Source organism: Crinia signifera, chromosome 9, assembly GCF_055691185.1.
Source record: "Crinia signifera chromosome 9, ASM5569118v1, whole genome shotgun sequence".
NCBI classification, from domain to species: Eukaryota; Metazoa; Chordata; class Amphibia; order Anura; family Myobatrachidae; genus Crinia; species Crinia signifera.
Genome location: NC_139225.1, coordinates 106,722,405 through 106,866,583, shown reverse-complemented (window position 1 = coordinate 106,866,583; position 144,179 = coordinate 106,722,405).

Genomic DNA, 144,179 nt, shown 5'->3' with positions numbered 1-144,179 from the left:
GGGGGCATCGCCAGAAAAATCTGGCGATGCCCCATAGAAGCCAATGGGCTTCTACCGCATCCCACCATCGCCCCGCAACGACCCCCCGCTGCCCCGCACGGACCCCCGCCGCCCCGCATCGCCCCCTCACCTGTGTCCGGGCAACACAGCGCAGTGCTGCCCGGACCTGTGACCTCCTCCCTGCACTGACCCTCTTCCGGGTGCAGGGAGGAGGAGAGCCAGGCTCAGCAGCAGCAGCGCCGGGTGTGTGAGGGAGGGGGGAGCCGCCGGGACCTGCTAAGACCCGGCGACTCTCACCGCAAAGGACAGCTCTTAACGCAAGAGCTGTCCTTTGCTATAATTATCTCATATGTTAGAACATATGCGATAGTTATTAATGCGAAGAGAGGCGAAGGGGGTGGAGATTTTTAGAGAATCTCCCCCATAGCCTTTCTTAGAAGGCATAAGTAGCCACAGTTCAATAAGCAGTAGTGGCGAGAATGGGGAGGGGAGTACTAATTACCTGGTGGAGGCCTGGGTTTTCTAGATGCCCCCTCCCTGTCCCCTGCCCCTATACTAAATGCAGAACTTGTGTATTATCTGGGCGGCCAAGCTTTCCATTGTGCAACATAGTTTTGGACGCATCGCATGTGATCCGATTGCATGCGATCGCATAAGATGCAACCAAATTGGACCCGATTTCTAATTGTACAGGCACCCTGATGGGTGATTACTATGTTAAATGCCCCCCCATTGTTAACGCCACCCCCACTATCAACGGCCACCCGAAGCGTGGCGAGCGCAGCAAGCCCGAGAGGGGCAGCAGCAGGCGTCCTCCGACCTTTTCATACCCCCACTATCCACGTCGGCGTGGAGCTGATTTTAGATAGTGTGGCGAGCGCAACGAGCCACCGAGCCCGAATCGTGGCGAGCGGATGCGGATTACTTCACATGTAATCCGCCTGCGCTCGCCACACTTTGGGCTCGGTGGCTCGCTGCGCTCGCCACACTATCTAAGAACAACTTTACGCCGACGTGGATAGTGGGGGTATGAAAAGGTCGGAGGACGCGTACCGATGCGCTCGCCACGCTTCGGTTGGACGTTGATAGTGGGGGTGGCGTTAACAATGGGGGTGCATTTAACATAGTAATCAGCCATCAGGGTGCTTGTACAATTTAATATCGCATCGCATGCCATTTCTAATGGCATGCGATGCAATGCGATATTTTATCGTACAGTGCGGGTCTGTGGTCCCGGAAATCGGGTCCCATCGCATACCTTAATTAGTGGTATACGATGCGATGGGCGCCCAGATAATACACATGTACCCTAAATGCAGATGTCATCTACCAAGTGATATCTTCAGGTAGATCTCATGTGTGTCTATTCAGTGGTTCTGAGAATGGAAAATGGGGGCGTGGCCTTCATTTGCATATTCCACGCCTCCATTCGCCACACGAGTGTCGCTCTTCTCACTTTAGAAAACTTGGGAGGTATGCTAGTCCTAATTTTAATGCATACTATTAAAGATTAATACATTTTATTAAGTTGTGCCTTAACAAAGAGTCATCTTTTTCTTTTGTGTGTAGGTATGATAGTACACAAACAGCGGTGAGTGCATTCTACCTGTCAAGGACAATTTTTATTAATGTTTTCATTTTTATATATATATATATATATATATATATATATATATATATATATATATATATAGAGGTACCCCTTTAATGCGCTATAAGGATATTAGTTGGGCAGCAACCCTGTTAGTCCCCCCTGTTAGTGGGGGATATGGGGAAAGAATGGATATAGAAAAACAGAGTGCGCCCCTGGTATGTAGTTCCACCACCAAATGAGAAGAACTGTAGTGACAATATACAAATCACTTTTCAACAGGTTTAATACAATTTTTCTCTCATAAAATACAATATAAAAGCACTTTTTTCATCTGTGAGGAGTCAATGATTCGGTTTAACAAGTACACGGAAACAACCCAACGCGTTTCGTCGAAATGACTTCATCAGGGGTAACATTCCATAGGTACAAGGACCATGAGTACTATTGGGAACTCCAGATGTCGACCTTTTAGGGAAGGTTTGTAATTAATAAAATTGGATCCCTTGGAGATCCTAATGAATAGGGGATGCAGTTAAAATCCCGGCGGGCGGGATCCCGGCGTTCAGAATCCCGACACTGGAATCCCGACTGCCGAAATCCCTGACTGTCCACGACACCCCTGGAGGGAGAATAAATTAGCGTGCCGAGCGTAGCGAGGCACCGGGCCCGCTGCGTGGCGAGCGCAGCGAGCCCGCAAGGGGGGGCGATCCACGTCCCCCCCTTGTCGGGATTTCGGCGGTCGGGATTCCGGCGTCGGGATTTTGAACGCCGGGATCCCGACCGCCGGGATTTCATACTGAATCCAATGAATAGATGCGTACCTGCATTGATTTCCACAAATGTCCTTTTAAACAAGTCCTTGTTAAAATTACAAGTTCTGAGTGAAATCTTCCGAACGAACACAGGCAATAACCTTAAAACGCTTCAGCAGGTGGAGACATAGACCAAACTTTTTTTAGATATTTTTTTTTTCATTTATATTCTAATTACTACACCTTCATTTTTAATCAAAGCAACTGCCGGGATGCCGGCACCAAACATCTCAATAGTACTATTGATTCAAGGACATCTCTATGGCCATCTAACCAGTACTAATTGCATATCCTTAAATGAAGTTCTACAGATTGTATTTTGTATGTATGTTTTCAATTATTGACAGTGCTCTTTAGTGTCTGTCTGCGTGGCAACTATATTTGCTAATTAATAAATTTATAAATCTTTTCTTCTAAGCATGGTTTCTTCTCTTAATGTGATTATTGGCAACCTGTTATAATTGTATAAAAAATTTTAAACAAAAGGAACTTTTCTTATACATTTGTTGCGGATAGTTATACAAATTAATTGAGCCATCACTTTTCTTATAATTGCTGGCAATTCTCCCAGATGCTGTAATCTAACCAAACCCTCGTTAAATTTTTTGGCAGTATGGATGGTGTAATGGTCACAGCCGGGGAGGTTTTGACACAAGCGCCCCCGGCCATAACATGATCATTCATTTTTTGGCAGTACGGATGGTGTAATGGTTAGCATTACTGCCTCACAGCACTGAGGTCATGGGTTCGATTCCCAGCATGGCCCTAACTGTGCAGAGTTTGTGTATTCTCCCCGTTCTTGCGTGGGTTCCTCCGGGTACTCTGGTTTCCTTCCACCATCCAAAAATATTCTGGTAGGCTAATTGGCTCCCAACAAATTAACCCAGGCATGTCTGTGTGTGCATGTACATGTGGTAGGGAATATAAATTGTAAACTCCACTGGGGCAGGGAATGAGTCTCTGTAAATTGCTGCGGAATATTACTTTATAAAAAACTGTTAATAAATAAATAAATAAGTGTAAACACACTAAGCCCAGTGGAGCGGACACTTAGTTGTTTTTACCACATGGATGCCTACTAAGGACTGGAGAGGAAACGATCTACACCGGATGAGCTAGCGAGTATAATTTCCTTTCACAGGTAACAGGTACCCCATGGATTCTACTGAAGAAGAGTACAGGCCTGTGGTGGACCCTATAGTTAAGTATGGATGGGTGATTGTAGTATGTATTACAGTTTTATTTTTCTTGGTGTGTTTTCTTTGTATTGGTTGTGTTGTGGAACTACAACCAGCAGGCCCATTAATGCTGCCTGTGGTGCATTTCGGTACATCAAACTCCACTGCCTTAGCGGCGTAACTCACGCAAGCGTGGTCCACATTTCATGCAGTGCTGGGGATTCCAGGGGATTGGGTGGGCTTTTCGGGGTAACGGGACACCGTCAGAGTATTGGCAAGTATTTAGTAACGTCTACGGTTATGGGCCCTTTTATTGCACCGGCTACACCACCGGTAATTCCGGTGGGCATTCGTAGCCATTCGATCCTCATTTTTTCACAGTCAAACAAGCAGGTTAAAGACTCCCTGCCACATATCCGCCCCACCCCTTCCCCTTCGCTGCACGAATTCCTGTGCAAGGATGTGAACAGATGTGAAAGGATGTATATGCATACACATCTGTTCACATGCGGCCGCGCAGAGGAGAAATCATTTGATGGTTACCGAATGAATTCTCCTACTGTTGCCTCCGCTTCCAGCAGCCGTGTGACCTAGCAGTCACTCAGCGGCTGCATATATCCACAAAACTCTACCCACTGTTTCTGTGGGTGTACCCACTGTTTTTGTGGGCATGCTTATGAAATGACTGGGGTCCACCACCACGGAATGCCCTCTACTGTCAGTCACTACGCAATTGTGGTTGACGGTCACAGGTGGAGCTACATTTTTTATGGGGGGGGGGGGGCATGGTACAGCTGCGTGTGTCGACTGCAGGGGGGGGGCAGCAGGTGCCAGAATGGGGACCGCAATTTTTTGGAGGACCACTGAGAGCCATGAAAGAGGGCTCTCAAAAAGCAGCTGCCCATTGGTTCCTGGGACTTTGAAAAAGTGTTGCCTAATTCAAAACCACGAGATTCCACAGCGGTTTTCATTTGGATGGGGATCCGGGGCAGAGGGGGAGATCTGATCCTGCACCATTCTGTGAATTTTGGCTGCTAGGAAGTGCAGCCGCTGCTGCGATGATTCGCATCAGCAAATTCATTGCGGCTAAGATGATCGGACCCTATTACTGCAAAGAAATGTTGCAGAAGGGTCCAGTGGTCTCTTTGATCCCAGTGGTTGCATCAGAGTTTTACCCTATTTCTGTGCCATCAGCAGCATTAGATATTAGCCCTGGGCACTAGAATTAAATACCAGCTTTCTAGGATAAAATTTTCCTTCTAGCATATGTTCCTATTACATAGGATGTATATGCTGAAATTGGTGAACATTATAGGGTAAATTTACTAAGATGGGCATTCTATTGACCATACGATGTTACCCATAGGTACTTATCAGAATCTATTATATTCTAGAAGGTGCTAAATAAATACGAAGTACAATCTGTTGCTATGGGCAACAGCCCATCTTTAAAAGAACTTCCATCTTAGTAAATTTACCCCTATGACATGTCTGGTGTAGAGCTTGCGTGAATAACCTTGCACACCAACACTGCAGCTTAAACAAACACAGCAGTGCTGCATGTACTCCCTCCACCATGTTCTCACATTAGCCTCGTGCAGTACAATACAGATACTATTTGTGTAAATACATAATATTCTCTTGCTTGTTCATTAACAGACAATCTCAGTGTTTATATAGCTCATGTAACATGTAGAGAGAGTACAGATCCTTTGGGCTCAGAAAAGAGCCATATTTCTTGCAAATGAACCTAGAAGCTGCAGTATTGTTCTACTTGTTGACTAACAAAAGCCTTCGATTCTCTGAATTAAGATTCATGAATATTTTTGAACTTCATCTAAGTGCGGCCTATTCAGTAGGCATGCAGGTGTTATGCAGATGAAGGGAGTAGACCTGACCACTCTGCCTCCTAATCTGTTTCCATTTAAATAGAAAATAACTCTTCTGTGCATTACAAAAGCACAGCGATGGCTTGAAGTTTATAATAGAATGCCATTAACTCCTTTTCCTGCCTTTTCTGATGCATTTCAGAGGTGAATTACAAGGTGTACTCAATGCAGCAAGATAGACTGGATTAGTTATCCTACATATGGAACAGAAATAATCTAATATTCCAAAATCAAATTAATGAGTGCATTGCACAAACTATATAGGACTGGATTCACACAAATCTTAGCTATAACAAACACAGGGTGGGATGTTGTAACATTCGCAGCCCTGTTCGCCTCCCCTTCGCCGGCCTCCGCATTATTAATAACGGCATATGTTCTAACATATGTGGTTATTAACTCAAGGCACAGCTGTTGGGAATCCAGCTGTGCTTGCGCAGAGTGACGCGCTGGCCGCAGGGCATGCTGGGAGGGATCCGTGACGGATCCCTCAAACAGCGATGCGGTAAGAAGCCCATAGGCTTCTGCAGGGAATCACCAGCTTTTGCTAGTGATTCCCTCCGCAGCGCTGCCACTGCGGAGGGTGGTTAGAGCATACAGAAATGCAGTAAAAACCCCGATAACGGGGTTTTACAGCATTTCTGTCTTAGAGAATCGCCCCCACAACCTTTTAATCTTGGAACCAGCTTTAGATGGTTATAAAAAGCACCAGAAAAAAGTGGACAACTAAAATTGACTAGGGCAACCAATCATTGGCATTCATTGGGTTGACCAAATTAGGTTTGACATGCATTGGGTTGAATAAAGATGATGATACAGTGCTTGGGTTTGACTGAAAGAATTTCCAAAAACTGGTGTAAAGTTTATATATACATTAATTAAATAATGACATACATATATATCAATAAAATATAGAGAATTTTCTAGAGAATAAAAAAATGCATATGCATATAAATGATTTAAAAAGTTTAATGAAATGGCTCCTTTTTTGAAAGTGAGAGTTGTTTCCGTATTACCAATATGGTATATATTTACCTGACTTGAGGATTGAAGTAAAATAATCTCCTTGGATAGGAATAGAAATTAAATCCCAGAATAATGCCCTGTATGGATCCTGGATTGACTCAGAGGGAAGGTGGTAGGCAGTCTTGAGTATATGAATACCTGGCTGCAGTGGCGTAACTATAGCACTGCAGCCCCCGCCACCGCGGGGGGGCGCTGTGCATGTGGGGGCGCCGGGGGCTGCGGTGCTATAGTTAACCCCCCAATCCCCCGCAGATTTACCTATCGTGCTGGTCCCGGCGGCTCCGTTCTTCTGCTGAGGACCACCAGAAAATGGCCGCCCCCATATAGCACACAGTTCTCTGAAACTGTCTGCTGTATGGGGGCGGCCATTTTCTGGTGGTCCTCAGCAGAAGAACGGAGCTGCCGGGACCAGCGCGATAGGTAAGGGGATTGAGGGGGGGTTTGCATGGGCGGCGGCGGGGCAGGGGGGGTCTAGGGGTGCTTAGCGGAGCGGGGGGGCGCCCCCCCCCCCCTAACGGCGGGGGGGGCGCCCAAAACGTAGCTACGCCACTGCCTGGCTGGATGATGCAGGGTGGCTGAGAGTGTGGGATCCAAGTAGAAAGGTAGGTACTGGTCCGGATCAAGATCTGGTTTGGTAAGTATAGTGGAAAAAGAGGAAGCTCAACGCATTTCGATGTGTTACCACGTCTTCATCAGGAGCTGAAATGGATTGGGTTGACCACTGACTGTCGACAGGGCTTAGGCCGACACATGAAAAAGGTCGATATGACTAAGGTTGATGGTCAAAAGGTCAACACAAGCATTAGGTCGACAATGGGAAGGTCGACAGTCAAAAAGGTTGACATGAGTTGTTCACTTTTTTATCCCGCCTGTTGACACAGTCGACATGGACACCGAAAAAGTGCACCAAGCTCCCTCACATGGATCACTGTGCAGGCCATGCTTCATGCTCAGCACACTATTACATTCTCCCTCCACGCCTAGTGGATGGTCGGCACATGTCGGCTCAAAAGAAAAAGTGAAAAACTCACCTCGACCTTTTGACTGTCGACCTAATTCTTGTGTCGACACTTTGAGCCTGTCGACCTTAGCCATGTTGACCTTTTCATGTGTCCATCTAAGCCCTGTCGACCTTCAGTGGTTGACCCACTGCATGTCAACCTAACGACCATATACCGGGCAATAAGACAAAACATATTGGGGGAAATTTACTAAGCTAAATAAGCCCCAAAAATTTATATTTGTATAGTAAAATACAAATTTACAATCCTGAAAATACGTTAATTCGTATTCATGGCAAATTTGTATTTGTATTTACAAATATGAATTTATACGCCATTGACAGAATACGATTAGGAATCATCATTCAAAAGAATGGTGATTCCTAATTTACTAAGTGGTCGTATTAAAAAAATGGCCGCTAATTGCCGGCAATTAGCGGGATACAGATACTAATTGCCGGCCAAATACGCCAGCAAAATACACTTCATTTTCCTGGCCCACTTCATTTTCCGGAGGAAAAATTACTAATCAGTTATATTTGACTGACTCATATTTTTCCGGTGGCATATAGATTTGTATTTTTAGCCGATACAAATTCATATTTTAAAATTGTATCTGCAATGTTAACAAAAAAATCATTTAAAAAAAAGGGCGTTGGGTCTCCCCCTCACGCCCATAACCAGCCCCAGGCTCACAGAGCCGGTCCTGGTTGCTAAAAATCAGGGAAAAATTTGCATAGGGTTCCACTGATTTTTTTTCAACCAGCACCATGCCCAAGGGCCGGTCCTGGTTCCCAAAATATGGGGGACAAAATGACTAGGGGTCCCCCCGTATTTTAAGAACCAGCACCAGGCCCAAACAGCCAGCAGGGTAATGTCACAGCCGGGGGACACTTATTATATAAGGTCCCGTGGCCAAACCATTACCCCCTGACCAGTCAGCCTAGGGGAGTGGGCACTATTAGTCCCAGTAAGCCTCCACCGCATGCAGGGACTTGGATAATCACAGCAATATACAATAGTATTAATCTATTTTTTACACTTTATCAGCCCGGTGGTCACCATTCCAGGGCCACCGGGGACAGCCCCAGGCTTCAACCTGGGCAAGGAAATTTTGGAGGGGAACCCTCTCCCCCAGGACCCCTGCCCAGGCTGACCGGTCAGGGGGTAAAGTTTTGGCCGCGTGACCTTATATAATAAGTGTCCCCCGGCTGTGACATTACCCTGCTGGCTGGTTGGGCCTGGTGCTGGTTCTTAAAATATGGGGCACCCCTAGTCATTTTGTCCCCCATATTTTGGGAACCAGGACCGGCCCTTGGGCCTTGTGCTGGTTGTAAAAAAATCAGTGGAACCCTATGCAAATTTTTCCCTGATTTTTAACAACCAGGACTGGCTCTGTGAGCCTAGGGCTGGTTACAGCCGTGGGGGGGACCCAACACCGGTTTTTTTTTTATTATTATTTTTTTAACACTGCAGCCAATACGAATTTGTATTTTAAAATATGAATTTGTATCAGCTAAAAATACGAATGCATACACCACTGGAAAAATACGAATCAGTAAAATATGACTGATTAGTAAATTTTCCTCAGGAATATGAATTTGCATACGGCTGTAACAGCCGTATGCATATGTATTCAGGCGTATTAAGAATACGAATACAAATTTTCGTATTCGTATTCTTAGTACATTTCCCCCATTATGACAAAGACAAAGAGCCGATATCATGCAAAAATCGGCGTGGTCTAGATCCCTCAAGGCCACGTCTCATTTTTAAATGGGGTGTGGCCAAGCTTCTAGCAGCACATTTTTTACACTTTATCAGTGTCTTATTACTGTATATAAAACCATCTTGTGACACCTCAGCATCAAGCCAGCAGCACATTTAATGTGTTTATAACACCTTGTGACACATTTATTTTAATCTTAGCAACCCATTTAAGCACTACAAAACACTACTGTTAACAGAGACCACTGTGATTGTACTCTACTTCGCTGTGTGCCAGCTCCTGCACCCATGGCACTGCAACTTTCCTCCTCTGACTGTGCCACAGTGCCTCAGTTGCAGGAGTCACCTCTCATTAAGAAAAGGGCCAGATGCAGGGGCTGGCTGGCAACGTTTAGCCTGGGTGGCAAGTCCATAGCACTGGCCCGTAAGTAACGGCACATTTTCCTCATGCCCCCCCATGCTGTAATCTAGTAAATGGCCTGTGGCAGGTGTACGAGGCTTCGGGGAGCAGATGTGATTATGGTGAATGATATACTAAATACCTGGTCCATTAAACACCAATATATACAGTGTCCATTCAACACCATTATATCCATTATATACAGTGTATGTATGTGTATATATATATATATATATATATATATATATATATATATATCTCTAAAATAAGAGAAGAGGGTAATGGTGCGGCACTCCGGATCAATAATCAAATAAATTCAGACAACAAGGTGCTGATTGACAACGTTTCAGTTGTATTAGCCAACTTTTTTCAAGTCATACATGTTGTATGACTTGAAAAAAGTTGGCTAATACAACTGAAACAATGTTAATCAGTACCTTGTTGTCTGAATTTATTTGATTATTGATCCGGAGTGCCGCACCATTACCCTCTCTATTTCGCTTACCTGTGAGGGCACCAGACCCAGTTATCTACTGGTTATTTGGAGTGCCGGACCTTGGACATATATATATATATATATATATATATATATATTTTTTTTTTTGACTGATTGGTGTCATCTCCCCAAACAATTCTCCTGGCTGGGAGTATCTGAACCTACCATCTCAATCCTCGTTGGCAGGCTGCTGCATGCAGTTGGGAGGAGCGGTGCAGCATCTGCAGACCCAGGTACCGGCACTGGATGTGACATGCCGGCAGGAAACTAGGGACGGTTGGCTGCTGGAACACTTGCAGCTGGGAGGCGCAGCGGTTCATCTTCTGTGCCAGCCAGCCCGGTGCAGTGAAGCCGGGGAGCCGGGGTCCGAGTATAGGACTGAGCGGGGGAACTTAGCGAATGTGTGGCTGAGCTGAGGATTGGCTTGGGGTGACGGTCCCTCAGACAGTCAGGCCCAGGTCGGCTGTCTCTTGTCATCAGGCATGCCCACAAGCCAGGACTTTGAAACTTTTGAAGGGGAGGAGCTGAGAGGAGAGGGGAGAGCGGCTCTTCCTTCCCTTACAGCCAGCTCTGAACTGCTGCGCTGCTGACACTGACCGAGTCGGGGCTGGTGGCAGGTCCCGCAGTGGCTGGTGGTGGTATGTGAAATACCTATACAGTTTCTGTTACACGCCGCCGTCCGGTATCTCCAGTACCCGGACGGTCGGCGGATGGAGACCGGGGCTGCGAGGCTGGTGACGCTGCTCGGCAGCGTTCCAAGCCTCCCTCTCAGCTCGGGCGTCGGGGCGTTGCTAGGCAACGTCCCCGAACTTCCGCCCGGCAGCAGCACCCGTACGGCGCGCCTGACGTCATGCAGGCGGCGCCAAATTCAAATAAGAAGCCGGCGTCTGCTGGGCACAGACGCCGGTTATAGCGTGTCTATACGCCTGCCCGGTCCCTGGCATCCTCCAGCGCTCTCCAGCCCTCCTGGGTCCCTTCCTGGAAGATCTCCAGTCTCCCTGCCTGCCTGTCGTTGGAGGTCAGCGTCTCAGCCTTCTCCTGTGACCTGTGCAGCTTCTCTGCAGATCTTGGGGGTCAAGTAAGTGCTCCTTTGGAGCCTGGTTTATTCTGTGGAGCCTCCGAGCCCCTTTGTCTCTGATCTGCCTGTGCCCATACTGGTTCCGCTCCCCTGCTGGGGCATCGGACCTGCCCCGCCGTGGGCCTTATTCAGAACCTGACTCCATCTGTATTTTACCCTGGTTCTTGCCTTCTCCTTCCTGTCTGTCCTAGGCAGGGCCTTCCCTGCCTTTCTACTCCTGCTTGGGGGATTTGGGGATTCACTGTCTTGCATTATATTGTATTCTTTTGGAGATTCCCCGTTAAGTTCTCCTGGTGTCTGCGACTGGGTCGTATTCCCGTTATTGGCCTGGTGCCGGCAGACAGGGGTTACCTTTCAGTCAGGCCCAGTAGTTAGTATTTCCTTTTGAGTTACCCCTGACGATCACTTCTCCTTTGTCCATTCATAGACCTAGCTGCATCGGGGTTGGAGCGGGCCTAACTCGCTCCTTCGAACGCGGCGGCCACAGGTGAAGCCTAGCTCCCGCAGGGATTGGTCATCTGCCCGGGGTACTCAACAGAGTTAGTATAGGGTTCGCTGTGGCCGTCCTAACCGGCGGTCCCGGCTGTGGGCTCACGCCTAACTTCCCATTCCCGGTTCCAGGTTACCATCACCCTGTGCCTAACGGCAAGCGTAACAGTTTCATCACAGTCATATAACCCACTGGACAACCAGGTCTTTGAAACAGGTGGCCTGAGGCATTAGCTTACAGTTCAGCCCAGGGGGCATATGGCACCCTGCCCCCCCGGCCCAGTCCGCCACTTGCCAGATGTACTAAGCTTCATAAGTGATAAAATGTAGAGATGAGCGGTTTGGATTCCGTGGAATCTGAACCTCTCCGAACACTGTTCCCCCCCAGCCTGCCGCGAGCCGCACTGGCGACTTTCCGGCTTAGCTCAAAAACCCGAGTGCGGCCCAATGGTGAAGTCTCGCATTGGATTCTCGCAAGACGCCAAGTCTTTAAACGCTCGGTGCCTGGAGAATGTGCCACGTTTAGTTGCACCCTTACAAGCTGCGAACAGCTCTGTCGTGTAGTCAGTCTCTGTGGGGTGTGTTACTTGCCTGGCAGGGGTCTGAGTCAGATGGGGGTGTACTGGGCTGGCAGTGGCCTGTGGCAGAGGGGTCTGTGGCAGACGCAGAGGGGTGTTGTTGTGCAGCCATATTGTGGCAGACCATTTTTGAAAAAAATCCAAATCCAAAGCCTTTCACTGCCGCTGGACAAATCCAAATCCCAGCGACGAATCCAAATGCAAATCTTCAGCCCCTCTACCCATCTCTAATAAAATGTAGTGATAAACCGTGCATCTGTCCCTGGGCATGCTCCCAATATGACAGAAATGGGGGCATGGCGTATAGCTCACAGAGCACTGGGCATGCTCCCAACTTAACAGTAATGGGGGCAGAGCTGGCAATAGCAGCACTTCCCCTGCAGACATTCCCCTCTAGTCACGATATCATGCTCCCTAATTTTTGACACACAGTTGTGAATAAAACAAATTTTACACAGTTGACACTGAAATTCAAGGAAAACTAAACGTCCGTATGTCCCATCTGTCTGGTACCTAACATCATGCCCCATTCAAACTCTGATAATTCACGCCACCTTGCCATGGGCAGCACAGCCGGTATTCAAACTGACACACGAGATGTCACATTATAACAGATGCAGGTTTAGCCATTTCCAAGAAGTCACAATACAGTGGCATCACCACCAGGCTTGTCAGCACGTCAGATTGCAGACAAGATTACAGTGCAGGACCGGAGGGAGCGCGGCGGGCAGGTGGAAGGGAGCGCGTGCTGACATCAGGGCAGAGTGTGGCTGGAGATAGATCACTATATTTGCATTCACTATATCAGCAGTGTCTCACAGCTGTGCTGGTGTAGGATTGTGCATTTGGTCTGTGATGTACAGTAAAGTCATGTGAGTATTAATACTAAATCATTTTGGAACTTGCATTTCATGGTGTGTATCGTTACATTGGCCCTTATTCTGATCGGTGCGGATATATCCGCGTGCGTTCGGCCCGCCGATGTTTTGTGTCTGCGCATGTGCAGAGGCGTCTCTGCGCATGTGCGAGCGGGGCGTACGGCCAAATTCCGCATGATATGTGAACACTCCGAACAGGGGGTGGAGAGGGGCGTGAAGGGCTATTTGGGCTCATTACCATATGCATACGCCCCGCGTTTCATGGGAGTTCCCATGAAAACGCTGGGCGTACGTATGGTAATGCGGCCGTGACGCACGTGTAGGGGGCGGACATATGACATCGCCGGATGTAAGCTGCCCGCCCAGATCTCTGCTTTTGCACGGAAAAATGTCCGTATGGTCTGAGGTTGCGGGTGCTGGTGGAGCACTCGGTCCTGCATTCGATGGTCTGCGACCATCGAATGATGGGGGAGGTTCCCTTAGATGGAGGAGGCGTATTCCGTGAAAAATACACGTGCGGTCCATTCGGACAGCTTCTTACCGCATACGGACGGAGTTGGCGATCCGTATGGAAGGCGGGGTTTCGCACGCACAGTCCTGGCCGCATAATCGGCTCCGGCCGCACCGATCAGAATAAGGGCCATTGTGCTGTAATGTGTAAAAAGTAGAGATGTGCAGGCTCTGATTTACTCTGATTTCAAAGCAGGATCTTATTGGCTATCAACTGTCAACAACTGCCATGTGATTCGGGATACAAAGCAAGAAGTATGGTGTATGTGATTTGGGATAGCCAATAAGATCCTGATTTGAAATCAGAGTAAATCAGAACCTGCACATCTCTAGTAAAAAGGGGAAGTCTGCTGCCGTAATTAAATATTGGAGACAACTGTGCTGCATAATATAAATTGGTATTATTTTGTGACCACGCCCCTTCCCCGTGAAGCCACTCGCCCCTTCCCCGTGAAGCCACTCGCCCCTTCCCCTATGAAGCCGCTACCCTATATTTTTAACTCGTGCACCCACCAGCAAAAACATAAATCAGCACCTAAGCCTCTAAGTTAAGACTGCCTCTAGGATGTAGATATTTTTCAACAGTCTACTGCACTCTATAAATAATATAGAGGTGAGGGACAGACCAGATATGAGCAGTCACAAAGTTGCAGCATGTTCATGAACAATATCTACAGCCACTGTAAATAGCACCATGCCCACAATCCTCTTAATTGTAAGCAGCGGTTATTTACAGCATGCGTCCCTTTAACAACCAAGTCGGAGAGGGAAGAAAATAAAGAAAAGGCGGACATAAAATTGTAATATAGGCTTTAAAGTAGGTTGAAGATGGAAAAATCTTATCTGCTGTCACATTCTGTGTTCCAAGTACTTTGTTTTTATCCTGTTCTATGTGTTATGATGATACTTTATCAAGTATTATATTGGTTTAGTGTTATTGCTATACAGCAGCAGTAATGCAAGACTTACTATTTGATCTGGGAAACTATCTCTGCTTAGCAAGTATAACAATGAAAAACTGACATACTGAAATATATGAGAAAATAAATCCTTTTCATAAGAGTGTGTAATAGAAGTTATACAGTGGCAAACCAGAGTAGGCATTTGCGGCAGCATGAATAAATATAGGGACATGAGTAATATCAATCTAAACAGCCCAGGATGCAATGGGAGATAAAGACATACAGCACCGTACGAAGACTCATGAAGGGCGAGCTCTGTAGACCGAAGGGATTTATAGTAAGAACAATTTAGAGATGCTCATGAAGGCAAGAGTCAGTATAAATTCACTTTGCAGTTGTCTTGTTTTACATAATATATTTAGGAGGCTTACCTAAAGATCTGACATTTACTACAACAAAAAGTTAATGGTAGGGGGGGGGGTTCTAAAAGAGGGAAGCGGTGACGATGTAATTGTACGATAGAACCTGTCTGACTGCAGTAAAAAGAATATAGTAAAAATGCATCTATTAAATAAAACATATGTTGAACTGTATAAAATTTGATTTATTTCATGTAAGATCAACTTATTAGAATAATTAGTTGCTCAGTGAGCATTGCGGTACTTGTTTCCTAGCACGGCGCCACCGAGTTTAATTGTATTAATCGGGCCGCAAAAATCGCGTTGATCGCATCGCATGCCAACCAAATCGCATGCGATGCGATCGACCCGACTTTTACATTGGAATCAATGTAAAATGTTCCCTGAGACCCCAATTTTACATTGATTTCAATGTCTACTTTTAGATATTGAAGGCCTGGCTTCTGTGATGCTGGGGGGGAACCGGCAGCCATCGTTACCAGGTGGGGGTCAGAATTAGTGGGTCCCATGATATCCTATGGGGAAAATGTTCCAGCTTTGCCCGGTGGTATCGCCGGTTCCTCGGGGGCTAGCGATGCAGGGCTGGGCTCATTGGAAAGCCCTGGTCCCCAGCTACATAGCTACGAGCTATGTCAGAAATGACAGGGGGTCACGTGCCCGGGTGCCCCCTCCCCTGGGTCCGCCACTGAATTCATCCAGCATGTATTGTCTTTCCTTGGTATATAGGAGGCAAGCATCGTTTATGAAGCAGGGTCCTCTCTAGATTGCAAAGCCACAGCTTGTAAAACTTTCTAGTAGTGCTCACAGATAACCGAAGTTATACTTCCCAATTTATTCATCTTTAGAAGAGGGAGCCATGCATTGCCTATGCAAATGAGGGCATGGTGTATACAAATGCGCCATAGGGCCACACCCCCGTTTTTCCGCCCTCTATGTTGCTGAATAGAAGCTGTGCGCATGCGGGTGGCGGGACCATTCCAAAAAACTGGGACGGTCCCGCGGAAAAGGGGACAGTTGGGAGGTATGCAGAAGTATTCTATAAACAGTAAGCTGCAGATTTGCGGATGTGCATAAATGGTGCAATTTGAGCTTTTGATTTGGACTATACAGACAAAATCGAAAAAAAAGTTAGCACAAATCGCACAGTATGTATACACCTTGCAATATTGTTGCACGCTCCCATGGGATCAGCATCACAAGAAAAAATAGACCATTTAGGCAAGCCAATTTTGACTAGATTGCATACAGTCTAATGTTGTAGTATAGTCAAAATCAGCATAAAGCTCATTTCCTTTGAAATCAGGTCCATTTTGCCGGCAAAGGCAAAATCGGGAGCATCGCGTCGGTCGCGTGCATTAACATGGCCCGCGACGCGACCGACACGATGGATGCGATTTTGCCATATGCTTCAATGTTAAAATATTTTTAACATTGAAATCGGGAGCATCGCGTCGGTCTTGTGCCATTATAATGGCACAAGATGAGATGGACTTAATTAAGTCCATATTACATAGCAATCAATGTGAAATGGGCCAATATGACCCATTTCACATTGTATATGGCCCCGTCAGCGTTAAGCAAACCCATTGTGAGCGTCACCCCACGATTGCCGCCAACCCGAAGTGTGGCTAGCGCAGCGAGCCCGCGAGGGGCGGCGGTGCGTGTCCTCCGACCTTTTCATACCCCTACTATCCACGTCGGCGTGGAATTGAGAATCTAAAGTGTGGCGAGCCACCGAGCCCGAAGCGTGGCGATGGGACGCGTATACCTGTGAAGTTATACGCGTCCCCTCGGGGGGCTCGCTGCGCTCGCCACGCTTCGGGCTCAGTGGCTTGATGCGCTCGCCACATTTTATATTCTCAACTCCACACCGACGTGGATAGTAGGGGTATGAAAAGGTCAGAGGACGCGTACCGCCACCCCTCGTGGGCTCGCTGCGCTCGCCACGCTTCGGGTTGGCGTCAATCGTGGGGTGCCGTTGAGGGGGTAAAATTTGGGGTCTGGGGACTACTTTACATTAAATCCAATGTAAAATAGGGTCCCAGGGGCCCTATTCACATTTCATTAAATGTAAAAATCGGTTCGATCGCGTCGGTCACATCGCATGCAATTTGGTCGCATGCGATGCGACCAACGCGATTTTTCGGACACGATCACCCCGATACAAATCGGTGTGGCCCTGCTAGGAAACAAGTACCAAAAAATCAATTGGGGTTAAATGGATACCAAGTACTGGCAGGTTGCAGTTTGTTACTCTTGCAACTTCAGAGCCAGTCTGCCCAGGGAATGAAAATGGCACATCACGTGAATTATCTGCAGTCTGTCCAGTAATAAAGAAATGGGCCAGGGTTTTAACCCTTGCAGAAATGTGTTAACCGAGTTGCTTTCTAGAAAAAGAAAGCCTCTGTAATTTTAAATCAACTATTCGTATATGTCACACGTTTGAAAATTTTGAAAACTGTGAGGAATATTGCACACACCTGAAATCAAATGCAGTCCAAGTTTAAAGGTGCCCATACACCCACCGATATTCATGTGCTGTGCCTTTTGTACTTCAAGCTGCCATGCGATTTTGGCACTTGAAGTGAATGCGATGCGATATACTGTACTTTGCGGGTTGCGATGTGATGCGATTTTAGCCACTTTTTATTTTTTTTAAAGTTAATAGGTTCTAATGGACATCGCATCGCATTGCATGTACTCCTGTACTGATGCGATGCAATGAAGCACAAAAAGTACTGCCTGAAGATACTTTTTGTGCTTTACAATATTGTACCTGCAGGGACGCACATCACATCGCATCCCCACAGGTAAACGGTGTGATTATCGCACATGCGTTGCGTTTTGTACTTTAAAAATACTTTAAATGGGCACCTTATGGTTATCCATGATTGAGCACAGGTGACTCAGGATTGCAGTCCAGGTTTTAAAGTTATCTGTGACTGAACACAGGCGACTTTCGCTCAGTCAATTTGATTTAACCATTTGAATACAAGCATGGATATTCTTAAAACATGGACTACTGGAATGTGGAATAGCTATAGTTATTTCTGCTGGAAAGAGGATTCACTAAAATATACAATACTGACCAGCAGTTATATGTAAAATGGATTTGCTAAGCAAACTCTACATAAACGTCCACTAGATGTCAGCACAGGACAGAAAATTCTATGCTGTAAAAAGCAAGCAACATGCACTTGTAATTCTAAAAAGGGTGTCCCAAACTTGGTCCTTAAGGTACCCTAACAGTCCAGGGGCGAGATGTAATAAGGTACGATTTTTGGTAATGTGAGTTTTTTTGCAAAAAAACGGATGAAATTGCACATGTAGCGTGAATTGCGGTAAAATTTGCACGTTGGACCTGTCTAAAAAAAGCACATAGTAAAAATCTCTTCCAGATGTTTTCTCATTGAAAACTTTAAAATCGCAAATGTAATAGGGTGCAAACCAGGTCCAGGCTGGCGAGTTTGACAGTACCATGCACAGACCAGTGAGATCTGTGCATGGTTGTTTCCAAAAAAGTGTTCTAAAGTTAAAATAATAAGAAAAATGGTGTGGATTTCCCCCTCCCAGGTAACCAGCCCTGTGCTCATTGAGCCGGTCCTGGTTCCCCATATGTGGGGGAAACCAATTGTGGGGATCCTCCATATTATGAAACCAGCACTGGGATCTTGGACCAGTCCTGGTTACAAAATTACAGGGGACAAAAAAACTGGTGCATCCCCGTAATTTGGAACCAGCACCGGGCTCCTACAGTCAGCGATGTCATGCCAACCCAATAAAGCGGTCTCCCCCAGGCTTCAACCTTCCAGGACTGAAGCCCGGAGCTGTCCCAAACACCCCTGGGCTGTGAGTGATGGGCTGATGCTATTGTGCATAAAAAAGTGTAAAAATACAAAAGTTGTCACAGTCGAACAACAAGTCCCTAAGGCCTCCCCCACATGCCGGCACTTGGTAAACCACAAGTTCTAGCTTGTGGCGCATTAATGGGCCCGCTGGTTCTTGTAGTTCTACTGTGAGCTGTCAAACTGTGGAACTCTCTTCCTGGAGAAGTGGTGTTGGCAGACACAATAAATATGTTCAAAATAAGGTTCGACAAACATTTATTGGATAAAACATCGGTACTTGTGTATTAGCATGGTGCCCGATTTTGCTACGTATGCAAACGTAGTGAAATCGCATTGCATTGCATGCTGTTATGGTATGGCATGCGATGCGATTTTGACGCTTATAATGGCATTTAATGTACTATAGCATTAAATGACATATAATGTCATTTATTAAGGCCCCCCTACCCCAGTATCGACGTGATAACGAAGCGTGGCGAGCGGCGGCAGTACACGTCCGACTGACCTTTTCATACCCCCACTATCCATGTCGGCGTGGAGTTGATTTTATATAGTGTGGCGAGAGCAGAGAGCCACCGAGCCCGGAGCGTGGCGAGCGCAGTGAGGGGACGTGTATTATGTTACATGTATTACGCAAGTGCTCACCACGCTTCGGGCTCGGTGGCTCGCTGCGCTCGCAACACTATATAAAATCAACTCCACGCTGAAGTGGATAGTGGGGGTGTGAAAAAGTCGGTCAGACGCGTCCTGCCGCCCCTCGGGCCAAAATAAATTACATTATATGTAATTTTACCATTAAATGGCATTATTCTAGGTTCCATCAGAACCAATATCTCAATACTGGCATGCGATGCGATTTTTTATCGCATCCTATCTTTTTTAATGGATTTATTGACACAGAGCAGTGAATACATTAGATAGGAAAATCGCATTGCATCGCATGCCATACAATATGGCATGCAATGCAATGCGATGCGATTTCACTACCGTGAATAGCCCTCTACGCAAATGGAGTAGTGGGCGGCCGTGATAATACAAAAGTACCAAAACATCCAAGGGTACTAATAAGAATCATATTCTGTCTTTTACAAGGGATAAGCTATTAAAACCAAGGTTGAACTCGATGGACGCAAGTCTTTAATCAGCCTTATCTACTATGTAACTATAACTATGTAACTATGTGAGAGCAATGTAGAAAAAGAAACACACACACATAGCACAGTAAAACTTTAATGTACACACCCACACGCTCACTTCACATACTCTCCCCATTCCAGGTTCCAGCAACGGAGCCCATTGGTTCTTCAGGAGAGTCTCCGATATGAAAAACCCTGATGTCACAGGGAATTCCGCTGACCTCTGTGCCGGGGACCCCGCTCAGCCCTGATTGGCTGAAAGTGTCTCCATGGAGACATGTAAAACCAATCAGGGATCAGCTCAGGCCTGATTGACTGTAGGCATCTCCACACATTCCTGTTACTAAAAGAAACCGCAATTGTCAAAAACCCCGCACATTTTCACCAGAATTCGCATGTGAATTCTGAATTTGTCTAAAAAATTGCACCCTATTACATTTCGGCCAAGGTGTTCTTATTACACTTGCCTGGTGTGGTCACAGACTGTGCATTATCTGACCTGGTCACAAACAGTGAGAACAGTGGGAGGCTGCCAGTAGCTGATGTGATATCTCTGTGAACAATTTAGTGCACAGACATATCGCTGCAACACTCTGGCCAATGGACCAGTGATATATCTGCTGTTGTATACTCAGCATTGGTTATACAAGTGGCACATGGTTTTCTGGAGATAAATAATGCACTGGGACCTATTGTAGGTAAACAGGTGATGGGGAGATGCTGGGTGCACACAATGGAGCATGTAGGGGAACAAGCTGCTGATTATGGGGAATGTCAGGGCAACACTGTGGGGGCACACAGAAGGGCATTGGGGAGTGAGTGAGACAGCTAAGAAGGGGTCAGGGCGTAGGTGTGAAAGAGGAATGCCGGAAGTGAGAGGTGTGGGAATTAATAGAGGGAAACAGGTGACGAATGGTCCAGGGGTATAAGAGTAGTAGGGAGTGGGAGGGACAGGTTGTGGCATCACAAGGGGGTTGTGGGCTTCCATCGGGTATCACTCTTCCAGGGGGTGACACCAAAATGCTTACTCCTCCACTGTGACAAGAGCAAGGTACTTAATGGGACATTAGCCTTCATTCGCCTCCAGCAATCTACACCAGTTACTTAGTAGGAGCTGGCAGGGCTGGACAAGTCTCTGGGGGCTGCCTATATGTCCCCATAGTGAGGCCATCAAGTGGGGAGTGAGAGAAAGGTTCACCTGGGATGGGATAAACTTTAGAAATATATCGGAGACAGTAACCCTTTATGATACTGTAGTGGGAAGATTGTTGCCATTCAAATCACAATGTCCATTTTAAATGTATGAAAATACTGTGAACATTTTTCGGCAGATACTAGATGAGTATCAAAATAATAAATTAGAACAAATCTCAATATTTTGGCTTTGTATACAAAAAAAAAACGAAAAAATAAATAAAAATTGGGGGTATATATATATATATATATATATATATATATATATATATATATATATATATTTATACTATATATACACACACATATACACATACATATTTATATATATATATATATATATATATATATATATATATACACATACACTACATATATAATGTAACTATATAATGTAATCGGATAATTTGGCAGAAAATTCGAGCCAGGTGTTCAATCTGCAATTTTCTCAAGGACTTCACAGACTTGATTGTCACGTGGTACAAATTTATCTTTGATCTAATGCATTTTATGAAGCCTATCTGACAAATTACACTGCAGTTTATGGTAATGTAACATTTTGTATGAATGGATCGGGGCGGCCATGTTGCATGCTAATGTGTTAAACAAAGTAGCTTCTCTCTTATTTCCAAATGACCCCAACCCTTCCATTAGCAGATTAAAATCTGTTCAAATTTATTTAGTAATACATTAGAAGAAGCTTCTGAATAACCCTCAGACCCATATTATGCTTCAAACAACTGTTGTAGTGAGAGTAATTAATTAAATTTAATGAAACTACTGTTAATTTTTTTGACCGTGACCAAAGTTCACCTCCATACTGTAGCAATATGCTCTTGTTAGAACTTCCATTTTTATGGAGCTTGTTAATCACAATAGGTCTGATTCTAATCCTCAGATGTTTGGATAACATGTCCAATGCTGGTGAAAATGCACATTTTTCAATCTATAGTGAAACAGGACCCTTTAACCTCTCCAGTGATGTTCATCTTGTTAACATGTCCAATTTGTTCTTACATCCTGTGAACTGTAATGTCCATCAATAGCAAGAAAGAAACCATTTCACATAAAAGTAAGGGTTATTTACATAAATGTAGCATAGTACAGAAGTGCGGATGTGTAATTTCTAGGTCATTACTTGCTGCTTTGACTACTGTGCACAACACAATAAACTTTTTCCTATTTAATAAGCTACAGTGATAAAGCTGGTCTTCTATTGGCCGTAGAGATGGCGACAGTTCAACTTTCGGCCAGTAGGGTGCACTGATTACAATAGCATTGTCAGATTAAAGGTGTGATTTATAGCTGTATGGCATTGTACAGCCACAAAGAAGCCAAAAGATGCCTCCTGCAGCTCCCTGCAGATCGAGAGGCAGATTATTAGAAATCATGGGGCCCTAAGTAGGAGAATACAAGTTTGGGGCCCTCCTCACACAATCCATAGCACAATATTTTTGTTGCTAATTGCAGGTGGCATCGCAGGAGTACCTTGGTGCATGCACCGGGCCTGATTTTTGGAGGACAGCGCTTGAGCATGGTACGTAATGCGCATTCGCAAGCCCTCCATGTGGCTACAGCCAGTGAAGTCACAGGCCATATGCTGGCTGATTGACAGCCAGCTGGTGTTTTGGGCAGCATCCCAGTGTTTTCTGGGAGTGCTGCACAAAAAATGCAACACCAAGTAAGTATTGACTTACGCAGTGCTACACACGGGAGGGAGGATCAATTTGATGGGGAGTGGATTTCCCCCTCTTTGCAAAGCTGCAAAGCCACTCACAGCCGTGCACAGTGGCGGCCCTCCTTTCAGGCGGGAAAGGGGATTACTGATCACAGGGTTGCAAAAAGTTGGTCTGAATCAGTCCCACAGTTCACCAATAAATGCTCATCTCTAGGTCTTTTAGAGACTGGAGTAATACAGTGGATGAAGCCATTTTCTGTGTCCAATAATTTCCTACCCCATCAAAAAGGGACTTTGGGAGTGTGTCAGGTCCATGTGATGTAATGACATCAAGTGGTAGTCACACAATGCTCCTCTGGGAATGTTTTCGATGGCCAGGGTCTCTTTATGGGGCCCCTTGGGACATGCTGGACCCTAGGCAGGTGTCTAGGTTGCATTGTGGAAAACCCACCTCTGCACAGATCTGATTGCTGTTTGTGAAGGCTCAGGTGACCATCACCACCACAGACTATGGCCACAGCCATTCCCCATACATGTATGTATAATTTTAATGGGCAATAGATCTCCAATGCCAGGGCAAAGAAGTCTTCATTCGAATATGCAAACACTGACCAGACTGCCTACAAAACATGTAATTTGTTTTGTAAAACATCCCCATTGCCCCCTCCGCTCAATTCCCAAGTTGCCACAGCTGTAGCATGTCAAGCATGCTGGAGCCTGGAGAAGCAGAAAGGGAGGACACAGGACCCATCTGCACATACACAGATTGTGTCCTGCGCATGCACAATGCACCCACCATCAAGTTTGCATAAAAGTATAAATCAGTCACCTGGTCCAAAAGCAAGATACTGCCTACTGCCCCCAACTCCCTCCATAAGTCCATACCAAAATAACTCAATTTTCTGATGATATTTCTTCATGTTTCTACCCTATTTCATATAATAGCACAAATATACCTATTTGGGCAGGGGCAGAACTGATGGTGGTGCAGTCGGTGCATTGCCCAGTAATTCCCAACTGGCAGCAATAATAATGATGAGTCAGACAGACGCATTAGTGTGACATGGCTGGCCACAGGTTGTTAATAAGGAGGAGGCTGTCTAGCGCGGGAGACTGGCAGGGCCAGATTAAGGGTCACATGGGCATGGAGCAGAAAATGTTCCAGGGCCTATTAGGAGAGGCCAATGCCATGTTTTAGGCAAGGTGCCTCGCTACGCTCGGTACACACCCATCTCGGAACATGTCGGCTCAAAAAAAAAAATGCCATATCGACCTTTTGATCATCCATCTTCACCATGTCAACATAATGCTTGTGTCCCTGTTGACCTAACCCATGTCAACCTTCAGTCATGTCGACCTAATCCGCTTGTGAGACCACTGCTCCTCTATAAAGTATGAGAAATATGGCACACATTTTGTAGTTTTCAGGGGATGCCAAAAAGCCTGGCATTAGCATTGGCTCTGCCTAATTGTGGGGGAAGGGATGTTTGTGGCAGGGGAAATTATTTTTGCCACCTCTGCAGGACCACTTTGAGCCCTGAGGAGGAGTCACATTGCAGTCTATGTATGGGGAGGGGGTTTGGGCAAGAGAAGCACATTAAAACTGGTTAACCAAAACTTGAGGGTAGTGTCCTCTTCAGGGCTGGGTTCTGTCTAAGGTGGATCTTCAGAGCAATGATCCTTGTGCACCTAGGGTTGAGACTTTTAGAACACACCAGCAGGTCTTCTTGCCTATAACAGCCACCGTTTTGCTTAAGGCTAGGCGCACCTACTAGTACTGGATGCCGCCAGAACTTATGTCACTGATGGTAGTAGAAGCTCAACCCCAGGTGACCTGAACAAATGCCGGCTGAAAGGCAGTTTCTACAAGGAGACTGGAGAACTATAAATGCAAGGTGAAAACTAGGAAGTATATTGAGAGATTGACAACAGAGAGGGAAGCAGTGGCTGAGAGGCTGGAAAGTGGAGTACTGAATAGTCCAAAACAATAGAAAGCAGCGCTTATGAAAGTAATTAATTTATTAAAACCCAAATATAATTAGAATGTTATACAATATTGCACATATACCGACCGGTATTAAAATACTTCATGGTACAACAATTTATTATAATAAATGTAATCGTAGTCTCTCACAGCTAGAGAAATAATAATATCAATAAAACAATATGTTTTAGTAATTTAAAAAAAAGTTTTTCATAATTGCATGATGGTTGGATCCTGTTTGTAACACATAGATGCTCTATTATAGATTTGATCAATTGGATACGTTCCTCTGAGCTCTCTCACAGCTCTTGGCTGTTTATAGTGTATTTATTCCTTAGTGATCTTAATCAGATTTGTTTTCTGCTGATATTTTCCAGACATAAAATATGGTCACAGTCTCAATTCAAATGAGCATCATGCGGCAAGAAATAAAGTCATATGAATACTTTTGAGTGGAGCTCCACACTTATTGGGAGGGATCCCTTCCCCATAACTAACGTCCTCGGGTCTTCTCCCAGCTGCTGAGGTTTCAATAGTTGCAGCTTTCTCTGGAGTGAAATAGGGCCCAGACAGCTAGACAGAATACAGCCGGTATCCGGATAAGGATTTATGCGTTCCCCCGCCTCTTAACAAAGTCAGCAGCTTCCTCAGAATCCTCCGTGGGTTTCTCTGCTTTTAATTGCTGGGTTTAAATACCACTAGCTCTCATATTTCGCCCCTGTATTTTTGCACAGAGACCTGATGAAAAGACCACTATGGGTCTTGAAACGTCGTCTTGATCTGCTGTTAAGTATTCATCTTTTATATGAACATAAATCACTGAAGTTAAAGTTCGACGAGTGCTGCCTCCCTCTTCTAACAGAACACCCGGCAGGGTACTGTAGGAACTTGTGTGTATATCTCTCTCCCTTAGGAAGACACCCCAGCAGAATTCATTCACCTGGAGTGCCAAACAACCTCTGTGCTATATATATATATATATATAATATATATATATATATATATATATATATATATATATATATACATACACACACATACATACACATACACACATACAGTAGGAGCCCATCTCATCTATCCTCCTTAGGCCATGGCTCACCGTGGCTATCCTATTGTTCTCAGCTGCAATACAATACATAGAACAATAGAATAGGGGATTAGCAGAGTAATCCGATTACTCACTTAATCCTATTATAGAGATAGATGGCAGTGGCTCCCACTGTACCACATGAAAAGCCTGTGTTTGTCCCTCTGCACCTTACTCTGTAGGAGACCTCACAGTCCCAGTGCTGCCTCTGATTAAAAACTCTCCCATGACATGGCTGCTGCTGCTGTTCTCCATGGATCTGAGAAGCATGTAATGAGCTCCACCAATCAGAGCTCAGCACAAACGTCTCAGCCACTGCCCTCTGGTGCAAAGTGTCATGGGACTTAGTCAACTCCCAGTAATGCACTGCACTCTTGTGCAGTCAGTGTGCCTTGGCTCCTGATGCTCAGCACCATTAATCATTGTCACATTGACAGATGGGTGAAGCTGCAGCACTACCCCACTCCCATGCACAAAACCTTTAGCTATGGGCATCATGCTGTGAGGAATAATGTGTAATGGGCATCATGGTGTGAGGCATAATGTGTAATGGGCATAACTGTGTGAGGTGTAACATGTCATGGGCATTACGAAGTTTGTTAAAATGTGAAATAGGCATTACGGTGTTTGGCATAATGTGTAATGGGCATTACGGTGTATGGCATAACATGTAATGATCATTATGGCATGTGGTATGTAACGGGTGTGTGATGTGTAATCGGAATTACGTCGCGCACTGTCCCTGTTGTCCATATTTTACAAAAATTTGTCAAGCCCTGGTATAATGTGTAATGGGCATTATGGTGTGTGGAATTATGTGGAATGGGCCTTATGAGTGGTGGGCATTATGGTGTGTGGCATTATGTGTAATGGGCATTACTGTGTGTGGCATTATGTGTAATGGACACTAAAGTGTAAATTTTTGCACTGTCCCTGTTTCTAGTATGTGGGGGGGAGGGGGGGGATGGTTCATTCTGAAGCGTATATACATAAATAAGTCACCTTCTATTTAGTTTGCGTTGATGCCCAATATGCATTCATAGACACGCCAAGTCAACTGCTATGGACACGCCCAGTAGGTGGTGCTGGTCTCACCCCTCCAATGGTGCACCCCATAAGAAAATGGGCTGTGCACACCTATGTGCGCATGTGCAGTATCGGTCTGCAAACTGGTCACACTACTGCATCAGACCGTCACTGATTGATCGTCTATGTTTTGGGGCAAGGAGGGGGCAGCGACTGTCTCCAGTGAGTCCTGGAATGGATTACTATTAATCTGCATTCTAGGAAAACATGAGATATTGGGCGGGATTCTCCAATAACCCCCGCAGCACATCGCCGGCACTCGCATTGTTAATAATCGCATATGCAGTAACATATGCGATTATTAACTCAAAGGCGATTGCCGGCGATATGCTGCGGGTCCCCCCTCCCTCCCTAAACCCGCAGCCGGCTGTGAGAGGGCTCCTCTTTCTCCTCCCTGCACTCAGAAGCAGTGCAGGTAGGAGGAGATCACTGGTCCGGTCAGCACAGCAGGAGGCTGCCCGGACACAGGTAAGGGGGATGTAGCGTGGATCGGCTGGGGGTGCGCGGGGCGGCGGGGGACGCGAAGGGAAGCCCAAAGGCTTCCATGGGGTTATGCCATCTAGAACTGGCGTAACCCCCCGCAGCGAAGCCCTGGCGGTAGGGCTTTGCTGCATATGAAAATGCGGTAAAAACCCAGAAAATAGGATTTTTACGGCATTTTTAGTTTGGTGAATCTCACCCATTATTATGACAAATAAATAAAATTATATATAACAGAATTAAAGCATATACCTGTAAATGGTACTGGTCTGGTTTGTGAAAAGCTTATTATTATTATTATTATTAATATACATATCATTTATTTTTTTACAGTCCCTTAAAGACTCTAACATTTGCAAGACAAGAGGTAATGGGGGTTATCCAGACCTGACCGCACAGCTGCTAATTTGCAAAGCCCTATGATCAGGTATAAGCCACCGCAGTGAAATCTCACCCTGTGCAGGGCTACGATAAGCCTGCAAAAATGTTGTTTCCCTGCTATTATCTGCAAATCCATTTGCAATCACTTACCATCTAATGATTTGTCCACTTTTTGCAGTCGGTGTATACCCCAGGGCTTACTTTGTGGCTGCAACAGAAGTAGGCAGATTGGGCAGCAGCTGATGTCACCCACCCACCCTAAAAATGCATGGGCATGCCTGGGTTTTCCTGACACTCCCAGAAAATGTCCGGTTACCACCCACAAACTGGGGTCAATCATCTTGCCTACAGCCAGCAATAAAAAAGTAGCAGGAATTTTTGGCATGAAGGCATCAGTGGCAAACTCAGGATTTTTAGAAGGGGGTTTCCAAATGTAATCCAAAATCTCCCACTCTGTAGCACTTTGGAGTTTTTTTTATATATACTGGATAACAGTACAAATGGCCTATAGTAAAGGCTGTTTCAAACATTTAAATAGCATATAATAAATAAATACACAAACATAATAGAAACAGTATTGCACTTTCAAACCTCACAATCTCCCACCTCATTTTAAGACTCCTGTCTCTTCCTCCAGACACCTGTTCTCTGGTCCATTGCTATGTTTGAGGGCTCAAATCCACACATACTGTACAGTAAATGTTGTAGAAGAAGCTGGTACACCAGGCATGTGCAGCAGCTCTGCTCTGTCCCTTACACTGCACAATGTGGTAGTGGCAGCTTTATTGATCATATTATACAGGTCGAGTATCCCGTATCCGAATATCCGTTATCTGAATTATTCCGAAATACGGACATTCCAGAAAGTGAAAAAAAATTTTTTTTTTGCTAAAAACTCACTGGGGACATATGTAACAGCATCACTGGGGACATGATATGTAACTGGCACTATATATGTGCAAGACAATGATTGCTTGGCATTCAAATTCAGTGCTGAGATAGTACACACATTTTGTTTCACGTTTTGAAACCTTGTTTTTTGAACAATTAAAATATGTTTGTGTGTATTTTATGTGGTAATAAAATATATTTGTGTGTATATTATGTGTTTATACAGCATAAATGCAAGATACTTCAAAATACATCATTGAAATATTAAAATATTCCGAAATACGGAATAATCCGTTATCCAAAATTCTCCTGGTCCCGAGCATTTTGGATACGGGATACTCAACCTGTATACCAGTGTTATTGTCATAATTTAAGGCACTTGCCAAGTGGAGGGGGGTTTCCAGGCAACCAGATCCCCCCCCCCCCCCCCGTTTGCTTATGGGCCTCTCGCATGCACTCTAATATCCATACACATGTGCAGTCTATCAATTATCACCCAGCCTTCAAATCTGCAGCCGCACAATCAGGTCTGAATAACCCCCAATATTTAGATCAGTAAGAAAATCACAGATATGATATATGGAAGCCGAGCTAAACACAAAAGCAGGGCTTTGTTGTGGAATTAAAGCACATGGTTACAGCAAGATTCTTAAGCATCCAAAATTACAATTTGCTAGACCTGCTGAGACATTGAACAGTATTCTCCTTAGGATGTCTTTAGGAGCTTAGAATGGTAAATCTGCATAATGATGACACCTCCTGGCCACTGGGTACACTTGCAGGAAAATAGAAATAGCTTCATTCTAATACAGAATACTGTGTATGTCAGTGTAAAGTCTCTCTATCTGATTCTTGTTGTTTCTTAGAACATACAAACACAGTTAGCTTTGTAGCTCAGTGCCTTGTGGAAATACAAAGGATTATATGTAATATATTTGGCTCCTTAATTACAATAAGTCAGTAAAAAAAAAAAAGTAGGTTTAAAAGCCATATTATACGTTTAAAACTTCTGAAATCAGTAGTTTAATAAGCCTTAAGTGTCTGTATAACATTCAAAGAAGAACAATAACAGCAAATATACAGTATTTAGTAACTTGAGGACAAAGGGGGTTATTTTGGTTCACTCTTTCTGACAAACTCTGTCTTAGATGGGCAAAACCATGTGCACTGCAGGGGGGCATATGTAAAATGTTCATAGAAAATTAGATTTGGGTGAGTTATTTTGTTTCTGTGCAGGGAAAATATGGACTGCTTTATTTTTGCACTGCAATATAGATCTCACATTTAAGTAAAACCCCACCCAAATCTAATTCTCTCTGCACAAGTAATATCTGCCCCACCTGCAGTGCACATGTTTTTGTCCATCTAAGAAGGATTTTGGCAGAAAGAGTGAACCTAAATAACCTCCAAAGGGAGGTAATAAAACAAGGGGTAGTTAGAAATGTGCTAGCATACCAAAAATGTCTACAGAAGGGGAAGGAAGAGGCTATGTTGTGTCAGTGAAGACCAGCCGGGGCTGTCGGGGTGGGGTTGAAGAAGGAGAAAAGGGAGAAAAGGATTTGGAAAGAGAAAAGAAAAGGAAAAAAAAGGAAGATAGACACAAGTATAATTAGAGGGTGGGCAATACTTGAGGATAAAGAGGGGAATATTATGAAAAGAGTGCCATGGAGCTCAGGTAGAATGGAATTTTTTAACAAGGTTGTTCTGAAGACTAGTGATGTTCCATATTCACCACATACCAGATTCTATTCAAGAGCTCTTGACGTTCAGAGCCGTAAGTACCTTCCAATTACGGGCAATATGGAATTTAGCAGAACACAAAATATATAAGAAAAGTTTGTTGATCTCAATAGAGATGTGGTCATGAGGGGCGCATAGGAGAAATTGGCAGGTGTTGAAGGATTAGGGAGGGTAAAGAATTGTGATAGGAGAGAACGCACCATGTCCCAATATGGCTGAATTATTGGGCAGGTCCACCAAATGTGATTAAATGTTTTCTGCTGGCCACAGTTCCTCCAGCACAAGTTAGAGGAGCTTGGGCACATATGGCGCAAGCGTTCGGGGACTAGGTACCATCTGGTGTAAACTTTATAAGAATTTTCCTGTATGGCAATGCTTATGGAGCATTTGGATATTGCAGATCAAATTATTATTCTTTGCCGAGATGACAACCTAAATCTGTATTCCAGGCTTGCTCTTGGGGCTCTAGAGATGGGGGTGGGTTTTCCTCTATTAGGGAAGGAATTTGGGGTAAGTTAGAGGTTTGGAGAGAGGTACTGAAGTGCCGTAATTGGAGGGTAGTGGTAGTGATGTATTTCAGGTATATTGTGTTTCATATGCAAGTCAGCAAATGTTTTTGGTGTGGATAGACCTGACATGTGTCCATAGATGTGTCCATAGACCCATGGACATCAGATGGAGATGTGGGCATCTCCAGTTGATGACCATGGAGATGCCATCCAAAGAGGAGTGAATGGGGATGGATGTGTGGTCAATTTTAATTTTTTATTGAGAATGTCCCAGATTTGGAGGGTTATATCTCTATTGGTAGGAAAGGGATGGATAGATTTAGGATGGGATTTGCGAGGGAGCCAGGGTAAGTATGAGATTGAGTGAGTAACAACTAAGTCGCTTTCCAGATCTACCAATCATTTCAAATTTCTCTGTGAGTTCCAGGTTATCAGTTGACTGAGTCTAGTGGCATGTAGATAGCACAGAATGGTTGGCAGACCAAGGCCACCATTCTGGGAGTCGTTAGTTGGGATGGTCTGGTGAATTCTCATCTTTTTATGGTTCCATACAAATTTGCCTATTTCAGATTGTAAAGTGGTGATGGAATTGGAGGGAATCGAGATCGGGAGCGTTTGGAATAGATATAATAACCTGGGAAGGGTGTTCATTTTAATGGCATTAATATGTCCGGTCCATGAGAGGTAGTAAGATTGCCACTGCTGGAGATCCTTATTGATAGATCTAAAGAGTGGTGGTGTAGTTCCACTTTTAAGTGTATTATGTGACTCGATGTATATCAGTAGATCCTATGACTCCAGAGCTATTTTGTAACTACAACATGTCCCCTATGCATCACTGTAACAAGGTAAATACAGTATGCTATGTACAGAATTTGACAGCAATGTATCCTAGATGTCACTTGTCTAAACTATTGTCATACCTCCCAACTGTCCTGATTTTCACGAGACCCTTTTTGGGACTGTGCCACAAACCACCTGTTACTGGCAGTGTACCATGGTGGGGGGGGGGGGGGGGGCAGTTGGGAGTCCCCCCTGTCAGTGCTGCACTACCTAGAATAGCAGCAGGAAAAAGACACTGTGCACATGCATGCACTGTCTAGCACAGAGGCAGTATGACATATAGGCCCTTATTCTGATCGGTGCGGGTATTCCCGCATTCTTACGGAGCGGTCCGCACGCTACGGTGTTTTGCCGCATGCGGCCATCGTCCGTAGAAACGCCCACGTGTCCTCCGCATTCGGACGGACTCACTCTTTAAGAACAGGGCGTGTTTACGGACGACATACAAACCATGCGTGTGCGGGAGAAACACTCCGATTCGGCACGGTATTACAGAGTATTACAGAGTATGCTCGGAAATACCGCATCCGACCGGGAGCCAAGCGGTGCTTTCCTGCCATGTTGTTTATTTTTTTGATTTTGTATTTTTTGGTCATTGCATCACAGTGGCATTGACTGTGACATGTATAGAAATAAATTTTTTTACTTTACCCAAAAATGTGTGGTTTCATGAGTACATGTCGAATACACATGTGTATTGCTAGTATTAATATTCTGTCATGTCCATTGTTAGCAGTTTTAAAGTGTCTGACAAGTACAGGATATGTGGGTGTTTAGTAAGGGTTCCTTGAAGCAGCAATGGTTTCAATTAAAGCACTGACAAGCGGCCTATTAGTGAGTAATGAGTAAAGGAGTAGATTCTATTGGGTTCAGGTGTTAATGCTTGTAGTCATTAGGCGTACGTTCGCCTACCGCATGAACGAGTGGTGTCCGCAAAGCAATAGTACACTTGTGGACACCGCACATTTCTTCCCCTTTTGATCGCGTGCATTCGGAGTGGTATCCGAATGTACGCCCCCCAACATAAGTGTACTCCCCCGTGTCCGCCCATGTTTCCGCCCCGTTTTGCCCACTTTGAAACTACGCCCATGTGACATTCCGCATGACGCCCATAATACGCCCATATTTCCCGACTGATTGCGGGGAACAGTTTTGTACGGGATTTGGCCGAACTGGTACGGAGTCAAGGCGTGGCACATGCGCGTTGCGTTCTCCACGCATGCGCAGACGCCGAAAAGACGCGATCCGTAAGAATGCGGTAAAGTCCGCGTCAATCAGAATAAGGGCCATAGTGTGGTCAGCAATTCAGGCCACGCCCCCTTTCTGGGGCATGGCTGGACCAAAAAGGTTGTGTGGCCTTGCTGCAAAGGATGTGACCATGCAGGAAAAGACTAGCTGATACCCCAGTTTTGTATCCTGCATGTCTAGACATTGGCCTCCACAGAGAAAAACATTCCTAGTTCATGCCCCTTACATTACAGTATTTGTCCTTTTTCCTGCCTATACTAATGCCTTTTAACCATTATGCAACACACGGTAATGCCTTTTGCCACTTACACCATTTATGTCCATCTACACAGAATTGACCCTTACAAGTTAAGCCCCACAGTAAGGCTTCTAATTACTTTTAAATTATCTGCACATTGCCAGTTGTCTCATGCTCATTTCCAGTGTTCACGGCACTTTCAGGTAACCCTATAAATGCAATGGCGTAACTATCGAATTTGCGCCACCTCCCTCATGGCATTTTAGGTCCACTTACATATAATACACCCTGTAGTGCTGCTTACACATAATGCCCACACTAGTGCTACTTACACATACTGCTGCCTACACATAAAGTCCCCACTAGTGCCACTTACAGATAATGCACCCAGTAGGACTCACTCACACAGCTCGTGAGCCAATCAGAGTTGCAGCCGGGCAGACAATCATTTACCATGAATGCCAGTACGCCAGCTCTGATAGGATGGTGGCTGGCACTGCATCTGAATATGAGTCTGTGGCTATTTGAATTGTAAGTATGTGGAGAAGGAAAGAGTCCTGTTTCCTTCTCCACATACTTTTAGTTATAATCGGACTCAAGGGAGCACCACCAACTCAAAATTGTTGCCAGAGAAACCCCTCTTCTTTTTATTAGGGTTCACGAAATTGTTCAAAAGATTTGGTTTAAGGCTACTCAGGCCAGACCCCACCACGGGAAGGGTAGGTCTCACTTGACCCTCCCCTATCCCGCATGGGATCAAACTTGTGCAGAATCCAAAAAACTACACCCTCTGCTATTTTAATTGTGTTATAGAAATAAAATGTACTAATACAATTTAAATATATCTGTCGACTACCTGTGTATTTTAGAGAGATTAATTAAAATTCTACACTATGTAAATTATGCCCAAAACATAGCCAGTTGTTAAAGTTTCATGGCAAATGTACGAGGGGTGTGCAAAAACTTTTGCGGTACTTTTGTAGTTTCACGGCGCCAGCATGGCGCCGTGATACGTCCGGGTTCTGCGCTCGCCACAAACTATCTAAAAGAAACTAACTGAACTCCATTACAACATGGATAGTTCATACCCCCACTATCCTTGTTGGCATGGAGTTGATTTTAGATAGCGTGGTGAGCGTAGCGAGCCACTGAGCCCGCAGCGTGGGCGAGCGAAGCGAGCCCCGCAAGGGGACTCAGACGCACGGTGCCATGCTGGCGCCGTGAAACTACACAAGTACCAATTTTGCAGATGCCACAGGAGTCTATGCAAATTTGCTTTCTTCCACTCAGTGAAGCAGCTGGAGCAGCTCAAAGCAGGTATGTCTTCTAAATGCTGGATGAAGGTCTCCATTGTAACCAAATCCCATGCATCTTATTTACTAGGGGCCAGGTGTGGACTGTTCGATGACCAAGCTCCTGGATGCATTCAAGGGCCAAAAAATCCAACACTTTCCCAAGCAGGTGCATTGTCATGACAGAGAAGAACATCATGAGCATGGGTTCTGGGAAAGTGCTTGGAAATGGCTACCAGAACCTGCGGCAGGCATTGGTGATGGTGCACTGATGCATGAGTGGTATTATAGCTATATCTATATGATTAGTCTTGGCTACAAATCCAGCCATCTGCTTGGCCACACTGATCTTACTTTGGAACATCTGATGCATGAGTGATATAATAGCTATATGATCAGTCTTGGCTTCAAATCCAGCCATCTGCTTGGCCACCCTGAGCTCACTTTGGAACATCACCTCCAACTGGGGTCACAGGAAAACACAGGGGGGGGGGTGTTCTGGTTGCACCAAACCACCCCCCCCCCCACTCTTTGAAATTGCCTTAAATTATGACAACAATAGCACTATTGTAAGGATCCGGGGACCCCCTTGCCTGCCCTACCTCCGTTGCCTCGAACTGGGGTTGGCGGATGTGTGCGGAATTAGGCTTCGCCAATAATAGCCGCGTCCGAAGGAGCCAGTTAGTCCAGCTCCAACCCCGATGCCACCTGGTCTTGAGAGAGACAACACGCCCACCAAGGCCAGAGGAGAGCAAGGGGACAGCTACCTAAAGACCACACAAGGCCAGGGGACCCCGGAACCCCCAAGGGGTAACTTACACAGGGAGATAACTAATGGTTGAACGCAACAATGCGTGATGGTGGTGTATGTATATATATATATATATATATATATATATATATATATATATATATATATATATATAAACAATGGCAACAATGCTCAGAAGATGATATAATAGAAAGACAATGGCAACAATGCTCAGAAGATGATACAATATAAAGACAATGGCAACAATGCTCAGAAGATGATATAAAGACAATGGCAACAATGCTCAGAAGATGATAAGATATAAAGACACAGCAGGAGGTATTCGCAGGGTGACCCCTGACTTATCTGGGAGATGACAGGACCGCAGACAAGGACCTCCAAACTTCCAAGGATGGCGGATTCCGAAAGCAAAGGCTGCCCACGGACACCAGGAATAACTGCAGTAAGGAACCAGCAGGACCAGGGAACTTTCCAGCAGAATCCAGAACCAGAAACACGACTTGAGCCTTGACAAACAAGACGCTATAACCGGCAACTGAATGTCAGACACGCTGGCTTTTATTCAAATCTGCCACCCCCTGTGGTGCCGTGACGTCAGGTACATCCAGAAAAGTCTTCCCCCAGCTCAAAAGCCGGCGGCGGAAGCTCGGGGCGTTGCCTAGCAAAGTCCCCGACGCTTCAGTGTGGAGTGCGCCTGAAGAAGATGGTCGCCGTCCCGGCAGCGCAGAAGCTGCAGAGGGACCCGGATGGCGGCGGTGTCCCGGACGGCGCCTAACAGTACCCCCTCCTTGAGGGGGTGTAAAGGGACCCCCAAGCCTGGGTTTATGGGGAAACTCCTCAAAAAATGTCCTCTTTAAAGAAGGAGCATGTAGCTCATTGTCCGGAATCCAGGATCTCTCCTCAGGGCCATACCCTTTCCAATGAACAAGGAACCTGAGTTGATTGCGGATCACCTTGGAGTCCAGAATTTTCTCCACAACAAATTCCTTGTGACCCTGGACAAGAACAGGTGTGGGTCTCTGGCGCCTGGGCTGAGAAGCAAGTTTGAATAAGGAGCAGTGAAAAGTATTGTTAATCCTCATGGTCCGGGATAGCTGAAGTCTAAAGGCCACTGTATTGATTGTCTGATAATCTTAAAAGGACCGATAAAGTGAGGCCCGAGTCTATGTGAGACCTGGCGAAGCTTAATGTTCCTGGTTGAAAGCCATACCCAGTCTCCCACCTTAAAAGGACAAGGCCTCCTGTGATGGTCGGAGAACCGTTTGGCAGATGATGAAGAAGCAAGCAGAGCCTTGTGAACCCTGCTCCAAGTGCCCTTCTTCTGCGATAACCAAGAACTGCTCCCAGGAGATCCAGGATCAAACGAATTGGCTCTGGGATGTTGGCCGGAATTACAAAAGAATGGGGACATCTTAGTGGCTGTATGCCAAGCATTATTATAGGCAAATTCAGCCAAGGGCAAATCTTCCAGTCAATTATTTTGGCACTTGGAAGCATAACATCTTAAAAATTGTTCCAGCGTTTGATTGACTCTCTCTGTCTGCCCATTAGACTGGGGATGATACCCTGAAGATGGACTGAGGTTGATACCTAAGGCAGAACAGAGTGATCTACAAAAGCTGGCAACAAATTGTGAACCCCTATCCGAGACAATGTCCACCTGGAGACCGTGGAGACGAAAGACGTGAAGCAAAAATAAAGCAGCCAGCTTAGTTATTCATAGTCCTTTGGCCCCTGTGGTGCTCGGCTTGCCCTGGTTAAAACTGCATAATCCTCGTTTTGACTGGCAAACTGGAGAACTGTTGCAGTGGGGAAAGTCGTGCGCTACCTCATGTCTTCACCTTCCTGTCAGGGTCTCTAGTCTTGTTAATTCTCTGCTCCCTACTCCTTATGCTTCATTCGCTGATGTATTTTCCAAGAAAGATGCCGATACATTACCGCCCCATAGGCCCTACGACTGTGATTGTGATGCTTGAGGGCTCAGATCCACACATGCAATAAATGTGGTAGAAGAATCTGGTACACTAGGCAGCAGCTCTGCTCTGTCCCTTACATCACATGATATGATGGCAGCTCTATTGATCATATTACATAGTTGTTAGGCGCCGTCCTGGGCGCCACCATCGTCCGGGTCAGGCTGCAGCTTCTGCGCTGCCGGGACGGCAGCCATCTTCATATGGCGCACTCCACACTGAAGCGTCGGGGACATTGCTAGGCAACGCACCGAGCTTCCGCCGCCGGCGTCTGAGCAGGGGGAAGACTTTGCCGGACGTACCTGACGTCACGGCACCACAGGGGGCGGCAGATTTGAATAAAAGCCAGCGTGTCTGACATTCAGGTGTCTTTATAGCTTATCATGGCCTGCGGAACAGGGCAAATCAACAATAAAATCCATGGAGATATGGGTCCATGGTCTCGAAGGACTTTTTAATGGAAGAAGCTGACCAGTAGGAGGGGTGCGGAGGGACTTGTTTCTGGCACACACCTCGCAGGACTTGACAAAACAATCCACATCTCTTCTCATCGATGGCCACTACACCGAACGAGAAGCTAAGTCCAGTGTCTTGGACGTACCCGGATGCCCTGCAGTCTTGACTGCATGAAATTTAAAAAGGACTTTTTCCCGGAGTCTGGGGGTATAAACAATCTACCGGAAGGAGTGAGCTTGGGTGCTTCTGATTGTGCCCGTAAGACCTTGTCTAAGAGGGTCTGAGTGAGTCCTACGCAAATCCGGGAAGATGGGATAATGGGCTCTAGCACCGATTCCCTCTCCTAGAGGCCCAGAAAACTTCTAGACAAGGCATCTGCCTTGGTGTTTTTGGACCCTGGCCTGAAGGTAATGAGAAAGTTAAATCGTGCGAAGAATAGCGCCCATCTAGCCTGTCGGGCGTTAAGTCTCTTAGCATCCTGTAAGTAAGAGAGATTTTTGTGATCTGTAAAAATGGTCACCTGAAATTTGGCTCCCTCCAACCAGTGCCTCCATTCCTCCAGAGCACACTTTATGGCAAGGAGTTCCCTGTTCCCCACATCATAATTACACTCAGCGTATGAAAATTTCCGAGAATGGAAGGCACAGGGGTGAAGAAGACCATCCTTGGGATCCACCTGCGAAAGTACGGCCCCAATGCCAATCTCAGATGCATCCACTTCCAAAATAAAAGGAAGGCCAGGATTGGGATGACGTAAGATGCGAGCAGACACAAATGCCTCTTTGAGATGGCGAAAGGACTTATGAGCCTCTATCAGGGTCCACACCCTTCTTGGTGAGAGCTACAATAGGAGCGACAATATCAGAGAACGCAGGGATGAACCTGCGATAGTAATTCGCGAATCCCAGGAACCTCTGGACTGCTTTAAGAGTGGTGGGTTGCACCCAATTAATGATAGCCTGAACCTTGGCTGGGTCCATACAAAAACCCTCCGGAGAAATAACGTAACCAAGAAAGGAAATGCTGCGGACTTTGAACTCGCATTTTTCAAGCTTGGCATAAAGACAGTTCTCTCTAAGTTTCTGTAACACCGCTTTGACATGCTTCCTATGTTGTTCTAATGTCGAGGAGAAGATCAAAATATCGTCGAGATAGACAACCACAAAAATACCTAAAAAATCGCGAAGGACATCATTGATGAAGTCTTGAAAGACAGCAGGGGCATTGGCTAACCCAAAGGGCATGACAAGATATTCATAATGACCTGTGTGGGTATTAAAAGCGGTCTTCCATTCATCCCCTGCCTTGATTCTTATCAAATTATAAGCTCCCCGGAGATCGATCTTAGAAAATATAGTAGCTGACCGAAGCTGGTCAAACAAGACAGAAATCTAAGCCAGAGGGTAAGAGTTTTTTACAGAAATCAGGTTAAGCTGTCTATAATCAATACACGGACGTAAAGTGCCATCTTTCTTGACAACAAAGAAAAAACCGCCCCAACCGGAGACTTCGAGGGACGAATAAACCCCTTCTTCAAAATTCTCGGCTATGTACTCCTCCATAGCTTTCGCCTCGGGTAAAGATAAGGTATATAAGCGACCCTTGGAAAGCTTAGCCTGAGGCAGCAGGCTTATGGCACAGTCGTAGGGCCTATGGGGCGGTAATGTATCGGCATCTTTCTTGGAAAATACATCAGCGAATGAAGCATAAGGAGTAGGGAGCAGAGGATTAACAAGACTAGAGACCCTGACAGGAAGGTGAAGACATAAGGTAGCGCACGACTTTCCCCACTGCAACAGTTCTCCAGTCTGCCAGTCAAAACGAGGATTATGCAGTTTTAACCAGGGCAAGCCGAGCACCACAGGGGCCAAAGGACTATGAATAACTAAAAATTCTAATCTTTCGGAGTGGGTAGAGCCTATGTTTAGGTCTAGAGGTACGGTACGATGGGAGATCAGTCCCTTAGGAAGAAGACTACCATCCAAGCCAAAGACGGATAACTCGGATGACAACGGGACTAGTGGAATAGCAAGATCGTGGACAAGCCGGGAATCAATAAAATTGCCGGCCGCCCCGCTATCCACAAAGGCTTGGGACTCCCATCGTTGAACCCCAAGACCCAAACATATTAATAATAAAAGCGAATTATTGGGAGACAAACGAGATTGGCCTAAGAGGATTCCTCCCCTAACCCCTAGGCCTTGGCGTTTCCTGGACGCTCCGGGCATGTTCCTACAAGGTGCCCCTTGCCACGCAATAAAGACACAACCCCAGGGAACGTCGGTGCGCTTTCTCATGATTAGACAAGCGAGACACCCCAATCTGCATTGGTTCTTCAATCTCACCCACTGACTCCTTCCCAGCATCGGAAAGGGGACAAGAAGGCAATTCTCACTCAGAGCGCCTCTCCCTGATGCGCCTGTCAATGCGGATTACCAAATGCATCAAGTCATCCAATGAGGCGGAGGCCGGATACTGAACAAGGAAATCCTTGACCTGATCTGCAAGGCCAAGTCGGAATTGGCTCCGCAGTGCAGGGTCATTCCAAGTAGTATCCCCGGCAAAACGACGAAACTCAGAGCAATAAGCTTCCGCAGTGCGGCAACCTTGTCTTAATGCTCTAATGTGAGCTTATGTGGATGCTGCCTTGTCTGGATCATCATAAAGAACCCCCATGGCCGTAAAAAAAGCGTCTACGGTCCTGAGCTCAGGGCTATCTACCCCTAACCCAAAGGCCCAGGTCTGTGGATCTCCATGGAGCAGGGAGACCACCAGACCAATCCTCTGGGTCTCTGAGTCAGAGGATATGGGACGGAGACAGAAGTAAAGTTTACAACTCTCCCTAAAATTAAAAAACTGCTTCTGATCGCCAGTGAAACGGTCGGGTAAATTCATCTTTGGCTCTTTAACTGATTGGGGCAAAGCAGGTGCCACTATTCTAACCTCCTCCTGTGTCTTGACCCTCAGGGACAATTCCACCATCTGCTGAGTGAGGAGACGGACCTGGTCAGAGAGCACCTAAGAGGGACTTCCTGCAGCGGAGTCCATGACAGGGGAAAAACAAATCTAAGTATCTGACGGATACTACCGTGAAAGAATTAGCCTAAACTGACTCGAAATTTTTTTGTGGCCGGTTATAATGTAAGGATCCGGGGACCCCCTTGCCTACCCTACCTCCGTTGCCTCGAACTGGGGTTGGCGGACATGTGTGGAACTAGGCTTCGCCAATAATAGCCGCGTCCGAAGGAGCCGGTTAGTCCAGCTCCAACCCTGATGCCACCTGGTTTTGAGAGAGACAACACGCCCACCTAGGCCAGAGGAGAGCAAGGGAACAGCTACCTAAAGACCACACAAGGCCAGGGGACCCCGGAACCCCCAATGGGTAACTACACAGGGAGATAACTAATGGTTGAACGCAACAATGCGTGACGGTGGTATATATATATATATATATATATATATATATATATAAATAATGGCAACAATGCTCAGAAGTTGATATAATAGAAAGACAATGGCAACAATGCTCAGAAGATGATACAATATAAAGACAATGGCAACAATGCTCAGAAGATGATATAAAGACAATGGCAACAATGCTCAGAAGATGATACAATATAAAGACAATGGCAACAATGCTCAGAAGATGATATAAAGACAATGGTAACAATGCTCAGAAGATGATAAGCTATAAAGACACAGCAGGAGGTATTTGCAGGGTGACCCCTGACTTATCTGGGAGATGACAGGACCGCAGACAAGGACCTCCAAACTTTCAAGGATGGCGGATTCTGAAAGCAAAGGCTGCCCACGGACACCAGGAATAACTGCAGTAAGGAACCAGCAGGACCAGGGAACTTTCCAGCAGAATCCAGAACCAGAAACATGACTTGAGCCTTGACAAACAATACGCTATAACCGGCACCTGAATGTCAGACACGCTGGCTTTTATTCGAATCTGCCGCCCCCCTGTGGTGCCGTGACGTCAGGTACGTCCGGCAAAGTCTTCCCCCTGCTCAGACGCCGGCGGCGGAAGCTCGGGGCGTTGCCTAGCAATGTCCCCGACGCTTCAGTGTGGAGTGCGCCATATGAAGATGGCTGCCGTCCCGGCAGCGCAGAAGCTGCAGAGGGACCCGGACGATGGCGGCGCCCAGGACGGCGCCTAACAACTATGTAATATGATCAATAGAGCTGCCATCATATCATGTGATGTAAGGGACAGAGCAGAGCTGCTGCCTAGTGTACCATATTCTTCTACCACATTTATTGAATGTGTGGATCTGAGCCCTCAAGCATCACAATCGACCATAGAGTTGCATGAAGTGGGAGATTGTGAGCTTAGAAAATCAGTATTGGCTCTATTATGTTTGTGTATATATTTATATATGTTTTACCTTTTCCTGACCACTTATCCTATTTAAATGTTTAAAACAGTCTATATTGTAGACCATCTGTAATGTTAAATATTAATACTGTATTTCATATTGTATCCAGTGCAAGGCCCGATTAAGGTCTGTAGGGGCCCTGGACAAAAAGGGCTGTGGCCCCCCCCCTCTGCTGGAAAAAGGCATCATCTCCCACCCCTGCGCCGGACAGAGGTGTCATCTCCCCCCCCCCCCTGCGCCGGACAGAGGTGCCATCTCCCCCCTCCCCTTCCACGTATCTGGGCAGCTTGAGGGTGGGTGACAGGCAGTCAGGCAGTGAGATCTGGCAGCTGGGGTGAGGAGGGGTTCTGCACTGTGTCAAAAGCAGTCATCACAGCCATGGTCGGGTAGCGCTGGGGGGGCAGGGGGTCCCTGCGGCGTATGTGAAGTCAGCGGTGGGGTCCCTGCAGCAGATGGGAACTAGTTACATATGCTGCAGGGACCCCCTGCCCACCAGCGCTACCCACCCTGCACTGCCAGACCCCACTGCCTGCCACCAATGACCTGCCAGCAGTGGGGTGGCGGGTGTGGGGGCCCCCAGATGTGTGGGGGCCCCAGAGCGACCGCCCCTATCGCCCCGTGGCTAATCCGCCACTGATCCAGTGAATAAAAAGAGCAAGTTTCATAGCTGTAACCGTTCCTTCAGACTCCTGTACTTACTCCAATGTGCTGCAGAGTGGGAGACTTTGGATTACATTTGGAATCCCCCTCTAAAATTGCTGCATTTGCCACTGGGGGTCAACTGGGCTGACTATTGTTTGTCTCATGGTCAAAACTGCAGTACCAAGAATCATCGCCAATGATGATCTTGCAGAGTTTGAATACGCGCCATCAAACCTGACCAGCTTACTGTGGCACCAAGTCACCCGAGCCTCCTTCCGCTCAGGCTAATGGCAAGCAGATGGATCCCAATGAGATGTCTCTTTCCTTCTCTAATTGGACCACTGTCACCTTGATGTCCAACTCAACTATGGAGAGCACTGTAGCAACTTTATCCTTATATTCCAGCGACAGTCACCCATACTGAAATTCTGTAAACCACTCAAACACAGTGGCATGGGCTTGTGCTTCTTCTCCAATAGCAATTCACAGTCAATCAAAGCTTTCCTGTCGCAGATCACTCTTGTAGTCATAGAAGCTCTTCGCACTCCAGTGGCCTCTACTCAGCTCCTCAACAAGTTTGTGAATGATGTGAACATGCTGATATCTTGTTGTGCAGTTCTGCTTGTATACGGTTCTATGCCTGGGCCTTTCACAAGAACACTAATCTAGGATTACTATACACCACCACAAAGTCAGGTTGTGCACACTCTACCTATGGGCTTAATTCAGTCTCTCAAGATGAAATAAAGAGGTTGATTTAGTCCTGTTGGGTCTAAATGCAAACCAAAACCAATTTGATGTGTGACAGCTGCACTGACGATATGTGTAATATTTATTTGTCGGGATTTTTCTCTAATGTGTTTAACAAAAATACACTTATTTATCCTACTTCAAATGAGAACAGGAAACGGAAAAGGTAAAACATCAAGGGTGAAATTTAATAGGATGAGAGATTGAGAAAGTGAGAGATTTGGTAAGAAATCTCCAGTTGTTTTTAAAGCGGCAATCATTTACACTGCAAAACCATTTTTTTATTTTGAAGTGTAAATGATTGCCGCTTTAAAAAACATGGAGATTTATTCCTGAATTTCTCAATCTCTCATCATATTACATTTCACCTCAAATATTCAGTCATACCTGTTCTAAAGCAAAATCAAACTCGTTAAATAAAATATATTCTATAGTGATTTGCTGAAGACTTCTTCCTCAACAATAGAGGAGATAGAAACAATTACTTAATGCCCTCTGAGCATCATTTGAAGAACAGTTTCATAAATATTATTTTTTATTATTATTTTCAGTAGAAACCATATCATCTGCAACAAAATCAATAGACAGTAAAACACATTAGTTCCTGTAAAATAAAATTGTACCCTCGGGATTACAAGAATAGATATAAAAATGGTTGAATATTCTAGTATAGAGGGGAAAAGGTGTTTTATTTTTTAATAAAAGGTTGCTAATAAAAAAATAGGAAATTTAAAACAAAAACTGTATTTTAAAGAATAGAACAGCAAGCCTTTAAAGTGATCTAATGCCATTACATAGCTGCTATCATTTAGAGCCCACAGACCAGATTCATGTTGTTAAACTACACCATAAATCCACCAGAGGGAGCAATTTAGACACTTTTACTGTGAAACTGAAGTTTGTTCCATGGGAATCACATATTCTGTAATATAAAAGGAATTGTTCTTAGTATTTGGTTGTGTTTTGCAAAAGGAATGCTATACATTTATAGAACCAGCAATAATACAAGCTTGTGGAAATATAATTAATGCAGAGATTCCCAAACTCTGACATTACAATACAGGTTATAGGGTTATTCATGCTTGAGTCCAGATGGTAACATTAAATTGACTAATGAAGTCACCTGTGCTCAAACATGGATAGCCATAAATCCTGGACTCTAATGGTGGAGTTTGGGAGTCTTCGAATAAGTCTGGTTGCAGCAGGGGACAGATTATAGTGACAGCGTTGGAGGGAGCTAATACTGAAAATCTTTATTACCATCATTGTACTGCATGCATACCCTGCTTCAACTCTCCTGATGTGAGCAGGACAGTCCTGTTTTTTTAAGACCCACTCAGGTACCGCAGTGTGTGTGTGTACGTACGTTTGTGCGTGTGTGTGAGGGGGTGTTTTGGAGGCTCACTGCTTGTCACTTGTTTCTCAGCAGAGCAGTATTGAATAGATGCCTGTGCACAGCAAAACCCCTAGCCTCGAGGTCACACCACGCTGCCTCATTTATGCTACACGCCAATATGCCTCCCCTTGGGAATCTTCACAGCTTGGAAGTATTTACAGTATGTGCACTTAGCAAGCTAGTTTAAAGTTTGGATGCCATATATTGTTGGGTACAGGCCATATTAGGCGATCGCAGCCCAACACAATCATGCTGGCCCCCGCAGCATAAACAGATATACTGCCCCACTATAATTAAATAAAGTGGCTTACCCCCCTAAAGAAAAAAATAAAATAAACTAAATAAAACACACGGGCTGCTTGTACTTGCTGGTGCTGGGAATTTTCTCCTCGGAGGCGGAGAGCACAAAAGCATCTGCAGCCTCCCAATTCCTCCACCAGCCCAGGCAGCGCAGTGCATGACAGGAGGACCGCGAGGGCAAAGAGAGCGGTCAAGCTGGATGAAGTATATGTGTGGCGTGATTGCGTCAATCCGCACACACCGGGTCCGTGCTTATAAGGAGGCGGATTTGGGCTGAGCTTCGGATTCCTGTCTGTCTCAGTCTGTGTCTCCATCCCACGATTATTAGGCCGCGGGCGAACAGCAGTAACTTCCAGACTCCGGAGAACATGATTTGCGTGACAGCGGCAGTAACATACATAACAATTAGAAAAGGGTGCTTAGAAAATGTGGTTGATCTATTGACTTTCAACCTAGACACTATTGACCTAATAATCCACACCCCTTGCAATTAAATTGTGGCTCAGTTGCATCTTATAGTGACCATAGCCATATGACAGCCATTCAGTGGTAGAATAAGGTGAAGGAGGTTAAGGTTATGATATTTATGGCTTAGACCAATGAATATAGCAGAAAAAAAAATGCTAAACAGGCTGCTCATTGGCTGCTTTGCCAACCAGCGCATTACTAAATCTTATGTCTCCTCACAGTCGGATATTAAGTGCGAGGTGTGAATCATGGAAGTTCATTCAACAATGAATGTGACATTTGCTATTGAAGTAGGATAAGCAGAGTACAACGCCTGATATTGCACAACCCTAAGAGGCAGCACAATTTTAAATACAGATCATGCACCAGCTGTAAGGGTCTTGTTTAAAAATGTGCAAAAGTTCAGAAGCAGCAGCGACTATTACCTGACCATAAGGGGGGGCTACCACTGGCTGCACCGGTGGTCTGCGCTGGGTCTCCCCCACTATGTCATTGCCACCATCCAGGGTCCCAGTGCCTGTACAATGATCGACAGATGCTGGTTCAATGGTCGACAAACGCTGGTGCATACACGGTATTACTATGGGTGACTGGCAGATCGGACTTCCAATAGGAAGTCACTGCCAGTCACTGTGAAGCTAGTGCAGTCATGTTGACCTTTTGGGAAAAAGAATCGTTTGGCACTTAATAATAAATGTGGGTACTTGTTTCCTAGCACGGCGCCAGTGATAAAAATTGTGTCCATCGGGACCCCCCGAAATTGCGTTGACCGCATCGCATGCAACCAAATCGCATGCGATGCGATCGACGTGATCAACGCGATTTTTACATTGGAATCAATGTAAAATGGTCCCTGAGACCCGATTTTACATTGGCCCCAATGTTAAATGGCCCCCAGACCCCAATTTTTATTGTTTCCCAACCCTGATGGGTCAAATGCCCCCCATTGTTAACACCACCCCATGATCAACGCCAACCCAAAGTGTGGCGATCGCAGGGGCGGCGGTACGCGTCCTCCGACCTTTTCATACCCCCACTATCCACGTCGGCATGGAGTTGATTTTATACAGTGTGGCGAGCGCAGCGAGCCACCAAGCCCGAAGTGTGGCGAGCGAAGCGAGCCCCGCGAAGGGACGCGCATTACTTCACAGGTATTACGTGTCACCTATGACGGGCGCCGTGCTAGGAAACAAGTACCTAAATGTGAAACAATGACAATAAAAAAACACAGTTTATTAATCAATAAAAGATAAAAAACAGAATAAAAAGCAAAAATATTTGAACACAAAATGATCAAATCAACATAAATGACCACCCGGGGTATCAATTTAAAAAATATAATTCATGCCTCAATAGTATTTCATATATAAGTGGATTTAAACCACTTTAGCGGAAAAGTGGAATATTCTCAATTCGTATGTGTGTACATGGTACAATCTAAGAAGATGATGCATTGGGCATTAGGTGTCAATTTGCCCGTGGGTGATTCAAATCCCGCTTTCAGTCATTCCTCATGGACCTTGAAATACTGAGAATTTGAATTTATTGCGGGCAGTCCCAGTTCAAACACCACTGTATGAGATGACATTTACAAAGCGCTGTGTGGTACTTACATATGCGTTAGTTGGAATCGTGTGCCACTCCTTTAACAGGGAGTTACCCAGCAAGGTTCCAGAAGATGGTGTAGATGATAGGATGTGGGTTCCGATGTCCGCCTATGCACCCCGCTGGCTCAGCAGTGTCACCAATCGAGCGGAGATCCCTCCTCCAGACACCGATGACTATCAGCGCCGGGAGCTTGTCACTGATAGTCAGTGGTGTCCGGAGCAGGGATCATATTATGCCACATTAAAGTACCCCAGTTCTTATTGTGTAACATTATAATGCCCTCCACATTACAATGGATCAGATCAGAATATGATGTATTACAGTGGCCTCCAGTTCAAATGATGCTACATTATAGTGCCTCTTTACCAACATAGCATCCACTACACGATCATTGCACTTAAAAGTTTAGGCTGGGCATTTGATCAGAGCAAATTGCTTAGCAGGGAAATTGTTGTAAGGTGTAAGATTTATCAAGCAGGTATCAAAATTTCATTAAAAAACAGATAAAATGCAGTTTTCAAATAAAAAATGTGCAGATTGCACATATACTTAAGTTAAATTTGTGTATGGGGGTGAGGTTGGGGCAGGTATATTGTAAATGCTGTAAATTTAAGGAAACATTGACATATTTATCAGTGGCGGCTCGTACCTGTTTGGAGGAACGGGGCTGCCTCTGGCCGCAGCCGCCGTGGGGGTACCACGATCCCAGCACACACCCGATCCCTCCCTCCCTCCCTTGCCGCCACTGCTGCTCCCAGTCCCTGCAGAGAGTTCCCGGTGCCTGTGCAATGATGACAGGTGCCGGGACTGGCGGATGTGCAGTACAAACATCAGTACTGCACATGTGGCCAGTTCTATGGGCTGCTTTGGCAGCAGCCCATAGGAGGGAATCATGGTCCTAGCACCTATATAATACAGATGACAGGCACGGGGACCAGCGCATGTGTACTAATGATATAGGTACTGAGCATGCGCAATCGGGGATTTTGCATGGCAGCCCGCAGAAAGGTGTCCCAGGGGGAGGGAACACTTCCCAATGGGACTCCCTTGGTGAGTAGACTTGCTATTTGATCGCATTGGGATTGAATCGCAGGGCAAGCCACCCGACATGCATGCCATTTTGACTATATAGTGCATATCTGCACTATATAGTCATTGCTGCCCTGTCTATCTGGGTTTCAATTTGTGCTGTCCCGGGAGTGCACATCGGGATCGCATTGGGATCGCAAGGTAAAAAACCTGTGCGATCTGCATGCGATCTCGTTGCGATTTTGACTATATATAGTCAAAATTGTATGCTGGATTGTACCGTGTGTACACACCATTAAAGTTGTCAGCAGTTTGACAAATGAATCACAAGAGATTGCTTAATAACACAAAACAGTTGTGCGGCAGCCCATAGCAACCAATCACCTTCAATTGATTTAGACAATGAAAGCTAAATTCTGATTTTGGTTTTTACTTACAGTACATTTGCATTTTGCTAGCAAAAAGTCCCCATACAATTTCAATAACAATAATAATAAAAATAATCTAGACTATAATTTTCATTAGCCCTACATTGACAAATGATGTCCTCATTTCGCTTGAAGATAATATGTGCACAGATGTTTCCGCAAAAAACTTGATAAAAAAAAAAGAAAAGAAACTATTTGAATTCTTCAACATAAATCTATTCTGCGATCATTTCTTACTGACTGGGAAAAAAAAAGAATGTATTTCACCCAAGGTTTCACTGTATCCTAACTTACAATTACTAACACTTAACAAGAATCTCTTTATGGGCAATTAAACAATTTAATTATATTCTTTTTGTGGCAAAATAAATTTGCAGTTAAGAATTTAATTGTACTTTGCGCTTATTTAACTGACAGTAATTAGATCATTATCTAAATTTAATTGGACCTAGGTCATTACTTTATGTTTTCTTCATATTATATATAATTTTCCCAAACAACACGTTTAAAATTTGTCAAAAAAAAGCAATTGAATGCAAGAGCATCATTTGGCCACAAGGTGGCACTTTAACATTCATTTTATGGGCCAGATGTTTTCTTGCAGTGCTGAATATTACATACATAGAGGTTTGAAATCTTGGTCTTTCCTAAAGGAGGCTGATTGCTTGGTTGCTTGGACACAGACAGCAGAGGTGTATATTGACCTGTGAGCGGAGCAGTGTAATTGAGAAGCTTATTGCTATTCTGCCAGTAACTGCCTTAAAAAGACTTTCTCCCTAAGAAAAATATGTACTTTAAGAAATAACAATAGCAACAAAGAAAATGCTAATCAAAATCCGTGCATTTTAAGAACAGGCTACTGATGAGGATAAAGAATGGAAGTGTTCTGCGTTGGAAGACTTAATAATATACCATTAACACAATTACGCTTGTCAAAGGGACAATGCATTATAATGCAATATGCTTGTGACAGAGAAAGTTTCATGACAAAAATTACTCATGTTCTTAAATAATTAGCCTGTTAGACGATGTACTATGAGATTTTGAGATAAAGGTGATGCAAACACTGCTGGTTGCAGGGTATGAGGGTAAATGCGGCGGTGAGGAGTGCATACCTAAAAACAGTTATTTCACACCATACACAATATTACAGAGCAGTACAAGGGGTATATACAGACATCATAGGGCGCTATGTGTATGTTTTATACATATATATATATATAGAGAGAGAGAGACAGAGGTTTGTCAGCACTTCTCTGTCCCCAATAACTGCTCCGGAGCCTCCAAAAGCATAAAGTTAATAGTTCCTGAATATTAAGTGTGGCACTCCAGAGTCTGTTTACAAAAAAGATGAATTTGTGCAAAGACCACAACAGCATATTTCCAAGGACCAACGTTTCAGGGCCACACTTGCCCCTTTATTAAGGTGAAAGAACAAGTCGAGAGAACAAGACTTTGTTCTCTCACCTTGACAAAGTGGCAAGTGTGGCCCCGAAACGTTGGTGCTTGGAGACATGCTTTTGTTATTTTTGCACAAATATATATTTTTTTCTAAACAAACTGTGGAGTGCCACTTATTATTCAGGAACTTTATATGACGATGAGCTGACAGGCTCGAAACAATTGTTGGATTAAAGACACTTATTCTACTTCTGCACAAAGTATCCAGAGTGCCACTTTTTCCTACCTGATTATATATATATATATATATATATATATATATATATATGTATAAAAATAATGTGGGAGCATATTACCATACTGTTTGAATATATTCTATTAAAGATCACAGTCTCTGACAATACAATGCAAAAAATAACAAATCTACAATTCCCACACATGGGGCGGGATGCACTAACATCCGCAGCCACTTTCTGCCGCAAATCGCCGGCTACCGCAGAAAAAATTGTCGTATATGCACTAACATATAATTATTGCAAAGGACAGCTCTTGCGTTAAGAGCTGTCATTTGCGTTGTGGCCGGGGATGTGCGATGGGTTCCCCCCTCCATCCCTGGATACTTACCCAGCTGCTGCTGTTCGGCCAGAGCTCCTACCGGAAGAGATGCAGGGAGGAGGAGGTCACTGGTCCGGGCAGCACAGCAGGAGGCTTCTCAGACACAGGTGAGGGGAGGTGGCGCGGATTGGGGGTCACGCGGGGCGGCAGGGGATGCCCATAGGCTTCTATAGGGTTACGCCAGCTAGAAATGGTGTAACGCCCCCACGGCGAAGCCCCAACGGAGGGGCTTTGCTGCATATGAAAATGCGGTTAAAACCCTAAAAAACATGGGGGGGGGGGGGGGTTTAATGCATTTTTGGGCACAGAAGTTTCCCAGCCTTCTTTTCTCTATTTGGATCAGGTTGGTTACACTTAATGTGCAGTATTCAATGCCGGTGCGAGCGGCCGGCGAGGGGGTTAAACTGCGAGGATCACAGAAAACCAGTGATCCTCGCAGTTTAACCCCCGCGCCGGCCACTCGCACTATGCAACGTTCCGGGGGAATCCTCGCAGTCACAGAACTGCGAGGATTCCCCTAAACTGCGAGAGCCGCGGCTAGTGCAGCAAACTCGCTGTAATTAGCCTCGGCTCTCGCAGCTTTTGGAGGCACATTCGCAAATTCCCCCTCGCTCAAAAAACGGAGCGAGGGGGAATTTGCGAATGAGGGGGGGTCAGTTGAATACTGACAGGGTGAGCGGTGACTGCGAGCAAAAAGTCCTGCTCGCAGTCACTGCTCGCCCACGGCATTGAATATATGCCAATGTATGTTACTATTATTTTTATTATTATCCTTTATTTATATGGTGCCACAAGGGATCTGCAATGCCCAATTACCGGCACATAAACAAAAAAAAAAGGAAACAATGACTTACAGCTGAAGACAGTAAAAAGACAAGTACAGGTTACATAAGCATAACCACATCAGCAGACAACCCAGTGGCGTAACAATAGCCCGCAAACCCTGCAGCGGTGTGGAGGCACTGTATATGTGTGGGCGCCGGGGGTCTGCAGGGCTATTGTAATGCCGCTGCCACTGCCGCCTGCCGCCTGCCAGGAGCTCACTTGCCACGTCTGTGGCCGGAGCCTGGGACCCGCAGAAGATTTGTCTGTGGTCCCAGCTCCCCGTCCCCTCCTGGCTTCATCTTCTAATCTAAACAGACCATCACAAAATATCCGCCCCATACAGCAGGAAACTGTCTGCTGTATGGGGGCAGACATTTTGTTATGGTCCGTTTTCATTAAACGCTGGAGCCAGGAGCGGACAGGCGAGCCTGGACTACAGACAAGGTGCCTACTACAGCGCCTTTTGGAGGGGTAAGTTGGGGGGGGGGGGTGGGTTAACTACTGTGCAGGGGGGGTTAACTGTGGGTGGGGGTAACTGTGGGGGGACGCTGCTGAATTTTTGGCGGAGGGGCGCAAAACTTTTAGTTACGCCATTGAGACAACCAGGGGTTAAAGTGGGGTGGAGCTTAGTTCCACCACCCGTAAGGGTGATGGGGAACTAGATCAACCTCTACCTTGCCCCTGCACAATAATTCTAACAGAAAAGCTCTATAGTTTGTATGGGGTGGCAGTGGCAAACACAAGATTTTTAGAGGGAGGTTTCCAAATGTAATCCAAAATCGCTTACTCTGCAGCATATTGGAGTAAGTCTGGGAGTATGAACATTAACATCCATAAAAAATGGTATTTTTATACACTGGTTACTGTATGGAATACAGTATTAATATTTAACAGTACAGATGGTCTATAGCAGTGGTAGCCAACCCTAGCCCTCGAGAGCTACCAACATTTACACAGTACACATTTTCCAGACAACCTAGCTGCTGCACAGCTGCACTCATTAATCAATGACACATTTTAAAAGATACACAGATGGAGCTAATTAGCTCACTTGTGATTCTGTGAGGAGACCTGCAAAACATGCACTGTTGGTAGCTCTCGAGGACTAGGGTTGGCTACCCCAGGTCTAAAGTTTAGGCTGTATCAAACATTTCAGTAAGATAAGTGGTCAGGAAAAGGTCATATAATAATTAACTTAAAAAAACACTCAAACATAATAGAACCAGTACAGCAATTTCTTAGCTCACAATCTCCCACTTCATGGTAAAGCTCCTGTCTCTTCCTCCTGGCAGCTACTCTATGGTATATTGCTATGTTTGAGGGCTCAGATCCACACATACAGTAAATGTGGTAGAAGAAGCTGGTACACTGGATATGTGCAGCAGCTCTGCCCCTTAAAATGTATAATGTGGTGGCAGCTCTATTGATCATATTATAAACAAGAGCTATTGTTGTCATAATTTAAGGTACTTGCCAAGAGGAGGGGGTTTACGGGCAACCAGAACCCCCCCTGGGTTTGCCTATGGGTGCCAAATACCCTACCAGTGGCCCTGGCTATGCCTAATGGTAGGAGAGGATAATTAGGTGTAAAGGTAAATGAGTTACTCCAATTATCTGGGACCACTTCAAGCCCTTCAGACAACTATGACAATCCTTCTACCAGGCATTTCATAGGAATGTAAATATCTAAATACTATGCATATATTTAATAATTAAATAAAATCATATTGGATATGATTAGATACATTTTGTTCATCTAATTAACTCACAAAAAAAAAAACCCAGGCAATTTTAAAGTTGATCAATTTTCACCCCACTTATGTTTCATGTCGTTAATTATATTTATATAATGTTTCAGTCCAATGGTTTTTCATTTGGAAGCAAAGCTGTCATTAGCTTCTAACAACTTTACAGCCATACATTGGTACATTACTAAGCAAATAGTTAGTCAACATATTCCAATAAAGTCTGTGAATTCATACATGGTAATGACAATTTAAATGGTGACACAGGTTTGAGCAAGTAATAAATAGAACTGAGGTTTTTGAGGCAGGATAGAATTGTATTCCCTCTAGAGGGAGAATTGGTTATGTCATCAGAAGAGTTTGTGGTAATCTTCCTCTGGATCAACAAAAACAGATTGGGCAACAGCAGAAGTTGATTGATCTGTGTCTCTTCCTGTCTGGTCGGCGTAATTACACATTTCATACCACTGCTCATTATAACATGACTAAATATTGCTCTAAATGAGTTTTGCACAAGCAGCGATCAGTTCTCAGCTTAAAAAAAACAACAACAACATGCAGGATTGTTCTGGGAGATAAATATTTATACATATAAATCAGACAGTTTCATTACATTCGCTTCTCAAGAAACAGAGGAGTAAGCTCATGCAGAACAGCGGTGTTCTGATGGAATTACCACATCTTGTTTGTACATATTGCTCCAGGTTTCTTTCCAAGATATGTCTCTTTTACGTGGTATTTTATTTTATATATACAGATCATATGCCTGCCATATAGAAGTTATTCTTATAGTATCAATTTTACAATTCATAAATACGAATAAAGTTGGCCATTATCTTGAGAGAGATTTCACATTCGCTGACTGAATGCGAAATGGGGATGCGGTCAATTTACCTAAAATCAAATTCCCAATGGTCAAAATACCGAAAACCATTGATCGACGGTCAAAATACAGACAAGGTCAAACTACTGAAATGATTTTTTTTTCATTGAAACCGACTTGTACATACTTTACCATCCCAGTGGACATGGAGGGGGAATATAATAGTGTGCCGAGTGCAGCGAGGCACCGTGCCCAAAGCACTGGGTTCATGTCGGCCTTTGTCAACATACAGACCAAAAAATATAAGAAAAACGTGTGTAATTTTTGACCTGACTATATTTTAGATTTAGGTATTTTGACCATGTCTGTATTTTGACCTTGTCAGTATTTTGACCGTCGGTCAATTGCTGTCAGTATTTTGACTGTCGGGATTTTGATTGTAGGTAAATCATAATGAACCCGCGAAATGTAAGTTAATACATTTTCTGCAAGTTTTACCTTTGTATTATATGTAGAGACAGTAGTAATTTTTTGCTTCTGTTTTCACTGCATGTAACAGTTTTTCATTGAGAGTGCTCTGATGATGTATAGGTTGTACATGCTTAAACATGGAGTGTGCTACTACGCTGTCTAGATGGTGCTCTTTAGAGAAGTATCAGAGATTTACCAAGATGGCCCCCATTTAGTCTTCTGCGCATGCATTGCTCCATCTTGTGAGCGTGTGTGTAATGCCTCTTCATGAAAAAATGTGATCAAATCTCGAATACTGGAGTTTGGATAGGATTGCCCGCTTAACGCATATGCACCAAGCCTTAGAATGCAATAGAGTTCGGGGCTTGGGTGTGGTTAGCAATGCCATCTTTGCCCTATAGAAGGCTCTAGGCTTCTTTAACATTTTCCCACTGAGAGGGATTTTATTGGATACCTCACAGCACCCCACATTTGTTCACATCACTAAGGGCATGCACAGATAGGGCTCTGGGTCATAAACCTGGAAGCCTGTTCATCGCTGAGGATAGCATTTACCGCAAGTGCTGCCCTTTAGGATTTTTGCCAAGCATACAGAATTAGTAAATGCCATTGTTTTTGCAAAGAGTGGTGGGATGCATCCCACCCTGTGTATGAGCGCCACAGTGGGGCACAGATGCGTACAACTTAACTCCTGGGTACCTGCAATGTCCCTGAGATACCTTCTTTCACAACTCACTGCTACCTCTATGCACCACTACCCACATACATCAGCAGCTGGTTCTCTATACGTTCCTGTCAAGCACTACTCCAGATATTGTCAGGTATATATATACCAGTGATGTGCAGTGGTGGCTGTGTCCAGAGAGGCACTGTCACTTACCATGGCCTCTGCCCCCCCCCCCCAGCCATTGCAGATACCTCTCACCAGGGGCGGGATTCTCTAAGCTAAAAATGCGGTAAAAACCCCGTTATCTGGGTTTTTACCGCATTTTGGGATGCTGTAAGCATCCCCCGCCGGGTTACCGCGGCGGGGGGCATCGCCAAAAAAATCTGGCGATGCCCCATAGAAGCCAATGAGCTTCTATCGCAACCCTCCGCCACCCCGCGCCAACCCCCCGCCGCCCCGCATCGCCCCCTCCCCCCTCACCTGTGTCCGGGCAGCACAGCGCAGTGCTGCCCGGACCTGTGACCTCCTCCCTGCATTGATCCTCTTCCGGGTGCAGGGAGGAGGAGAGCCCGGCGCAGCAGCAGCAGCGCCGGGTGTGGGAGGGAGGGGAGAGCCGCCGGGATCTGCTGGGACCCGGCGACTCTCACCGCAAAGGACAGCTCTTAACGCAAGAGCTGTCCTTTGCCTTAATTATCGCATATGTTACAGCATATGCGATAATTAAATATGCGATGGGCGGCGAAGGGGGGCGGAGATTCTTAGAGAATCTCCCCCCATGGGAGAGCCAGGGTACAGGTGACGTGCAGGGAGGGGAGAGCCAGATAAATGCGGAGCTCTAGAGGCTTAATTGACAGGGGCTGCTGTGATTGGACAACCAATCAGATTCTTCTTTCTATCGTCCATAAGGCACCTTCTACAAGTTAATAGATACACCTTAAACTGATACTGGCAGTGGAGGGGACCCGACAGGATGCCGTCATCAATAACAAGGATCTCCCTCATCTGTCTCGTGCATAATGTGAGAGGGGGTCATTAAAGATTTGCAGGAGCACACATTGCTAACAATATTACGTGTACACACTACACAAGATAGTAGAGGGTAGGGCTTAGAAGGACCCTACTGAGCACTATCTTTTGCTATCTTGTCTAGATAAATCAAATTATTCTGATTGCTTGCTGTGGGTAATATATCCACTTCTATAACAGAAGTATCAGCTAAATCTTATCACATTACTATGTTTCAATATTGTCCAAACCAATAAACAATATAACAATCTATCTATCTATCTATCTATCTATCTATCTATCTATCTATCTATCTATACTATACATATACAAATATATATATATATATATATATATATATATATATATATATATATATATATATATATATATATATTGATAATATTTGTTTCAAAATCATCAGTGAAAAGAGCCAGGACAATCAGAGCAAGTGTGGCACAGAGCGCAAGGGTAGGTGGCATATTATAATATGTTCTCTGACATCTGCCTTGGTTACCTTGGTGACCTGTTGCTGACTAGCCATTATATTACATGCTCTAATTACAAATTCAGGCTGACCCTCTCCTTTTTTCCAAGAGTCTGATTGGCTAATCCCTCCTACCCTTTCCTCTGCTCCATATGGCCAAGAGTGTGGAAGGAAAATATTACCGGTAACATTTAGGGCGGGATGTATTTATATACATCGCCGCCCTTCGCGTAACAGCCGCCGCGATGCTGCCGCATATGTACTAACATATGCGGCTAGCATCGGGTTGCGGTGACGGAGACCCCCGCGATACCTGTGATGTGGTTTGCGGGGGTCTCCGTTACCTCCCAGCGGCTGCCAGCATCCCCCTAGAGATGTGTCGTTCGCGAACGATCCGGTTCTTTTGAACGGATCCATCAAATGAACGAACGAGTCGCCGATCCCAAAATGGTGATCCGGATCGGTTTCGCTTAGCATTACATACAATACAATGCACATTGCATTGCTTGAGCTCAGCACTGCCCCCTTTGGCAGCTGAGATATTTTCTTCTAATTGGCTGCTTGTGCTGCTGCTGCTGCTGCTGTGTCACGTGCAGATCTAGATTCTTCTGAATCTGGAAGCCCTGAGGGAGGTCTGGTGACTACACATCAACAGCAGAGCAGACTAAGCAGAGCAGAGGCATTGGCACTGGCAGGCATTTCAAGATTGCTTCACCTGAGTTCACCAGTAGTATCACAGAAAGGTGTGTAGTAGAAGTATGAACACACAGACACACAGACATAAATTAGGCAGTGCACATGTGTTTTTTTTTTTACTAGATCTGTGTTTGCTGGGCTGTGTAGTACATTTAACTTTAATTTGGAGGGGGAGGGGGCCTTCTTTTAACTTTCATTTGGGGGGGGGGGGAGGGGGGGCTCGGCAATGAGCAAATTTAGTCTCCCTTGGCAGCGAGCAAATTAATACCCCTTTTACACCGCTGCAAAACCCCGGGTCTTCAGCGGGTCAGACCCCTGTCAGCGGCAGTGTAAATGGGACACGCCGTGTCCCTTTACACGGGACTTCTACCCAGGTCCTGGGAACTGGATTGTTCGTCAGACAAGCGTTGGTCAGACAGTCACTAGGTCGACATGCAGAAAGGTCGACATGGGAAAAGGTTGACATGGGAAAAGGTAGACATGGACGTTAGGATGACATGAGGAAGGTCATAAGGTCGACATGGGGTTTTCGCTGTTTTTTGACCCGAATGTCAACACAGTTGACATGGACACAGTTGGAAGTGAGAATCGGACCCTCGCATCGCTCGCAATGCTTTGGGCACAGTGTCTCACTTCGCTCGCCACACTATTATAATCTCACTCCATGCCCTAGTGGAAGGTAGGGCATGAAATACCGCCTGTCGGCACATGTCGGCTCAAAAAACAGTGAAAATCCCCATGTCGACCTTATGACCTGTCGACCTTCCTCATGTTGACCTATAACCATGTCGATCTTGTTCCACGTCGACCTTTCAGCATGTCGATCTAGTGTTGTTGACCTAATGTCGACCTAGATCAGTCGACCAAACGACTATCTATGTTAAGTGCACCACCTAGGTCAGGGTTAGAGAACCTTTGGCCCCAGCTGTTGTTGGACTACACATCCCAGCATTCCCTGCAACAGTGTTATCATGGCCAAATAGCAAATTGTAGCAGGGCATGCTGGGATGTGTAGTCCAACAACAGCTAGAGGGCCAAAGGTTCCCCATCTCTGACCTACGACTTTGCTCTGTTTCTGGACTTCCCTCTTAACGAATGATTGCTATTACCTGTTCTAAACAGGTAAATGGATAAGAAAGGTGTTTCCACACAGGTAATAACAATCAAACATTAAGAGGGAAGTCCAGAAACAGAGCATTGTGTCCCTCCTGGAAAGGGTCATGTTGGGAGGTATGGTACACTAACTCAAACCATAAATAACTGTGTTTTTTACACAAACTGAGCCGCAGAGCCGCCCAAAGGATCTAGATCTTTTCACTGACCGACCCAGGTCGACCCGGGTCCGCGAAAAGATCCGTTTTGCCCATCTCTACATCCCCCTGCGTCTCCTCCTCCCCCCTGAAGCCGGATGTCCTGCTGGCTGTGACACCTGGGGGAGGAGGAGATCAAAGGAGGACGGGAGGGGGGAGGGGGGAGGGGGGGGGGCGCACGGACGGCAGACGGCAAAAGAAGCCCATAGGCTTCTATAGGGTACCCTACAATGCGTTGACGGGGCGGCGGGGTTTTAATACATAGGGAAATATGGTAAAACGCATTTTCCCGTTAGTACATCCCGCCCCTATTCTGATATACCTGAGGCCAGGGCGAGGACTTAGAGAACATATATATCTCTCATGGCCCAGATCATATTAATCCACCACTGATTCGGCTCTTCCATTGTACAGTAGGCAGTAGATGTGGGAGAACAACAGGCTGCTTTAACGATTTGGGTGTTCAGAGAGCGTTTAAAAGGTTGAGGAGAGTCTGATCGGGAGTATATGGCAGCCACAGATTGGCTCCCTCCACTGTATGTATGTGATTTCAGGCTTCCAGTCTCCTTTCCCTAGCAGTGCTTCATTTTGGTGTATCTGTGTCTCAGATCTGATTACTTCTCATTCTCATCCATATATTTGGCTCATGAAACAGGCGGATAAACATGGTATTATTTACAGTCTTCATAAATTCAAGTGAAAGCAATCAGCTTTTATTGCCATGTTTGTATAAGCTTTGTCTAGCAATGGATGCAAAAGTGTTGTAAATATTTTCTGTTATAATTGGTCTTTCACTTTTAAATGAGCTCAATATTTCATAAAGCCTCCCGAGAATTATCGCATGACAAAACATGTGTTCCTACGACTCCCCCAATTTCATCTGTTAATCCAAACGTCAATTCCTGCTACGTACAATGCTGCGCCGGTTACTCTGATTAGAATATGACTACAGGATTGGTTTTGGCCATATGTTTGGAGTATATTTTTAACACGCACTGATAATATACGCAACTGAGTGAGCGAGTGCTGATAATAACCTGTCCTTGCTAAATTCTACTTTGGGCACTTTCTGTAATACGGGCAACAGAAGTCCATTATTATTGAAACCGTAGCAATAGAACAAAGCTGTGTTATGTGGAAAATGGGTGGTTCAATAGGTCGACAAGCCAAAGGTCGACAGTCAACAGGTCAACCACTTATTGTCGAAAGGCACACTGTCGCTGTGTGTAAAAGGTCGACATTGACAAAAGGTCAACATAGGAAATGTCAACATGAAAAAAGGACAACATGGGGTTTTTCCTTTTTTTTGGGCTGTCTATGTCGACATAATCCACATGGACACCATATAAGTGTACCGCTTCGCTTGCCATGCTTCGTGCACTGTTTTTTCCTTTTATTCTCCCTCTATGCCCACTGAGATAGTGAAGTATGCATGAGTCGAAAATCTTTTTTTTTTTGCAAATAGATTTTTATTGAGTTTATCAAAGGAACATAGCAAATCACAGACAGAATGTGCAAAAACACGCATTTCAGAAAGCTTTACAAAGTCTGGTATTAAACAAGAGTCTAAAATATCACAAGGAGTTATAACGAGGCTAAATAACAATTAGGAATTTGGCATAAAGTTGGATTTCTTTGGTTCTATTTCAGGAAAGAAAGAAAGGAAGACAAAGACAATACAGGGGGAGGAAAGGAAGAGAGGGGGGAAGAGAGGCGAAAATCTTTTGTCCATGTCGACCTTTTATATGTCGATCTTTTTCATGTGTCAACCTTTTGCCTGTTGACCATTAGTGGTCAACCTATTGATTGTCATCCTTTTGCTGGTCGTACTATCGATCGCCCCGCATGGAAGATATAGCAAGAATTGGGAGATGGCATGAATGGCATACAGTATATTGGGTGTAGATTGAAAAGTCTACAGTGTCTAGTTAGACAATCAATAGGCCGACACCAAAATGTCAACATGCAATAGGTCTCTAAGCATGCATGTCCAAACTACGGCCCTCCAGCTGTTGTGAAACTACAAATCCCATCATGCCTTGCCCCAGTTTTGCTATTAGGGAATGCTAAAACTATGGCTAGGCATGCTGAGATGTGTAGTTCACAACAGCTGGAGGGCCAGAGTTTGGACATGCCTGGTCTATAGACAAAAGGTAAACATGCATTAGATTGCAATTAACAAAAGGTTGACATGCAATTAGGCGACATGGTCAAACGGTCAACATGAAAACTCACGGCTATGTAGAATTCAGATAGCAGGCGTAAGTGTCTTTATCAACATTTCAATCGCATAGATTTTCATCAGTTATATCTGACCAAAATCTACCCGATTGAAACATTGACAAAGACACTTTTGCCTGCTATTGAAACACATAGATTTCTGGCTCATTCGCACCATCCTTGCCATGACCCCACCAGTATAATGCAGTAATCTAGGCAATATATAGCGTGGGGGATGGCTATGATGATGTGTATTAGCCATATCTACTGGTCGGTGAAATTACTTATTTACTGCTCATGTATTGCAGCATATTTGCTACAATATAAATATACAGTAGTATAGTTGTATTTAATAAATTAACCATAGCTCCCAACTTTCAGGATGGCCAGGGAGGGACACTGGAGCGCGCCCTAGGCGCGGCTGAAATTTCGGGGGCATGACCTAGTGGGAGGGGGCATGTCCTATACTTGCAACACTCCCTTGAGGCCACACCCTGTTTTCACTGCTGTGGGGGCATGCGCAAAGCATCTATTCACAGGCTATTCACAGGTGACAGGGTGGACATCTGCCCTCCCTCCCGCTGCCGGACATGCTGGCCTCGGGCGGGACGCGGGAACCAGTGTTCCCTCTAAGCTGTGCGCGCGCACACAACCTGACGAGCGTGCGTACAGACATTACAACAGAGCGCACAAAGCAGCAGTGGTCCCTTTTTGCAGTTGTGGACTCAATTAATGTGTTTTACCCATTAACTACATTGTGTATTGTGTTTTGAATGTTTAAATGTTTTGAATGTTTAATATCATTTTAAAGTAAAGTTAACACAAATGCTTAACATCGTTTTCCAGTTAAGTGACGCACAAAAAATGTACCGTATTTGCCAGCGTATAAGACGACTGGGCGTATAAGACGACCCCCCAAAATTTCCACTCAAAATGTAGAGTTTGTTATATACTCATCATATAAGACTACCCCCTCTTCCGCACACCTCCCTGTCACTAGCAGCTGTCTGGTCCCTTGAGTGGTGGGTTTTGCTGGGGCAGGACAAACCTATCAGGGCAGGTTTGTCCTGCCCCAGCAAAACCCACCACATAAAGTTTTAAGACCCCCTCATCTGCAGCTTCCCTGCAGTGATGCCGCTGTCCTCCCCCAGGCATAAAGTATTGAGCATATATTCATTAAAGGGTACCTCTCCTCGGCCTCGGGCCCCCCCCCTTCTTATGCATATGGTACCTCAATAATAAAATATAGCAGTATTTCTCTGCCGCGCTTTCTTCAGCCTAACGGTAATGTCACAATGCACATTGATGTCGGTGGCAGGCTCGGGTGTTTTCGGCGGGGCTCGGGGGGGCTTGTGTGCCTGAGCGCTCCCGAGTCCCCCCGAGCCCCGCCGAAAATACCCGAGCCTGCCGCCGACGTCACTGCAGTGATTGATGTCGGCGGCAGGCTCGGGTACTTTCGGCGGGGCTCGGGGGGACTCGGGAGCGCTCAGGCACACGAGCCCCCCCGAGCCCCGCCGAAAACACCCGAGCCTGCCACCGACATCAATGTGCATTGTGACAGGCCGTTAGGCTGAAGAAAGCGCGGCAGAGAAATACTGCTATATTTTTATTATTAAGGTACCATATGCATAAGAAGGGGGGGGGGCCCGAGGCCGAGGAGAGGTACCCTTTAATGAATATATGCCGCACCCAGCATATAAGGCGACATCACGCCGTGCACCCGGCATATAAGACGACCCCCCACTAGAAGGCAAATTTTTATGGGGTAAAAAGTCGTCTTATACGCCGGAAAATACGGTAATTTCCTTCCAAAGTTGCACAGTCAATATCAGTTGCCGCACACAGCCTTCATAAAATTAAAGGGAACATTGGCGGGAACGTCCCCGAAAAACAGGACGTTCCTGCGGAAAGTGGGACAGTTGGGAAGTATGCATTAACCATCAATGATATGTATTGGTTAACAAATTAGTTTTATCTTTTATGTAATAAAAAAAATAGCAGTGAGTACATCTCCTTTTTTATCATTCTACTTTTAGGCAAAATATATTGTGAATAACAATTCCTATGTGATTATCTGTGCCTGGAGCTTAATGAAGGGCTAGATAATATGAAATCATTTAACCCAGACAATCGCTGAATCCTTGTCTTTATTCCCAGTAGAGGTCATCCTTGTTCCACTTGCTACGTATTTGAATAAGGATAATGAAATACAGAGAGTTTAGCCATTTTATTATTTCATTTATTTATTTTTATTTATTTATTTCTAAAAAATGGGATTTCTTCTCTGTAGTTAAACTAGCACGATTTCTCTAATAGCTTCCCAAGTTCGTATAAGGTGAACAAGCTTTGAGCAAATAATGTGAAATCTGCATAGAAGAAAATAATAACGGAACCCATTTTATTTTTGGGATATTATTGCTAATGTAATTATAATAATATTCATTTCAGTAAGACAGCAGCTGCACAGACATAGTTATTCTGAGCTGAAACAAACCACACAATTAAAAACATGCTATGGTACAGGCAAAATATAGGGCACGTTAGCCAAATTAGAGTACATATCCCTCGCTATAGAACAGTCCGCATTTTCACTTGTACTCTGTAATTTTAAGCCATGCTTAAAGCATTTTGCCAACTCAAATGAATAAATGGCCCTCCTCACACCTGTTTATGACCCTGTCATAATGGAAATTCATTTTATAATTGTATTTAGTTAGCTGGCAATCCCTCTAAACAAGCAGCATGCAAACATTGTTCACTGCCCAGCTCTCTGCACTAACTTGCATGGAATTGATGTTCTGGTTATGGATAAAGAAAATGACAGTGTATATGAGAGACATGGGAGCTGCAAGGAAATAGGGTTCTGCTTACCAGTGAGATTGTTGTCATGGACAGTGGGTGTAGTGATGGAAAAATGGCTGGCATAAAATGGTCATTATTGTTAGTGCCACTTACAGTCAGAGCTGGATTAAGGGGGGGGGGGGGAGGTACTTCAGACAAATTAGACAAAAAAGGGTGGGGGGGGGGGGGGGGGCTAAGGACTAAATAAACACACAGCATACATACATACATACATACATACATACATACATACACACAACACACATACATTTCAAACACACAGAGTATACATACACACCCTATACATACAAGACTACATACATACACATAATACATGCATGCATACATACATATGTAATCAACACACGCATCATACATACATACATGCATATACAACACACCATACATATGTACTTACATAAATACACAACTAATATACTGTAACATACATACATACACAACAGACATTGCATGAACATTGCAAAGAGTATACATACAAAACACACACAGATATACAACCAAGAGAGGGTAGTCACTGCTGGAGTCAATGGGGGAGACTCTCTAAACTAAAAATGCGTTAAAAATCCTGTTATCTGGGTTTTTACCGCATTTTGAGATGCTCTAAGCATCCCCCGCCAGGTTACCGCGGCGGGGGGCATCGCCAAAAAAATCTGGCGATGCCCCATAGAAGCCTACGGGCTTCTAACGTGACCCCCGCCTCCCCGCACCGCCGACCGCCGCCCCGCACCGACTCCCCCTCACCTGTGTCCGGGCAGCACAGAGCTGTGCTGCCCGGACCTGTGACCTCCTCCTCCCTACACTATGATCCTCTTCTGGGTGCAGGGAGGACTAGAGCCAGCCCCCCGCTGCAGCAGCAGCACAGTTCCGGGGAAGGGAGGGAGCCGCCGTGTCCTGATGGGACCCGCTGACTCACCGCAAAGGACAGCTCTTATCGCAAGAGCTGTCCTTTGCCATAGTTATTGTGGTACTTGTTTCCTAGCACGGCGCCCTGATGGGTCCTTACAATGTTAAATGCCCCCCATTGTCAATGCCACCCCCAGGATCACGCCAACCCGAAGCGTGGCGAGTGCAGCGAGCCCGCGAGGGGTGGCGGTACGCTTCCTCCGACCTTTTCATACCCCCACTATCCACATCGGCGTGGAGTTGACTGTAGATAGTGGGCGAGCACAGCGAGCCTCCTCTGTGGACCTGTTGTTACGCCACTGCTTCCAAGGTGGATACAGGGACAAAAATTTACACTGTAATGCCTATTACACATGTCATACACATGCCATAATGCCCATTACACCTTATGCCACCTTATGCCACACACTGTAGTGGGGAGTACACATTATGCCATACACCGTAATACCTATTACATATTTTACCACATGCTATAATGCCCAATACACATTATTCCACACACCGTAATGCTCATCGCATATTAGGGGGTTAAAATGCTCGTTGCCATGGGATTAACCTGCTCTGCCATGTGTTACATGCTCTGCCAGGGGTTAACATGCTCGTTGCCATGGATTTACATGCTCTGCCATGGATTACATGCTTTGCCAGGGGTTAACATGCTCATTGTCATGAAGTTACAGTACGTGCTCTGCCAGGGGTTACATGCTGACTTCCAGAGTTGTATCTCTGCCCCAGCAGCATGAAAGGAGGCAGCAGACACAGAGCAACCAGCCACCCACCTTCCACCTTGGAACACAGTGACCTGGAGATGGGTGGGGGACCAGGTCTGGGACTGCTGGGCTGGAGACATGGCACTGGCACCTGCTGCTGCTGGTGGGGGCTTGGATGGGAATGTGGGGAGCGGGGCAGGCTGGATTCTGTGGAGTGGGTGGTCCTCCCGCAGGAGGAGGTGGCCTCTCTATAACCCAGTTCCTCCTACTCTAAGTATCCTCCTTTTCCTGAGCCACGGTAAACTCCCAAGTCACATGGCTGTCTCCCAGCAGGCCCTGGAGTTGGAGAGCGGAACATTGCTCAGAAGGACCTCTGTGATTCTGCTGCCCCCACGTCCAACCACATCCGCACTACCGATGCCGCTGCTGAACATCTAACTCCGGCGCAATCAGACCTGGTGTACTCGCCACCAAATAATAAAAAAAAACTGTGTCCAGACCAGGGCCCCCCTGACGGGCCCGGGTAAACTGTACCTGCCCCCCCTCCTCTCGGCACCCCTGGCATCAGGTACGTTTGGCACGACACAGTGACATATTGCTTCTGTGCGCTCCTCCTCTGAGGAGAAAATGTCCAATAAAGGTGTGTATGCAGACCAGTCCCCAACTTCAAGTACAAACTACTGTAGTAAGGTAAGTTTATTAGTACTAGGTATGTGCAGATCCAGATTTACCCAGATCTCAAAACGGGCTCTTATTGGCTATCCGGCTGTCACGTGTTTTGTAGCCGAAACATGTGACAGCTGATGTGATCCCGTTTTGAGATCTGGGTAAATTCAGATCTGCACATCCCTAATTACTACTGCACTAGCAGCAGACTGAATCGCTGAGTCTGAATATGTGCGGACAGTGCAGTCACTACTGCAGTGGTGGACACACACAGAATCTGGGCAAACAGAGGTTGAGAACAGCTGGAGACACCCCCCTCCCTAATTGTTTTTCAATTCCCCCCCCTGTATTCCATCCCCACATCCCATATATTTACCTTACTTCTGCCAGCTTCATCAACTACCCTATTTGGTGCAGGAGTTAATCCTGCATCAAATAGGCTAAATTCAGATTGGAACACAGAATAAAGAAAATCGATATTAATTGATTTCCAATACTCTGTGCATGCGCGCACCCTTAAACAGTCGAAGGGCCAATAGGGTGTTGTCGATGTCCTGTTGGGAGGGCATCAACACGATGCTGGGGGTGTGCTCGAGACAACAGGAGAGTATTCAGACCATTTGCGGGGTGGCCTGTGTTGTCTGCATGATGCCACATGCAGCGTCTGTGACCCAAACATGGTGGCACGGCTTCTACCTATTCAGCTAGGCTGTGCAAGCAGGGGGATGCAATACAGATGACAGCGCTCCGCTGTTCAGAGAAGTGTTTGCATTTTTTGCAAAGTGATGGCAAAACCTAATAAATGCATTGCAGGGAGGCCTGGGCCTCTGCTGGGTGGCCCTGCGCATGCTAGTGGACTGCGTTGCAGTTCTCTTGCGAACTACAACTCATGCTGAATTAGGCCCCATCTCCTTTCTCTTCATTTATTTATTTCCTCCAGCAATGTGGAAGGTGGAACAATAATGATGGCCACAGAGCAGAAGCAGGAAAAAAAATGACAGTGTCCAAGATAATTGAACTTGAGCACTGCTGGTAAACACAATTTCCTGATTTTAATGATTTTCTTATTCATCAAGTGTGTGCACAAATGGATTTTTTTTTCTAGATAATGATGCTGAGGAAGTTTTCATTTAAGATTTAGCATTCTACATAGCCAGTCTATCAAAAGGTGAAAAGCCTATTACCTTAACCAGTTAACTGGCTAATCATTTTTTTCCCCAAAACTTTTTAGAAAGTTAAGAACATAGGTCCTGATTCAGCATGGTACGCTAGGCATCATACATCCATTGCCCAGTAAGCCCATAAACGCTGCCCGTCAGCAGCTGAACGCTTCCACCTGCCACAGAATCCTCTTGGTACCACCTCTTGGAACACATCTCCTTGCATGCAGCCGAAAAGGATAGAAATCATTCGATGGTCGGCGATAGTCTAAATGGACTTTTATTTCCGTTGGAGTCTGCCAAATATAAGGCGGGCGTTGACATCATATGATGTTAGCCAATCACCCCCGAGCAGGCATTGCATACCCTTCAACATCTCCACTTTAAAAACCAGTACAGGGGGTGTGACCATAGATAGAGGGGCATGACCATGGGTAAAAAGGGTGTAGTCATGACCCTTTTACTATCCACTAATGCAGTGGTTCTCAAACTGTGGGTCCTGACCTTCTCAGCATGGGGTCGTGACTCCATGTTGCTGACCATCAGGCTGATGACTTTTCTAATCTCAGTCAGTGATACAAGGAATCTGAAAAGTCTGTTGAATTGTCTGTTATGTTAGACTCCTCCCATCATGTTGTGCCTCCACAATGCTGCCATGTATGTGCTGTCTGCTGACTACACATGTGACGTGAGGGCCTTCTGCAGTTACTTGCTGGGGTCCTGGAATTATTTGTATTGTCTGATGGGGTCCCATAGCAAAATAGTTTGAGGACCCCTGCACTAATGTATCCCAATTTTAAAATAAATATAACACTGTGCTGGGTGTAGTCTCCCCACAGCCGCAGTCTATCCCTGAGCAGGGGGAGGCGGGCCCACCATGTCACCCCACTATGCACCTTGGGAGATGTAGTCCTTACCGGCCCCTCCACCACACTCACTGGGGTTCAGTCGTTGGGTGCAAATTCCAACTCCCAGAGTCCTTCTGTCAGCTAGAGCTTGTCCTAAAAAAAAAATGGTACAATTGGTACACTTTATTTTAGCTGGTACAGACAGTTAAAAGACTGTACCGGCTAAATTGGTAAAGTTAGAGGGTATGGCACTGGCCCATCTGCACTCCCAGGGGAACACCCAGCATTTTTATGGGGACACCCATAAAATACTGGGTGTTCCCCTGCTGCTGCCCCCTACATGTTTCCAGCCCTCCCCATAGTGAAGGGCCCGGTGAGTGTGCAACTTGGCAAAGCCGTTCGTTGCCCTTGTTTGCACATTGGCAGAAATGCACAAACCCCAACCATCGGGGCCTGGCACAAATGCAGATCGCAACAAGCGATCCTGAATCAGACCCATACTGTCTATTTAACCCTTTGAGTGCCAACATCTCTGTCATAGATGTGCAAAATATCCTCTAAAAATGCCAGCGTCGCTCACATTTGTTCTATAAATTCAAATAAAAAAATGTGTAAAAAAGATTCTATATTCTATATAAGGTAAACATTAGAGGTCATTATGATGTATAAAAATGTTTGCATAACAATTTTCACCCCTATTTTGACAAATTCACATGGCACTCAAAAGATGAAAACATATCAAACGCAATTTTATTTAACAAAAAAAGTTAAACATTTTTATAAACATAAATTGAAACAGGGAAACCAATATATATAGGGCTGGGGTAGCCAACCCTAGTCCTCGAGAGCTACCAACAGTGCATGTTTTGCAGGTCTCCTCACAGAATCACAAGTGAGCTAATTAGCTCCATCTGTGGATCTTTTAAAATGTGTTAATGATTAATGAGTGCAGCTGTGCAGCAGCTAGGTTGTCTGGAAAACGTGAACTGTTGGTAGCTCTCGAGGGCTAGGGTTGGCTACCACTGATATAGGGCAACCAATCGATGAGCAGACCATCACAACATTGCGGCTTTAAATTTTCCAGGTGGCTGTTCCCGTCGGCAGCCACCTTGAAAAAGCCTCTTTTATAGGTGAAACGCATTGGTGGATGAGAGGGAACCCACAGTCCAACATTCCCTGCTATAAGCTTCTGGAGAATTTCTTTGAGTAAGAACCAGCCTTCACCACAACCTCATCATTGCTCCCCCCAAGGTCTGAAGGAGTGGTCGAGAGTCCAACTGAGTGGATCTTCCTTACGCATCTGCTGGGGAGTGCTACCCCATTATTGGAACACCACACATACAAACAAAAGGACCGTCCAAACCCTAGCAAACAGTGGGTGCATTGGACCCTTTGCTATATTGTATCCTCAAAAGGATACCACCAAAGGCATTATAGGAACGGATCTCATCTTTCTCCAAAAAAGAAATACGGTACCGTATGGATTGACCCATTATAATAATTCCCCCTCAGACTTTTTATATACATAAGTATTTATTTTTAATCTCATTGTTGCTATCTTGCACTTAATATTATCAATTTTATGTTTATATTTCTTTATTGTGTTAATAAATTGCTTTTAAGAATAGAATATTATTGCCACCTTATCCATTTTTGAAATAAGAATTCTATAGTTAGCGCAGTGTACACCCTCTCTTCGTTTTGTTCTTGATACAGTTATGACAACCCGTTTTTAGTACACCGCAGCTTGGCCAAATAACCCAATTTATTGCTCCCTCTTGATAAATTGTTATCTCCACCTCCTTCCTGTCGGCAGCCACCTGGTGTACACAGGAAAGTGAGAACTGCATCTGGATCTGGACTGCAGATTATTGCACCCCCTGATTGATTTGATATTGTCATAGGTAATTGATCATTCTGCACACTGCTTTAGATATCATAAAAGTGTTTTTGACAAACTTAATTTTGCAAGTTAACTATAAAATCGCTTTTGCCTCTGAAGGGAGGAACTTCATATCATTCTTAATGATATGATACATGTTATCTTGCAATACTATGGTTGTTTATGTTAGCCACTTTTATTACTTTATTGTAGTAGGGGGGTGGGGATTGGGTGCAGCCCCCGCTGCTGCTTGGGGGAGCGGGGGCTGCGTGGGCGCCGGATGCTGGCACCGGCCACTGCCCACCACCCCTCTCCTTTCTGTGCCCCTGCCTCCCCCGCCGCGTCTGTATTCCGCCAGGAGTCGGGACCGCATATCTACTAATCTGCATCCCGGCGCATGGCTCCTTATGAGTCAAATGTCCATCACAAAATGGCCGCCTCCTTAGAGCAGACCGTTTTTTAAGATGCTAGAGGAGGCAGCGACGGCCTCCTCTAGCATCCTTACAAACGGTCTGCTGTAAGGAGGCGGCCATTTTGTAATGGACATTTGACTCAAGGAGCCATGTGCCAGGACCAGGGCCGGCGCTACCCACTCAGCAAGTCCTGCAAAGCAGGGAGGCGCAGTGCTGGATAGGCGCTCCGCTCTCCCTGCTCTGCTACAATGCTGGACTGCTGCTGCTGTCGGCTGCCACAGCCTGTGCCTGTCTGACTATGACAGGCAGCAGCATCTGCAGCATGAAGAGCGGGCAGCACCTGCTCTGTCCTCTTCTACATCCCTGAGCACTGCCAGTGCAGTGCCTCTCCGTCCTGAGTCCTCTCAACGTATCTGTGTCAGGCTGTGTAATCAATCTAAAATCCTACAGCATAGCACAGCTTGCATTGCCGAGAGGCTTTCAGATTGATTATCTAGTCTGCCACAGACTGAATTAGTTGAGTGTTGAGTTAAGCACAGGAGGAGTGATAGAGATTCGAGAACTTCTGCAGGGACCCCAGGCTAGCTGATGTAAATCTGGAGGGGCAGAGGGGTGTCCCTATCCACATCTGGAGGCTCTGTCACTCCATTTCTTTCTGTCCTCCTGTGTCAGGTGAGATACTAGTACACCAGGTTGTGTTTTGTTGGGGCACAGACACAGGAGGTATGGGAGTGATGGGGGGGGGGGGGGCACAGGAGGAGGGATGTGTGATGGGGGCACTAGAGGATTATTTGTGATAAGGTGGTACAGTAGGTATGTGTGTGATGGGGCATAGGAAGGATGTGTGTGATGGGGCACAGAAGGGACATGTGATGGGGGCACAGGAGGATTATTTGTGATAAGGTGGTACAGTAGGTATGTGTGTGATGGGGCATAGGAAGGATGTGTGTGATGGGGCACAGAAGGGATGTGTGATGGGGGCACAGGAGGGATGTGTGATGGGGCACTAGAGGATTATTTGTGATAAGTTGGTACAGTAGGTATGTGTGTGATGGGGCATTGGAAGGATGTGTGTGATGGGGCATTGAAGGGATGTGTGTGATGGGGCACAGAAGGGATGTGTGATGGGGGCACAGGAGGATTATCTGTGATAAGGTGGTACAGTAGGTATGTGTGTGATGGGGCATAGGAAGGATGTGTGTGATGGGGGCACAGAAGGGATGTGTGATGGGGGCACAGAAGGGACGTGTGATGGGGGTACTAGAGGATTATTTGTGATAAGGTGGTACAGTAGGTATGTGTGTGATGGGGCATTGGAAGGATGTGTGTGATGGGGCATTGGAAGGATGTGTGTGATGAGGCACAGAAGGGACGTGTGATGGGGGCACAGAAGGGATGTGTGATGGGGGCACTAGAGGACTATTTGTGATAAGGTGGTACAGTAGGTATGTGTGTGATGGGGCATAGGACGGATGTGTGTGATGAGGCACAGGAGGGATGTGTGATGGGGGCACTAGAGGATTATTTGTGATAAGGTGGTACAGTAGGTATGTGTGTGATGGGGCATAGGACGGATGTGTGTGATGGGGCACAGAAGGGACGTGTGATGGGGGCACAGGAGGGATGTTTGTGATGGGGGTCACAGGAGGAATGTAGGAGGGGGGCACAGGGGAGATTTGTGTGATGGGGGGCACAGGAGGGATGGGCAGAGCCGGCAGGACCTGGTCAGTGGGTTAAACGCTGCAGCGCTCCCCTTCGGCCTGCTATCTCCCGCTGGAACCATGACACCCACCATTTAAAAATAAAATAAACACAGGAGCCAGGATAAGCAGGGTGGGCGACAACTCATGGGCTCAGAGTCTTTGTCTAGTTACAAAAAGGAAGAAAGGGGTGACACTACAGTCACACAGTAGCGCTAGTTCTAAAATTGGTGGAAACCCTTTCACTATTCCGGGTAATAGCTGCAGCCCCTTATCAGAGGTTTTGTGAGCCTCTGTAACAAGCTGTACTCAGGAGTGATAGCGATGATAAATCGCTACATTTAAGAGGCGCAGCTATACCCAGTCCAATGATTACAAAATATATATATATATATATATATATATATATAATTCATAATATTCGAAGTGCACTTCATATAATTCATAGACAATACATGACATACAACATATAACACATACATAAATTTTTTTTTTATATATATAGTAGTGTAGGTGTAACCAGGTGTGATCCAGGTACAGACAGACAGCGGCACTCAATGGGTTTTCAAAAGAAGGTTTAGTGGTACTCCAACGTTTCGGGGACTAGCCCCTTTGTCAAGGTGTAAGAACCTGAGGGCACCTGGGAATCTGCCTGTGAGAGCAGGAGTGCCAAGCCGCAACCCCCAGTCTATATATATATATATATATATATATATATATATATATGATGCTGTCAGAAAATAGAAAAATATTTCATGGGAATGCAGGCGGAATGAAGTCACATGACGTCAGCCGCCTGCCCTGTCTTTGTCCTGGTGCTCTCAAATATAGGTCAGGCTCCACTGACTTATATTTGCGTAGGCAGGAGAAATTATTAGATGGTCAACAACCATCAAATGATTTCTCCTGCTGGATTCGTAACACATCCCCTCTTTGGTTGCGAGGAGAAATGGCTGCGCGGGGGGGAGGGAGGTATCAGAGGTGTAGCTAGGGCGGAGCTGGTGGAGCACAAGCTCCGGGCGCCGGAATGTCACCGGGCGCTGGAGCTGTGCTCTCTGCTGCCGGTTCTCCCGCCCTGTTCGCCTGCTTCCTACTGTGCCTGTGCAAGTATGTGAGGGCGCAAATTTATAGTTTGCAGGGGGGCGCCGAACACCCTAGCACCGGCCCTGGCCAGGACGCAGATTAGTAGATATGCGGTGCCAACTCCTGGCGGAATACAGACGCTGCGGGGGAGGCAGGGTAAGAACGGGGAGGCAGCGCTAAATTTAGGGAGGGGGGGCGCCAAAATTATCCAATTAAGCAGAGCACATGCAATGTCTCAGCATTTAAGGATCATTGCATAGGCTGTGGCTGGTTTTTGCTGTGTGCATGGTATAGCTGTGTGCATAATATTTGATGGGCATAATTTTAAAGGGCGGCTTCATTTAAACATAACTGCTGTGTTATACCAGCGTTCTACCGAAGTGAAACAGAAGGACAAATAACAACCACACATCTGAAAACCAAAGGACTACTTTGAGAGAGTTCACTTTCCTCACACCATACAATGCCAGCCTGCTTAATCTGAATATTCTTCCATAATAACAACACCTTTTTGACATCAGAAAGAACATTCACTATAACCATTAATGCTTGTATTTGCACTGTCAGTCTTGAAAATTCTTAGCTGTACCTTTAATGCCTCCGCCTGTCCTGCACTTCCAATGTCAGTAGGTGTCTCCCAAGGTTCAGTTCTTGGTCCTTCTATACGCCTTCTCTGGGTGAGCTCACTTTAGTGCTGATAATTCTCCACTCTACCTCTCCTTTCCTGTTCTAGACTTAACGGGTGACATTTAATAGGATGCAAAAATGTGATATGCTCAGAAAAGGGGGGAGGGGGATTTTTCTAAACATTTTCTTCTCTAATCTATTACTTCATTCAAGTTCTACTGCTTCAGATTTTTTTTAGACTCTATCTACTTGCTACATTTGGAAAAACAGCTAAGCCGTGTTTTACATGTTGTGACAAATTAAGAAAAAAAGCCAAGATGTATGTGGACACATCTGTATGCATATATGTGCGCCCATATTGGTTTGGGGCTATGCTGCCGTTTGTGACCAGGCTGCGGCCGCTTGCATATATAGGGTGACGCCAGCGGCAGCCCTGGAAGCACGGTCGGCGGCCCAGCCAGAGGGAAATCTGGACCGGCCCACCGGGAAATGGCCCAGTCTCCCGGGGGGATAATCCGCCTCTGGCGTGGGGGAAAGGGTTCAGGTGGCAGGGGGGCTGCAATCACATTATTTGTCAGGAAGCCTGCAGGAGCTGCGTGGTTGACTTCTAATTTGATACCCGGGGTGGCATGATTATTGTGAATGGTATTTTTTTGGGACATAGCACAAAGTGCCAGCCTGCTTGCCTTATATGTATTATGCATAACAATAAAATTTGAAAGTAGGAAATTGTATTTTTTAGCAGATGAAAAGTAATTATGCTAATTAATTTTTTGTCAATGACAGATGATTTAGCTCATTGAGAGAGGTGTAATAATTGCACATTTCATTGCTAATGAACACATATTCCTTTTGACAATAACTGGTAATCCCTGTTGGCGGACATAGTTATACGTATCACAGCTTTTTTGGAGCATGTGCAACAATTTTGCTTCTGCTAACGAAGAAGAATAGTTTGATGGAGACAGGGAAAGGGGATGATTGCTTTTCTATTGAAAGTGTTAGCCTATCTATATCTCTTTACACACAAATCAATAAAAGTCTGTTTATTTATCATTGGCACACATGTGCCTGCACACATTCAGGAGTGAAGATCTGCACGCTGCCTTCAAGGTCATTGTTTCAGCACGGAGTACAAATAAATAATGTTTCCAGATCAGCGTCAGTAGACTATGTACCAGCAGAGGGAATGACAGAAAGCTAGAGCAGATGTTGTTGTGTAAATCTTTATTACTCAAAAAGAAGCCTAGACATGTTCTTACCAGGTCTGTGTCATTGTCACTAGCGAATAGAAATGCCTATCCAAAGATCAATAACCGGGGCTGACAACTATGCTGTCGTAAACCCGGCGGTAGATCCTAGAGAAATACTGCAAGAAGGTGCAATTAACTAAAAAATGTTTTTCTGGAAATAAGTATTCTTTAAACACCATAATTATGTGCAGATGTTTGTGTCAGGACATTTTATGCTGCATTTCTACAGGTACACTGTTTTTCTGAAAGGGAAAGTTTATTTCATCTTTCCAATTTGGATGTCACTAGACTGAGCGATTGTGCTGGGAGTCCTGGTCACACTTGCTGACTTTCACACTATGGGAGAAATTTACTAAAATGTGTATTCTACTTCACATGTGATGTTGCTATGGGCAAACAGTCAGATCCTGTCTACTATCTTCTAGAGGGTGCTAAATAAATAAGACGTAGATTCTGATTGGTTGCCCATAGCAACATCACATGTGAAGTAGAATACACCTCTTAGTAAATTTCCCCAAAACATTTTATCAGTGGCAGTTTTTATCCCAGGTAAAATTTGTCATTGTGCTCAGTGGTAGTGAAGCCAGATGATGTCCGTGAGACTGGCAGAAAATTCCTATTGGAAGTTGGGATGTGATCCCTCCCTCCAGGCTGCCTCTTTTGCTTCTATGGGCTGCAGCTGAAGGCATGCGCCTGTCCCGTTGGCTGTCATCTGTATTGTACAGGTGCTGGGACAATGATTTGGCTTCTATGGGCTGCAATCGAAGCAGCCCACAGATGCTGCAGCAAGAGACATGTCGCCTCTGTCACTGAGCATACTTCTCCTTCATACATGGGGTAGAAGCAGTATCAGTACTGTTTTTCCCCATAATGACACTTCCTTCATCTACCCCACAGTCCCTAAGCCAAGCATAGCACAGGCTTGCCCCCCAACTATTCTGCAGAGCCACAGAGGTAAGGATGGCTATTGATAGTGCCATTGTGGATTACATTAAAGGCAGGAAAGCTTTAATGATGTTACACTACCAATAGCTATTATTGGATGGCAGTCATTCAAGGAAGAGGCTGGGCATTGTGGGTGACATTAGGAGCTGAGCTAATCCTTTATGCTCCTTGAACCAGTGCAAGAAAGAAAAACACTACCATGCTCTCTTCCATTAATGGCAGAGAATTATCAGATCTCCACCATAAATGGGGGAAAAAACAACTATCAGTGGCAGACCATCAACGATTGTTAGCCATCCTTGGTCTGTAGCCATCCCTTCATGAACAAAGCTAGGGGAGTCAGCAACACAGGAAGATACAAGTTTGTTAAACTTTGGGAGCAAGGTGCTGGGTTGCTCCCCGCAATTGTTTCCCTTGTATTTGGGGAACCAGGACCGGCTCAATGAGCCCGGGTTTGGTTACGTGTTTTTTTTTCTTACATTTTTTGCTTGTAAACATGTGATACTTACTGCGAAACAGGCGATTTGTTTACAAAGTACACCTTATTACATGTACAATTTTCAAAAAAGTGTGAGATTTTGCCTGAAAATTGCACGTCAGCCACCCTATTAAATCTCGCCTCAGGTGTCAAAGACCCTGGTACTGCCACTGAGTGGGTGGCCTGGTTCAAAGTAGCATCCCCTCTGCTTACCTTACTATTGACTCATGCCTCCTATGTGTGTCCCATGTTCTGCATGTCTATAGGGACTAAGTAAAAACTGGACCCAGACAAGACCCCAGTGGGGGTGTCCCTTCTGGGGGCATGCTTTTGATAGCTTCCACCAGGGACATGAGGAAGGGGAGATTACAGCCTCCCTGTGTGGTCCGGACCGTTCAGGTTTTTGCTACATGCCCAGACCATACAGGGAGGTTTTATTCTCTCCCTCCTTCTCTCCCTGGTGACAGGTGTCTCAGACAGGACACCCCCGGACAGTCACCCCCCGGACTTGACACTATAAGCTCTGGAAACACAGAAATTGATGAATGGAGCCTTTTACTTATACCCATGTCTATATTCTCTCATCCCTTGAGTCACTTTGTCACCCCCCTCCAGAGACAGATTAAGGGGGGTTACAAGGGGTCAGTACCCCTGGGCACCCCTGTCTTGGGCCCCTCCTTTCATCAACATATATTTAAATGTGTTTTTTTCTTGGTTTTTTTATGTCTATCTACACATTTGGCACATGAGAGTGGGGCAGGGCTGTCTGTGACTCAATGACTCCTAGTTTCCTGCAGCTATATGCAGGCCCGGTAATAAGGCCTGCATATAGCTTCAAGAACCACAGGGGGACAGCTGTGACAGGCCCCAATGATCTGAGGGGTCCCAGAACGTGGCTGATGCGGCAGTGATGTACTCAGCCACCCGATGTGTGTCCCCGGCCTCTCCACCCCTTGATGTGTGTCCCAGGCCGCTCTGCGCCTGATGTGTGCCCACGGACACATGGCCGCCTGATATGTGGCACCTGCCGCATGGCCACTTTATGTGTGCTCCTGGCTGCAGGACTACCTGATATGCGTCCCATGCACTCGGCTGCTTGATCTGCAGCCCTGGAAAGAGGTGAGGAGACAGCTGTGAGCGCGGACGTTAGGAACCTGTAAGCATGGTAAGCACAGAGAAGTGCTTCTCTCTCCTATCCCCTGCTGGCTACCGTGATCCCTGTGCGGCGCCCACCAGACAGATCTCCCGCACCTCCTGTGCTGCTCCCCTTTTGGCTGAAATTTCAAATGGGGTTCTGGCCACCAGCCAATAAGAGCTCATGGATCGGCAACCACCTTTACAGATTGGCTGCCGGAACGCGAGCTCCGATTGGCTAACAAGCCCGCACCACATTTGAAATGTCCGCTAAGAGAGGAACAGGAACAGAAACACACTGCACTCTGCTCCTCTCCCGGCTACATCAGCAGCAGCTCCCACGCAGCAGCAGCAGTGAAAATAATGTCAATTACACTACTTTAAACATTGTGTGAGGGACACTACTGGGGCATCATATACAAGAGTACTGGGCCATTACAGTGTTTTACATAATATGCAATAGACATTAGTGTACGGCATAATGTTTAATGGGCATTATGTTGTGAGGCACAATGTGTTCTGGGCACGGCGTGCGGCACAATGTGTTCTGGTGTGCGGCATAATGTGTAATGGGCATTATGGTGTGCGGCATAATGTGTAATGGGGATTACGGTGTGCAATATAATGTGGGATTGGCATTACTGTGTGCGGCATAATGTGGGATAAGCATTGAGGTGGGTGTTATAATGGGCATTACAGTGTGTGTGGCATAATGTAGGAGCCGGACTGGAGGCAAAGCCTGGGGGTAGGCTCCCCTGACAGGGTTTGTAGGGAGCTGACTAGCAGTTTAGTCATAGGAGGAGTGTTTAAGGAGAGGGTCATAGGGGGAGGGGCTTAACGGGGTGTTAGAGGGGTTTATAAGCAGGGTTCAGGCGGGAAATAGGGGTCACTGGGAGAATTTTCTCAACAGCTAAGCAGCGCTGGCATCTCCCATGGCTTCCCCAGGCAACGCTGATGCTGAAGTATCCGCTGCGCTTGCTGCCCTTTGGGAGGCAGCGGGCACCAGAGGGACTGAGTGGCTGCAGCAGCAGATGTCAGGTCTGCTGGGGGGACTGGGAGCAGCAACGCAGGAGGCTGCTCCAGCGGGTGCACGGCCTCGGAGGTCTAGGCCTCCGGAGCGCTTCAGCCCATCGGTGTCCCCCAGGGTTCAGCGCCGTTCGCGGAGCCCCGTTAGGGACCCTCCAGGCCGGGCTGCGGGCCGGGCACCTTCCGCCCGCAGGACCAGGTCTGGGAGGAATCCACCCAGCAGGCGGAACCCTCCGCGCGGGGGGGATCCCCCCCCCGTGCAAGAAGATCCGGCGGTGCGAGGTACTGGACCTGGAGCGGCGGGGCATGCGGCGCATGCTGCTGCCCAGCGCGGGGTGAGTCGTGCCAGGGGGGCAGAAGTACAGGCGGAGGAACGCAGGCCTGGTACACGGAGCGAGCGGCGCACAGCTGGCTCCGCCTCCAACGAGGTCACGCCGGCTGGCGCTGTACCTGAGGGTCGGGATGACAGGAGAAGAGAGATGTCAGCGTCAGCAGAGGATGGAGAAGTACCTGGTCCATTCTCATTGGCTGGGGCTCGTCCGGACACTGGACCTGCGGCTGCTGGGTTCACAGCCCCCAGGCAGCCTGGTGAGTCTGTCTCTATGTTTGTTAATGCTTTAGCGCAGAGTCAGGGGGGGGGAGGGTTAGCCCTCCAAGGGGAGATGAGCAGGGGCTTTACTGAATTATTGAGTGGTTTTGCAGATTGGTTGGTGGGTTTGCGGCAGGGGGCGGGGCCGTCCCCGGCGGCGGCGTGGGCGCCGCAGACTTCGGGCACGCCAGCTAGCAATAGTGTGCCAGTCAGCAATAGTGTGCCGGTCAACAGTGGGGTGCCGGTTAGCAGCGGGGTGCCGGTATCTGGCGGTGAGCAAAGCAGCAGTAGTGCGGGGGCGGAAGGGGGCAGTGTGGGGACGCAGGAGGAGAGTGGGAGGCTCAGTGACACTGCAAAAGGGGAGGTGTATGTATGTTTTGAGGGGCCGTTGGGGGCCCACCTGAAGCAGGAGGTGAGGGAGAAGATTTGGAAAGGGGATTACGTGGATATATTTTCACTGCTCCCGTTAGAGCGTTTTAATTTGGATAGGCCCCGTAAGGAGGAGAAGAAGGAGGAGGAGGAACGGCGGCGGTATCGGCTGATACCGCGGTCATTCACGAACTGGTTGCAAGCATTTGCTATTTTAGCTAGTGTGATTGGGGAGAAGGCACCTGACAATTGTTCGGGTTTGTTTTGTTACATGGATGCGATAGGGGAGGCGTACCGTGTGTATGGGGGCCTGGCTTGGCTCCGGTACGATGAACAGTTTAGACAGAGGAAGGCTGTGCGCCCTAACATACGTTGGGACCATAAAGATATTGCTTTATGGTTAAAGGTGACGGCTCCCATAAAAAGTGGGCAGCCCTTTCGTGGGGAAGGGGGGGGGCCGAGGGAGGCCCCTAATGGGACGGCCATGCAGAAGGGACTCTGCTTTGCCTTCAATGATGGGTCATGCCGGTTTGGGGCAAAATGCAAATTTAAGCACGAATGTTCCTCGCGTGGAGGGACCCATGGTGCAAATAAATGCTTCAGGGGGAAGTCACGGGACGGTAGTTCAAAAGGGGGAGACACCAGTTCGGCTGGAAAGGATGCTGGGCTATCTGCGTAGGTATCCTGACCAGCAGACAGCCGTGTTGTTGGAGGAGGGGTTTAGGGAAGGTTTTAAGATACCTTCCGATGTGCAGGTTTCAGGGGGTTTTAGGAGGAATTTGAAGTCTGCAAGGGAGCATCCAGAGGTGGTGCAGGAAAAACTGCTTAAGGAGGTGCAGCTGGGTCGTATGGCTGGACCTTTTAGGTCGGCGCCATGGCCAGATTTGATAGTCTCTCCATTGGGGGTGGTGCCTAAAAAGGAGGCGAACAAGTTTCGTCTTATACACCACTTGTCTTTTCCAAAAGGGGCGTCGGTCAATGATGGCATTGACCCCGACATTTGCTCGGTGGTCTATACATCGTTTGACGCGGCTGTTCAGTGGGTGAAGCGGTTTGGGAAAGGGGCTCGGTTGGCAAAGACTGATATTGAATCGGCATTTCGTTTGCTGCCAGTTCACCCAACCAGTTTGCGTTTGTTGGGATGTTGTTGGGACGGGGAGTTTTTTGTTGATCGATGTTTACCGATGGGTTGCTCCTTGTCGTGTGCTTATTTTGAGGCCTTTAGTTCTTTTTTGGAGTGGGTGGTTAAGGATGTCTCTGGGTGCAGTTCAGTTATTCATTACCTAGATGACTTCTTATGTATTGGTCCTGGGGGGACCGGTGTCTGCGACTTATTATTGAGGACTGTTGAAAGGGTGTCGGCAGACTTTGGGGTCCCGCTTGCACCAGGTAAGACGGAGGGCCCTGCGACTGTGATCGGTTTTTTGGGTATTGTCATTGATACCGAGAATATGGAGTGCCGCTTGCCCGAGGAGAAATTGCTGGGTTTGAAGGTTGAGGTAGGGAGGGCATTGCTGTTGAAGAAGATTAGATTGCGGGAATTGCAGTCCTTGCTGGGTAAATTGAATTTTGCGTGTCGCATTATGCCTATGGGCCGCATTTTCAGCAGGAGGTTGGCGGCAGCGACAGCAGGGGTGGCTCTTCCTCATCATTTTGTCAGATCGGGTAGTGAGTTGAAAGGGGACTTGCGGGTGTGGGCAACTTTCTTGGAAGCTTTTAACGGCAGAGCCTTGTGGATGTCAGACACATGTGTGGCTACTGAGCTAGACCTCTTCACAGATGCGGCCGGGAGTGGCGGTTTTGGGGCATATTGCCAGGGCCATTGGTGTGTAGGCCGGTGGCCGGAATCTTGGGTGCATAGGGGCATGGTCAAAAACTTGGCATTGTTGGAGTTGTTTCCTATTTTGGTTGCAGTAGTTGTTTGGGGGGAGTTGTTCCGCAATAGGAAGATTTGTTTTCACTGCGATAATTTAGGTGTTGTCATGGCCATTAACCAATTGTCGGCATCTTCACCGCCAGTGGTCACTATTTTGCAGCAGTTAGTATTGAAATGTCTGGCCTTGAATTTGTGGGTGGTGGCTAGGCACGTTCCCGGTGTCTCTAACGGCATTGCGGATTCTTTATCTCGTTCACAGTGGGAACGTTTCCGGGAGTTGGCACCAGAGGCGGACAGGGAGGGGACCGGGTTCCCGACTCGGCTCTGGGCTCTGCTGGACGGGTAGTCGATCAGCTCATCAGGGAATCTTTGGCCCCGAATACATGGTCGGCATATAATCAGGAATGGCGGAGCTGGTTGGAATGGCGTGAGGTAGTAGGTTTGAGAGAGGACGATGACGAGTTGGCTGTCTTACTATATATAGGCCATTGTAAGGAGATTGGTTGGTCAGTGGCAAAAATCACGCGCTGCATGGCGGGTTTGGCTTTTGGGTTTCGTGCAGGCGGCAGGCCTGATGTCACTAAGAATTTCCTGATTGCGCAAGCTTTAAAAGGTTGGAGGAGGGGACACGTGGTGCAGGATCAGAGAAGACCGGTGTCCTTCCAGTTGTTGCAGAATATGGGCATGAAGTTAAGGGAGGTCTGTAGTTCCAATTTCGAGGAAAGGTTGTTCGGGGTAGCCTTTTCGCTTGCCTTCTTCGGGGCACTGCGGATAGGTGAGCTAGTGAGTCCAAGCGTGTCCAGGCCGGGGGGCCTGTTAGAGGAGGATGTGGATTTATACGCGGATAGGGTGGAGTTAGTGGTAAGGAGGTCTAAGACGGATCAGTTAGGGAAGGGGAAGAAGGTAGTTCTCTTCTCTGTACCAGGGTCGGATATGTGCCCGGTGGCACGCCTGAGGATATTTAAGGAAGTCAGGGTGGGCAGGCAAAAGGATCCCTTGTTGATGCATGCAAATGGATCCTTTCTATCAAGGTTCCAGTTCACAAGTGTGTTTAGAGCAGTCCTACGGACGTTGGGCCTCAAGGGGGAGGAATACGCGGGTCACTCTTTCCGCATTGGGGCCGCAACTGAGGCTGCTAGAATGGGATTTGGGGATGAGTTAATTAAGCGTATTGGGCGGTGGGAATCGTCTCGCTTTCGTTCTTATGTTCGTTTAGGGGATTGTTGAGGTTGACTGTGTTCTTTTCTGTTTTAGGGCAGCCTCCGTGCCTGATTTGGATTTTAGGACATTCATATGTCTTTTGGGGAGCTTTACGGGCTGATGTCAGACCGAACGGCCGCCAGCTGGGTTTGGATAGAGAGGAGGCAGTGGTTCGCTGGCTGGGGAAGCGCGGTATGGTATGGAGTGGAGTGTTGCAGGAATTTCACCGTTTTGTTCGGCTCGATAGGGCCCCCGACATATTAGTGTTGCATGTGGGTGGGAATGATCTTGGGGGCAGACCATTTAGGGAGTTGATACGGGATATCAAGTTTGATCTCCTACGTTTATGGGCAATGTTTCCGGAAGTGATCACGGTTTGGTCGGATATTGTGCCACGCCATTATTGGAGGGATGCACGGTCGGCTGATAAGCTCAATAAGGCACGGATTAAAGTTAACAGGGCGATTGGGCGCTTTATGGCCAGGAACGGGGCTGTGGTGGTGAGGCACAGGGAACTTGAGTCGGGTGCCGGGGCATTTTGGAGAGGGGACGGTGTGCACCTGAATGCTGTGGGGATAGATGTTTGGTCTTTGGGACTACGAGAGGGAATAGAAACAGTGATCTTGGTTGCATATATCTGCAGATATAGGGTTAAGCCCCCAGGCCGTACGTCAAGGCATCTCTGTCACTGGGGGTCCCTAACACTGGGTATGGGTCTGGGGTGTGGGCCCCCAATATGCCGGCACAGGCTGACTACTCCAGGGCAGCACACAAATGAAAATTAGTAGGTGTTAAATAAGAAGCACATAAGTGCTATATAGGGAGGTGAAGGTGTGGTTAAAATAATACATACAATGTGATAGGGAAAAACATAAATTGTTAGGGTGTGCTACCCTGGAGCAGACCAGCCATACCAACAAAGAGGGAATCACACTCCCAAACCCATCCCATGCACAATAACAAATTTATGGGCCTAATAGCCCAGTGTAAGGCCACATGATAATGGCTTACAACATCTGAGAGCCAGCTTACCTGGAGATACCCCTGGCTTCTCCAATGGCACTCAGGTGTCAGCAATCCCTCCTAATGCTGACCCATCTGTGCCTCTCTCAACTGCACAACACTTTTATGGCAAGCTGCTCAATCAGAGGTCTGTCATTCAGGTGCCAACAGGGAGGGGTAAATCTGGTTAGGAATTAAAACAGTTTGTATCCCTATTGCACACTGAATGAGAAATATACATATAATAATCAGATAATACAGAGATCTTGGTTGCATATATCTGCAGATATAGGGTTAAGCCCCCAGGCCGTACGTCAAGGCATCTCTGTCACTGGGGGTCCCTAACACTGGGTATGGGTCTGGGGTGTGGGCCCCCAATATGCCGGCACAGGCTGACTACTCCAGGGCAGCACACAAATGAAAATTAGTAGGTGTTAAATAAGAAGCACATAAGTGCTATATAGGGAGGTGAAGGTGTGGTTAAAATAATACATACAATGTGATAGGGAAAAACAAAAAGTGTTAGGGTGTGCTACCCTGGAGCAGACCAGCCATACCAACAAAGAGGGAATCACACTCCCAAACCCATCCCATGCACAATAACAAATTTATGGGCCTAATAGCCCAGTGTAAGGCCACATGATAATGGATTACAACATCTGAGAGCCAGCTTACCTGGAGATACCCCTGGCTTCTCCAATGGCACTCAGGTGTCAGCAATCCCTCCTAATGCTGACCCATCTGTGCCTCTCTCAACTGCACAACACTTTTATGGCAAGCTGCTCAATCAGAGGTCTGTCATTCAGGTGCCAACAGGGAGGGGTAAATCTGGTTAGGAAAAAAAACAGTTTGTATCCCTATTGCACACTGAATGAGAAATATACAGTGACAGAGATGCCTTGACGTACGGCCTGGGGGCTTAACCCTATATCTGCAGATATATGCAACCAAGATCTCTGTATTATCTGATTATTATATGTATATTTCTCATTCAGTGTGCAATAGGGATACAAACTGTTTTTTTTCCTAACCAGATTTACCCCTCCCTGTTGGCACCTGAATGACAGACCTCTGATTGAGCAGCTTGCCATAAAAGTGTTGTGCAGTTGAGAGAGGCACAGATGGGTCAGCATTAGGAGGGATTGCTGACACCTGAGTGCCATTGGAGAAGCCAGGGGTATCTCCAGGTAAGCTGGCTCTCAGATGTTGTAAGCCATTATCATGTGGCCTTACACTGGGCTATTAGGCCCATAAATTTGTTATTGTGCATGGGATGGGTTTGGGAGTGTGATTCCCTCTTTGTTGGTATGGCTGGTCTGCTCCAGGGTAGCACACCCTAACACTTTATTAACATTTATGTTTTTCCCTATCACATTGTATGTATTATTTTAACCACACCTTCACCTCCCTATATAGCACTTATGTGCTTCTTATTTAACACCTACTAATTTTCATTTGTGTGCTGCCCTGGAGTAGTCAGCCTGTGCCGGCATATTGGGGGCCCACACCCCAGACCCATACCCAGTGTTAGGGACCCCCAGTGACAGAGATGCCTTGACGTACGGCCTGGGGGCTTAACCCTATATCTGCAGATATATGCAACCAAGATCTCTGTATTATCTGATTATTATATGTATATTTCTCATTCAGTGTGCAATAGGGATACAAACTGTTTTTTTTCCTAACCAGATTTACCCCTCCCTGTTGGCACCTGAATGACAGACCTCTGATTGAGCAGCTTGCCATAAAAGTGTTGTGCAGTTGAGAGAGGCACAGATGGGTCAGCATTAGGAGGGATTGCTGACACCTGAGTGCCATTGGAGAAGCCAGGGGTATCTCCAGGTAAGCTGGCTCTCAGATGTTGTAAGCCATTATCATGTGGCCTTACACTGGGCTATTAGGCCCATAAATTTGTTATTGTGCATGGGATGGGTTTGGGAGTGTGATTCCCTCTTTGTTGGTATGGCTGGTCTGCTCCAGGGTAGCACACCCTAACACTTTATTAACATTTATGTTTTTCCCTATCACATTGTATGTATTATTTTAACCACACCTTCACCTCCCTATATAGCACTTATGTGCTTCTTATTTAACACCTACTAATTTTCATTTGTGTGCTGCCCTGGAGTAGTCAGCCTGTGCCGGCATATTGGGGGCCCACACCCCAGACCCATACCCAGTGTTAGGGACCCCCAGTGACAGAGATGCCTTGACGTACGGCCTGGGGGCTTAACCCTATATCTGCAGATATATGCAACCAAGATCTCTGTATTATCTGATTATTATATGTATATTTCTCATTCAGTGTGCAATAGGGATACAAACTGTTTTTTTTCCTAACCAGATTTACCCCTCCCTGTTGGCACCTGAATGACAGACCTCTGATTGAGCAGCTTGCCATAAAAGTGTTGGGAATAGAAACAGCGTTCCGGATGTGGGGGGGGGGGCGCATGGGGTTAAGGGTTTAACCACGTGCTTGGTGGCGGAGGGGGGTCCTCGAGGTTAGTGGCATTGAGGCTTAATTATGCGGCGGGGAGGGCCCCATGAGGGGGCTGGACTCCCCTGGGTGAGGTTAATTAATGAGCACTGGGTGTTGACAATTGGTGCCCTCGAGCCAATCGCTATCGGCTGGGGGTAAGAACTCCTGGAAGTGCTTAGAGGTGTGGATAGATTTATTGAGGGCCTCGGGGACCACCTTCCGTGGGAATGTTTTGGTTATTGTTAAATTTGTATTGTTTCAATAAAGATGGCTGCTGTGGCCAATTTTATCCAACAAGAGAGTCATGTCATTTTTGGGTGGATAATTGGACACAGCGATTAGACAATACCCTGTCATGTAGGAGCCGGACTGGAGGCAAAGCCTGGGGGTAGGCTCCCCTGACAGGGTTTGTAGGGAGCTGACTAGCAGTTTAGTCATAGGAGGAGTGTTTAAGGAGAGGGTCATAGGGGGAGGGGCTTAACGGGGTGTTGGAGGGGTTTATAAGCAGGGTTCAGGCGGGAAATAGGGGTCACTGGGAGAATTTTCTCAACAGCTCCCACCCACCCTCCCTGTTTTTTATAGTTTTTAGGTAGAATAATTGATAGGATGTCTTTTTGTCACAGTGGCCTGTGCGGAGGGGGGTCCTCGAGGTTAGTGGCATTGAGGCTTAATTATGCGGCGGGGAGGGCCCCATGAGGGGGCTGGACTCCCCTGGGTGAGGTTAATTAATGAGCACTGGGTGTTGACAATTGGTGCCCTCGAGCCAATCGCTATCGGCTGGGGGTAAGAACTCCTGGAAGTGCTTAGAGGTGTGGATAGATTTATTGAGGGCCTCGGGGACCACCTTCCGTGGGAATGTTTTGGTTATTGTTAAATTTGTATTGTTTCAATAAAGATGGCTGCTGTGGCCAATTTTATCCAACAAGAGAGTCATGTCATTTTTGGGTGGATAATTGGACACAGCGATTAGACAATACCCTGTCATGTGTAATTGGCATTATGTGTGTGACATAATGTGTAATGGGCATTACTTTGTATATTTTTTGCAGCAGGCCTTCGGTGCACACTGTCCCTGTTTTTAGTCGCTGTAACCCAGCGGGGGATGTTTACAGCATCCTAAAATGCGGTAAAAATCCCGGTAACGGGGTTTTTACCGCATTTTTAGTTTAGAAAATCTCCCCCAAAAAGAGGGACATTTTAACTTTTACCATTTTAAAAACGCACTGTTGATGTCATTATAATTTACATCTAATTTACTTAAATACTGGAGGTATAAATGTACTTAATGGCAGTTATTTCATTTAATGGAATACCCCAATTTATACAGTGCACACATATTTCTTGTTTGTACAGGGACCTACATGGGGAGATGTGCTGAGCAGTCTGAGTAATAATAGATTGCTCAGCACACCATTGAGAACACTGCCCTGACTGCAATTGAATTAAGTTACAATAAGTAGATTTTTCCAAAATTGCATGAGTAAAATTCACATTGGACGAATGACATATGTGAAAATTGAGTGTCTCCCTCTGAACAAAAGAAACCTTGAGTTCAAAGACGTCCTAACCTACCGGGAAAAGAGGGTAAGCCCATCTTTCTTTTTCACATCTGCACCATTTAGGCGGTGAACTCCACGACACAAATACGTTTTTTGCATTTGTATTTTATTTTTGTTTGAGGATCCCTCACTTCGAAATTAAAATTTGTCGAAAACACAAACTTTAGATTTATGCGCCCTTGAAAAACATTTTCCTTTTTTTTCTTTGTCTCAAGTAGATTTATCCAGCATGATGGATATTAATCACTGGGCAATAGCAACATGCAGGGCTGCGCACCGCTATCGCTATGGCCCCTACACATGGAGTGATGTAGGGGCATTTTCTAAGCGATCGAGTGAGATCACTTAGCAAATGCACCTAAATTTGTAGCTGGTTTTGCTAAGCACAGAAATTATTTGAGTTTAGTGTTAAGGTGGGAGAGGGTGACTTACCGGCACCCCGCTCTGGTCAACGAAATAATGGAAACATGACGACATAGTTTGTGGCAATTAAAAATGGTCACAGCTTTATTTCACAAATCCATAATCATAACCAAACACTTTTGCAGGGCAAGGGATAGAAAGGGGAGCGGTGCGCTCTGTTCCTGCTAATGCGTTACCCCTGGGACGTGTCCGTTCCACCGCCGTGGGTACGCGACCACGCCCCCTACCAAGTTGGTACCGCCTGGGCCGTGCCAGTCACCACCATGTGACTCACGTGAACACGCCCCCTACACGCTATGGGCCGTGCCAGCCACGTCATGTGACTCACGTGAACACGCCCCTGACACGCTATGGGCCGTGCCAGCCACTGTCATGTGACTCACGTGAACACGCCCCTTACCATTATGGGATCAGCTACCATCCGCACCTCACCCTACCTGGCACGCAACCCGTATGTCACCTGCCGTATTAATGCTGGAACCAGGCGTGCGGCCGCCTAATGGTGAGTATGCGAGGCATTCTGTAACTCCCCTACATTTCCTGCCTTGAGCACCGCTCCCTCCCCGCAATACTGTGACAACATTCTTATTCAAGCATCTTATACACCGTAATGACAATGACAACCAAGGACAACGTTACAATTACACTCCTAGCCAATATAGTCTTCCTATACAACATTATCCAACAAGTATGCAAACGGTATATATACTTTATTTTTTTTATTTTTTTTTTTATTTTTTTTTTTTTTTATTATTATAATTTTTTTTTTTTTTTTTTCACAACATTTCAACGTGACAACTACAACATTTTCAAACCTGTCCCATACAAGATTCACAACCTGACACCTGTCAAGTGCCTTTCCCCGGCTTTTCCCAAACAACTGGGCTGGGTGGGTGGGTGTCTCTGTCCTAGCTGGGTGATGAGTGAACTCAGACCCCCTGCTCTCTGCTTTTGTTCCTGCTGCTGCTCACGCCCCCCTCAATTAATCCTGTCCTTTCTCACTGGCCCTCCTCATGGCTAGGTGGCAAGAAGGGGACCGGCTACCCTGGCTGCTGCCTCCCCCCCCCATCCCCCCGAACCCAGGTTTCCCTCCGTTGACCTGCAGGGTGCCTAGCGCCCCACCCCCTTATCCTGCTTCAGGGGCCATTTTGGCCCCCTGCGCTCCCTTAAGGTGGGAGAGGGTGACTTACCGGCACCCCGCTCTGGTCAACGAAATAATGGAAACATGACGACATAGTTTGTGGCAATTAAAAATGGTCACAGCTTTATTTCACAAATCCATAATCATAACCAAACACTTTTGCAGGGCAAGGGATAGAAAGGGGAGCGGTGCGCTCTGTTCCTGCTAATGCGTTACCCCTGGGACGTGTCCGTTCCACCGCCGTGGGTACGCGACCACGCCCCCTACCAAGTTGGTACCGCCTGGGCCGTGCCAGTCACCACCATGTGACTCACGTGAACACGCCCCCTACACGCTATGGGCCGTGCCAGCCACGTCATGTGACTCACGTGAACACGCCCCTGACACGCTATGGGCCGTGCCAGCCACTGTCATGTGACTCACGTGAACACGCCCCTTACCATTATGGGATCAGCTACCATCCGCACCTCACCCTACCTGGCACGCAACCCGTATGTCACCTGCCGTATTAATGCTGGAACCAGGCGTGCGGCCGCCTAATGGTGAGTATGCGAGGCATTCTGTAACTCCCCTACATTTCCTGCCTTGTGCACCGCTCCCTCCCCGCCACACGAGGTTCCCGGCGCGCCGGGTACCGAAGCCCCCACCCTGCCCTAGCAACACCACCTTCCTCCGCCACTTATGCACTTTGCTGCTCCTCGCCTGAGCTGCATGGGACTCCTCCACCGGACTGTGACCGTTCCCCACTGGTTGCCCCCCAGTAACCTCATGCCACCTGGATCGTGCCAATGCGTCTAAAAAACACAATCACCATATGGCCCTTGAAATACATTTAAATGCTGGTGCTATGCTGATCTTCCCAGCAAGACACTCATTTGCCTGCAGCTCCCCTCTGCCGCTCCACATTGGTTACAATGGTTCAATGGTTTGGTTCAAAGATGGCGCTGATATTACACCAGTGCAGCCCACCTCACACACAATGATTCAACCTAAAACACTTCTACTTGCATATAGAGCCATCAACCCTACTGCACCAGCCTATATCTCCTCACTTTCCCCCAAATATCTCCCATCCACTTTGTCCAGTCTGCCCTGAAAACTCCCCCGCGTCATTGGCTAAACAAGCAACACGCGACCCGCAATACCTGGACATGATTGGTGGGACACCGTAATAAAGCTTATACAGCGGAGATCAATCGTTTGGCTAGCTTGAAGAAGCACCTAAGCGCGAAACACGTGTTCTAGACCCGTGTTAGGCAGGTGTAATAGGATGTAAATTGCATTAAGTATTATTTGTTGTTATATTATTCTCCACCCTTTGTTCACCCACAATGCTGGTGCTATGCTGATCTTCCCAGCAAGACACTCATTTGCCTGCAGCTCCCCTCTGCCGCTCCACATTGGTTACAATGGTTCAATGGTTTGGTTCAAAGATGGCGCTGATATTACCACCAGTGCAGCCCACCTCACACACAATCCACCTTTTGTCCACCCACAACGCTAGTCGCTCTGACCTACTGCTAGTAATAAGTGAACCAACATAGCTCACGCAATCTACCTATCCAGGTAGATAAGAATTCCAACTAAGCAAATGTATGGCATAAACAATCTACCTATAGTGCACACCCAAACGCCCATCTAAGGGGTGTAGTGCAAACAGGTGCAGCAGGCACAACTGAATAAAGTGCCTGCAACCAATACTATTAATACCATACATACAATATAAAATTGCAATACAGTTGCCCCAAAAATCGGCACTGAAAACAGAGCATACCTATTAAGAGATACACACCATATAATTATACACCAGTAGGTGTCAGTAGCGACTAGGAGGAATATAACAAAGTGTATTCAATCCTGTTATACCAAAACCCTGGGCAAAACGCCAAATCAGGGAATAACAAAGTATCCACTGAATCATTAAAAGAAGTTACATGCACACTCTGGGAAGTGTGCAATACATGCAGTTAAAATCTATACACAGTATCAAATCCCATAACAATACTGTATTCAAATAGAAACCTGGGATAAACACAGTGTAATACTACACAATATTGTACTGGAAATAAAAGCCCAAAATGAAGGCTTGAGTCACAAATTATATCAAAACTGCCATATGCCGATTATAACACCGCTTAAAAGGCATAGCTAATAAATCTGAGGAGGATATTAATTCGGGTATATAACCACAGAGTGACATAGAGCCAGACTCACGGCCAGATCACACACCCGGCATACACACCGCCATTTGCCAAATGCTGATACATAACAGCTAAATAGGCAATAATAATAATTAATTTGAACACGGCACATGACATTTACTAGCGCCTAATATATGGCCCAGTCACACAGCCCGTTCAAATACAATTATATCGCTCCACAGACTAAACAAGTATAGGTGACAGAGTGTGATTGGTTGCCTGCATTTACTGTATTCAACCTAAAACACTTCTGCTCGCATATAGAGCCATCAACCCTACTGCACAGCATATATCTCCTCACTTTCCACCAAATATCTCCCATCCATTTTGTCCAGACTGCCCTGAAAAACTCCCTCTCAGGCAAGCCTGCCATATTTTGTCTGCTGTTACCAGTTTGTTTAATCACTGTCTACCAGTGTCAGGTGCCACAGACACAGCTGCACTATCTCTGAAACCTTAAATAAACAACTGATTAATGAACTTGCCTGCATGTTTTTCCTGCCCAGCTGTTTGCTTCCAATAAACCAGCTGTCCCAGCCTTGTGAACCATGTGTACTACTCCGCCCCCCCCTGGAGTGACCCTGCTATCAGCGTTTGGCCTCTCCTTTCAAAGACCACAAGCTGTGCGCCTTCCTGCCCTAAAACCCACAGGGGTGGGGGAGCCGGAAGTGTCCTCAATTGTATCACTCTAGTATCAAAGTATTTCCTCACCCTATCTGGGAAGGTGGGGGCTGCCCCTGGGCGTTTGTGGAACTATCTCTCCCAGCATATCTGCTGCCTGGGACACCTTCTAAACAAAACAAGGGGACAACATGCAATACCTTTGCAGTTTGACCCAGGGAAATTTAACGTGCCTCTGCTTGCACTGTATATACAGTGTAAGCCTGTCCAATGTGCCCATGTCTTTGCCTTAAACCCACCTTCCCCTAATCATTGCATATACCGTGTAACCCCCGCTGGGCCAGACGGGCTTCCTTATAAGGACCCTAAAACCCTCCAGGAAGCCTCTGCTTTCCTCGGGTATCTGGATGGCCACCCCCAGATCCCCCTTTAGCCTCCCTGGGCTAGGTGCTTTTTTCCGTGACTGTCGCTCCGGGTGCCTTGTCCCTGTGCTGACCTGTCTGCTTATAGCAATCCTTCGCTGGGTGATTCCCGCTACAGATTGTACATGCGTGTTTAAACTTACAGGACTGCCTGGTGCACTCTGCATCGTTAAACAAGTAGCATTTAAGCTTGTCCTGTTTGTGCGTGCTGGGCCCCCCTGCTGACTTCACCTAATTAATGAACTTGCCCGCATGTTTTTCCTGCCCAGCTGTTTGCTTCTAATAAACCAGCTGTCTCAGCCTTGTGAACAATGTGTACTACTCCGCCCCCCCCCCCCCCCCCCCCCCTGGAGTGACCCTGCTATCAGCGTTTGGCCTCTACTTTCAAAGACCACAAGCTGTGTGCCTTCCTGCCATAAAACCAACAGGGCTGGGGGGGGGGGGGGCGGAATTGTCCTCAATTGGTATCACTCTAGCATCAAAGTATTTCCTCACCCTATCTGGGAAGGTGGGGGCTGCCCCTGGGCACTTGTGGAGCGATCTCTCCCAGCATATCTGCTGTCTAGGACACCTTCTAAACAAAAGAAGGGGACAAAATGCCATACATTTGCAGTTTGACCCAGGGAAATTTAACGTGCCTCTGCTCGCACTGTATATACAGTGTAAGCCTGTCCAGTGTGCCCATGTCCTTACCTTAAACCCACCTTCCCCTAATCATTGCATATACCATGTAACCCGTGCTGGGCCAGACGGGCTTCCTTATAAGGACCCTAAAACCCTCCAGGAAGCCCTCTGGTGCAAAAACCCTGACTTCCCCGCCTCGGCTTGCCCTATTTTACTTAACAGGGCATCTGGCCCTGGCGCGGCTAACTTCTTAATCTTAATGTTTAATAGTGCCAATCACAGCCTTTCCCTCAGCTCCTTGCACTTCTCATCAATGTCTGTACCTGAGTCGCCATCTCCCGCAATGCTCTGCGGGAGATAGCGACTATGCGGGGCATAGTCACAGGGGCTGAGCGCCCCTGTGCCTATGCCATCATCTGCGGTGCTCTGCTTGCTATTACTGCACGGCAATGCCCCTGTGCCTACCGCTATGCTCTGTCTGCCCTCTTCAGTAACCTCGGACACGGAAACATTTTTCACATTGCTACCCAGCCAAACCGCACCAATACCTGCATATACATTACAAACATCGCTTATCTCACCAATACCGTGCGTTGCCAATCCGATGCTTCCTTGAACCGCGCTTGTCTGGGAAATGGCCCCAGTCTCCACCGATTGTGTTGGCACCCTGCTGGCCGAGGCATGGGTCAAACTGTTTCCGCCTGGCTGTGCTGCCGCCCTGCTGGTCGAGGCATGGGCCAATGTGTCCCCAATTGTTCCGTGGCAAGATCGCCCCCCCCCCCCCCCTCTGGCTTGCTCCAACAATGCCTGCATCTGCTTCTCATCGGCAAGACATTCTGGCCCCTGCGCCCTTGGGGTATCAAATCTCTGTGCCCGCTGCCCATTAGCAGGGGTAGTGGGGCCGAAATTACCCTGGCTCCCGCCCCCCGCCGCTGTCTCCTGGCACTCCTCCCGGCCCCCCTACGACTTGGGGTGAAATTGGGGTTTTGTAGCTCTGTGTTTCCGCCAGGAAGACCCACTTTCCCCGCACCCCTGGAGACCCTGATGTGCTCTCCCTGCTCCCCCCCTCCCCCCTGTGTCCCGGCATACCTCCCTGCACCCCTTCCGGCGTGTCCAATTGGGCCTGGTGCATAAACACTGCCCTGGCCCTCCACCCCTGATTCGTGCCCCTCTGACCCTCAGGAATCACCCCCCCCCTCAAACGCTTGCCTTCACACTGTAGCAATGCCCCGTCTGACTTGGCCGGAATTTCCCTTCTGCGTCCCCGTGCTGCTGCTTGTGCTGCTGCTGGCCGGATGCTTGAGAAACCTTGCTGAACCGACTTGCTCTGCACTTCTTTCCTCAGACCACTAGATGGCACCCGCGAGCTTCTTCTCCCCTGTATGTGTTGCCTTCCTCGATCACCTCTGAAACGTGCTGGCTTACTCCTGCTTCCATCCGAACGATTTACAGGCTTTTTACCTCCCTCCGTGCTGCTGGAAAAACTCTGTGCAATGTGCACTCAGCTGGGACTGCTACAGGCCTTCTTGGAATGTAGTAACTGCTCCCTGCTGATTCCTTTGTTCTGCTGGATATAAGTGTTGGAGCTGCTGAAGATGTGTCTCTGTCCTAGCTGGGTGATGAGTGAACTCAGACCCCCTGCTCTCTGCTTTTGTTCCTGCTGCTGCTCACGCCCCCCTCAATTAATCCTGTCCTTTCTCACTGGCCCTCCTCATGGCTAGGTGGCAAGAAGGGGACCGGCTACCCTGGCTGCTGCCTCCCCCCCCCATCCCCCCGAACCCAGGTTTCCCTCCGTTGACCTGCAGGGTGCCTAGCGCCCCACCCCCTTATCCTGCTTCAGGGGCCATTTTGGCCCCCTGCGCTCCCTTTAGCAAATACACCAGTCAAGACCACAATGTATTTCTAAGCACAGATTGATGATGGCACTAATGACAAGTACAGGAAACAAATACATTTTGTGACTGACAGGGTGGATAATGCTGAGTGAATAAATTGCTAGTTTATTTAGCATACATTCTGTGATAAAGGCCTGTGTATGCTCATAAAGAGACCACAAATAGGAAGACATTGAAACTGTGTGCAGGTCTGTAACAAGCTGCACAAGGGGATGCAGTTAGTATCCCGGCGGTCGGAATCCCGGCGGTCGAAATCCCAGCACTTTGTCCCTCTACGGGTGTCCAAGACACCCACAGAGGGAGGGATGCGGGACCATTTGTCTACAACAAGAAGATAGACAGCCATTAGATCGACACCATTAGTTCGACAACTCAATAGGTCGACATGCTTTTAGGTCGACATGCCATTAGGTCGACACTGCCATTAGGTCAACAGTGTCTAGGTTGACAGTCAAAAGGTCGACATGGTTTTTTTCACTGATTTTTTGACCCAAATGTCGACACAGTCGACATTCACACAGTTTGAAGTGAACCGCAGCCCCTCGCATCGCTCGCTTCGCTCGCAATGCTTCGGGCACGGTTCCTCGCTGCGCTCAGCACACTATTATAATCTAACTCCACGTCCTAGTGGATGGTAGGGCATGAAATACCGCCTGTCGGCACATGTCGGTTCAAAAAACAGTGAAAAAAACCATGTCAACCTTTTGACTGTCGACCTAGACACTGTCGACCTAATGGCAGTGTCGACCTAATGGCATGTCGACCTAATGACATGTCGACCTAATGGTATGTCGACCTAATGGTATGTCGACCTAAAAGCATGTCGACCTATTGAGTTGTCGGACTAATGGTGTCGACCTAATGGCTGTCTATCTTCTTGTTGTAGACAAATAGTCCGGACACCTAGAGGGAGAATAAATTAGTGTGACGAGCATAGTGAGGCACCGGGCCTCTAAGGGCTGGGTGATCCATGTCCCCCCTTGTCGGGATTTCGGTGGTCGGGATTCCAGCGGCAGGATTTTGACTGCCGGGATTCCGACCGCTGGGTTTTCACCACAAGTAGTGTTATCACCTCAGGCACAAACGGGCCTGATTAAAGGTTCCAAGTGCCCTAGGGCCTAGGCTAATACACATGTAGCTCCCCTACACATGTAGCTCCCACATGTATGAGTGCTCAGGGATTTGCCACTCATACTGGCCATGTGCATGTAATGAAGGTTATACAACTGACATGTAGGCCCATACACATTATGCAACACAAACCGTAATGCCCATTACACATTATTCCACACACACATTATGCCACACACTGTAATTCGTATTACATATAGTTAGAGATGAGCGGGTCCGGGTTCTCTGTTATCCGAACCCACCCGAACATTGCGATTTCAGGCGGGATCCGAGCGGACTCAGGAGTTCCCGCCTAATTCCAGACCAAAAACGAGGCAAAACGTCATCATCGCGCTGTCGGATAAGACACACGCGCGCCCTGCCATCTTTACTCCAGCATTTGAGAGGGAAGAGGGTAGTTGTGCTCTGTGCTGTGTGCTGTGCTATAATAATAATATATTATTTTGTTTGCTGCTGCTCACTCGATTAGGGTCTGCAGGGGCTGCTGTACACAATTTATATACAAAAAATGGTTTCCCCTGTCGCACATTGCACTCACAACCTATTAAAGATATCTTAAATAGTTATTTGGTGGTATTCCTCTTGATCCTTGTTCAAATAGTAAACTAATTTTCTTTTTCTCCGTAACGGGGGTATGGAAAAGAGAAAGAATAGAATATGGTGTAGTACGTTTTTATAAAGTCCTAAGTTTTTATGACCACCACCCTATAAAGATGTGGTTTTTATTCTATAGAAGGGTAGCATACCCTACTCACGCCAAAAAGGGGGTGCGCTCCTCACATAAAGGATTCTTTTGTCTGTAGATTGTACCACAATTCACATCAGAATGGGTGTTTCCTTCCCAGAAACAGATATACACAAGTCCAGTGTACAGGGGCTGTGTCCAGTGTACAGGGGTTGTGTCCAGTGTACAGGGGTTGTGTCCAGTGTACAGGGGCTGTGTACAGGGGTTGCGTCCAGTGTACAGGGGTTGTGTCCAGTGTACAGGGGCTGTGTACAGAAGTTGTGTCCAGTGTACAGGGGTTGTGTCCAGTGTACAGGGGCTGTGTCCAGTGTCCAGGGGCAGTGTCCAGTGTGACGGCTGTGTCCAGTGTACAGGAGCTGTGTCCAGAGGCTGTGTCCATTGTCCAGGGGCTGTGTCCCGACATTTGTGGTAAAACGTATATATTTTTCCAGAGATTCTGTCACATGCAGGAGCTCCACTATTTGTGTCTGATAACAAGCTTGTATGTATGTATGTGTTACTCCCTGAACTCCTTCCCTAGGCAGAGTGCCATAATATGTACTGGGCGTTCATATGCGAAAACAAATGACTCGTGGGATAACTTGCTGCGCTGTTTTGTGCACGCAGAGAACAGCTGTGAAGGGAAGTCCCACTGTTTAATGGAAACAGGCGGAATGAATGTTTAAGAGCAAAGGAGCACACATCAAGCGGTTAATTTATTTTATCACTGCTTCAAGATCCTCTACACACACTTCAAAAGTCTTTTTTTTTCTTTGCCTTGATGAAGTGAGTCCTTGAATGATATCTGGAGGCTCTAGTAATTTAAAGCAGTATAATGTATGAGATAGCATATAAAAGAACGCAGCACTCAGCACTGCAGGGCTCTTGTTATAAAGCGTAATCCGTAAACAGCCCATGGCAAGATAACTGTGGCACTATGTACATATGAGTTAACACAAGTGTAAATTGTTTCACTCTTCTAGGTTTAACCCAGTGTTTCTAATGTTAAAGGAGAAGCAGCTGTAAGTACAGATGTGTTCTCGTATAAAGAACCTAGGAGTTTATTTACTAAGATGGGAGTCCTATTGAAGATGGGATGTTGCTATGGGCAACCAATCAGATTCTATCTGTTATCTTCTAAATAAGTAAGACCAGGGCCGGAGTGGCCATCTGGCACTTCTGGCAAATGCCAGAAGGGCCGATGGCCTTGTGGGCCGCTTTTTGTGCTGAAAGGTAGCCGCAGTGTAATTACGTCATCTGGCCGCTGCCTCCCTGTATGTCGCTCTGCACCTTGTCGCATCATTTGCATAATGCATATCATGGCGTGGCGGCGGCCACTCCTGAGCCAGCTGCCCCAGGCAGCCCATCACTGTGGGCCCACCTCCCCATCCAGCATTAGTGTTTTGACATCATGCCACTCCAGCGCCGCCATCCAGTGACAGTCCTGAGAGGGGAGCTGAGGGGCGGCCTGACCACGAGTCATGATCTTTAATGGCGGACGGGAGAATCTGCAGCAGGCCACCATGGCGGGGTGGCGGTGCTATTCAAGCAGAGGCCTGGGCAGAGCCAGTGACGTGGTGAAAGTAGTCTTATCCGTCCTGCAGTCCCAGTGCCGCCAACAGTGCAAGCCAAGACTAGTAAGTGTCCTGCTTATTTTTTGTCCATGATTGACTACTAGTCCTTATTCCTACCACTACCCTACCCTAAGAACCTCTGACTAGTACTGCCTGTGGCTGCTGCAACCCTCACTGCAGTCTGCAGTGCAGACAGTGAGACTTCACTGCACAGACAACTCTTAGGGGTCCAACCAGCAAGTCACTTGCTGGCTGGATCCCTAAGAGGACACATATCCCCATACAAAGGGAATTATTCCAATATTTGGGGACCGAGCTGCGAAGTATGTACTATTGAAACTGTTGCTAAATATGCCCCTAAACTAACTCTATGAGATTATAGATATTCTTCTAAGAAAAACTATTTATTTTAAATAATATACATATTTTTAAATAAGGTCTTAACCGTGTCAAAATACCTACCGGAAGATTCCGGGTCATTGCAGACATATATATCTGATTACGATTTAATATGACCTGACTTTGATGGTATTATTTTCAAATACAAGATCATAAACCCCTGATGAAGCCTCTCACCGAGGCGAAACGCGTTGTGAACTGGTCACTGAAGACACTATTGTTGGGAGATATATATATACATATATATATATACCAGAGGTAGAAAGCTGAAGTCACTCTAAGATTTTTAAACTGCTCGGCGGCAGTAATCAAAATGAAGCAACAAACACAAAAGTAGTGCAAATTTAGATTTGCACTACTTTTGTGTTTGTTGCTTAATTTTGATTACTGCCGCCGAGCAGTTTAAAAATTTTAGAGTGACTTCAGCTTTCTACCTCTGGTACATTTCCCAAGCGGGATTGAAGAGCACCTAAGTCGTTGTGTAATACTTCTGCTGGAGTGCCTGGACCCACACCCTATATATATATATATATATATATATATATATACATATATATATATATATATATATATATATATATATTATACTCACGCTGCCCAATCAGCAGCAACAGCAGCACACGGCAGTCCAAAAGAACAGTATCACAGGAGTCAGCAACGTTTCGATTTTATTGCAAAATCGTCATCAGGCACCTATTATATATATATAAAACAACAAAGCAAAGAAGCGCTCCATAGTGCAGAATCACTTGATAAAAATAATTTTTATTGTATCCACACTGGATAAAAGGTGAATGGGTAAAACGTACCCCAAATAGCGGTTAACACAACCGCAGATGTTATCAGCATAGATGTTTAAACTGTATCACACAGTACTTGCCAGAGCGATTACACCTTCTGCACACGATCAACGCCTAAATAGCTGAATGAACGTCATCCATCAGAGCATTAACAGCGCAGCTGATTAGTTAACTGTTTTGCGGCTATTTGCGGCTTCATTAAAAAACACACACAGTGCTGCAATCTTTGCAGATCACTACCAATATGCACACATTATTTTGTATAAAATAAAAAACACCATATGCATAAAGACAATTCAATGTACAAAACATCTTGTCACATATAAAAATTATTTTTTGTCGCATATAAAAATTATTTTTTCACATGTAAAAACCGGCATAAAATGACAGCTTAATTTCATAATAAGTACACATTTAAGTAAGGAAACATAGTGTTTCAGAGAAACATACTGTGTGTATACATACTGTGTGTTTTTCTTTGAATGCTGTGTATGGGATGCAGTTAAAATCCCGGCGGTCGGGATCCGGGCGTTCAGAATCCCGACGCCCCTGGAGGGAGAATAAATTAGTGTGCCGAGCGTAGCGAGGCACCGGGCCCGCTGCGTGGCGAGCGCAGCGAGCCCGCAAGGGGGGGCGATCCACGTCCCCCCCTTGTCGGCATTTCGGCTGTCGGGATTCCGGCGTCGGGATTCTGAACGCCGGGATCCCGACCGCCGGGATTCAATACTGAATCCCTGTGTATGCATGTTTGTCATTTAATTGTTACTTTTCATGGTTTCTGTGTCTTTTGTATCTCCAATTATCCCCATCAATGCCCCACATACTTGGCTTGTGGTTCTTCAAGTACCAGCATGAGGGGGAGCCTTGCTTGGCCTTGTACAAAAGCATGCTGTGCTTCTGTCAAATTCTCCAGCAAAATATAGCATGATCACCAATTTTCATACTATATACACTATACACCTATGTTTTAAAATGTCCAAGGGGCTTAACCTGGCGCAGTGTGTTGGAACTGTAGCTGGCACAATGGGCCTTATTCTGGTTCACTCCTTCTGGCAAATTCCTTCTTAGATGGACAAAATCCTGTGCACTGCAGGTGGGGTAGATGTTACTTGTGCAGAGAGAATTAGATATGGGTGGGGTTTTACTTCAAAATGAGATCTATATTGCAGTGTAAAAATAAAGCAGCCAGTATTTGCCGCACTACTGTGTGGTTTTATGCGACTATAGGACACTGTGTGGTTTAATGTGAATTTGTACTATTATATGACCACACCCTCATACAATTTCATACGCCAAGACCCAGACAATGCACATCCACCCACCCACCTTCACCTTTACAATGTAGGGTGTATTTGTTGCAAATATTTAACAGATGGATACGTACATGTAGGTGTATATCGTATGATTCAAACCTGATCCCACAATTTTAGCAGCATGACCAGATCACACAATTTTAGTAGCATGACCAATTATCAAACAAACACACATACATGCGCACAAGAAGCAGTGTGCATGCATGAGCCATCCGTGCCAAGGCAAGTAGCAATGGCTAGCCAGGCTTCTCACAGGGTGATTTACATGATACAGGCTTTTGGGGGCAGTCAAAATTGCATTTGCACGATTGCTTGGCTCCAAAAAGCACATTTCTGATTAAAAAAAAAGCAAAAATAGAGATCTTTTGATTACAGATGGCGCTGCGGTTGTTCATCCGGATATGTGCGTCACAGCTTTCCGTCTTGGTGCACCATTTATGAGACAGGAATGTGCTGCTTTTCAATGTTGTGCATTGCATTGCTGTGAATGGGGTGCACATACGTGTCCCATGTCGTGCCGAGACCAAAAGCTAAGGCACGCCGTCTGGATGAACAACTGTTGCTCCATCTGCTATAGAACAGTTGTAAAAGTCAACAAAACAGATGTTTTACCTTCAAGAACTGTTTTCAAGTACCTTTACTATTGCTTTGCAATGATACACCCCAGCACCTGTGCAGAGATGAATGCCCTGAAATTCAGATTCTCCAGTGACCGCCCTGTAGCTCGCAACCTCAGGATAGCCACTACCCTTTCCTCAGCAGAGATGGCCCTCCACAGCTTTGTATCTTGTCTCTCAATGTAGGGAGTCACCAGGCCCAGTAATTCCTGGAAGGTAGCGTCGTTCATGTGCAGTTAATTGTGAACCCAGTCCTCTGGGTTGTTCGCCTTTATCTGGGTCAGTAGTGACATGTGAGAGAGTGTGTCCCTCCTCAGCAGCCACTCCTTGGTCAAGCAGGACCTCGCCCACTTCCGTTGCTGATCACTCTTACGTCTCAACTTCAGGAAGCCATAGGCTTGCAGAAGGTGATTGTGATTAGCCAGCACAGAGTATTATAAAGCACTTTGTTAAAAAAAAAAAAAAAGCAAAGCACGATAGCGATGTGGAACCCTAAGCAGGTATAAACCAGCCTCACTGATCACAGAGCAAAGAGTTTGCAGAGATTTTAAAATGGCTCCTGCTTTTATTTTCCCAGTTTTGGCAACCCCCTCCTAGCACTCATGCCATCCCATAGGAACATCCCATCTGTACATGCAATTTGGTCATATAAATCTCATACAATTTATTGGACCAAATTGCATGTAAAGAATCGCAAGTGACAAATCTCATGTAGCATTCCAGGGAGGCTGCTGGGGAAGGTTAGGGTCAATCAGGTCCAACTTGTCCCTCAGACAAGTTTGACAAATGTATGGGGGCCTTTAGAGTGACCTTGGCATAATGCCATGAGTACATATTGAAGGCTCAGGTTTAGTAAAAGAAATCACTAATAGATATACAAACAATCAATACCACACATTGAGAAAAACCAGAGGAACAGAAAATTTGAAAGGTATCCATATAGAAGAATTGAGGGGATATAATGACTTTTTTCAAAAAGTCAAATGGAGAACAGCAGTAGACAATGGTCTAATAGAAATAGGAATAATGAAAGAGGACATAGAAATACTCCTGAGATACTGTAGAACATCTGTCTATTAAAGATTAGTGTTACCCGGAACAACAGTCCTTTAGAAAGAAACCGTTACCTGTCACAAATAGATTTGGCCTCTTGAGCAATAATCATATTTTAGACAGGAGATGGAGAAGGAAACAAAGATTTTAAAGAATAGAAAAAGAGAGAAAAGAGTCAGAGGAAACAAAGGGAAAGAATTTAATTTTACATTTTACAATTTACAATTAAATATTATATTTTGGTATAGATTTATAATTAACGATTTTTTTAGTTATATGGAAAGCGAACCATATGGCCAATGCATGTTCTGTTAAGAACTGAATCAAAATGACATAAATATTTGTCTAACATATAGACAAAGTCGATGACGAAACGCGTTAGGTTGTGGCCTAGCGTCTTCTCTGACCAAGAACCAAACCTGTGGGGTGCGAGACCATCGCCGCTGCTGCTGTTACAATCGAGTGTAACCGCTCCGACTAAACACTGCTAGGACAAGCAGTCCATGCGATCTAACTGCGGTGTTTAGTGCCACTTCTTGTGGTACGTGATCCATGCTACCTGTTTTTTATCATCTGTGTACCCATTAATAAATTGTTTATATTGATTCATGCACTATAGAGCGCTTGCTCTCATCATTTCTTTTGTAGACAAACACACATGTGGATTCAGGAATACCTCCTTGAGAGGGAGAGCTCAAGCTGCCGGGCATTATGCACCTGAGTGCAATTGAAAGGACACTGTGGAGGAATACTCCTGTGGTACTATTGTTCATATTGGACACTGGCTTTTTCTCAATCTTTGCGCACTGTTATTTTTTCTTCATATATATATATATATATATATATATATATATATATAATAGGTGATTCATCGCGCCCTACGGCGCTCTTCACACCGTCGTAAGGGGCTGCGCCCCCTTCATTTGTGAACGTTTGTATTGCGAAAAATATGGTTAGAATTGTATGGAAGATGCCTGTATTGCAACTTGAGTTATAGGTGAAATGTGTTAAATAGAGAGCATATGATTTGGAGCTATGCTCTGTGTCCCGGCACCTTAAAACTTGATCGGTTCTACTTTACCATTGATGTAGGGAAACCATCTGGTCCTCCCACATCAATGGCAAAAGTATTCAACATCGACCATAAACCATTGATGATTTGAAATCATTGATGGTCGATGGGCCTCCCTAGAACTGGAAGAGGGTGGGGGACAGTATGCAGCTCCCGGCAGTGGGGAGCATCTCCTCCCACTGGGAGGGAGTGAGGGTGCATGAGAGCAGGAGGCTGTATAATAGTGGTATGTGGGCAAGACATTGAAAAAGTTGTGGTGCTGGTGCAGAGGACTCTGGGGACACATCTGGGGACACTTCTGGCAGTGGGGGAACCTGCAGCACGGCAGCTAGGGCCAGATTTCCCACCTAGGGGCGGCACCTGCTTGTGGCGGTACAGGATCCCCCATTCTCACGGGGGTATGTGAAATGCGGGAGCGGGGTCGCGGGGGTCCGCTGAGGGGAGAATTGCAGGAAGGGGGTCAGGGGATCTGCAAATTATGGGAGGGGGGGGTGCGGGGATCTGCGATTAGTGGGAGGGGGCAGGGGTCCGCAAATCGTGGGAGGGGGTGTGGGGGGGGCTTGAATCGCGGGAAGAGGGGGTCCACAAATTGCAGGAGGGGGTTTGTGGGGATCAGTGAATTGCGGGAGGGGGGGTTGTGGGAATCAGTGAATCGTGGGAGGGGTGCGGGGGGTGCCGTGAATCAAGGGATGGGGGGCGCAGGGGGGGGTGCGGGGTCCGTGAATCGTGGGAGGGGGTGCCGTGAATCACAGGAGGGGGGGCGTGAATCGTGGGAGGGGGGACAGCGAATCACGGGAGGGGGTCTGCAAATCGTGGGAGCGGGTGCGGTAGGGGGGGTGAGAATCGCGGGGGGTAGCGATTCATGGGAGGGGGCGCGGGAGGTGCCATGGGGGTCCGTGAATCGATTGAGGGGGTCCGCAAATTGCGGGAGGGGGGCGCGGGGGGTGCCATGAATCGCGGGAGGGGGCGGGGGTCCGCAAATTGCGGGGGGGGGGCACGAATCACAGGGGGGCTAGAATCACATGAGGGGGGCACAAATTGCGGGAGGGGGGTCGCGGGGGGACGCAAATCACAGGAGGGGGTCCGCTGGGGGTGCCGTGAATCGCGGAAGGGGGCTTGGGTCCGCAAATCGTGGGGGGTGCCGTAAATCGCGGGAGGGGGGCACAGAAGTGCCGTGAATCACGGGAGGAGGGGGTTGCGGGGGAGGGGGCCCGCAAATCGCGGAAGTGGGGGTCGCGGTTGTCTGGGGGGGTCACGAGGGGCCCGCGAATCGTGGGAGGGGGGGCGCGGGGGGCCGTGGGGGGCCCACGAATCGCGGGTGGGGGGACGCGGGTGTCTGGGGGGGTTGCTGGCAGAGGGGGGGGGGGGGCGGGAGTAATGGTGGATGGTGGCTGTGGAGAAATGGTGGATGGTGGGTGTGTACTGTAGCCCTGGCTGGGCGGCGGGAGGTGATGTCAAGGGGGTGGGGTGAGTAGAACACTGGTCTTTTCCTTAGGGGGGGGCATGTTTGTGTATAACGCTGGGCAGGAACGTTATACACATAGAACACTGGTCTTTTCCCTAGGTGGGCAGGTTTGTGTATCCCGCTGGGCGGAAACGTTATATACACAGGGGATGAGTGACAGATCTGGCTAAATATATAAGAGATATATATATATCTGTAGGGGCGGCACTCCAAGCAAATGGTCATTAGTAACTGTATGCCCAAATGAAGCGGTGCCCTCCTTTGTGGCAGGGAAGCTCCTGTCACCATATATAGTGGATGGGAGGGGCGGCGGCACTCGCAAAAAAAAAGACTGGAGGCCACGTCTTCACTAATGTTTCGTAGCTCTCTGGCCCCTTTATCAAGAGCACTTTGATAAAGGGGCCAGAGAGCTCCGAAACGTTAGTAAAGAAGTTGCCTCCAGTATTTTTTACGCCCCCCATCCACTATATATATATATATATATATATATATATATATATATATATATAAATTTTGTAGGGGGGATCCGGGTCTCCCTGTAGCAGGTATGGCTGCGCCGGGTGCCTGCTCCAATGGTGAAACAGAAGGCAGGGGGGGAAATGCAGCACTCCAGGCGTCTTTGCAAAAAACACACTTAGGCCATCCTTATGGACAACGTTTCATTGCTTTTTAATAAGCAATTTCTTCAGGTCATGCATCAAAAGAACAATGTACAAGTCCTACCTTATATCACCCTGGTGTGGTTCAGCGTCCTCCGGAAGCGGGACCGCACGCCCGGCCGGTCAGCGCTGTGTGATGACGTCACTAACGTGTACGTCCTAATTGTGCTCCCATCACCATAACAACCTGTAAACAGAAGGGCGCAGCGTTCCGTGCGCTGCCATAACAATAACAACAACCACAGTTGCCGTCTTTCACAATGCTTAACACAGTTATAATACCAGGCACTGGCAGGTGTGTAGATAACAGGTAGCGTAACAGTATGGGAAAAAGTGAGATATATATAGCAGAAAAGATGTTAGTGGGGAAAAAATACACTCATACAGATCGCAGCCATTCAAAAAGATCAGAGTATTTAGCAGAGAAGAACAGAGGGAAACCATACATACTATCATATAAAGACACAGGAGAAAAAAATGAGAAATAGATTAATAGCACAGACATTAACATAACAAGTGCCACAGCACATGCCACAGATGTCAAGTTACCTCTAGGTGTACATATTAATAATAGCCTATAATAGCAGAATGGAATAAGCTCTATTTATATAGTGGGATATATTTAGCAGAGAAGATACAGATTAGAAAATACCATACATACAGATCTCATATATTCAAAAGTTTAGAGTATATAGCAGAGAAGAAAAGTAGGAAACCATATGTACTTATGTAGATTACAGTTGAAGAATATTTAGCAGAGAAGTAAAGTTAGAAAAGATGTATGTCCTGGTCTCTAAGTATAAGTACTAGGGCTCTGGCACCTAAGTGCTGCTATATGTACGTATATGTGAGCCAAAGGGTCGTGCAAGGTGTATGCAATACATAGCTAGATAAGGGAGGAAAAATTTAGCAGAGAAGTAATAAAGTGGGTAAACTATTCATACAGATCACAATCACCCGACAGATAAGAGAATTTAGCAGAGAAGAACAGTCAGAAACCATTCATACCATAAGAAAGAAACTTTAGCAGAGAAGAATAGTTAGAAAAGAGCCAATGTGTATGTATACATACTGTACATTACTAAGTGCTATATGTTAGTATGGTCACTATGTGACTAAGCATGTGCTATCCTGGAATGGGGTAAAGGGGAAAGGAGTAAAGGGGAAAAAAGAATACATTAGGGCAGAGTGAATACACAGAGACAGCAAAATAAGGGTGCTCAGGTGCTCCATTACAGAGAATCTGCTAAGTCATACAGGGCATGGACCAATGGAAGAGCTTAAAGAACATTACTAAGTTCTAAATTAACATAACTCAATGCTAAAGGAAATAGCTAAGACTCATATGATCATTAAGTCCTCTGGGTGTTAAAGTGCCCAGTTTGAAGATCCAACGGGCCTCTAGTTGCAAAAGCTTGGTTTATCTGTCTCCTCCTCTCATATTGGGGGGGACATGATCCACCATTCGGTAACAGAGAGAATTTAAACTGTGGCCATTGGTGCAAAAATGTCTGGCGACTGGTTGTTCACTATCGCCTTTCTGGATGGCAGCTCTTATAGCGGATCGGTGGGCTGCCCTCCGCTCCTTGAACATTCGATCAGTCTTGCCAATATATGATTTGCCACAGGGGCAGAGGAGCTGGTAAATCACATATCTTGAGTTACAAGTAAGTCCATTATTCATTCCTTCACACCCCTCTTCAACATGATGGCCTATGTACTGGGATGGCACAATGGAGAGATCACCTTCCCTCGCTAACTACAAAAAAAACTGTTGAAAACTCTGGAATCTTCAATTAAATTGGTTCCTGTGGCCTCCTATATATAATTGTTCTTTAATGTATTACACAAGACTTATTTGTCACCGCATCGTTGATATTTGATGGGCTTGCTTACTGACCACTTATGTATTTGATGGGGGGGCTGACTTATTCCATTGTTTATGGAAATGTCCTGTGATACGGGGCTTCTGGATTCAGGTGTGGAGATACACCATGCAACATTTGGTATCTGCGTTGTTACTGACTCCAGAGTGGGCAATATTTGGAATTATGCCTTAAGGTACTCGTGTGTTATAGTTTTGGTTACACCCCACGGCCTCTCCATTCTCTCTTTTTCTCAACAAATTACACCATATGTTCAAAATGGAATGGTAAGAGGCATCTTTGCTGAAAGATATATCTACTGAAAAGTTTTTTAACACGTGGGAAAGTTATAGTGATACTCAACCCCTTGCTATAAGGGTTCAGATATAGAGAAGATTCCGAAATACACTTTGGTATGAGACTCGTATGTGTATGCAAGATCCTCCGGTCTCCCTTGACATTATTCACCATTAGTACCTTAAGTTTGTATTTGGTATTGCTCATTATGGGAGTATTGGTGTGGGAGTCGGTCTAGACTATGATATACTGTATGTATTTGTGTCTTCAACTTTGATTTACTATGTCTTTTTGCTCAAAGACCTTTGCCCTGTTACTGCATTGGTAGAATATTCTTTGGAGTTTTCATGAATTATTATCTGTTTCTATATTGTATTCTATGCACAAACTATTTGTATTGAATTGTCTTTTTACACTTCAATAAAAAAAGTTTATAAAAAAAAAACAAATAAATAAATAATCAGATCAGAATGGAATACTTTTGAGATGTTAACAGTAATCATCAAGTGAATGAAGAAATCCAAACGTGATTCGTCATTGTCATGACTTCATCAGGGGCAGAAATGCATCAGTTCGATTGATAAACTACACCAGGGTGTAGATCATAAATGGTATAGAACAGTCCAAAGGAAATATGTCCAAAACCAGTTTTATGGAGAAGATTCACCTATGCGGGTTCCTCAAAGGACATGCAAATTTGTTCAGATAGGTTGGTGTTCTGTGATTTAATTCACTGTCACAGATCATATAGGAGCTCAGTGATCAGTGTGTGTGTACTGCTGGATTCCAGAAGCTGAAGACCAGCATACAGTAGGTGGATTTTCTCCATAAAACTGTTTTTGGACATATTTCCTTTGGACTGTTCTATACCATTTATAATCTACAGCCTTCAACAATTGGTGTAATTTAGCAATCGACTGATGCCTTTCTGGCCCTAAGGAGGTCTTTCCTCATTCACTTAACTGATTACTGTTAACATCTCAAAAGGATTCCATTCTGATTGATTATTGTTTTTATTGAAAGTTGTATACATACTTTTATGTGGGGAGGGGGGGAGGCGCTCCCCCATTAACAGCAGGGGTGGGGAGGCCGTCGGGGAGGGGGGGAGGCGCCCCCCCATTAACGGCGGGGGGGGCGCCCCAAACCAAGCTACGCCACTGAGAACACACACACTTAAACATTGCCAGGATATGCACAGCACACTACACACACATATATACGTAGCGCACCTCACAAACTTACACATTCGGTAGATATACACACAACACACACATAACAAACAACTCACAGTACAACACACACCAACATTCACTACAACACACACCCAAAAACAGTACAATACACAGAACACACACTTAAACATTGCACAGATACACACACATAACATACCTCTAACAGCACAACACACACCCACATTCACCACACACACCCAAAAAAATAGTACAACACACACAAAACACACATTTAAACTTTGCACAGATACACAAAGACACAACACACACATACTGTATATACATAGCACACCTCACACACTTACGCATTGGACAGATACATACAATATAACACACAAAACCACATACATTACAACACACACAAAAATAGTACAACACACACAAACACACAGAACACATAAAAAATAATTTACCGTTTATTTAACATTTTGTACCAGCAAATAAAAACTCTACCTACTGTACCATTTCTACTTTGTTCCCCATATCCGTCTCTCCAGTCCTCCAGTTGCACTGAGAAATCTTTGTCCTGGCCAATGCACCCATTGATCAATACAAAGTGGGTACACTGCACTCACCCTGTTAGTCAGTTGGATATCAGGCACTGCTCTGCCTTAAGGGTTTCCCAGACTCTTTTGGTTCATAGATAATGTTTGGTCGATGGGCATGAGCGCTGCATGCATTTGTTTGAATGTTATGAGTGTAAGAAGTTGAAGAATAAGACTGAGATGAAGATTTGTCATGTTATAGTGTACAATTTACTCAATAAATTGTGAAAAAAATATGTGTACATAGAAGTACAATCAAGAAATGAAAGTAGGATTAAAAAATAAATTATGATTCAAACTGATAATTGTTTGGATGGCGGTGGGTTTCGAAACAAATCTATAGGTGGAGGGGGGTATGGATATTGTGGGCATAATTGGTGTTTGGTACACCTACAGGGGGTCCCCAGTTGATGCAAAATTTTCACTACAGTGTCACCGTAGGGGGATATCCAATTGGGGTTCAGGTGGTCTTTTAGGGACCACTTTACAATCCCGTTGGTCTCTTCTCCTGGAGCCTACGGTCTCTCTCAGTGATTGACTATCATTAAGGGAGACCGTAGGCTCAAGGAGAAGAGACCTATGGGATTGTAAAGGGTTCCTAAAAGACCACCTGGACCCCAATTGGGAATCCCCTTATGGTGACACTGTGACCATGACACTGTAGTGAAAATCCCATCAATTGAGGACCCCCTGTAGGTGTACCAAACACCAATTATGCCCACAATATCCATACCCCCCTCCACCTATATATATGAAATTTTCACTACAGTATCACCATAGGGGGATTTTCAATTGGGGTTCAGGTGGTCTTTTAGGGACCCCTCTGCAATCCCGTTGGTCTCTTCTCCTGGAGCCTATGGTCTCCTTCAGTGATTGACTATCATTAAGGGAGACCATAAGCTCAAGGAGAAGAGACCTACAGGATTGTAAAGGGTCCCTAAAAGACCACCTGGACCCCAATTGGAAATCCCCCTATGGTGACACTGTAGTGAAAATTTCTCATCAACTGGGTACCCCCTGTAGGTGTACCAAACACCAATTATGCCCACAATATCCATACCCCCTCCACCTATAGATTTGTTTTGCAACCCACCGCCATCAAAACAATTATCAGTTAGAATCAGAATTTATTTTTTAATCCTACTTTCATTTCTTGACATCATTTGGCCAGGCCCGCGGACCTGCTCCCACACTCAGGGGCTGCCCCCACTGTTTGGTAGACGGCCGGTGCATGTGCTTTACAGATCCCCAGACCTCAGAGACTGCTGCAGGCAGGTTCGGTGAGGGGAGCGGCAGTGGCAGGGAGCAGTGAATTTTAATTAATTATGGCACGGTAAGTAACACCCACCCCGGTCCCCATGCACTCAGCACCTGTAATTACACACCCTAGAAACTGTACCATTTGCAAGTATAGAAATGGAGGTGTGGCCACGTCCCCCTTTCTGATTTTGTACCGATTTCTGACCCTCAGATGTTGGAGGATATGTCATACAGTAGGTGCTAAATCTCAAGAGTGGATGTGGAATTCATCAACATATAAGTAATCAACTCAGGAGCATTGTGTTTCACACAACAACACCACACCTGATTTCATTGCCGTCATTGAGTATCAATGCAAACACATTCTAACATCATGGTGGAATCTATAACAAATTACAATCTTAGGTCTTTGGCACAGCATACTGTAAGATGACATTTTTCAGCAATTTTGGAAATAAAGAAACCCCAAGGTTTTCCCGGGCAATGCCGGGCGGGTCAGCTAGTAAACAATATACACTAAACATCGCCACTCATGTTTCCTAGTTTTGGGGCGCCCTATGGCTTGTGACCACAATGTTTAAATAGAAATTGCAGGGACACTGCACTCACTAAATGAACTTATATTAATAAACAGTGGAGATTATATTAACCATTTCCCTGTGCCATGTAGGCATGTAGAACCCTTACACTATATGCCTCAAAAATATATAAAAGTACAGAAATTGCATTATAGTGTAAAATAGAAATAACATTTTCATACATATGATTTATGTGGCCAACTTGTGTCTGTCTGGTGATTATCGTGCTGTCCTGATGGTGCTATTTTTATGTAAAGGGCTTTTTATGTGGAAATGCAGCTCCAATTGAAACATTGTTTATCTGGCCCTGGGTGTATGTGCAGTCTCTCATGCCCCCCATGCCCCCCTTCATGGCTGCCCATCCTCTCATGCCCCCCATACCCCCCTTCCTGGCTGCCCATCCTCTCATGCCCTCCTTCCTCACTACCCAGCCTCTCATGCCTTCCTTTCTTGCTGTCAAGCCTCTCATGCCCCCCTCCCTCACTTCCCAGCCTCTCATGTTCACTACCTAGCCTTTCATCCCCCCTTCCTCACTACCCAGCCTCTCATGTCCCTCTTTCTCAATGCCCCCTTCCTGATTGCCTAGCTTCTCATGCTCCACTTCCTTGCTGCCCAAAATGTCATGTGTACCTTGTTCACGTTCATGCCCCACTTCACTCTCTGCCCAGCGGCCTTTACCCTATACTCATTTATACCATGTACTCATTTTCACCCTAACCAGATCCTTCTCCTATACAGTTTCCAGTGCCCATTTCCCTGTAGCCCAACTGCAATATCCCCCTTACTGTACCCATTAGTCATCAGTCTATATCTAATCTAGATGCCCTATAGCCTGCTGTGCCATGACACATGCTGATCCCCTCCCTGACAGGGGAAGCACTCTTGTATTGGGTGGACGCATCATGTGAACGGGCTGGCCCCTCAGCAAGAAGGCAACAATAGAATCAAGATTGCGTCCTCCTCTGTGGCCAGTCCTGCTTTTTCCTTAGTACCTTCTCCTTCCCTGGCAATCATACATTACCAGGGAGGTCCAGGAACAGAGCATTTTCTCCCTCATGGAGAGGGTCAGGCAGGCAAGTATGATTCATATACCAAGATGACATAACTTGCATTGTTTATTTCAAATGAATACTTAAAAACTTACTAGCATTTATTATTATCACTGCAAAATGCAAAGCTGAACATTTGCTGTCACAGGTCTGGTAATTAACCCCTTCCCGACAATTGACGTACATTTACGTCATGGTCGGGAAGTACTTCCCGACACATGGCGTAAATGTACGTCATGGCATTTAACTGTCACCGCGTCTATAGACGCGGTGACAGTTTCAACATGTCTGCTGTCCCTGACAGCAGACATGTCCGTGCATGCCCAGGGGGGGCTGCGATGCCGCCCCCCCGTCGGCGATCGCTGTGATTGGCTGTTCAGTGTGAACAGCCAATTACAGCGTTTTCTGTGTCACCGGCGAATAACGTTCGCCGGTGACACGCGATCGGAGGTGATTGGTGCTGTAAAGTACAGCACCAATCACCGCGGGGTGTAAGGGTGACACTGGTGTCACCCCACCTCACCCCGCCCGCCCCCAAAGGCCGTGATTGGTCCGTCGGACCGACGGACCAATCACAGCCATGGAGGGGGGTTTAAACTAACGGTGACTGCACTGCAGACGCCATTCCGGTCTGGAATTGCGTGCAGTGCGGTCACCGTGCCTAGCTGCCGCGATATACTGACCAGAACCTTGCAAAATACTTACCTGATCCTTGCAAATATCTTGCCTGCTTCATCACTGATTGTAGTGTGCTGGATGCTTCCTGGATCCTGTTACTTGTGACTTCCTGTGTTGTGTACTTGTGCTGCTGCAGTGTAATAGCGTTAGTTAGATAGAGAGAGATAGAGAGAGATAGTGTCAGAGAGTGCTATATTTTGTGCTGCTGCAGTGTGATATAGTTATAGAGAGAGAGATAGAGAGAGATAGAGAGAGATAGAGAGAGATAGAGAGAGATAGAGAGAGATAGAGAGAGAGAGAGAGATAGAGAGGCCTAGTGACAGAAAGTGCTATATTTTGTGCTGCTGCAGTGTGATAGTTATAGATAGAGAGATAGAGAGAGATAGAGAAAGATAGAGAGAGAGAGATAGAGATAGTGACAGATTGTGCTATATATTTTTTATATTTTTTATATAACTGACTGCTGCCCCCCCTTTTGTGCTGATCAGTATAAATTAACTGATCAGCAACTTTTTGGGGGCGCAGGTTTTTTTTTATATATATATATACCTGTCACTGCTGCTGCTGCAGTGTCATAGAGTGTAAGATAGTGAGAGATAGAGAGATAGAGAGAGATAGTGACAGAGAGTGATAGAGAGTGCTAAATTTTGTGTCTGCTGCCCCCGCCTTTTGTGCTGATCACTATATCTGAGGTGATCAGCAACTTTTTGGGGGTGCAGAGGTTTTTTTTTTTTTATATATACCTGCCAGTTGCACTGTCAGTTGCACCAAAGGTTGTGCACCTGCTGCCCCTCACTGGTAATCAGTGTCGCATCACTGATCACCTTTTTTTTTGTGTGTGCTGTGGGGTCTTTTTTTAATTTTTTTTTACACACACTGTGATTTTGTGGGTGTCCTGTGGCCGCTGTGCGCTGATCAGTGACGTACATCACTGATCATCTTTTTCGGCACAGGGTTGATCTATTTTTTTTTTTTTTTTTGATCAAATTCCTGTTGCCTTTGAGCGCTGTTCAGTGACGGACGTTACTGACCAACATCTGTGCTCAATTTTTGGCGCAGGACCTTTTTTTTTTTTTTTTTAACCCCTTCAATTTTTTTTTTTTTTAACCCCTTCATTTTTTTTTTTTTGTATAAAGTATTTTTTTTTTTCTGCACTACATACACACTACACACTACATACCCCCCTGGTTGAAATAAAGTTTGTACCCCCCCCTACACTATACACGTGTTGAAACATTTCACTACCAGTAACACAAAAATAAAAATGTCATCCCAAATGTCATCCCAAATGTCATCCCAAATGTCATCCCAGTCATCCAGAAGAATGTATTCAGTGGAGGAGGCATATGCCATGCTTGCTTCTGACTCTGACACAGCCAGTGATGCAAGCGGGGAATTTGAAGGATTCGCCTTAAGCTCCTCTTCCTCCTCTGCTGATGAGGGACCCCCTCAAAGACGCCCCCGTAGAGCAGCTGAGACCCCCCCCCAATAATTGATCTCGTATGGACCCCACCACCAGACAATTTTGAGCCCCAGGTTCCTGAGTTTTTGGCCATGCCAGGAATCCAATTTGATTCCACAGGTCTCAGAGAAATTGACTTTTTCAAATTATTTTTCTCTGATGATTTTATAAATTTAATGGTGGACCAAACTAATTTATATGCCCAGCAGTTTATTGCTCAAAACCCCACGTCATCATTTGCTAGGTGGACCCCTGTAGATGCAGTAGAGATGATGACGTTTTGGGGTCTGGTGTTTCATATGGGCATAGTAAAAAAGCCAGAAATTAGGCAATATTGGAGTACAGATGTTCTGTACAGCACCCCATTTTACCGTATGGCCATGCCCTGGGCTCGATTTGAGACGATCCTTAAATTTTTGCATTACAACGATAATGCACAGTGCCCACCCAGAGATGATCCCACCTTTGACCGGCTATTCAAAGTCAGGCCGGTCATTGATCATTTCAGTGCCAAATTTGAAGACATGTACATCCCAGATAAATTCATTTGCATAGACGAGTCCCTTATACATTTTAAAGGAAGGGTTAAATTCCGCCAGTACCTTCCCAGTAAGAGGGCAAGGTATGGCATAAAAATGTATAAGCTGTGTGAAAGCACCTCAGGGTACACTCACAGGTTTAGGGTATATGAAGGGAAGGATTCAAGAATTGAACCGCCAGAATGCCCCCCCTCCCTCGTAGGTGTTAGTGGAAAAATTGTCTGGGATTTAGTGCACCCCTTCCTTGATAAAGGTTATCACCTCTATGTGGATAACTTTTACACCAGCATCCCCCTGTTTAAGGCCCTTGGTTCAAGAGGTACAGCAGCTTGCGGTACTGTGCGCAAGAACCAAAGAGGCCTCCCAAAAACGCACATTGCCCAAGTAATGAGAAGGGGTGAAAGCAGGGGAATATGCACCGAAAATATGTTGTTGGTCAAATATAAGGACAAGAGGGATGTCCTTATACTGACAACAATTCACGGAGACAGTACCACCTCCGTCCCTGTACGAGGTACCAGTACCCACACCTCAAAACCTAATTGTATCCTGGATTACAATAGGTACATGGGCGGAGTGGATCTTTCAGATCAGGTACTGAAGCCGTACAGTGCCCTGCGGAAAACAAAAATCTGGTACAAGAAGCTGGCCGTGTATATCATCCAGATGGCACTGTATAACGCTTACGTGCTATTCCGTTCTACCGGCCAGAGGGGGACATTTATGCACTTTCAAGAGGAAGTCATAAAGGGCCTAATATTTGGGAACCAGCAGGCAGAGGGCCCCAGTACTTCTAGTACTGGCCCCCGTATTGTACCAGGGCAGCATTTTCCTGATGAAATCCCCTCCACTGGAAAAAAGGGCAGGACACAAAAAAGGTGCAAAGTTTGCTATAAAAAGGGAATAAGAAAGCAAACTATTTTCCAGTGTGACACTTGCCCCGACAAACCCGGCCTATGTATAAAGGAGTGTTTTAAAATATACCACACATCTATGGATTATTAGGTTCATAATTTCACCGTGCTTCGGGGGTCTTGCTAATGCCACATAGCACTCACCATTCATTCCACCAGAATCTGAGCCGCAAAATCCAAAAATCACTCCTTCCCTTCTGAGTCCTGCCATGCACCCAACTGGTATTTTTTGGTCACATGTGAGGCATTGCCGTACTCGGGAGAAATTGGGGCACAGATTTTGGGGTGCTTTTTCGCCTTCATACCTTCTGAAAATGAAAAAATTTGAGCCAGAACTGCATTTTTGTGTAAAAAAATGTAATTTTTCATTTTCACTGCCCACTTGTATCAAAATTGGTGAAACCCCTGGGGGTTTGAAATGTACACTATACCCCTAGATGAATTCCCTGAGGGGTGTAGTTTGCAAAATGGGGTCACTTGTGGGGGGTTTCCACTGTATTGGTGCTTTGGGGGTCTTGCTAATGCGACATAGCACCCACCATCATTCCACCAGAATTTGTGCTGCAAAATCCAAATATCACTCCTTCCCTTCTGAGTCCTGCCACTTTTTGGTCACACATGAGGCATTGCCGTACTCGGGAGAAATTGGGGCACAGATTTTGGGGTGCTTTTTCTCCTTCATACCTTCTGAAAATGAAAAATTTTGAGCCAGAACTGCATTTTTGTGTAAAAAAATGTAATTTTTCATTTTCACTGCCCACTTGTATCAAAATTGGTGAAACCCCTGGGGGTTTGAAATGTACACTATACCCCTAGATGAATTCCCTGAGGGGTGTAGTTTGCAAAATGGGGTCACTTGTGGGGGGGTTCCACTGTATTGGTGCTTTGGGGGTCTTGCTAATGCGACATAGCACCCACCATCATTCCACCAGAATTTGTGCTGCAAAATCCAAATATCACTCCTTCCCTTCTGAGTCCTGCCACTTTTTGGTCACACATGAGGCATTGCCGTACTCGGGAGAAATTGGGGCACAGATTTTGGGGTGCTTTTTCTCCTTCATACCTTCTGAAAATGAAAAATTTTGAGCCAGAACTGCATTTTTGTGTAAAAAAATGTAATTTTTCATTTTCACTGCCCACTTGTATCAAAATTGGTGAAACCCCTGGGGGTTTGAAATGTACACTATACCCCTAGATGAATTCCCTGAGGGGTGTAGTTTGCAAAATGGGGTCACTTGTGGGGGGGTTCCACTGTATTGGTGCAACATAGCACCCACCATTCATTCCACCAAAATCTGTGCTGCAAAATCCAAAAATCACTCCTTCCCTTCTGAGTCCTGCCATGCACCCAACTGGTATTTTTTGGTCACATGTGAGGCATTGCCGTACTCGGGAGAAATTGGGGCACAGATTTTGGGGTGCTTTTTCTCCTTCATACCTTCTGAAAATGAAAAATTTTGAGCCAGAACTGCATTTTTGTGTAAAAAAATGTAATTTTTCATTTTCACTGCCCAGTTGTATCAAAATTGGTGAAACCCCTGGGGGTTTGAAATGTACACTATACCCCTAGATGAATTCCCTGAGGGGTGTAGTTTGCAAAATGGGGTCACTTGTGGGGGGGTTCCACTGTATTGGTGCTTGGGGGGTCTTGCTAATGCGACATAGCACCCACCAAAATTCCACAAGAATCTGAGCTGCAAAATCCAAAAATCACTCCTTCCCTTCTGAGTCCTGCCATGCACCCAACTGGTATTTTTTGGTCACATGTGAGGCATTGCCGTACTCGGGAGAAATTGGGGCACAGATTTTGGGGTGCTTTTTCTCCTTCATACCTTCTGAAAATGAAAAATTTTGAGCCAGAACTGCATTTTTGTGTAAAAAATGTAATTTTTCATTTTCACTGCCCACTTGTATCAAAATTGGTGAAACCCCTGGGGGTTTGAAATGTACACTATACCCCTAGATGAATTCCCTGAGGGGTGTAGTTTGCAAAATGGGGTGACTTGTGGGGGGGTTCCACTGTATTGGTGCTTGGGGGGTCTTGCTAATGCGACATAGCACCCACCAAAATTCAACCAGAATCTGAGCTGCAAAATCCAAAAATCACTCCTTCCCTTCTGAGTCCTGCCATGCACCCAACTGGTATTTTTTGGTCACATGTGAGGCATTGCCGTACTCGGGAGAAATTGGGGCACATATTTTGGGGTACTTTTTCTCCTTCATACCTTCTGAAAATGAAAAATTTTGAGCCAGAACTGCATTTTTGTGTAAAAAAATGTAATTTTTCATTTTCACTGCCCACTTGTATCAAAATTGGTGAAACCCCTGGGGGCTTGAAATGTACACTATACCCCTAGATGAATTCCCTGAGGGGTGTACTTTGCAAAATGGGGTGACTTGTGGGGGGGTTCCACTGTATTGGTGCAACATAGCACCCACCATTCATTCCACCAAAATCTGTGCTGCAAAATCCAAAAATCACTCCTTCCCTTCTGAGTCCTGCCATGCACCCAACTGGTATTTTTTGGTCACATGTGAGGCATTGCCGTACTCGGGAGAAATTGGGGCACAGATTTTGGGGTGCTTTTTCTCCTTCATATCTTCTGAAAATGAAAAATTTTGAGCCAGAACTGCATTTTTGTGTAAAAAAATGTAATTTTTCATTTTCACTGCCCACTTGTATCAAAATTGGTGAAACCCCTGGGGGTTTGAAATGTACACTATACCCCTAGATGAATTCCCTGAGGGGTGTATTTTGCAAAATGGGGTCACTTGTGGGGGGCTTCCACTGTATTGGTGCTTTGGGGGTCTTGCTAATGCGACATAGCACCCACCAAAATTCCACCAGAATCTGAGCTGCAAAATCCAAAAATCACTCCTTCCCTTCTGAGTCCTGCCATGCACCCAACTGGTATTTTTTGGTCACATGTGAGGCATTGCCGTACTCGGGAGAAATTGGGGCACAGATTTTGGGGTGCTTTTTCTCCTTCATATCTTCTGAAAATGAAAAATTTTGAGCCAGAACTGCATTTTTGTGTAAAAAAATGTAATTTTTCATTTTCACTGCCCACTTGTATCAAAATTGGTGAAACCCCTGGGGGTTTGAAATGTACACTATACCCCTAGATGAATTCCCTGAGGGGTGTAGTTTGCAAAATGGGGTCACTTGTGGGGGGCTTCCACTGTATTGGTGCTTTGGGGGTCTTGCTAATGCGACATAGCACCCACCAAAATTCCACCAGAATCTGAGCTGCAAAATCCAAAAATCACTCCTTCCCTTCTGAGTCCTGCCATGCACCCAAATGGTATTTTTTGGTCACATGTGAGGCATTGCCGTACTCGGGAGAAATTGGGGCACAGATTTTGGGGTGCTTTGTCTCCTTCATACCTTCTGAAAATGACAAATTTGGAGCCAGAACTGCAATTTTGTGTAAAAAAAATAATTTTTCATTTTCACTGCCCAGTTGTACCACAATTGGTGAAACCCCTGGGGGTTTGAAATGTACACTATACCCCTAGATGAATTCCCTGAGGGGTGTAGTTTGCAAAATGGGGTCACTTGTGGGGGGGTTCCTAACTTTTAGCATCTTATGGTGCCTAGAAACCTACATGGTGCCTAAAAAATAATCTCATAAAAAGGAGGCTCCAAAATCAAGTAGGTGCTCCTTCTATTATGAAGCCTGTGGTTTGGTCAACGTGCACACTAGGGCCACATGTAGGATATTTATGAAAACAAAAGAATTGGGGGAATCAATTTTTAGTCACATTTCTCTAGTAAAATGTACTGTGTTCCTTAGAAAAATGTATTAAAATTGCAAATCTGCAAAAAAAATGAAATTTTGAAATTTCACCTACACTTTGTTTTAATTCCTGTGAAACACCTAAAGGGTTAACAAACTTCCAAAATGCTGTTTTGAATACTGTGAGGGGTGCAGTTTTTGAAATGGTATCATTTATGGGGGTGTCTCACATACAAGTCCCTCAAAGTCACATCAGAACTGAACTGGTCCCTAAAAAAATCAGTGTTTGAAATTTTCTTGAAAATTTGAGAATTTGCTATTCATATTGTAAGCCTCCTAGTGTCCAAAAAAATTAAAAGGAAGTTGAAATAATGATGTCATCATAAAGTAGACATATGGTCTATGTTAGTTATTAACTATTTTGAGTGGTATGATTATTTGTCTCACAAGCAGAAAATTTAACATTTTGCAAATTGCTAAATTTTCCATTTTTTTACGACATTTTGGTATTTTTCACAAAAAAACACAGACTGTATCGACCCAAATTTACCACTAATTTGAAGTACAATGTGTCACGAAAAAACAATCTCAAAATCACTGGGATAAGTAAAAGCAAAAAAAAGTTATCCCCACTTAAGTGATACCTGTCAGATTTGAAAAAAAGGGCTCTGTCAGGAAGGCAAAAACTGGCTCTGTCAGGAAGGGGTTAAGCAGATGCATTACTAACATATCTGTGTGTTACACATATCAGTACTGTGTGCTTCCATCACATGTCAGAAACATTTTCTTTTGCTAATATGTTATTCTGAAGAATATTAAGGTTGATGCATGTGTGCAGGCCAGTTTCCTTGTGCCAATGTAGAAATAAAAATCCCCTTTGCAACGCTTGATGCATAAGCACCTACAGTATGTGACCTATTTAGAATAATATACCAACTACAGCCTCACCACTTTCTATTAATTGAGCAGCTGCTTCTAGAATAAGTCACGGCTTTAGACTAGAGACTTCTAGTGTAGTATTTATGTGTTGCTTAGACATGCATAGATTAAAGAATATAGCAGAATAAGATTTAAAACTTGCATAGTGTGTTCTGTAATAATTAAACATGAGAAAAGTTTTGCAGCAATTTATGGGTATGGAATTATAGAGTACCATAAAATATAAAAAATAAGAAAACACCTTTTTTTTCGTTTAATACACAAAAAGGAGGGGGGAGCTCCCCTGCACTGATACGGGACACTGGACAGCACTGCTGGTCTGATATGGGACACTGGGCAGCACAGCTGGACTGATATGGGACACTGGACAGCACAGCTGAACTTATAGCAGGCAGCCCTGCAGTAAAAATGTATATATTTTTTTCTTCTTTCTCCATTAGTTGTCCCCCACAGCAGTTCCATATAGCAGCCCCCCTTAGTAGTGTCCACATAATAGCACCCTTAATAATGCCCCCATAATAGTGGTACCTTCAGTAGTTCCCCCTTAGTATAGTTTCTATCACAGTAGATATCCCTTAGTAGATGTACCCTGGCCACTCAGTAGTTTCCCCTTAGTGTATGTACCCTTTCGTTTTTCCCGTCCAGCAGCCCCCATTAAGTTATGCATCCTTTTAGTTCCACCTTGTTTGCCCCCCCCCCCCCCCTGTAGCCCCATAGTTTTCCCCTCTGCTGTTTGTCCCTCCCCTGCAGCCCCCATAGTGTCCCCCTCCTGCTGCAGACATCACGCTTTCCCCTCTGCCGTTTTGCCCCCTTCAGCCCCCATATTGCATACAGCACAGACACATTCGTGCTGTCTGACTTTCACACACAGACTGAAGACAGGGGCAAACGCAGGATTTTCAGAAGGGGGTTTCCAGAGGGGCGGAGCAAAGCACGGAGATGGACACTTAGGTGACTCAGTATATGCCGGGTCAGTTAAAGAATTATAGATAGACCAAATGTGTATAAATAATAAGATACACACACACACACACACACATATATATATATATATATATATATATATATATACAGCAGTGTAGACTCCAGGGCATAGCAATGTATTGGTGTCCCTACCGATCCTGCAGCGGTAGGGGTTGGGGCGAGCTTTGATGTCCCGCGGGCCGCAGGTGGTAGGGGGTATTATATCAACCGCTCAGCATGTAGGGCCTTGATCAGTAAGTTGCTAGTGTCTGTCAAAGGGGGAGAGTCCCAGCTTTTGGAATATACCCTCAGAAAAACTCTAATGGTGTGTACACACTTGTACAATGTGCATGAGATTTTTACTATATAGTCAAAATCTCATCTGGATCGCACGCAGATTGTATGGGTTTTAACCCTTGCGATCCCGATGCGTGCTCCCGTATCGCAGTCAGAAAGTCTTGGCTGCATAGACTATATAGTGCAGATCTGCACTATATAGTCTAAATTGTATACATAGTCAAAATTTTAATATAGTTTAAATTGTACAAGTGTGTACACACCATTAGTCAGACAGAACCTGAAATATCTGACTGTGAAGAGCAATTAACAGGCTTGGATGGGGACCACTATTTTGAAGTCAAATATCTCTGGTTCCCAGGGGCCGATTTTTAAAATTCTTGTACCCATGGAAAGAGGGGACCCTCAGCTTTCAGTCTAGAGTCCTTAGACTCCTGGGGGGGGGGGGGTTTCTGGGTACTCAGAACCCCCCCCTGCGTGCGCTACTGGAAGATCGCGCCGGAAGCCGGGACTTTTATAAAGATCCGGTCTCGCAAGAATCCGACGCAGGATGATGATGTTTTGGCCTCGTTTTTGACCCATATTATCGGCAGGATGGACGCAAATGGCTCCAGAACGCCTCGGATAAGGTACGTTTGGGGGGGTGGGCGTTCGGATCTATAGGATCCGAACCCGCTCATCTCTAATTGGAACGAGATATCTTGCATTTATGTTTTATAAGCACATCAAACACGTAAAATACACACAAATAGATTTTATTTGTGCATGACACAAGGTTTTAAAAAATATAACAAAGTTCTTGTATAATCTCAGACACTGACTTTGAATGCCAAGCAATCCTGCCCTTGCACATATTTTGTGCCAGTAACATGTTATTTCCCCAGTAGTGCCAGTTACAGATGTAGCCAGTAGGTTTTTAGCAAAAAAATGAAAAATAAAAGTACATTTTGGAGACTATGGTTTTCAAAATAATTTAGAAAATGGATATTTGGATAAGGGATATATCCAAATAACCTATATATATATATATTTATATATATATATATATATATATATATATATAGATCTTTTCTTGGAGGAAGTACCTCCCCAATTCATTGTTCTTTGAATACCAGCTACCAAATAAAGACATAAAGTTGTTCCCCTGATGAAGTCTGTCTAGACGAAACGCGTAGGGTCGTTTCTTTACACTGCTGTTTTTTGCCTCGTAGAACTTTCTGAAGGACAAAAAATAAAGATATTGAAAGAATTTCTTTGGTTGCTTCACTGAATATTGGACCACCATAGTTATTTACACTATATACAAAATATAGGTGCCATTCCACAACTGAGTGTTATATTGCCCTCTGGGGACATTGTGGTAAAGGCTGCCGACCTTCTGATATATATCAGGATATATTGATTTGTTAATAGAGCACAAGGTGGAATATTGGGAATATATATATATATATATATATGTATATATAGCTATATATCTATATATATATATATATATCTATATAGATAGATAGATAGATAGATAGATAGATAGATAGATAGATAGATATAGATTTATATATATAATGTCTACTGTATATCCCAAAGAACCTATTATTTTCATGCAATAGCCTTCTAGTAAAAACAATATTAATAAATAAAATAAAAATGCCAGAGCAGAATTAGACACCACAGCAATATGGTTTACGCTATTTTAGGGTCATTTACTTCACCCTTTCCTTATCTGCTTTCTACAGCCGTTATCCATTATATGGATGTATATGTTTAATTATTTAAGCACAACATTTTACACATGCCGTACAGGGAGAAATATACAGTATACGGTCATTGCCAAGAACTGGAAACACAGACTGTATGATAACCTGGAAAACAATCAGAATCAATGGGTAAAATGTTTGGCATAAATCTATCTGAACTACAAGGGTACAGTTAGAAGAAATAAAGGAATTACAGAGTGCCAGTCACTTTAATGCTTCTATTTAACAACAAAAAAAAAGCTTTCAGAGGTGCACTTCTGGTTCCGAGACACATGAGAATGGCTTGGCGTGATTCTGTTTACATATTTTGATAGGGATTTATATACAGGGTAGAAACAGATGACTCTCTTTGTTGGGGCACAACTTAGTTTAAAAAAGTTTTTTTATATTTATTAAAAGTTTTTATTATAGGGGGACTCTCTGAACACCTTCCAACACTGTTATAAGGGTGTATTTGGTTCAAGACAGAAAAAGGAGAGATATTAGATCTGTATGTGACTCAGTAGAACAAATTGATAAAGTATCAATTAAATCAAATTGAAACTTTATCAAATAATATTTGTGTCAGCCGTGGTCAAAGCATGTTCTCAATAAAGGGATATCATCCCATGAGGCATTATAATCGCCTGGCTGATTTTAATTTTTTTGTTTTTTTTGTTTGCGTGACAAAAAAGAAAAAATATCGTGTGTTTAGAATTAAATAAGGTGTATAATGAATGTGGAAAGAATCAAAAAGTATTTAGTCTAAGACCATAAAATTATGGCGAAATATGATGTTTCTTAATGACTGTCATGGGGGGTACCCACAGTATATATTTCTGCGGTACTTTTAACGGTTCGGCTTGGTACTCATATGTCGTATTTGCACTGAGCATGAATTTACTTCTACTCATATATCATGTCTATACTGAGCATTAATTCACAACCTGTATATATATGCGGGATAGAGTCAAAAAATAGAAATAAGGATATGAGATGCTCTCATTTGGGCTCAACCATTTCTGCTTTTCGGCCGTGTGCCTCTAGGGCAGTGAACGGACCGAATGAGAGAATGTTAAAGCTGAGGCCAAAATAGTGAGGGCACTTTAGAAGGAAGTAGAAGGTAGGGATCTGCTGTTGCTCATCAGTCTCATATATCACCCCTGTTAGTAAAAACCAGCGCAAGGGGTCAAATGATGACTGGGTTCAATGAGAGTCCCTTAGTAAGAGGCAAATACAGTCCTGGTATAAAGGTACATCATTTCAACATTTCCTCATATGTCAGTTATAGACTAATAACGTGCCTTCTATAGTCTCATTGTACCATTCTTCCCACCAAGAATCATACTCCTATATCTCCCCGACAATATGAAAATAGACTATACAAGAAAGGCTTAAGTGCCTTGCAAACAATTCAAGAGATAGAGGAGATCGATTTAGCAACAGGTAAATGGGAGGTATATTCTCCCTGTGATACTCATCGTATTTCTGCTCAGTGTTCTATGCCCCAAATGTACTATTTATGACTCATGGGAGCACCACCAACAAATTAAGATGCAATAGGACAAGAGTCCAAAAATAAAATTTAATAGTTGGTCTATAGATTATATAAGAACAAGAGTCAGTGCCAGTCCTTTCCCTGTCATATTTTGATAGGGATCCAGAACTAAAGATAAAAGGGAAGTTATGGGCAATGGGGGTGGGTTGCCATTGCTGTAGTGCTTATTCCCTTGCGTTACTTTCCTTTTTGTTCGTAGCCCGGCGGCGCCACCCACCCCCTAGTCATGGCCCTGGTAATGCAAGAGACTGGGTTATATTATTATTTGCCTGCACAATCTGTTTTAGTCTGGTATGCAAAATTAGAGTTTGAATTTCCCTTTGATAGAAATGACGGCAAATGTGACAAATCTAATCAATAACTGCACTGTGATAATTACTGCTATAATAATAATATAAATAACATAATTGGAAATGCTTGAATTAAGAAATTAAAGCAATGTAAAATTAATAGTGTATCCATGTTTTAGAATATACTCTACAATTCAGCATAAAGGTGACATTTGATTTGATTATTTAGAGAACATTTGATGCAAGAACATTTTGTTTTTGAGTATTTCAAGTTGAGACTATTCCTGTTGTGCTTCGTGGCAGGTGGTCACTTGATTGATATGCAGTTACAGAATCTCTACCTTTTCCTTTTGATATCTTAGGTCCCTTGTGTCTTGCTCCTAATTTCATACCTTTCTGATACAGTTAGAGGTGAAGGATCTGCAGTAAAGTAAAGCCTGTCAAGGTACTGCGGTGACACTTGTGTACACACTGCATAACATTGTATGCCTAAACTGAAGATCAACATACCAGTGAACAGAAGCTTACAAAACACTAATGTTTAATCTGTGCACTCCTACCACCAACACCAGGGTTGGACTAGAATTGCACTTGGGAGCAGCCACAATTTACAAATTGTATCCATATTTGTACTTTTTATAGTACATTCTAGTATAACCATATATATACTTAGAAAGGTGGAGCTATTAACTGAATATCGCGCCTGATTAAATTGTTGTTAACATTGGTCACTGGGCTGAATTTGGCCCATAACGAGCAAACAGAATCAGGCCCTAAATCCGCCTCTTGAATGTATACATGTTTACTTATATCTAAATCAGGGTTGCCTACCCTCCCGTATTGGCCAGGAGGCTCCCAAAAATCGGGTCCACATCCCGGCACTCCAGAAAGATGGGCAACCCTCTCAGATACCGGCAGCACCCCCTGAATCTCCCTGGCCACAGCAGTAAATTACCGCGATTTGCGGCTTTTTTGGGGGGATTTTTGATTATGTCTACAGCATGCTTCCCCCCCCCCAAGTGCTGCTGACACGCTTACTATAGAGGAGACTATAAAAGTAGATATCCCTGGTCTAAATACTGTCACACACACATACATACATACATACATACCTGAAGTCACGCCCATACATACAGTGACATATTTATACACATACAAGCATATATGCACAGACAGTGTCCCCTCCTCTTACCTTATATCATCACTTGGCACGCTGCATGCAGCTGCTCCTGTCTCCTCCACTCCTCTCCCGCCGCGCACTGCAGGCATTATACATTATTGGCATTACACAAAGGTAAAACAAAAGCAGAGAATGAAGATTTCTGGAAGTCATCCCTACAGTCTGTCCATCCACACGGCTCAATTTGTGCAAAATACTGTCCCATTTTACTCATCTCTATTAAAAAAGCAAAATATGTAATATCTTTCACTGAAACTGAGTCTTCATGAATCTGTATAAGGACAATATCCAGGTGCAAATACTTGCAAATATATTTTGCCTGAAGTCTTATTGTAGATCAGTTACTAAGGGTTAATTCTCAAGTACAGTAAAAAAAAAAATATCCGATAAAATGAAGAGGACTTTAAAACCTTTTTCAAGCTTCAATTCATGTTTAAAAGAAACTCTTTGAACAGAGCAGTAGATATGTGCATACACTGTGTAAATCATGCTGTGAATTCCTAATGCGGATCTATGCAATGTGGGCAATATTAATCCACATGTGAGAGATTAGACTATTGTAGAAGGGAAGTATGCGGCTGGGGAAAGAGCCGACATGTTCATTAAAACAGCGCGTACACGGTGATAAGCTTTTACTGGTATTGCTTAATCATGTTGGAAAATGTTGTTAATTTAAAAATACAACGTTCAAGCATCTTTAAAATTGAGCTATGAAAATCTATTTTTTAAACATGTAGTTTCTATTTTAATAAAGATAATTACCAAGTACAGGGCAATCACAATGACTCACAATTGGCACTTGGAATTTAAACATCAGCACTGAGCTGTTGTTTTTAAATACAGGGTCATTATCCCAGATGCTCCAAACTTTATTTAAGGGGATCTTAACAAGTTGGAAATGCTTAATGTTAAGCTGTCCTAAAAGCCAAGAGGTTTTGTTTGAAGATAAGTAACGTACCTCTTGTTTAGGTAGCACTATAGTGTTAATTAAATCTTAATAGATATTAAGGATAGACAAGAGTAGAGCCAGAACACTATATTGCCAGAGCAACCCTTAGAAAGAAAGACACTAGCATACCTCCCAACTGTCCTGCTTTTTCACGGGACCGTCCCGTTTTTCAAGAGGGTCCTGTGTCCTGCCCAGGGCCTGCCCATGCCCCCATAGTGATGAAAACCGGAGACGTGGCCTGCAGATGTGGCATCCTCATGAGGCCATGCCCCTTCCCCACAGACCATGCCCCTTTTGGGCTCACGCGTGGCTATGCCGCACGTGTCCCTCTTTGAACATGGCAAATGTTGGGAGGTATGCACTAATGCCTCCTTAAGCTCTTTTGCTCTGGGACCCCATCGGACAATAAAATTACAAGAACTCAGCAAGTTACTGTAGAAGGTCAGAACCCACTTTGGGGACAGGGCCCACAGTTTGAGAACCGCTGTACTATTGATGCTGCTGTTCCCACATGGACGCTGTACTCCACTTCTGAACATGCATATCTGGTACATGTGCCCACCAGTGAGGGTTCCACTTGGGTGTGGATCGTTAGGTAGACAAGATATAGGTGGACAGCCATTGGTCGACAGGCCGTATGTTAACACATAAAAAGGTTCACATCCATTAAATTGACATAGGTTGACATGGACATTGTATAAGTTTAGCGCATCCCCCTGCATCGCTCGCTGCACTATGGCCCTTCAGATCTGATTGCAGCACAAATTTGTTCTCAAAATGGGCAAAATTATGTGCACTGCAGGTGGAGCAGATTACATTTGGGTGGGGTGTGTTGAAACTGAAATCTAAATTGCAGTGTAAAAATAATGCAGTATTTACCCTGCACAGAAATCTAACTCTCTCTGTACACATTTGTAATGCAATCAGATCCGAATAAGGGCATCTGTCCCATCTGTCCCCTCTCCACATCCACTAGGATGGTAAAGTATTAACAAATCCTTTTTTTTTTTTTAAAAGAAGTTCATGTCTATTTTGATCTTTTGTTCACGATGACACATTTTCATCTGCCGACATACTGCCTGTCGACCTAGATACTGTCAGGGCCGGTGCCACCACTAGGCAGCTCTAGGCATTTGCCTAGGGCGCCGGCACCTGGAGGGTGGCAGTTCGCCCCTCACCCCCAGCAAACTGTGGAAAAAACTTGCGCCCCGGCGTCCCTGCAGTGCTGCTGGACCGGTCAGGGGTGTCCGTGCCGCAGGGGTACCTGCGGCGCCGTCATGTGTATAAAGCTGGCTGCGGCTGGCGGGGTCCATGTAGTGAATAGAAAATAACTAGCGCTATGCGCGCGGCGGCGCGGGAAGCGCTAGTTATTTTCTATTCACTACAGGGACCCCGCCGGCCGCAGCCAGCTTTATACACATGACGGCGACGCAGGTACCCCTGCGGCACGGACACCCCTGACCGGTCCAGCAGCACTGCAGGGATGCAAGTTTTTTCAACAAGTACCACCCCCCCTCCCCCCGGCACCGGGGCGCCCCCACCCCGACTCGCCTGGGGCGCTCCGGTGCCTTGCACCGGCCCTGGATACTGTCCACCTAATGACTGCATACATTCCACTGTTTTTCCCAACACTACTGGCTGCTGCAGCTTAACTTTTACAGGTATTGTATGTGGGGTTTTAGTTCAGTGATGTAGTGTGATATAGTCTGGCGAGGTGGTACAGGGATTTGGGGCCTAATTCAGCATAGGTCACTAATTAGAGAATTTTAAAATTGAACAATTATCCAAAAGCTGCATATGCGCACTGCACGCATTGCACATGTGTTAGGGGAATTAGCGGCTGAAAATGAATCGTAAAAGCAGTGGAGCCTCATTTTATCTAACAGGGAGCAGTTGTTTGGAGGCGTAAACCTGCTGCTTTCTGGGTATGTTTAAAAAAAATGTAGGTATGCGGCTACGCAGGCGTTTTTAAAGGAAGGTCTCCAACGTCAGCCATGATCACTTCCAACCTGTCTCAGTCGCAGATTAGTGGAAGCGATCCATACTCAACTCTCTTGCTCTTTATTTTAGCAAGGGGCGTCTTTTCTTTCTGCCTGGTTGGCGGCATTCAACTCACATTCCAATGCGAGTTCTTACATTAGCGCAGTGGTTCCCAAACTGTGTGCCGTGGCACCCTGGGGTGCCTCAGGACACCTGCAGGGGAGCCTTGGATTGGTGGTCCAGGACCAATTGAAATTATTTATGGTCAAAACCAGTGCGGGTGGCTGCCAATCATAAACTATATAGACAAACAGAAGCAAAACTTGTCTCTCACCACATAAATGTCCCTAAAAATGACATGAAAACATTTTATTTAATTTATTTATATTTTTAATTCCTCAATAATACATTTTTGGAGTTGGGGTGGCGTGAAAAAATAATTTTCCTCTAAGGCGCCGTGATTCAAAAAAGTTTTGGAACCACTTCATTAGCAATCCATGCTGAATTAACCCCATTGATTCAGTAACAGTCTATTAACTTTCTATTAATCTATTTTCTCTGTCTTGCTTTCTCTACCTAATGCAGTGGTTCATGAACTTTCTTGATTCGCGGTTGCACGTTTATTTCATGACAACCTAAGGATAAATTTTATGTATTATATCTATATAATAAATAATAAGTACAAAATCCCTCTTGTCAGTAACTAACTGCTGCAGGTGTCAAACTTGACTCCAATCTGTTCTATTCCTCACATCCAGTCTGTTTGTAGCTAAGGCTGAGTCCTCCAAATTGAGTATACAGCATGCCCAATGGGACAACCAAAAGAAAAGAATTGCAGGAGAGCATTGGAACGATAGCGGGTGAGCTCGAATAAAATAGTGTAATCATAATGCAACCAAAGCACATATACACTCTGTAATCATCTCTCATCCTGACTAGTATAACCTCCTGTATTTGGTATCCTTGCCCAATAATACCCACATTAATCACTCGCAAATGCTAGAACAGGAATTATCCACTATGCAAATGAATATAGTGTTCTCCAGAATTAATTTCATATTACTCACCATTACCCACAATTCCCTCAACACCGCTTCTTCAAGCACCTCAAATCTCATATAAAAATACTCGTGCTCGTCGTAGATCCTCCTCTGACCTACTGTACACCTGTATTGCTGCTGGTGACAACTCCTCTGTGGGCCCGATTCAGAGCTGCTCACAGGGATGCGAGTGTTCGGAGTCCAGCAAGCAGGTAAATGCTACTCCCCCCCCCCCTCCCCTTCACACCCATGCCACACTGAGTGAGCCATCCATCCTCATGGACAAGGAGCCTGCAATTTCTGGGAAACACCCATAAAACACTGGTGGCACGTCCCCAAATGGCAGCCCACTGTCAATCAAACAGCGAGTGGCTTGCGAGCACAGAGGTACCCTATGTACCCTGTGTTAGGAGAATATGTTTACAGGGATGAGGAGAACTTTTCTACCATTTAAAACAATGGCTGAGTAGTACTGACCTGTGCACAGAATTGTATGCTGACTGAAGATCAATGGGGCCTACACACGGGGTGATTCCAGGGCATTCCCTAAGCGGTCTTACTAGATTGCTTAGAAAATGCGGCTACAGCTCTCCATGTTTAGGGGCCATAGTGATGTGCAGCCCAGCGCGTCACTATTGCCTGGTGATTAATATCCAGCATGCTGGATAAATCTACTTAATCGCCTGGCAGGGACAGTTTTCTCACCGGAAAACATTGGCCCTGACAGATCGCGCAGCACACAGCGCTGACACTTTGCTGTGTGCTATACGATCTTACTGAGCTTTCTGAGCAATCTAGCATAGCTCAGAATGCTCAGCACATCTCCCCATGTGTAGAGGACAGGTGCGAATAAGCAAACAAAGTAGAGGACAGGTGCGAATAAGGAACAGGGCTGACAACAGACAAACTAAGCTAAGGTCAGAGTGGTATCAGATAAGCCATAATAATCAGGTAATGCTGGTCAAGACTGGTAGCATTGAGGCTACACTGATTAGGAAATGCTAACTGGGAGGCAAACGCATAATTCAGGAACAGCCAACCAAGGTGAGGACTGGAGAAGTAAAAAGGCAAGCCGAGTGAGCAATGAGTAACCGGACACAGAAACACAGGTTTAGCTACCAACAAATGAGGAATTATCGCCAGAATAGGTGGAGAATTATTGTTTTTTTTAAGCCTGCATCTAATGATAATGCTCAGCAAGTGTTGAACGCAGACATGGCGGGGCTCGATGCAGGCCCCTGCTCTCCAGCAGCTCTGATTAGACTTTGGCAGTTGGCTGTGTGCAGGGCTTTGGGAACATGTGCCTTGTTCCTGGGGACATCTGTACTGCGCATATGCAAATAACCGCTGGACTCCAGGATGTAAGTAATATTATATGGGTGCACCTTTTATAGCTGATGTTATATGTTTAATTTGCCAGAAGCAACAACAATGCCTCAGATGCCAGTAATAGTTGGCTATGACCATAAATGCAGCAAGTGGTGCCGCCGCTATTAACAATCAATCGCAAATCCTCTTCTCTGTTGCTGCTCACTTATGGAATTACCATCTGCAACAGCTCAGACTCTTGACAGCTTTAGTATTTTAAAATGCTGACCTGAAACTGTTCCCTTTAGTAGAGATTACCCTACTCCCACCTATACTACCTATACTAGTGCACCTAGAGACTGATTAATGGAGGGGGGGGGGGGGCAGTGGTTGAGTACTCCCTGGGCTTTCCTTTCTTAAGATGCTCTGCCCAAGCTCTGATGCTGGAGCATGACTTATCCATGCAATCTCCAGCCTCTGCAAATTCCAGCATTGAAGGCTGGAGCTTGCAAGATTCATTCATGAAGCCTGTGCGAAGTGGACAGCACACAGCTGCATGCTGGACAGTGGGCCCTCCCCCTGAGGGCTCCTCCTGTGCGCTTGCTGTGGGTCTGTGTCTGTGTGTGTCCTGGTCTCTGGCTTTGCACATCATTCAGGGGGGGAGGGGGTGTTTGGAATAGTTGGGCACCTTTCTTGGGTGCCCTGGGCCCCAAGGGCTTCATACGGTCATGATTGCACCTTCACGAATGGCCCAATCCCTGCTCTCAGTTACTGAGCTGTTGCAGATGGGAATTCCCATGGGAATAGTTGGGCACCTGTCTTGGGTGCCCTGGGCCCCAAGGGCTTCATACGGTCATGATTGCACCTTCACGGATGCCCCAATCCCCGCTCTCAGTTACTTTTTGCTCTCTTTAATTCAGCTGTCTTCCTAATAGATTGTAAGATCTTTTAAGAGCATGGCTGTACTTTCATGAATTTTTCCTACCTTTTATGACTTTAATTTTATAAATGTTCTGTTTTCCCCACCTTCTGTTGCTGCGCTTTGATGCCGCACAAAATGATAATAATAAAAAATTAATAACAATATCGATTTTTGAGCGACCACGTCAATGACCACATGACTGTATAATGCAGCATGAATCATGGCAGCTGTATAGTGGTGTAAAGAGAAGTAGTGCACATCAGATGTATAAACCAGAGCTGTACATTTTGTATTATTCAGGCAACTGTGGGAGTTAAATAAAAAAAGAAAAAAATAGAACCAGCATCCCCTTGAGTTTATGGACTTTATTTACATTAAATATCAGTCTAAAGAGATTATTTTTGTATCCTCACATCTCTTAAGACAAAGGAGCCTTCAGTACTCTATTTACAGCTTTGTTCAAAGGAAAGGACTCTGCAGCATCAATACTTTCATGTGAACAGCTCAAACAGATTGAATTGTTGTATAACCAATTTAGTGCCTGTACTTTGTCTGGTGAACCTGGAGACAACTTCAACACAAATCTCCCATTGCTGTGACACATCTATATCTACTGAGGTGCAATTCATTCAGCGTATATAAATTAAACAAATGGTATTTGGAGATAAAAAGGAGAACCCTGCAGATGTGTGTGGCCATATAAACTAACCTAATCTGCTGCCAAGGACACTTCACATATCGCTGCTGAGGCCAAGCTTCGCTTTCTCCTCTAACCTGCTGACATTGCTCTTGGCTATTTCCAACAATCAGATGTTTCCTGTCAATCCTATGCTTTACTCACAGAATTCCGCATGGTATTATTGTTTTATTATAGTATCTAAAAATGATTTTTGTTATGGGAAAGTAATAAACAATAACCAAAATCTTCCTGACTATCATGTGCCAAATGATTTCCGAAATATTAACCTTGCATAGATTACCAAGATTTAGGGCTCTGTAAGGTTTGGCACCTTTGTGTTATTGCTGGCAGTTCTCTGAATTTAAAGAGTTGTTTGATTTCTCAGAGCTTAAGGTGCATACACACAGGGCTGCCAAGAGGGGGGGGGGGAGTGAGTACTAATTACCCGGGCTTGGGATTGCTGGAGGGGCCTGGCGTGGGCCCTGGTCCGCCCCCCCCTTCCTCCTCCGTCCCTCCCAGGCAGCGGCAGCAGCACACACCTACAGCATGTGCTGTGCTGACAGGGCCGCCATCAGGGGGGTGCTGAGGGTACAGCTGTTCCTGGCCCGTCACTCAGGCATAGAGGGGAGCGCCTGGACCATTTTGTTGCACCACCTACATTTACAGTGGTAGTCAGCATGTCGTCCGCTACCGCAGCCCGCCGCACACCCCTCGCGAGGCCCCTTGATTTCACAGTGGCGGGTCATCCACTGCCGCAACCTGCCACACGCCACCTGCCAGCTTCCTGTCACACGCCAAAGGAGCAGCCGTCAGCCATCCGAAAGAGCAGGGAACTGCAATGCTGGCTACAAGTTGAAAGGTGACAGCACTGGAGGGCCCAAGGCCCTGTCTATTTTGACTGTCCTGGGCCCCACAATTACTGATGGCAACCCTGTGTTCTGACAGCCTGTGGGCTCATGCTGAACCTGCTGTCAGCACAGCACATGCTGTAGGTGTGTGCTTCTGCTGAGGGGGGAGGACGACAATAACACTCCCCCTTGACTTTACAGTGTTTTTTTCACCCCCTCCTAAATGTTTTAGGGGTGTGGCCTAATCGCCCACGGTGGCCACGCCTCCCGCTATTAGGCCCCACCCCCACATTTTGCCGGGCCAGCATACCTCTTGGTGCCCTGCATACACAATGGGTGTTTATGCCCAGCGTGTAAGCACAGCGAAGATTGCTGAAATCGCTGGGCTGAAAATCGCTCAGTGCATTCACAATGAGCGATTTTTCCCTGCCCAACTATTTACGCTGCTGTGAACGGTTTTCTATAGCAGGACGCTATGGAAAGCCATTCAGTCTGCTGGTAAAACCAGCAGCCAAATGTTGGCTTCCAGTGATGCTGGAGTGCGCATCAGCACTCACTGCTCATCGCCTGTCGATACACACTGGGCGGCTTTTGAGCTGAAAGCAGTTCAAACGTCAAAACTGAAGCTGCTCTCAGCTCAAAATCGCGCAGGGTGTATGGGCCTCTAATGTAGTTTAGTTATACATATAGATCCTGGTGCAGAGGGTGGCCACTGTGCATATTATTTGTGATGTGAATATCTACATGTGCATGATTGCAAGGCCCGGCAAGAGGGGGTTACATGGGGCATATCTGTACTGGTCTAAGTTCTCTGATTGGGTGGGTGGGATGTGTGATCTGCGGGGACCCAAAGACATCAGTGTATTGGTCCCTAATATTTCTATTGCTGACTTGTGTGCATGTGATACTTGCAACATACAGTATAACCAAGAAGTATAACTTGACAGTGACTGGGCGTTCCCATGGAGAACAGTAGGGGTGCTTATGTGGCTCATTCACACTAGCAGTTTAGCACATATCAATGACCATTACAGTTAGGCGGATATAGACCTCGTGGGACCCTAGGCAAAATATTGGTTTGGGACTCCCCTTCCTTCAACAATCCATCACACTAAATTTTTGCTGCTGATTGCAGTATGAATTGATGGAATACCTTGGCACATGCACAGTCTACCAATAAATGCTCAGCTGTGTAAAAAAGCCATTATGTCAAATTTAAAGTAAACTGACTGCCCACCTTACCTTACAAATATTTTTTTATCCTATCCAAGAATATAAAAGGGTCTTTGAAAGTGTGGGCAGGTCCATGCGATGTCATGATGCCACAAGGTAGTTGTGCAATGCTCCTCTGAGTACATTTTAGATATCCAGGTTACCTTTATGGGGTCTATTGTAGCCTGCTGGGTCCTAGGCAGGAGCCAAGGTTGCCTTGTAGAAGATCCAACTTTTCTACAGTGGGGTGTTGCATCGCACACAACAGTCATTAGCCCGACAACGGGTTCCCGATTGCCTGAACTCAGACATCAGGGGAAGCGCAACAAAGCCACGCTGCGGGCCACCTATTCCATTCTCCCTCTATGGGGGTTGTGGACCCCCAATAGCCAGTGGCCGTCAGGATCCCAAGTGTCGGGGTTTTAACTGTCGGGATTCCAACGTCGGTGTAATTACTGTTGGAATCCCTACTGTCTGTCAGTCATCTGGCACCCACTACAGTGTATTGTATGTGCAAATGTACTATGAAAATGATGAACAGTTATATGGGTGATTGCTGAATCTCTTTAATAACACTATTAATTATTCACAATAAATGTGCTGATGTTTTATTTTGAGTATAATTCTAATTATTTCTATAATGTAATAACAACCCACAGAATAACAACCCACAGAATAACAATGTCGGCGGAGCTGCTACTAGAGAAGCATAGCACTGTATACATTTTGTTGCAAGGCAAGCTCTTGGTTGTTGAAAATAAATATGATAATGGTACGTGCCAGTGGATACACCAGATGCCGTAAACTGCCCATCCATTAACTAGTACTTCTGTTTATTGTGAAGCAGTCTGATTGTACAGCCATACTGTATTCACAGTTACATACCCTTAAGAGTAAATTTACTTAAAATCTAATTTACTGAAGGTTGCATTCTCAAGTGTTTTTTTCTTTTTTGGCTTTTTTTTTTTTCAAACTGCCAAACATGTCTGAATCTACAAATAGAAGTCAATACACCATTGAACTAACTTGCATGTACTTTCAATAGGAAAGGGGGCCCACACCTCCCACCCAGTGCACATTTATTTTAAAACATACTTTCTGCAGTCATGTTTCAGCAGCAGCGGTGAATAAACTACCGGGAAAATGGAGTGGCTACCATTTTCCTGGAGACCTGTGTAATAGACTCTGGGCCAGCACTAGGGTCTTTTAGTGACCCTAGTGTCCAGAGTCTGTTTATTGGCTAGCTAGAGTGTAGGGGGACCAGGAGAAGACTGCACTTCCAGAGGACTCCTCGTCCTGGCCAGGCTAGTTGGGAACGGTATATGCTTTGGCCATATTTTTAGAACTAGAACTGGCTGGTTTTGAATATATGTACACAATGCAATAAAACCCAAAATTTAAAGAAAGAGACAATAGGCTACACCTTTTGGAGCTGCTCAGTTACACCTTTGGGCATATTTATGTTCAGGACCTGCGATAAGGGAGGTGAAAGGGGACCCAATGTTTTCAGGGGCCCCAAAGTATTGCTGCAGTAGTGCAACACTGTTAGCAGTGGATCCGAGTCGATTGTGCCAGTCTATTGCCGGTCCATTCGCCCAGAGCCAGTGGTAGCAGCTCAGTGTGGTCTAGCAGGGAGGCGTCAGGCAAGCTGCGAACTACAACACTGCTAATTCCATACATGTTTATAAAGCATCCTTCCCAACCTATAAACATATATATCGTTGGCTAGGAGGAGCCGCAGACGCGGAAACCCCACTACCTACTAACTTCTTCTCATTGATGGGCAAGAAGCTAGTAACAAGAACACTGACCCCAAAGTCCCCGAGCTGCCTCCCAGAGCTTCCCCTGGAGCCTCAAGTAGTCACTGCACATGTTCGGCAGGAGCTCCTCGAGGAGACATTCTATAATAACTGTGAGTCTGGGTATAACAAAACTGTATCAAGGAGAGGGAGTTACAGATGAATGGGGACGATGACACTGTGTAATATGAGGAGAGGGTTGGTTAACTATTTACTATGAGGAGGGTACCTGTGTACCATAAGGGCGATGTACTGTGTATTATGGGGGGAGGAAACAATGTACTATGTGGGGGGGGCTGTGTACTATGGTAGGGGGTGTTAACTGTGTACCATGGGAGGAGGGTAAGCATGTACCATTGGGAGGTGGGTAACTGTATCATGGCGAGGCTCATTATGGGTGAGGGGCACTATACACAAGCAGCATTACTTTGAAAATTTTGAGCAAGCGGCAAAACTGTGGGCATTGTGCTTAAGAGGACCCTAACATCAGCCCTGGATCAGAGTGGCCAGATCACCCCAATCCCCCTCCCATAGTCTAATCATTATGAACAGAAACAAAAATGTGCTGAGTTTTTTTAAAGAGTTTTAAAAGAGAATTTTATAAGCAATAAAATTAATTAAATAATGTGTCCTCAGGGCACAGAACACACAAGAGAGAAGCACTGATCACAACAACTTACCAAACTAAATACCCCCCGTGGGTCCCTCCAGGCTCTCCCTCCGCCACCGGGTCACGCTGCTCGTCTTCCCGGAAGTCCACGGACCTGCGCTTCCGGGAACGCGGCTCACCTCAGCCGGAAGTGATGCCAATGCGTTCCAGCCGGTTCTTACTGCGTTCCACCTGTCCTGCTGGCCTGGTATACACGGCAGATCAGCAGCCCCTGCTGGCCGGAGGGAGGATTTGCCTGTTGGGACAAATAAAGATGAAAAAATTATACATATATACATTGAAATATAAACAAGCAAAAAATGAGCAAGGGAACGGGTAGGGCCTCACCATGTGAGCTCGCCGCCCCGACTGGTTAATCCCCCCGTCCCTCTTCAAAGCTCGCAGAGATAACTTACATAAAAAACATACAAACATATAACGTACAACAGAATAATGCAAAGTGCTTATAAATGAATACATTATAATATATATATAGAAGCAAGTTATCCGCACACAAATACAGTCAATTTCCAACACGATTGTGCTTCAATCCAAGGGGCAGTAAAGTCCAATATTGACTTTGTCAGCTGTGAATTGGTGAGTGCTCTCCCTTCTCTCTCTCTCTCTCTCTCTCTCTCTCTCTCTATATATATATATTTGCATGTGTGGGCATAACAATTCTTGTGGACTTCATAAAAAAATGAACTAGGATAGCAGAATTAAATTTTAAATTACAGGCATCCTTGTGCATTAATTTGTCAGATCCTATGTCTATTGCGCCTGACATATTTAATCTTTGGCTAAATCCCCACTTTCCATTCAGTCTGTCCTTGAACTCAGCAGGTGATTAGCACTTTACTTATAGAAAGTGGACTCTAATGAAAAGAAAAGTTACATAAACAACGCAATTACTATAAATGTATTGTAGAAAGCTTGATGAGGAGAGCAGCAGGCAATAATTCAATTTACATTCAATACTTGAAATAGGAATTTCCCTTAAGGTTAAGGCACAGCTGTTGCTATTTAATAATTTCACTTCTATTAACAACAACAACTAAAAATCATATTACAGAACTGTAATAGGGCATACACACGGGGGGTGATTACAGACTCATTTCTAAGCGATCAGACTAGATTGCTTCGAAATGAACTACGGATCACTTTGTGTGTATGGCCCCTGACAACAGTGATGCATACCTCCCAACTTTTAGGGAGATGGAGGAGGGACAGAATGCCGCGCTGGCTGCGGGAATAGACGCTGTGTGCATGCGCACAGCGTTTATTCACTGCTGCTCAGCAGCCGACAGGGGGGACTCCCAACAGCCCCCCCTCCTCGCCGCGGGACACCGCTGGCCGAGGGACACCGCCGGTCGAGGGAAGGATGCGGGAATGTCCCCGAAAACCGGGACATTCCCGCGGTTTTCGGGACTGTTGGGAGGTATGGTGATGCATGCAGTATGAATCTAGTCATTGCCAGTGTTCTCTCAATTGAGAACACTTGTAGTTGATTGGCTGTCACTTTATTACTCTCCAATGTATTACTTCTCAAGCTAAGTACATCTTGTCCTTAGTGCTTACAATTGTGGTTATGTTTGAAATTTAAAAGGGCTTTGTAAACAACCCCCAAAAATCTAAATTGTTCCGAAAAATATTTAGGGCCAGATGTATCAAGCTTCACAAAGGGATAACGTGGAGAGTGATAAACAAGCAGCCAATCAGCTCTTACCTGACATTTTTTCAAACCAGCCTGTAACATGTCCCTATAGATTGTAAGCTTGCAGCAGGGCCCTCCAACCTCTATGTCTGTCTGTTTTACCCAGTTTGTTGTTTCAGTGTTGTCATCAGTTGTAAGGTGCAACGGAATCTGCTGCGCTATATAAGAAACTGTCAATTAAAAAAATGAATAAATAAATAATAAAAACAGCAACAATAAGATTTCAGACTCTGGTTTATGGCAGGTTGCTTAGCTGACAAAACAATGTAAATCATCGTTGGCAAGAGTAGAACATCTGAAATACCATATGAAAAGCCACATTTGTTCCAGTGCCAGCATATATGCATTACTTAATCACAGTATATTGATATGTATGCTTTGGCAACCCACCTGATATTTACCTTGTTTGAAATATTCATTGGCTGCTGTTAGAGACATTGTGTATTATATATTATGTTTTCTGTGCACTGTGCAATATCCAGAAACCTCACAGAAGTGCTGATTCTGTTAAACTGATTCTCATTCATTTAACACTGCAATAAAAAAATCTGTTGGTAAAAACTTTGCTTGACTGAGCCAAAATGAGTTAATATTGAGGAACCCATATGGACAGCTAGATATGTATTATTCACCTTATCAGTTCATGAGGAAATATTGACACCATACAACGCTAAAATGGCAATGTAGCAGGTTTTATGCATTCTTGGCGTTTTTGTGATATTGCATGTTGTGAATTAGTGATCAGGATGATTTCCTACAAGTCTGAGCCTTGTATTGGCCATATGGAGGGCTCTCTTCTCAGTAACCATAGAAATATATCCTCGGCCAATGAAACAAGGGCAATGAGGCATTACAGACACGCTAAACAGTGGAATGTTTATACTACAGTAAATGTATATTTTGGGATACATATATTATTGTAATCAGACAGTTAGTGCAGTTTAAGCAACAGACCCGAAAGCATATTCCAAAATTATGGTCATCATATTGTTAGCATTTATTTCATCAGTAAACAAACAAAGCCACAGAGAAGCAATTTCTATAGAACTATCGGATTCTTATAGTGGGATTGGAGTAATACATGTGAATCTAGATGTAATAGAGAGGAAGTGGAACAAGTATTGGAATATATTTGCTATCTGACCATAATTTCCAAGTCTTGCCCTGAGATATTGGGGTAGATGTATGAAGCAGTGATAAGGGAGAAGTGAGCCAGAGGAGAAGTGGCCCATGGCAACCAATCAGCTGCTCTGTGTAATTTACATTGTGTAAATGATAGATGTTACTTCAGTGCTGATTGGTTGCCATGGGCCACTTCTCCTCTGGCTCACTTCTCCTCCATTATCACAAGTGATAGAACGGAGAAATGGAAAGTGGACTAATTTCTCATAGCCACCAATAAGCTTTAAGTGAGCATTAATGAAATGCATTTTGTAAAATGATAAGTAGAAGCTGATTGGTTACTATGGGCAACTTATCCACTGGTCCACTTCACCACTCTCCAATGCTTTATACAGCAAACCCTTAACACAGCATAAGTCTCCATTTTCAAGTTATTACTGACTGTATATTTTAATTGATCTTGATGTACAAGACCATACAGAACTCATTTACAAAGTGCACTGGATTTGCACAGCAAAATGCATGGCACATAGATGGTCTTTTCATCTTTTCAGCACACCATCTCCCTCCTCATGGGAAAGGCAGAGAATTGTGGGGTAAATGTATAAAATTGCCACATAATATGCTGATATGGTCCCCCCCCCTTCCTCCTGATGCCAGTGGGCATGAAAGGTATCTCGCCACTATGGCAAGCTCTGCAACATGCAGCCTGGAGCCGGTAGCCACTGCAGTGACTGACAATAGGGCACCGACACCAAACTGATAGCTCCAGGTGACGGAATGGTCTGTGTTATTGGCCATTCATAAATTGTCCCCCAGATATAGCCATACTGTCTTAATATAGCAGCATACCTCCCTACTGTCCTGATTGTAGGCAGGATAGCTATTTACATGGACCTCTGAAGTTTTGACCAAAGAGGTATGTAAACAATGATCCCAACAGGTGGGCCCTGATACTCGGGGGGGGGGGGGGGGGGGTGGAGCTAACTAGGAGAGTTGTGACCAGGCCCCTCCTTATTGGTGGAAAAAAGTATGGGCGCACAGGGGGTAACCTCCTTCTCCCTGCCTGAAATGCCAGTGCAGAAGTGGGAAGCAGTACGGACAAGGGCCTCCACTGGGACCCTCCAACAGAGAAGTACTGTACATAAACCCAATGGCTTGCATAGATACCCAATGTTTGTGGCACTGTGCATGCACAAGACCCATTCTGCACATATGATGAACTGAACGCAGTGTAAAGGACAATTTTAGCATCTTCCAACACCGATTACTGGCCTTGCAAGTGAGTCTTCTTATGCAGATGGCTAATGCCGATGCCATTGAGACCGATGGTGATATGATGCTGCGTCACTCTGGCAGGAGGTGTTGATTTACTTCAGATGTTTTCTGTACCCATTAGCTTATTTAGCAAAACCGTGCTTCTCAGGCCCATTGCTTCATCCAGGAGAATGGCTGCTGTCACACAGGTAGACTATAACAAGTGAGTTATACATGCTAGTAGGGCCTGATATTTAAAACAAAAGCACATATTCCATCTGGGCTCATTTGCTTTACAATATAAATCTGTGTCACAAGTACTCGAATCCAAGGCTGCAGTGACATACCTGTGCTTTAATGATTCCCAATTCAGTATATGAGCTTGCTTTTCCTTCATTGTATTGAAAATTCAGGTTACCATAGCGATCACTTCAAAACCAGGTTTTCAGTTTCCACATGATAATGGGACAGCTCTAAATGTAATTGTACAAAAGGCATTTTTATAGCATGGAATAAATGTTCCTGCATGCTTCCCATAGCAGCCTCATCTGACATCTGTCTTCTTTAGTAACAAAAGGAATATGTTGCAAAACATTTGCCCCTTATTATTTAAAGGGATTTCACTTTTTAACCATTTACCAGTTCAATAAAAATAAGCAACTGCCTGATCATATGAATACATGACTAAACATATCCGACGACATGCAGAGAAAATAAATAAGTACAATATTAGTCAAAGTTACATGAGGGTACGAATGTGCCAGTAAATTAATATAATCAGATAGCGGATACTCATTTAGGGAAAAAAAAAATGATATATATAAGGATCTTGTTGCCCGGCACTTGCTGGTTGAATTCTATAGTATCACCCGGTGCCCTCCTCAATGGGGTCAAACGACCTTGCAGATAGTGGGTACAGACAGACGGCACTCTCAGGATTTTCTTGTGAAAAATGTGATTTTTATTTCAAACACGATCCAACATGTTTCGGGTTTTGCCCGTCCTCAGGGATCAACAGTGTAATACAAGTGCACATATTTAAACATCTAGGCAGAACCCACCCCTTCACAAACACACCCCACCTGGATTATGCTCACCTGAGGCGTCCATCGCCAGGTCCGGCTCCTGCCGCATCCATGTGCTTCGCTCCACCAATGACGTCATTCAGGGAACCCAGTACACTGTCTGGGAATCACCCGCCGCGTCATCAGCCGTCGCCCCGCCCAGTGACCCGCAGCTCTCAGCCAAGCCTCGCTCTGGGCGCTGCAGGAGGCCATCTCCATGGTGACACATCTACAAAATAAACAGAAAAAATTATATTTAAAAACATGATTAAGAGGCTTACTATAAGCCATTTAGGAGACAGCTAACTGCCATATCACATGTGCTAAATAGAATTTGGTGAAAAACATACAGTGATTTAAACATACAGAGACGCTGGATATACATATCACATTGGTTGTGCCTATATCATAGATATTATACAGTTCTAAAAATAGCATACTTATTTCACTTACTACCGAACTATTACATTAAAAGCACTTAACCAATGTGTGGTTCATGAGTCAATAAGTCATCGTTAGTGATGAACGAAA